This window comes from Numenius arquata, chromosome 2 (genome assembly GCF_964106895.1).
Source record: "Numenius arquata chromosome 2, bNumArq3.hap1.1, whole genome shotgun sequence".
Classification (NCBI taxonomy): Eukaryota; Metazoa; Chordata; class Aves; order Charadriiformes; family Scolopacidae; genus Numenius; species Numenius arquata.
This window is the reverse complement of record NC_133577.1, coordinates 75,024,963-75,167,869: the sequence shown is the minus strand read 5'-3', so window position 1 is coordinate 75,167,869 and position 142,907 is coordinate 75,024,963. Positions and strand designations below refer to the sequence as shown.

Below are 142,907 nucleotides of genomic sequence, written 5' to 3'. Positions count from 1 at the left end.
GATCCGCTGAGACTAATCTAGTAATATTTCTCCCCTGAATCCAGAACTGTCTTGGTTGATCACTTGAAGTGCGAAGAAGTGGTTCCTTGTTTTCTCAACCCCAGACTGCATCCCTACGAAGCTGCAGGGAAGATTCAGGAATTGGAGTTAGAAAAAATTTTGACACATACACCACTAAACACTGAGCCTGTTATAAATCTGCTTTCTGAAATTTCACTCCGAACCAAATTGCTGTGCTTATATTGGCCACGTTCCCCCAAACCTCTCCTTTCCTTTCTGTTTAGCTAATTTCCTACCATCAAAACCCTTAAATAATACAGGAAGCGCAGTCTTGCAGTTGACACAAGTCTTGCAAACAGATCACTCTCACCGTATATTTATTTCCCTTTTCCCTCATGCCTGCTGCCTCTCCAGCCTCTCCAAATACAAGGCAGGGAATCCTTTCCTTACAGAACCTTGAAGACCTCTCATAAACACCTTTGGTGAGCTCCATACCAATGTGTGCTTCGCTGTTTCTCAGTAACAAGAGAGAAAAAATAACCACGTGGAGTAAAGTTGCATGAAGAAGTTGTTAAGGAGTGCATCTAATTCAGGCACGTGGGAAGACTTCCTGACAATAAGCTCCTTCAGTCCTATAAAGAGTTTCTCAAGGGAAGTAACGATTACCTTGCTGATGAATAGTTGGGTCAAAGCTCTGGGGCTGTAAGGCGTTGGCAGGAAATGGGCTGGATGATGTAATACAGATTCCTTTCATGTTTGAGTCCTCTGATTTGAGCAATTTGTCATCTCTGCTTGGGGTTAAAGAGAGGAGATGTGAGTCATCCTTCTTGGGAGACCACTTTTTCTCTTGCGATGTACTTTTTGACCGTTGAAGTGTTACTCGATGTCCGCAAGAGCCTTGGAGACTCCCAAGCCCCTCAGTTATTTTGGCAAGAGGAGACAGCATCTTGTTCAGATTTCCCCTGCTGAAATTGTAGGAGTCCTAGAGAGCGTGGCATGTGTGTTAGAAGCAGGCTGTAAAATGATCGGTTGGAGGACCAAACCCAAACAGTGTAGAGAAAACAGCCTGCTGATGGGTATTCTATCCTACTGAGGACACGAAAGCGACTGTTCTGGGTCAGAGGGGTCTCTGCCTTCCAGTGTTCTGGCTTTGACAGTGTCTAATAGCAAGTACTTAAAGCAGAGGGAGCAGCACCAAGATTTGGTGATACTTCCCTGCCTTTGTACTCTTGAAGCAATTCTGTGGCTTTGGGATTTCCTGGCCATGGATTATTTTTTGATTTTTTTTTTTTTTTTTTTAAAAAAAAGTCACCTGTGATAGATTTTTCTTTATTGAATTTGTCTAAATGGTTTTTGAGCCCATCTAAATCTTTGGCATCCGCAACATCCTGTGGCAATGAGTCTCCCCTGCTTTAGGTATGTTTTATGGGGGGAAAAGTTCTTCTGTGCACAGCTAACTTGAAACCAAAGTGGCTTTTAAAGCTCTCAGGTGAGGGGGGCTTGGGGTCCTCAGCTTGCACATCTGTGCTGTTGTTCCATGGGCGGGCATTTTTATCTCAACTGGGAAAAACCAACAAAACCAAATCAACCAATAATAATAATAATAATAAAACAAACCAAAAACCAGAAGAAATTTAAAATAGTTTGTGTGCGTTTAGTATCTTTTTCTTTTTCTAGAGGATGATAATAACTTTGCAAAAGTTACTTCCAGATACCTGTAAATGTTGCCGACGGACACGCCGGGCTTTTGAAACGCGCTGCTGCAGCGTGGCCGGGAGCTCAGCCCTTCGGGCTCGGCCTCCGTGTCCAGCCCCGGCGCGTAACGGGGAGAGCTCGGGGAGGAGGAGGAAGAGGAGGGTGCCGGGGTGAAGCGTGTCTGCGTGGGGGCAGCGGGTCCGGGTCCGGGCCCGGGCCGGCTCTGGCGGCGGGCTGCCAGGAGAGGGCAGCCGGCGCACGGCCAGCGCTCGCCGCCCCGCCCCGCCGGCTCGGGGGCCCGGCCCGGGGCGCGGTGCGGGGCGGCCGCTTCTCCTCCTTCCCCGCAGGCTGCCTCTGGGGTTGTCCCCTGGCATAAGCCTCTGCCGTGGCCCTAGGGCGGGAAGGGATAAAGACCTTGGGAGAGAGGGAGAAGAGGGTTCGGCTTCTTAACGTCCCACAAGCATTTGGGGGTGACTTTTCTATGGTTGTGGGAGGGCCGTCCTCAACAAGGACAAAAATTCTTGTTTGGAGCGATGGGGAGAAGATGAGTCACTGACTGAACCCAACACGGGGAGCATCCAGGAAGGGCTGAGACAGGCCCTGCCACCCCTCCATAGGTCCAGCTTAAGGATTTGATTCTTCAAAGTGGCACAAAGGAAAAGGTTTTTGTAGTGCAAGTCTACTCTGTTCCAGAATGTCTCGGGGGGGTGTGGGAGGGATGTTTGAGAAGGAGTGCTGGTAATAGAGAGTTGCTTTTAGAGAGGACCCTGAGCTGGGCAATCTCTAGCGCTTCCCCAGCTTGAGCAGGCTCCTGGCCCAAGCTCATTTTAGCAAAAGGCACGTGTGCTGCACAGCACCACTGCTGCGTAGGGGGCAGTGCAAGATGGATGCATGCTTATGGTGAGGGTTCTACGGTGAGGATTCGGGGATGTCCTCCTTCAGGCCCTAGAGGCTGTGCTTGTGTGATCAGTTTTCTTGTGTGTATTCTGCGTGCCATGAAATCTCAAAGCTTTCAAATGAATGAAGGAAGTGTGTGTGTGAGAATAAATATTATTCTTCCATCCTATTTTTTTTTTTTAAAGGAGGCTAGAGATCCCAAGAAATACAGCTGATGAGTGTAGTTACAGAACCTGGAAGGATACTGAAAAAGGTCAGATGCTTACGGTCAAATCCTTCACTGAAGGAAATTAAGGCAACAACAGACATACAATGCTAATTTTTAAGGACCAATCATGTCAGATCAATTTAATTTTCTCCGCTGACACGGCAGCAGGCCTGGCAGATGGAGAAAGCTACTGGCTTTGGACCTAGTCCTGCATGACCTTTACATAAACTAGGCAAATGAAAGGCGAAATTAAGAAGGGGCTGAGCACCTCATTGGAAAACTGTATTTGGAGTAATTATGTCATGCTTTTCTCTGTGTGTGTGATCTGGAGTTTTAACCATGGTCTGTCCTGGCTGCTCTGCCCTTCTGTACTGTTCATCAAACATCAGGGTAATGAAAGAGTGACTGAATATATGTATGTGGAGGGGCTGGCAGCTTTTCGAAGGTGAGATTAGGTGTCAAAAAGATCACAGTAAATTGCAGAAATTGCCTGAAATCCAACAATGTGAAATTAAACAAAACCAAGCTGTATTAAAAAAAGGAACTCTATGTGCAATATACAATGGAGAATAGCTGGCTAAGCAGTAATATCAAAGGAAAGATCTGGGGTAATAGGGGATAACAAACTGAGTATGTGGTGCTATATTTTGTGATGTTGAAAACCTGGAATGTATTTCTAAGAGTGTCAAGTAATGGCAGAAGGTAGTTATTCTTCAGAGCCGAGCACAGTGAATTGGAGCACTGTACCTAGTTTTATGCACTTCAGGAAAACTGTGGACAGAATCTGGAAAAAGACTAGGGAAGAACAAGAAAAGGAGGCTCAGAGAGTGTGGCGTAGGAGAAAAAAATTGACCTTGTTCCTTCCTCAAAAAAATAGAGAAGTATGGAGGATGGGGATTGGTTATTTACTATGTCCATTGAAGGCAGCTTTATTTGCATCAAGGAAGGCTTAAATTAGATATTATGGGGTGAAACAACATTTCTGAATCGATGTAGTGAAGCACTGGAATGGTAGTTTAGGGGACTGGAGTTCCTGTTTCTGGGATTCTGTAATAACAAGTTAGGCAATTCCTGATGGATGTTTGTCTAAACATGCTCTTTGCTGCCTCGGAGCCCGGAGGACCTCTTGTCTCTCCTGCCCTGTACTTGCGTTATTCTGTGACAGTCAAAAACCGGTTGTTACCATCTACATAATTCCACAGCCATGTGACTGCTGTTGTCTTGGGTCTTTCTCTCTTTTTTTTTTTTTTTTTTTTTTGTGTGTGTCTAAATTGTAAGATAGGAGGCTCCTCTGCTCCTGTGTGATCTTTAAAGTGCCAGAGATCCTTTCTTTGTGACAGCTGCCGCATAGCTTTGTTTCTTCCTGAGTTTGCTTCTTACTTAAAGAGTGTGGGGTGTTCAGCATCTCTGACTCAGTCCTTCCCTTTGTCTCACAGCAATGACATGTATCATGTATGAACCTTGGAGTGTTTGATATCTTGATTTCCCTTTAAGCTCTCTTAAAAGAGGAGAGATTTTTTTTTTTTTTTTTTTAAAGTAACATAAACAAACATCTCCTTGCTACCCTACCTGCAACTCCCCTTGCATGAAGAAGGGACTGAGAGAATTCGGCAGGAGCGTTTCCTCAGTCTGAGCGTGCTTCTGCCTGCTTGCTGCTGGGATCTGCTGTGGGAGGGCAGCCTGCGTGCGTGACACTGAGTACTGTAATTGCTTTGCCGCCCCGCTTGTGCCGGCCGCTTCAGCAGGACCCCGAGTAAATGAATGGGATCGCTTTCTGTTCTGCTGACTTCTCCTGCATGGTGAGTGAGCAGCTCTGCGTCGGTTGGGGAAGGATGCCGCGTTGCAAGCAGACTATCTCAGCAAGCTACGCGGGTGCTCCTGAGAATAGCTGGTGGATAGAAGATGGTTTCATTCTTCTCAATATTAAGGGAGAGGTATTTCCAGCAGTAGCATAATGTTGCTCGGAGCAGGCATTTGCCAGATGGTTTCAGCTCCCCCGAGGCTTTGGGATGTGAAAGGGAAAGGGCCAGGAACACACTTTTGATTCATTCCATTAGTAGATTAATCGGCACTGTCCTGGCTTAATAAGTCTCTTAGATTTCCCAGTGGAAATGGCACATGTAATTCTGCCCAGGTCATGCTCTGCACACCTGTGTTGAAGCTTTCACAGTAAGAAGCTATGCTGCTGCAGGCAACATCTGCAAAACAAGACTTGGAGGGGACAGACGGACAGGTTTTTTTGGTGGGGGGAGAGGTGAGAGGAAATCTTTTTAATAAGTACTGTTAAATAACGCGAGTGGGAGTAAGATGGCTTGTGAGAACATGCTTGAATTCTTCTGTCATTTCGGTGGGGGATGTATTTAAAAATCTTGCAGTGGTAATTTGATGTTATGAAGCTTTGTTTTTTTTTCCTCTATTCTGTATTAATTGCCGGCTAGATTGCATTTTCCAGGAAGTCTGTGATTAGAGGACAAGGGTGCTCTTCCTGATAAGGGTCAGAGGCTGCTGTCTCAAGAGGCTGGCGATAAAATGAAGAGAACTGTCTCACCGATTTTTAGCTGAAAACCTGAGCAGATGCTGTGCTGCTGTTTATTTGGGGGGGGGGCGTCCCCTATGACCTGTCTCTTCCTGCCTCTCTTTCAGCTGGGCCAGCCAATTGTTGGGGAGTGGATTTAGTTGCTGCTGCCACCCACACAGGAGAAGGTTTGTAGCTTTTGGCAGTTTTAGCAGGAATCTGCGTTTTTAACTCTTTTGGTGCCTGAGGATTGTAATGAGCTGCGCTCTGATGTTACAGCAGCGCTGAGCTGTGCTTGCTGCTGGGTCTAATAAAGGTATACTCGTAGGATTGTATCTGATGAGATATGCTGCAATTCCTTCACAGTTGGATTTTAATGAGGAGAGATTTCAAGTACTGCCAGCAAATGCATCTTCCTTGCCTTTCCTGATCCATCGTTCCTCTAATACACCGGGAGACTATGGGCTACCCTTTCTTACAGGTCAAGAGGACCGTAGTGGCTAAGGTTGGCAGCAGTTTGATCGTTATCCCTATTTCTGGGACACCTGTCACCCTGGCTCCTTGCCATGGTCTCCCTAAGCTAAAACAGCACTCCTCAATTCCAAGTGCTTGGAGAACAACTTGTTTTCCAACCATTTATGGCAGCCAGCTCCAATCCTTTGCAGGGTCTGCAGAAAGACTGACAGGGGCCAAAGGAGTAAATGTCATGAGACTCTGGACTTTGTGTTGAAAGCTGAGATAGAGATATTTTACATCCCGCAGTATATGTAGCCAGATTTAGGCTCTTTGGTATTTCCAGTAGAATGGTATTTCAGAACTGGGAGCTGAACTCTGACAGCAGCGTTGTCCCCATTTGCTGCCAACTTCACCCCAGACAGAGAACTGCTGTATTTTTTGAGCAGCTGCTGTTGTGGAGCAGAGCATGGGAAGAGTGTTAGCCTCTGAAATAATTTGGAATATACTGGCACAATAGACAGATAGAGACAGCCCTCTGAATTTCACTCAAGAATTAATCTAATCACTGTGTAATATGTTCTTACTGGTCTATCCTACCTAAAGGCCAAACTTAACTACATTAGGCACAATTTGGAGCATTTGATTTCCTTCAGACTTTAGAATTAGGATACAGTTGACTATCCATGTACATATTTCGAGGTTTCTGGGCATCTCTAATCCAGTTTGTAGTGACATTAGCATTAGATAACCATAGCGAGGCCTTTATCTGAAAGGAAACATGCATTCTTCAGGCCACACAAGGATGGAAAAAGATTGTTCTGGTCACTGTTGCTTTCTGGGAATTTAGGAACTGGGAGGAATTTTATATATTGTTGTTGCTGGTTGCTTTGTTATCAAAGTACTGTAGCGGGTACAGTAGTTGTCAGACAGTATGGCTACACTTCCAAGCTTAAATTTGGATGAAGATAAGATGAGAATGTATTGCATAGGACCGAGGTCACAATAACTGCACGTGTTGACTGGCTTTAGTTACTTCGTACCATTCATCTCATCTAAACCGAATGTGAGAGAGCTGCTACTTGCTTTTCTGTCTTAAAAAGGGATTGGAAGAGTAAGGAACTTGCAATCGGTCTCTAATGGAAGAGTTTAATTTTGCCAGGATTTGATCAGAAAAGACGTCAGAATGGAATTTACAGTACTCTAATTTTTTTATGTGGTTTTTTTTTATTTTTTTGGTCATGGCAGGATGTGGGGAAAGAAGGGAAAGTGGAACAGCCTTAATATGAGATCAGCTGAAGGTGCTTGAGGGTCACAGTATGTTTGAACCCCACAGACTGCAATGTTGCTGAATACCAGATCCATAGCTCCTCTGTTCCTATGAGAGCCAACATTCTCCTTATTCAAGTATCTCAGTTGACACAATTGCCAAGAAATACGTCTGAATTTGTTGGAACATCCCATGTTACAAACTCTGGGTGTTTCCAGTACTCGCTGCACGTGAGATCTGCAGAACAGTGAAATGCCCTATTAAAAGATACAGGTAGGTATCTATCTGCATGTCTTCTTGGAAGTCCCATATTAAATACATAAACTAAAAAGACTTTAAAAGAATGGACTAACTTCTGCTTAAAAAGTAGGAAGCAAGTAGTGCAGTTGGTCTTTACATACACACACTTTTCTAAGTTGTTTTATGTTCTATGATTCTATGTTCTAATTCCCTGAGGAACCAGTCGGAGGGAGCTGTTTGCTGCAGCCATGAGAATAATCCACCTAGATGGTGGTGGCACGGATATGGTTAAGGACTGCTTTGCTCAAAATGAGATCAGAAGCAGAATTGCTTTTTTGACAACTGACCTTTGCTGATCATTGTGAATTGAAGTTGGGGATATTGTATTCTATAACTAAATTTTTCCAGTAGCATTTCTGTCCTCTAGAAATCTTCCTCTATATTTTATATCTATTTATGTCTCTTGTCTTATGCTTTATTAATGCCTTTTACATTTGAACAGTCTGCTGTTCCTTTATGTGGTTTGACAACTGCCAATACCCCTGTTGAAATATTTTGCTTTTAGTTCTGTTGATGGCGATTTTTGCCTGGATTTTCTTACTGCCGTTACATAATGGAAGCATCTGCAGTCCCCTGACACGTGTGTTTGGTCTCTTTCCACCCACCCTTACTTATCACAGGTTGATGCTGTGCTCCACCAAAGACTTTTAGCGGTTTAGTTTTGTTGTTTCTTGGGAGATGTCATTCAGTGTTTATCGGTGTTACCTCTTCATTAGCTGGAGTCGTTCCTTTCTTCTTTGCTGATTATATGCTTGCACCATTTCTCTTACTGAAGCCGTATTTCAGGCATTCAGCTAACGAAAACATCGCAGATTTAAGATATTTTGTCTTCATTAGGTACGTAAGGCTTCTAGGTAGTCATGGATTATTTTTCTTCTCAGAGGGTCAAATGAAAGAATGTTATTTGAATATTAAAAGAAAGCAAGCAGCTGTGACAATAAGGATAAAAAAATGTGCACAATATAGTATTTATTAAGCTGATTTCTTCCCTCTTGTAGGTGTATTTGCAGTCTATTTCTGGGGTTTATTAGTTTCTGAATCTGTCTAAGTTGGAGAGAATGCATTTTATACTCTTAAAAAGAGATGTTAAAACCCAGACTTCAAACCAAGTGACACAGGATAGAATTTTATTCCTGTCTCTAGCAACTTTACTATCTCAGGATTTGTAAACTGATTTCTACGCCGTAGTAAATTAGATCCCAGCAGTACAGAGCCTATGTAGATAAATATAGTAGCCATTATACCTTGATATAGTTGTATTGCCTAGGAAATTACTACTGTTCTTGAAAAGGAATTTGCTCGGGGCAAGAGGGTATCTATTACTTCCTGAATAACTCGCTAACATTGTTAACCCTCCTTTACATGAACAAGCCAGGAGGAGTCCCTTTCTGCAGGATGGTGTTGTTCTCTGCCTGTATTCCCCTTTATCAGCAGCAGGCCTACGCCAAAGTTTCAGCATATTAATAAACCCCTACGTGGTCCAGGGAAGAGAACTACGCTCTGTCTTCTCCTTTCCCCACTGTTGCAATACTCTGATCTTCATATCCTTTCTTAATTTGCTGGGTTGTTGCTATGCTGATGAATCGTTGATGCGGTACAGCCACTTGACATGGTAAGCATGGAGACAAAAGATGGTGTAATGACGCTATAGCTCCGTCGATGAGGTATTTGAAGCAGTTTCTCTCTTGCTGTCTGAAGTTTCACACCTTAAATAGAATAACACTTTGCCATCAGTTCATCCTTTGGTATAGCTTCCCTTGCGGACTATGAAGAGTTGGGTTGTTGAGGTAGGAGCCAAGTTCCATTTTTTTTATTTATGGCTTCCTCTTCAAAATCCACAACCAAATAAATATCCTCTTTAGCACTGACTAGTAAGTCTAGGATATAAAGTATCTTTTTGCCCTTTATCCATTCAGCTGGATATTGTACTCCAGATTTGACACTAAAAATAGACTTTTGCAAGAGTTTGATGCTGTGTAATACTTTCTGCTACTTCATGGAAAAATTGAAGGGAGATCAAACTTTGTTCTCTGGACATTATTAATGAAGATACAAGGCAGCTGTTAGTTAACTAAACTTTAAGAAAATAAAGATTTAAGTACCAGTGTTAGAGCTTATTCTTATCCCCTCTTACAAGTATCTAAATGTATTTGCTGTATGCCAATTCAGTGTGGACTTCAGACTAGATCCAGGTGTGATAGAATGGAGAAGATACAGCTTGAAAATCAAGCCTGGAGTGATAACACAGCTGCAGAGATGCTTTTTCTTCTGCAGACCTTAAGCTTGCTAGCTTCGCTTCAGGAGGTGTTGGAGGATTGCAGACTTCACTCCTGTTCTGCCATAGTAAGGCTGGCAGGTGGAATTCATGGAAATTCCTACTTGGCTTCCCAAACTCCTGTTTGCTGTATTCTGGGAGCAGTTGCATCACCATTTCATTTCTTCAGATGATTGCCCAAACCAGTATACCCCAGCTGTAAGAATTCCTTACATCTTAATGTTTGCATGCTCTTGAATGTTTAACTTTGAATTCTCTGGATTCACAATTTAGTTTTGTTGACGTGGGTGTTCTTGGTTTTAATTTAAAATTATATTTTTGTCTGGGAACACATTTTCAGCAACGTACCTTTTCCTGTTACTGAGCTTATTGCGGTTCTCTTGAAGGATTGACAGTGCCTTCCAGAATAGTGCTCTTGAGCATACTTGTGAGGAGAGGAAAATCCCAAACAAAGTCTAAAGAGCTTTTCTTGGTACTAGTTTCCTTTTTCTTTTTTTTTTTTTTCCTCTCTTGTGTACTTGAATGATAAGCCTGTGAACTGAGACCTTCTGAAGTTTATTTAAAGACTTAATTACTATGTGAAGTCAGTAGCAGGACAGTCCCTGAAAATTGTTGGGTTTGTTTGCATGTCAAGGTGTTTTATTGTTTCAGGCTTTCTGCTTTTTGTGGAAGATAAACTAGCCCTTGATAGTTTGCTTTTAAATAAGTAATCTCTTTTCAGAAGCCTCTTGCTGGGTAGCTGAACTATACCTGCAGGAGAGAGAAGAGGGAATCCAGTTTTCCAGTAATGAAACAGGTTGCTCTATAACAAAATAGCTTTTTTTTTTTTTCTTGTAATATGCCAATGTTTGGCTTATTTGGTTGGCAAAACATCTAAAAGGGATTGTGGTATTTTTTCTGGGCGATTTATTGTATGCACTTTGTATTCTTCTCCTTTCACAAACAGGATAATGCAGAAAGAGGCTTCCTGGAGTCATTTTGGATGTTGAGAGGAAATCTATCTTGTGGTTCAGAAATTCTGATAATCAGAGATAATTCCAGGATCCTGAGTGGAGGGAGATCTTCGCAAATGTGCAGTTACTGTGCAGCCAGAGTAGTCTCCAGCAGCACCCAAAGGAGTAAACCAACCTCAAAGAAGATCCTCTTATCTCCATAGGAACTGCATGTGTGCCCAGGGCTGCCTTCTGTGCCTCTCCCCAGATAGCTCCCAGCCCCATCTCTAATCTTCTTTAAAAAAAAACAAAAACAAAAAACAAAAACCAACAACAAACAAAGCAAAAACCAACCAACCAAACCAAACGAAAAACCAAGACATGAGGCATACCCAAACCCCACAACCAGCAGGAGTCTGATTCCCCTGTTCTCTGGCTGGGACGTTCTGCCGGAGTCAGATAAACTGTGGAAAGCAGCCACTGAGTCATAGAAATTTCCCTCTGAGCACCACAGAGCGTGTCTCCCTTCCCATCTCCTGTCAGACCTTTTGTAGGTGGTCCTTGAAGTGCTTATTGTGGTGCGACAATGATCAAGTCTTCATCTTCAGTCAGAATCCAGCTCTTGCGAAAAATGTGGAAGCTCAGTCTGGCTCTTGGCTGAGAGAACAACTGTCTTCCCTTTGGTTTAAAATGAAATTTCCCTCTTCAACCTGCCCCAACCTCAGAGTACCTCCCCTTCCACTTTTCAGCCAAGGAAAACTGCATAGTGAAGAGGAACACATAGATTCCATAGCACTTACTAATTATAAAAGGATTTCATCTTATTTTAGAGTTCAGACTGTTTTTAAAAAAATATTTTATGGTATTGTTTTATAGGAGAGGTTGCCAGAAACCCGTATTAAACATCAGTAGTAGATATTTTTATGATCAGTATTTTTCATTCAGAAGGCTCTCCCAGATGTGTATGGGTACACAATTTAATTTGCGCTCCCCTACCTGAGGCCTTCCACATGCATCTTTGTTCTGCAAACCTCCCATTATCAGACCCCTCTTCACTTTTCGCTTTGATCAGCATTGAGATGTTATTTTAGCTCTCATTAGTGGAACAGTTCCAACCTGGATGCTTCTAGGAAAATTCAGATGATGCAAAAATTGGTATTGGTGGCTTCACCAGCTGCTTTCCTGATGCAGTCTTCTGGTGTTGACAGAGGTATAATTTTTTGGCCAAACTTAGCTAACAGCAGCAAGACTTTAATAATATGGGCTCCAACAAACACCTCCATTTGGGGATATCTTTGCATCACAGTTGTACTTTTGGCCTTACATCAGGTTTAACGTTAGTACTGTAGGTGGGGCTTATTAGAGCTGCAAATGCAGATTGATGCAGACTGCAGGCCTTTCTGATTGACCACACCTGAGTATGTTCACAGCTGTAGTTTGGTTAAAACCCACTTGTTTGTTATCTCGTTACATCCCTTCTGTTTGTAAGCTTGAGCTAGATAAGAGGATGACAGTGCTGTTTGTTGAGTAGCTGTTGGAACATCTTCCTTAGTTACTGCTGGAATGGAAAGCATTTCGTTATCGCAGACTGTAACAGCTGACTTTTCTCCAAATATAGAACAGAAATACGTATTGAATGCTTTGGCTCTTTCTTTGGTCTTGGGGATGTTTCTACCTTTTTCCACATAGTAGCAGGTCAACACAATTGCTGGGGTTTGCTATTCTTAAGAAGCTTTGAAAAACTCATTATTGTCTTCCAGCTCTGGCTGTGTATTTCTCCTCCTGTTCTTAGGAATCCCTTGTAATTTCTCCCCGCCTCCCCTTTCTAATTTCCTTTCTATTTCCTTCTCTCAGCTTTTATTTTTTTTTCACTTGCTAGAATATATACAAGTGTTCAGATGTGGGGATGTTACAGGGAAGCCCACTAAATAATCTGTCTGTCCAGGAAAAATATGCCAATATACCTGTGGTCCCACTCGAGTGTTGAGTATGTACGTAGATGAACTGGTTTGGTCTCTATTTTCTTTCCATATATCCAAATGTGATTGTCACAATCATTTTTACCTAAGCTACTACTAATTTCTGTTTTTACAATTGATTGCTCTTTTCTGTCAAGATGGAATCTAATATGGAATCGCTCGTTTTCAATGTAACACTTCTTGAACTAAGAAATTGTTTTCTGTAATTTAGAAATTTCGAGGGTGTTCTTTGGCATTAGCCCCCTGACGTCTCCTGCAAGTGTTGCTCCGTTTGAAATTCCTGGTGATCAGATGGTTTTTTTCCTCCATTATGAAGAGGTGCTTAGCTAGCTACTCATCCTGTGTGCTATCTAATGTAATTTCAGTAGTGTGTAGCAGACACACCAGCTCGTACCCTGTCTTGAGTTTTATCTGCCAGAATGTTAATCCACGAGCATTTGAAATCATATGCCTCTGAGACACAATCAGCCAGAAACAGATAACGTCAGTTTGAAACTGTGCCATACCTACTCCCCGTTTGCCCACTCAGATCCTTTCCTAAATAGGTTAGAACTTTTTCTAAATTATTTTTTAAGCATTTGGCTTATTTAAAACTTAGATACCAGCAGTATTTTTGGGTTGAATTTATGCACATAACCGAGCAGCCACAATTCTTCTTATATGTAATTAAGGCTTTTGATACTGGTACAGAAGCAGGTAGTTTTTTTTTTTTCCTCTGTTTTACCAGTACCTCTTATTTTGCCACATACCTTGATTAATAAATAAGTGGTTACGTGCTCCCTTTTTTCTCTTTCCTCTTTTGTTACTTGCTAAGGCCTTCCTTACCTCTCTAACAAGCATTAATATCTTTGTAGACTGCTTTCTTCCCCTTTCACTTTGATTTACACAACAGCCTACCATCAGAGAGGAGGCACCAATGTTTCACTAGGCTACAGCTCTCTGAACGTTTTTCTCTTAGCCTGGTATATATTAATTTTAAAATCTTTTCCTTTTCTGCTTTTAATCCTTTTTGAGACAGGAAAGATCCCTAAGAGATCATGTGTATTTCCACACACAGCAGCCTTCCAGGTTCCCTGACACATATCCTGTGAAGCACTGTTGTTAGGATTAAGACAAAGCATTTGCAGGGGATTCTAGCTACCTGTTTCAAAAGCCTGTCTTAGTCATGTCTGCCTTTGTTTTTCTGGAATTAGACTCATTAACATACTGTTTTGCTCTTGCTACTTGCAGAATATTTTGTGTTTTCTTGGGATAAATTTCCCAGAAAAAATAATGTTTTCTGTTAGTATCTTTTACATACCAGCTAATGTAGTTGAAAATCTATCTAATCTGAATAAAAGCTTAAAGAAGGCCTAATAGCTCATCTGGTTCTTTTTCTTACCACATAATTATATCCGCCAAGTAAATATATATTTCTTGCTTGTGATCTGAGGCTAACATGGTTGCCCCACTGCCACCAGTACTGTCTGCAACTGTGGATTGTCTTGGGTGTGCACTTCAGATTCTTGGTGTTGGTTTGAACCTCTGGGCAGCAGCCTCTCTGTTGGACAAGAGCAGCGGTGCCTCTAGAGGTGTCCTGCAGCATCATTTCCTGACCAGTTGGGTGGTCCTCTCACTGCTTGAGTATATTGAACGTTGAGAAACCTGCTCTTGCAGTTCATCAAAAAGTGCTCCAGGACAAGGGTGTTTTGTCACCAGAAGTCGTCTGCTCTCAGTAATCTTCCCATGTACTTTCCTTGGAGAGGTGATGGCTTAGTAGCAACAGTGGCAGATGAATTTTGAGCCAGTATCTGGGCGATTTGAGAAGGGTTCATGGGTCTCTGTTTTGCTTTGGAGGTTGAATTTGACCTGTCCAGCTGTGGAGTTGCTGGGTCCCAGTTGTTAAAATTAAGGAACAGCCGTATTCTGAAAGTTTTTCTTTTCTCTCCCTTGGAAGAGTGGCCTAAAGAATGAGTAAGCCTGAGGAAGAAGGAGGAGAATTTTTTTTCCTTTTTCAAAAATTTATTCGGGATCTTGTTGGTCATTCTTCACCTTAGTTTTAAGCACTCATCTTTTTCAAGTCTTTTATGGAGATACATATGAAATAGGATTTTTTGGGGTTTGCTCACCTGGCCCACGTGTCTTCTCACTTTCTCCTTTGCATGCAAGGAATCTTGGCTTTCATTAAAATGACAGTAAGATCTTTTTTTGGATTGGGATTCTGAATGAAGAAAACCTTGAAAATGCCATCAAGGTGATTTGGTGCAGAAGTGCCTGCCTGAGTCTGCAGGTTGGCTGAACTAATAGCTGCTGCTGGTGTGACCAGCTGCTGAAACGTTAGCTGAAGTGTCTAACCGTGATGCAAATGTCAGCATTGCCACCGTTTCGCTCCTCATGGAGCATTTGAGAACAGGTTTGTGGATCACGTGCTTCGCTCTTTGGAGACTGTGGTGCATAGGCTTTGGTGCAGTAAGTGATTTTTAGGAACATTGCTTTTCACCCTCTCAACCTGACCCGTTGTGCCGAAAGGTGAGAGCAGATGGGAGGCCCGAGAGATGCCGTAGTTGAACAACCCCGTGACATCTGAGTGTCCTGAAACTGGGCTTCTGCTCCTTCCCCTGAGCAGCAGCGCTTGGGTTTTCCTGGCTGGAAAGCTAAGCAGTGTCCCGCCTGTCTCTAATGAGCACATCCCCGTGGCTGCTATGGCCTGCTCATGATGATAAGGCATTTCTCCAGGTTTTTATGTGGGGCTGCAATGACAGTTGTGCATTTCCTTAGAGCCCATCGGCATCCCGTGTGTTTGTGCCTGTACCTGGGAAAAGCCTGGCCCCGGGGTCTGTTTGCACCTTGCTGAGGGTGAGGGGAGCCTGGGGAGCACGAGGCAGGCCTGGGATCTCTGTGCTGGCTGCGACGCGAGGCACATCGGTTGGTTGCCTCACATCAGTTGGTTGCTCCATGTGGATAGGACTTGACTTGTGGGTGGAGCACGGCAGGCTGCATGGCTGCTTGCTTTGCTCCAAGCCCGCTGGATTGCGTTTAAGTAATCTATAAGTAAAGGGAGTAGAGGTGATATGTGAAAGAGCACCATTTCTATATCTTTGACTGAGATAAAAATATTTCTTCAAAACTGATTTCCAAGGAGACCAGTGCCTCAATGAAAACATGATTTTTTTTTAATTTTTTAATTTTTTTTTCCCCTGTTTGAGAAGAGGCCAATTTTAACTTGGCATTTGGAGCCCAGCGAGGGAAGTCGATTCTTCATTTTGAGGTGGGAAGGGGACGAGAAAACCCGTTTTCCTAGTTTGGAAGAGCGGTTTAACTGATTAATGAGATGAGAGGTGACACTTGTCCTGTGGCATCGGGCATGGGGGATGGGACGAGGATTTGCTGGTGCGGGGAAGGGCTTGCTGGAGCTTGTCGAGGTAACTGGGGCGAGAGTGTCTTTGGCTCAGCATGCCTTTGCTGGGGCTGCTGCCCCACCGGCAGAGCTTTGCAAACCTGAAATCGGAGAGCGGGCTGGGAGCTCAAGGCCGCGAGAGGGCCCTTGCCCCAGTCAAACTTGGGGGGAAGCTGCCTCCGGGCAAGTGGGAACCCGATACACTCGGAGGAACTGGAGCCAGCTGCTGCTTTCCCTTTAGCAATATGCAAGTCTGTAAAATACTCACGCAGAGCCACCTGCAAAAGCAGATTAACCCCTTTATCTGTGAGTCGCTTCTTGTCTTCAGCTCACGCCAACAGTGGTTGTTTCTCCTGCAGGAGCTCCAGGGTGGCTGGCACACCACAGGTTTTCTCCTTAGCATCAGGATCCCCATAGTTGTGCTCCTCGGTGCCTGTCAGTGGTTAATGATTAAGTACAACTACTGAATTGTGACTGAATTTTGGGTGTTGACTAATGGGGTAGATGAAGATGTGCAGAAACTGCCTACGGCACCCTGCACGGCTCCTGCATCTGCAGATGATTCTAGGAGAAGCAATTAGCAGGATGGGGGGGAATGGGTCCCTCACCCCTAGTGACCTTGGAGGACAACGCTAACGCTCTGCCTCATTCATGTCTGAAGATCCGTCTTCTAAAGTAAGCATGCTCCGGCTCTGGGAGCCGGGCTGCATTTATTACTAACCCCACCCATCCCTGCCTCTTGCAAGAATCTTGTGAGGCCGAGATTGTGTTTTTAGAAGCAGAATGACAGAGAGAATTCCCTGGAGGCGAATGCAGAGTGTGTGCTGTGCACGCCAGTACAGACACACGGGGCTGGGAACTCCCAGGGAGAGATTAAGTGCGAGAGAAGAGCGCAGAGCAGCCAGAGCTGGAGGAGGGGGGTGGAGGAGGCGAGACGCTTTCTAAGCCTCAAACTGAGCCGTTCGGATTTTTTTTTTTTCCTTTAAAACAAAAACAAAAACAAAAACCAAACCCTCAACCAACCTTGGTCTCGACAATCTTACTGAAGTGCCTCTTGCGTTGCCGGATCATCTCACTGCTGGGTTTGAAGGACCCAGGCTAACATGATGTACCTCTGGGTGAGTAGAGAAGCGTGTGTGAGGGCTTGCACACTTTGCACATATAAGGAGTGGAAAGCTGAAGGACTCTGCACTAACGTGAGCGGCCTTCGCCGTTGGGCTTAGCTCTCTGCAGCCTCTGCACCCGGTGGGCAGTAGTTTTCCCTTGTAAAAAGTAATATCTAGAGTGAGTACTGTTAACTGGGTATCAAGCAGGCTTTTCCTGTGGTTGTTAAGTTTCTTTGGAGAGAACAGTTTTGGGCAGGTGCCTCAGAGACAACATTTTTGGTATAATGCTGCTCACTGTCTGCCATCTGTGAGACCTGTAAATATAATATATATATTTCATGCATAAGACTGTTCCCATGTGCCTCTACTTTATAGGATTTTTGGTGTTACTGAGAGACATCCCAGGTAGTGGAGAAGTGTTGCTGAAAGGGATCTGTAATCACTTGAAGGAGCAGGGAGCAAATGGGTAGTTTTGGAATTTGGGGCTTTGTGGGTAGAGGGAGAAGCTGTTTCGACAGAAGTTGGACGCAAGGTTATTTTTCCAGAAGTGGCACGGTTACTTGAGTTTCTGGTGGAGTATGGAAAATAATGTCAGGAAAAACATGTGTAAAGTGTTACATAGATCCAGCAAGCAAAGTAAAAGCATATATAATATAAAAGCGTATGTATTTTCAGCCTTTGAGCCAAGGACTGGAATTTCCTCTGGAGCAGTCAGCTGTTAGGCTGCTCAGTTAGTCACCTACGTGTAGTTTTGTCTGCTCCCGGGCACCCTTGAGATCAGCAGTTTGCCCTTGGGTTTCTTACCTAGATACACAAGGTGAAAAGTAATCAATTCCTAAGTTTTTGTTTCTTTTGGTTTTATTTATTTATTTTTAAAATCTGTTCATAACTCTGAAGGTGGGGGCTTTCACTGCTGCTGCTTTTAGAGTCCGTCTCCCCATCACTCCCAGGAACAAACACTGGTTTATTTTAGCAACAAAGCGAGCCTTGGAACCCGGGCTGAAGGATTTGACTTCCCTCCTTTGCACATACACATTACTATCTTTGTTGCAGGGTAACTTGATTCTGCGCTGGGGTATGCACACTTGCCTGGTTTTGTCCAGCAGGCCCTGCTGGCAGGCACGTCCACCTTCTCCGCTCTTCCCCCCCCCCCCTCCATCGCAGCCTGGCGTGCAGGACCCCGAATTGGGGGTGCTGGGTTTTAGCGAAGAAAAGCTTGGGAAGGCCCCGTGGCTTAGCTGAGATTTGTGCTTCGTTTGGTGGGTGGGGTGAGAGGAGAAGTAATTCAGCCATGCTGCTGCTGATTTTAGATAAGCAGTAAACAATGGAGATGTTCCTTACCCGGCTGAAACGTGGAGGATGCCGGCGAGTGTGGGAGCCGAGGAGAGTTGCCCAGAGAGTTGCCTGCCTGTCTCCCCTCCTCCGGCTGGCGAGGGGTGTGCGAGCACTGTAGCATAAAGCGGAGGTGTCAGCCTGCTTTTGGGCTTTGTCCCAAAAGGTGAAGTGCAGTCCCAGATTCTTAAGAGAGAGTTGGCTTTTGGGATGTTTTCCAATGAACGAAGACCGCTACCCTTCCGTGGGCTGCTGCTTCCGTGGGCTCCTGCACCCTAAACTTTGGGCATCACTGTTGCTGCGCTTGTGTTGCAGTTAAACTTCAGAGGAGTGGGGAAAATAAGTGTTAAATGCTTGAATAGCTGAAGGGGTTTTAAGGGCACCATCCGGGCATCATGCCATGATAATTAAAAATAAATAGTGAATTTGTGCTATCTGGATATGATCTTTCCCTTCTCAGTACAGGTTACTCTATTACTTTCGGGGAATCTTCCCCTCTTTGGTCTTTTCAGGAACCTTTTCCTCCGTGCCCATTTGTGTTTTTTGCTTTAAGATCTTTATCCGGATGGGGTATGTAACCTTTAGCAGTGAGAGCAAGGAGCCCTGAGTGACAGATCTGCTTCGGTGTGGGGTTTGCAGTGCCTCAGCTGTACCAGTTTCTTGCTTCCTGCTCATAGGTTCCCCCCCGTTCCCTCCTTGTTCCCCATGCTCTGTTTTTTTTTCTGTTCTGTGCATCTTGTCCTTGGAACGTCAGGACTTCAGTAGATGCATGGAGATTTGTACTGAGTCATTCCTTAATTCAATGCATGAAGCTACATTAATGCAATGTTAAATTTGAGGTTTTAAATATGCAAGTCCTGAAATCCAGAATTAAGGTTCCCACAGCAACCATACTGTTTCTCTCCCCCCTCAGGGGTGCACGTTACAGAATTATCTTCCTTGAAGAGATTGTGCAATATTGAATGCTGTCACATTTGACAAATAATAAAATAAAAAGGAGAACACGCCCTCTTCTGCAGCTGTAATATGGTGTGGATACTGAACCCAAAAGTAAAGACTACCTGCAACATCCCAGTCCCTGATTATAATGCTGTCTCTGAAATGAAGTGGTGGTGTAGCTTCGGTTCAGACTGACATTCCTGTTTGCTGAACTGTATTCCCTCGGGTGAAACTTGTTGCAGGATACTCTTAAATGAGGGCCTTGTAGACTGCAGGGGATTGTGGGCTGTGGAGAGCTGGAGAGTGGGAAACTTAAAATATCTGTCGCGGTGACCTAATGCTTGGCATTGTGAGGGAAGTGAAGGCGGCAGACTAGCTGTGCCATTAAATATCAAGAGACACTATTTATCTTAACACTTTTATTGTGTAGGATGCAGTTGTATAAAGTCTTTCTGAGGCAGAGACGGTATGATAGTCTTTCTGATGCTGCAAACCATTCAAGTGCATACATCTGATCGTCAGTGTTGAAACTCAATGTGGGTACTTTGACTTACGTATAGGAGGTGCATATAGGAGTTCTGGTTTTTTGGATGAGTATTTTGTTCATAGGGGAGCATCTAGATCTCTTCTCTTACTCATCCCCATTTGCCTGCAGCTGTCTGGGCTCCTGAATTGCTCAAGAGGACTCCTAGTCATCAGTTCTTTGAATGGGGCATGGGGTAATTTGGGCCACGAAGGTGAGAGGGTCTTTGCTCAGAGGGAGGAAGCTGACAACAGAGGGAGAGGCGTTCTGCTGGTGACAGCCATGAGCAGAGTGGTTTGAGTGTGGGAAAAGTGTTTAACCCCTTTCTGGATAAGAAAGCCCTATTTTTTTTTTTTTTCATTTATGAGCAGATGAATCTGTGTGTACTGTGAGTCATAAGATATAATCTAGAGTCATTTCATTCCAAGTATTTTTCTAAAGAGCATGATGTGTTCTGAGAGTTGCATGTATGAATGTTGCCTTGTTGGAGGTCTGTTGTTACAAGAAAGGTTGAAAGGAAGGGGCAGCAGCCCTAGCAAGCAATTTATCAGCCATCCTTCTCCTGTGCTCAAAGACAGCTGAAACTATCAAAGGCAGGAGGGACCAAGGTAGGGGAGGTCCATGCTGTTGCTAGGCTTCTGGTAGGAAAGCACTGGATTCATCGCTCTGATCTCAGATTATAGTGGGTATAGATAATTTCCTCATTTCTCGCAGCCATGTGCAGAGTACATGCTGAGTGTTTGTGAGAGGCTGGCTGCCTATTGCAACTAGAAATGATTTCTTTTTCTAGAGCCCTGTGAAAGTGAAGATCTTACCTAGACCTACTAATTATCTACCGTACAAGCAAGAATAGTGCTAGTAAGCTTGCCAAGCTCATTTTGAAATATATTTTGTTGGTTTTCTTCCTGACCTGCTTTTTACTTGCCTTTTTTGTCACTTAAAAGCTTCTCTTTACGTTCACTGGAATAATTTTTCCCTCTAGGCTCCAAGCTCATCAGCTTTCCCACCAAGGGATTGGAAACCCAACTCTGCTGCCAAACTTGGGTCTTAGCAACGTGCTCTTCCTCACACCATGTCTTTCTATTATTTGTTTGGTTTTTTTCATGAGAGGTAACTGCTGCCAGTGAAAAATATGGTCGTTACAGCGTGGCTTTCAAAGCAAGAGATTGATAGCAGCAGAGCAAGTGGCTATCCAGGGAAAACGGCCTCCCTGCTCTGTTCTGGTGCCAAGCCTGGGGCAGCTATTGCTGGGGAAGTCTGGCTGTGCCTCTAGGCCTGTGGCTGGAACCTGTTTGGTAGGAATGGCAAATAAACACGTCAGCCATCAGCTGAAGCTCTGATGGGATGGATGGAGAGCCGTGCAGTCGCTGTGTGTGAAAGGTGCACACGTGGTATGGTCAGTGCTAAGAGAGGTTAAGATACGGTGGCCTCTGGGAGGCTGTGGCTGTGAAGGTGCCATAAGGTTTTCCTGAATGTATGTTAGAGGTCAGGTCTGGGTGAATTTCTGTGAATATGGTAAAAGGCACTTCATGTTAATATAAACATCGATTTTGGATTCTTGCTCTGGAGCAGGAAAGCCCTGGAAAAAACATAAAATGGAGCTCATGCAAAGATCCCCGAGCTAGTAGCCTGTAAGCTGATTCCCCATCCTGCAAGTCCCTGCGGTGCCATACTGTGGCATGCATATGTAGCAGCTTGAATCCAGAAGTAATATAGTTATGTTTGTCCGGCACTGCAACTGAGATAATGAGTTCTGCTGCTCGATAAGGTTTATTAGCTTTGGTGTAGCACCTCGTGAACGTGGTGCTACTGTTTTCCACACCCGAGCTGCTCTGTGCACAGCTGGTTTGGGGATGTCTGCGTTGCATTCCCCTGGGGGTTAGTGTGACAAAGCAACTTGCATCTATTTGCATCTAGGGTTTTATACAGTCTTCGGATATTTGGGAAACAGAAAGAATAGTTTATGAAAGAGACTATATGATGTGACCGCCTGTGCTATTAGAGAACAAGAGTTGGTAATCCAGGTGATCTTTTCCAGTTCTGTGTTCCTGCAAGCTGGTCTTCCTGGAAGATGCCACGGTCACTACATTCACTACTTTTATCAGAAAGCCTAGTGCAATTCAAAAAGAGAAGGCATTGCAAATTAAGGTACTGGCTTCAGAGAAGGGAGATTCGGGATCAGGATGATCTATTCAGTATGCTGCATTTGATTAATATGAAAACAGGTAAAATTAGTGCCCGGCACATTGCCATCGCGTTCAGGAATTTCCTTCCCTGATGAGTCTAAACAAAAGAACTAGAGGGATGTAGGCTGGCTGAGTTGGTGTGAATTTCTCCAGCGGCTCTTCTGCCTGTCTGCTCTATTCCCACCTGTCCAAACAGTGATGAGCACAGGGGACTCTGTTTGCTGTAAGCTTGTCCAAGTTTTGGGAGACTGACAGCGACCGGGTCCTGTTTAAGTTAGTTTTTGACCAAACAGCCTGTTTATCTTGGAAGGAAGAGAATAAACCATAAGAGAATAAGAAGAGAATAAACCTCAGCCTTCCTGGTTTCCAGCTGAAAGCTTGAGGAAGAGCACAGATAACAGTGATTTGAGACTGAACATCTGTGTTTCCTGCACTTCCCATGGTGCTTATTTGCAAATCTTAATTCCAGCAGCACCAGAATTTTACCCTTCCTAACCCCAAGGGTACAGCAATGGTATAGGAGAGGTCTTTGAGTGGATCTGAATTTGGATGGCTTTTTTGCCACAGCTCTGAGCAGTCCCTAAGTTATTAGCTGCGTATATGTGCATGCTTAACCAAAAGTATGATTGTGCTATCATCTGTTAAGAGATCCCTTTGTCCTTCAGCGAGGGCTACTGGGTACAGCAGGAGTTTGAATCAGGTTGTGGGGACAGACAAAATGTTTTCTCTAGGGAGTTCACAGAATCATAGAATGGTTAAGAGTTGGAAGGGACCTTAAAGATCGAGTTCCAACCCCCCTGCCATGGGCAGGGACACCTCCCACTAGACCAGGTTGCTTAAAGCCCCATCCAGCCTGGCCTTGAACACTGTCGGGGATGGGATATCCACAGCTTCACTGGTCAGCCTGTTCCAGTGCCTCACCACCCTCACAGTAAAGAATTTCTTCCTAATATCTAATCTAAATCTACCGTCTTTCAGTTTGAAGCCACTACCCCTTGTCCTATCGTTACAGTTATCCTATCACTATCAGTTGTCAGTTTGTAGGAGGATCTGCGATCTTTATCTGCAGTACTGCAGCTCTGGATGCTACTCCATACCAAGGATGGTATGATGAATCCTGCGGCCATGCACTGGAGAGGCAGGCTGTGCTGATGGACCAGTGCAGATAATTCCACTCTGGAAGTGAAAATGGACTGGCAGAAAATTAAGAAATCAGCCGAGGATGTGCTTTGTGCCCTCTGGTGCTAAATTCTTTTTGTTGAAAGTGTTAAAGGTTCCTCAAAGCTGTGAAGAAGCTTAAACAAGTAATTAAGTTTCCCTCGTCTGTCCCTAAAATTTAGGTTTCATTGTTCTCAGAGTCCTACGTCTTATGACTAATATACTGCCTGCACAACGCTCTGGCTGATTTTTTACCAGATGGATCTTGGGTCTGTAGCCGAATCCAGGGCAAAGGCAGATAGTTTTTCTTCTCCCTCAAATGAAACATGCTGTCCCCCACACAATACTCTAATTGAATCTTGGACATTAAGACAACGATGAAGTGAAAATATTTTGACCAGACGACAATTTTTTTTAGATATTCTTAGGGATTATTATTCATCGTGCTTTAAGGAGCTGGCATAGGATGATACTGGAACACTCCTCTGTACTTTTTCTATACTTTATAAATCATCTAATGTTGAAACAGTTTAAATGTGGAAAAGAGCTGAAATTCAATTGTGTCTACGTGGCTAGAAAATAGCAAATGTGCAGTGTGATCTGCCTGTTGCTATTTTTTAACTTTTCATTTCTGTCCTAATGGCCTCCTTTTTCATCCCACTCTCAATCACTACGGTGATGTCTGCTTGCATCCATGGTGTACCTTTTGAATGGAGAGCCCTTCTGGAGTAAAGACAAAGTGTCTCTCAGGAAGGTGGCAAAGCCTATTTGGCTTTGCGTAAGTGGGGTGCGTAGCTCCATCAGGACAGTCTCAGTAACGTTGCAGAGCAGCTTTGCTCTCAGGCCTGTTGGATCCAGCAGTAGTTCCAGCTATTTCCCCTCCACTCCAATTTATTATACTGGGATTTTGGCTGCTGTTTGAGTGAGGAGGAGCAGTGAATGCCGATTACTTTTTTTGGTCCAGCCAGCTGAAAAGGAGAAGCACTTTCAGCAGAAGTGGGGCTACTGATTGTGGCATCTTTCAAGAAAAGGGCGGTACCTGCATCTTAAAATTTTACTGTTGGGGAAATTTTTCTTCTGGAGCAAAAACTTTGCTGGAATGTGTGTAGCTGTTTTTAAGCACCTTTAGGACTCAGAAGTGGTGTGGAAATATGAGATGCTTTAATGCTTTTTCCTTGCGTGGGGAGCGTTGCTCTCCAATGCAGCTGTTTTGCTGTTGCGAACAGGTGTGTAATAAACACCCCTTCCCGCTTCGGCCGAGCAGGGTGGTGATGGATACCCTCTCATTTAAACATGCATTTTTTTTCTCTCCTGCAAGAATAAAAACTTTAAAAATAGTATACATACCTAGAAAGAACCGAGTGCCTTGTCCTGTTTCCCTCTTTCCCTCCCCCCCTGCTACCAACTCAAATTACCGGCAAGCTTTGGAAACTTTGGGGCAGGGGAATCGAGGTGCAGCTGGCCTGCATGTGTTGCACCAGCTGTAATGCAAATGATACATGCTGAAAGAGGCTTTTCTCACTTTTGTAATTCTTGGATATTGTTGTGCAATGGGGACATGCGACAATTTGTCTTAAATGTGTTTGCTGATACGTTCCGCAGAATATACTGCATCCTTTGTTCCTCACCGGCAAGAGACAATATCAAAATCCAATTGCCTGTCAGCAGCATGTCTGAATGCAGCTGGGACTGTCCTCCTGGCTTTCCCATCCATCAGTCCTGTGGTGATCCCATCACACTTGATACCAGTTAATTTAGAGCTGGCTGAAACACGGACTTCAGTAAATCCTCAACTTTCTTGGCTGTTGGGACCATTTTTTATAAACCACATTTTTTTTCCTGTCCCTTTGTTTCTGAAAGCAGCAGTACCTATTGCTCTTCTGCTGTGAGTGGGCTGAAGGGGGAAGTGCCTGGCCGACCTGCACACCGGTTGTCTGTAGGTTGGTAGCAGTCAACTTTTCTGCCACTTTTCTAAAGCGGTAAAAGCACAGGCGCTGGGGGTTCAGTTGTGTAAAAACAAAAGCTGATGTTGATTTAATCCCATTACATTGCGTTGATCTCTCAACCACTGGACTCTTAGTAGGATTCCAGCTTTAATCCTGTAAGGATCAATCTGGCCCATTGCTTTTCTGTCCTGATCCTAAATCCCCCTTTAATCTTGTTAATTATACCAGGCCTTTTTTGGTTTTGTTTTTTTTCCCTGGTGGACCAGCGAAACCGCATTAAATCTTCACGATGCCGCTGTCTCTGACCTGGTGTTTTTACCCTTTGTTCATCGTGTTGAGGAGGAAGGTGCTCCTGAAGGCTGGTTTTACCATTACAGCAGTGCCACATCAGCCTTTGGTGGTCTGGTGTCTGCTGCTTCAGACTCCTGTGGAGTCAACTAGTCATGCTGTTGTGCTGAATCCCTCCGGTTCTCTTCAGGATTTTTTTTTTTTTCATCTGTTGTTTGATATTGTGCTGTCTGAAGGGGGTGGGGAATCATGGAACTTAAGAGCCACTTTAAAATAAGAAAGAAATTTGGAAGAAAAAGGTTTTTTTGGAGCAAAATCCCATTGACTGGCATTGAGGGCTATTGGGGGAAGACAATTTCAGAGAATATGGAGTACTTCTAGGGTGATGAGGCAAAGACTGAAAAGGAGGGGGGTCCCAGGAGAAGGCTTGGATGTCCCCGTGGTCCACAGATATATTCTGAAGGTCACTGAGAAATTCAGCTGCTTAAATCAGCCCTTTTATGTTTACGTGTGTTCGGTGGCTTAAGGAGAGGAATAATGCACATTCAGACTTGAGGCTCTTTATCTTCACATTGCACTGTCTGCAGGCCTCCAAACCCAGCGCTGCCTTTTCTGTGTAATGCACAAGGCCAATTTCTCACTGTGACAATCTGCTCCTGGCACTTGCAATAATAGAAACTAGCTGTGCTTAATGTATTCATCACTGGTATTTCCTATACTGTAAAGAAGAAAACCAACCCAAAATTGCACCTACATTTGCTGTAACTCCATCAAGAGCTGACAGATCATTTCTGGAACATGTCTGTGCTGGGATCCCGACTGCTCTGCCAAATTTTATGCCTTTATCTTGCAGTGCTGCTCCTTCCCTCTTCCTTGTCCATGCTGCTCTGCCTCACCTAGCAGAGGCTTCTGCTTTTCCAGCCTTTTGGCCAGATCCCGACTTCCTACCATCTTGCCAGAGCACTGTGGGTCTGATTTCCTTCCTCGCCAGAATGCAGGCTGTAGGGATGAGTCTGTCACAGAAGTAGCCAAGTTGATTCCCTTTTAAACCAGATAGAGGGGAAACCGGTTTTGGATCACAGAGGATGAACTCTCTTGATGCATTTATTCAAATTAAAGCAGCCCTGGTGCTTAATATTTGGAAAACACTTAGAGCCATGACAAGAGGTGGCAATTGCTTTTAAGCAAACATGGGCATTTTCCCAGCAGTTCTAGGGTTAAGGAAATTGCAGAGGGGTGACATGGTGACTGTGTTCCCTATTTTTGTGTGTTGCCAGTAGCGAGAAGGGGGAAACTTTGATTTCTAATCCGCTTTGGAGGAGGCTCCGTATCAGGGCTGCACAGAAACATCCAGTCAAGCAGCTCCTTTATCATAAAGGGGATTTTAATTAAAACTGTTCTCGCATCATGAGCGGAATGAGCGTCAGTGCCAGCCAGCCCTGTACTGGGCATTTATCTCCTTCAAACCACATTACCAGTAATTGCTGCATTAAATCAAAGTCAAGGGAGATTACAGGTCTGAATTGGGCAGGCGGCCGGTGCCAGCGCGGGGAGCTCCGTGCTGCCGAGCTGCTGATATGGGAACCCCCTCCGCCCCCCAGCCGGGGGTGAAGTGTCGGAGGGCTGCTAGTTCCCAAGAAGCCCTTCTCATTACAGGGCGGGAATTTTTGTCATAACCTAGGAGGCTTTATGTTTGGAGCATTTTAAGCTGCTGGTATTTTTCTGTTAACTTCCTTTTAAAACATACAAACCCAAACCCAAAACAAATCCTGTGGCATTGCTGCTGATGCCACTCCTGGCTCCTGTTTGGATCCACCACAGACATTCACTTTTGTTCATTTTCTACTGCTTATTCCAGACCTGAAACTCCAGAATAAATCACCTCTTCTCTTGATATGTCCCTTTCTCTCTACCTCCCTTGCCACAGCTCAGCTATGGAGCTGCTAACTTGGTCCCTCTCTGCCCTGACATGGGACAGCTTCTCCCCTTCTTCACCTCTCCCCCCACTAAGGAATTGTATCTTCCTTGACCTGTGGCTCCTTTGCCAGCTATGGCTCATTAGTTTGTTTAATTATTTTTCTAGTTTTTTAAGCATTCTGTTGTCTCTAGCTCTAGAGCAGCTGTTTTCCTTCTTCTTGTCCCTATACTTTGACCTTGGTGGCTTCAAAAACCATCTGATCATCCTGGTGTTGCTCGTGCTTCCACTCCCCAGACCTCTGGTGGGGTGAGGCTGAGGAATGGCCGTGCCCACGTGAGGTTTTAGGCATGTGGACTGGCCGAGGTAATTAGATCTCTGTGGGCAATCAGTGAACTATCAAAATGTGACAGCTGGATTTCTAGGGGCTGTTATTAGATCTGTCTCATAATTGTAAAGAAGGTAAGTCAGGAACAGAATGTGCAGAAAGTGCGGGTTTTTTTTTTTTGTGTGGCCGTCATTTTCTTTGTTTTCATCTTGATGGTGGTTATGTATTTTCCTGTTCTACTGCAGACAATCTGGGGCAGTTGGGTGGCAGTCACGGTTTTTCTTCATTTTGCCCAGAAATGCCTTTGGCAATCTGCCATTCTGAAGTTTGCTTCCTGCAGGGTTTGCGCATCTTCCACGTTCCTCTGCTGCAGAAAAGGGTCTCATTCCTAGCGCCTTACTGAGGACCTGGTAACGTATGTGAAAGAGGATGCTGCAGCTCGACCTGCCTGCTCAAGCAGTTCAGTCGCAGACCGTTGAGCTGTATTAGACTTTCAAGATCCACACAAGTTTCTCAGAAGCTATCTAATTCAGAGCAGTCGCGGGAGGTGTGCCTGCTGTGCCCCTTCAGAGCTTGAAGTTGCAGCTTTTGCTTCATTACAGCGTGAGCTTGAGATGCAGCTTAAGTATTGCCCTACTTTAACTCTGGCCTATGCATAAATCTCTAGCCTGAGATAAGTGGTTCTTTTAAATTCATGCTAAGAGACCCGTAAAGCCATAGAAGCTGAAGTTTGAGCGCTCCTGATATCCAAGCCAATAATGCAGAGGAGTTGCAGTCAAGTTTTGCGTTGATAGTCCTGTTACCATGAAGTGAGAGTAGCCTCACTGCAGAGTAACTGGAGAGATGTGCAGAGAACATGAGCCATGTCTTTGGTGGAGGTTACTTGACAGTGACAGAAAACAGAGTTAAGGGTTTTCACGGGAGCCAGGAAACCATCTGTATGGCTTCCTGGTATTGGGACAGAGGATGCAGATAGTGATAAATCGGGGTGAATGAATGTGTGTGAATTTTTTTGTAGGGGTCACAGCTGCTGAAAAGAGCAGGTATGTTGATTGTGCAGATGGTGCAACCAGAGAAAGCCTTGGTTGTTGTTGTCCAGGGATTTCAGCTGTGGTGGCTTGTTTTAGAACTTGCTGGGGGTTGAAGCTAGCCCGCAGGACTGAACTGTGTCAGGCTTTATTCTGTGTTCCTCTTGGCTCTTGGGGAGAAGTGTGGGTAGCAGTTAGCTTACATGCCCATACCTGACCTCTGTGCCCACGTCTTGGGACTCTGTGTGAGAAGAAAAAGATTTCCGGAATTTTGATCACTCCTGCTTTCTCAGAAATAGATAGGTTTCAAAAAAAAAACCAACAATGCCAAACAAACAAAATCTAGGGGTTTGCTGCTTTTTACTATTTTTGTCTTAGTCTGAGGCAGAAAGTGCTGTGAAGACTACTTCTTCCCGAAGAGCTGGCATTGCCTCAACATACCTCTTCTGTGCTGCACCACAGCCTTTTACTTCTCCACTAAAACCACCAGAGGAGGGACACAGCAATAACTAGCACCTCTGCCCCAACACGAGTAGTCCCTGGGGTCACTCCCTGTGTTAAAGCATGACTTGCTGCTGTCACCATTCATTTAGTGTGTCTGACTTTCCTCTTTCAGGGTAAACTGCGTCGTTCTTGCCAAACCTCGGCTTTGCGTGCTATTTCTGGATCCTTTCTGTGCACTCAGCAAATGCACCAAACTCTTAACTGCAGTACTGGTATTTTGCTCTTGAATCTCTTTGGAGCTGCCTGAATTATGGATTAATTTATTTTTTTTTTAAATGGGACTGGGAAAAAAGCGGGATTCATCATCTGAAGCTTAGCAGGCGAGCAAGATTTTTGAACTGAGGCCTACAGAAATTAATGGACAGATGTAATTCTTCCATCATGAAATTGTCTTTGCAGATTTATGCTGAAGGTGTCATGTTCCATATACTGCCACGCTGGAACTGTTTCCAAATGATTTCCTGAGATTTATTTGGTGACCTGCTGTTGCGGCAGCTAAAGGTCCTGCCTGCATGATGTTCTCCAATTCCTCAGTTCCTGCCAGTAACGCGGTCTCAGACCCTGCTACCTCACGTAGACTTGCTGCCTGTTTATTTCTCTTTTATTTCCATTCAATTGAGAGTTTGGCTTAATATTTTTGACGTGTTTTGTCTCTTGCTTGCACAGTTACAGTGTGTGGACAGCTGCTCTGCTATTCTGGTTGAACCAAGTTGGGCAGGGAATGCCTTTGCTCCTGTGTCAAAAGAACAAAATGCTGCCTGAGAAAACCTTTCCCCCAAATTCTGTTTTTGTTTGTGTAGCTGGGAAGCCATACTGTTCTAAGGTAGGGATAAATTTAAGTCGGTACTAGCGTAATTTATTGTGTGGACACTCTTTAACTTGGAACAAGTACCTTTTTCTATTTTAGTTTGTCACGTGGAAGCAATTTGATAAGCCGGGTGGTGAGGTGGGGAGGAAAATCCATACCCAAACCATCTCCGTTAGGGAGCGAGCACTCAGTTAGATGAGTAAGACAGCCACGTACTGCAATGATATGCCATAGTTGATCATGTGCTCCCTTCCCCTCACCCCAGGCAAAGGTGAGGTAAAAACGTGTTAGCTCAAACCCTGGGCAAAAGCGGTTTATCCCGCCAGTGTTTGCAAGGGACCGGGAATGCGTGTGGCGTCACCGATGGCCCCGCGGCTGCCACGTGGTGACTCGCTGCTGGGGCTGAGATAACGGTGTAACTATACTTACACTACGGGGGAAATCGCCGGTGCGGTCCAACCCTAGTTTGTGATTCATTCAATTAAAAATACTTGGTGAGAGTATCTCTCATACTACCATCTGGTGACTTTTAATAATATTTATTCTTAGGAAGATAGTTCTTTGAGGAATTAACCTTAATTTTTGTAGGCTTAGCATAGATCTGGAGAAATTCTCAGGCTTAAGCTGCTGTATTTCTTAGAAGAGTCAAGTCTTTCTCTTTTGCATCTCCCTGTTAACTGTCTAGGTATAAATGTTGTCCCCTTAAGGATCGGCTAATTGAACTACTGCTGCTTGTTAAGCGAAAAAACGAAGTGGGAGTATGAGAGACAAAACGGGCAAAGCTTTTCTCTGAGTTTCTGGAGTGAGGAGACAGATCTAGCAGCCTCCACAATGAAGGAAAACTGCCTCTGCTCTATTCTTTTTGCCTGTGTCCTCTTTCTCCAGTGCCCCCAAAGGGATATAGAAAGGCAGTGTGGCTGTCGTGTAAAGTCTGAACTACCAAGAGAAAACTTCTCTTCTTTGATGTCGAAATTCTGCATCTGGGCACCTTTTTGTTTTTCGTGTAACAGGCAAAAAGCATTTTGATGGACATGTAGCATTATTACCAAGATCAGTGCATATACAAGTGTTCCCAAAAGAAAGCTGTGCTATGATCACCTTCTTTGCCAAATGGCTTAGCCCAAAAGTACACTTATTTTCTTCCCGAAGCAGTGCCAAGTGCTTAGACTTCTCCCTGAAGGAGCCCCAGGTCCAACACATGGCTGTTTTTTTTTCTGGAAAATCCATGTATACTTTCTTTTCCCTCTTTATACTGTAATAACTCTGGTAATAACTAAGACAATGGAGCCTGTCTGGTTTTAGAAGCTCCTTTTGGACTTTTGTTGTGTCATACTCAAGTGTGCTGGAGTTTTCTCAAGAAAGCATAATTAAACCCTGTTTTGTAATGTGTGCAAAGCAATGGGTTGGGGTAGAAATGAAAGTTCAAGTCATGTCTTCTATATGCTGCTGGTATATCCAGACTGCTGCCAGATCTGTTTTGCAACTTAATCACTAATATATTTTTGTGAGCTACTGTTCTATTAAAGCTGCCTTCCTGGGAGGCAGCTCGTTAGCTACCGTCGAGCATGAAACCTCGGTTCTAGGAGCGCAGTCTTTTGACAGAGGATTTCTCGAACTTCAGATGAGTGTTCATTGCTACCTTACATCTTTCCTTTGTAATAATTTCGGAGACAGACTTCGGGCAATCTGAGTTTTGCCTGAATTGACTCCGGGTCCTTGACTGGCAGCTGAAGTTGCGTGGGCAGGATCTCTACTTCCAACTTCAGGAAGACTTCCTACACAGATCTCACTTCAGGATCAAAGGTCTACCCTCCTGCAATTTCACCAAGTGTTTCTCTTGACAGCCACGACTGTGTAGATTGGGTACTGAGAGAGCTTGGTTTCTGGTTGAGGAAGGTCCAGGCTTGTGATTTCACGAGTCCTGTTTGGTCTGTAGGTTTCTGGAGTTTGCTATTCCTACCGTTCTACTGGATGGCTGTAAGAGAGCTCAACAAAACAAAATAAAGCCAGTTGTCCAGCAAACAAAGGTCTTGCAATATGCAGCTTCAGCAGACCGACGTGGTACCCTTGCTCCACCTCCATTTTCCATGTCCTTCCCTAAAGCAGAGTTTGAGGCTTAGAAAATAAGTGGTACTTATGAAATAATTATTTTTAATTCTGACTTATCCTCTTATGCTGTGTGTTTGTAATTGTGTTTTAAAACTGTGCTAGTTTCTCAGTCTAGACAAACCATTAATATTTAATGACAACACGTAGATGATGCTGTGAAGAGCTGAGGGCGGTAACAGGATGCAGGTATCTTGTGTCCATAGTTTAGAGTGTGCACGGTGCCTGGCTATTAAGCTACTTTAGATCAGTTTCAGGACTACAGAACTTGGTTGGGGTAAGTTTAGAGTGGTAGAAGCAGATGCAAACAAACTCTATCACTTGTAAGTAAATTGCCTTGTGAATGGAGAACCTAGAATCACAGAATGGTTTGGGTTGGAAGGGACCTTAAAGATCACCTAGTTCCAACCCCCCTGCCATGGGCAGGGACACCTCCCACTAGCCCAGGTTGTTCAAAGCCCCATCCAGCCTGGCCTTGAACACTTTCAGGGATGGGGCATCCACAGCTTCTCTGGGCGTGTCAAAGAGGAAGATTGGAAAGAGAGATCTCCAGCACTTTGAGGGGAAAGGACATGACCAGGAGCTTCCATTTTATTAAATATTGTCTTTGGTATTTTCTCTCTTAAATTTTCTTGAAATCGTGAATTTTGTCCATAAAAACTGGAATGTGTAATGACTGAAGTTTCATTGTCTGCCTGAGGTATTTCCTTGGCAGAAGCAGTGGGTGTGATAGGGCTACCTTCTCAGATACACGTAGCCTGGTTTTTGCTGTGTTCTCTAGCTTTGGGCTTATTAGGCCTTTTGCCAGAGGGATTTTTAATTTCCTTGGATTCAAAGTGTGTTTTTGGTAATTTCATTTGTGCTAATGTGTTTTAGGAACATTAATCCTAATGAACATGAGGAATCAGTAGCACTAACTAATCAGACTGGATTCAGGCAAGCAGTGGCTCCTACGGCTTTACCAATGCATTCAAATTCTTTCCTGTGATGTCCTTATTACGCTAATCCAACACGCTCTCGTTTGCTTCTGCTGCTACTCCACATCCCCCAGAACTGCTGGTTCGGTTTCTGCTTAATGCATCTCATTCCTGATCTTCGGCATTTGCATGCTTTACATGTTTCGCTTGCAAAAAATGCACTGGCTTGGTGCTGAGTTATTCGCTCTCCTGCATAGCTGATCCACCACCAGATCCACCACCACCATCTTCTCGCTCTTGAGATCAGGACATCGATGTAAAACTGCCAGGTTTCTGAAATGTGAGGAAAAACAATTTATCCAGTCACCTATTTGTCATTATCTTTGCTTCTGCTTGCCATTTTGGAATATTGAGCTTCCCGTGCATGCTCTGCCTACATTTATGTCTTCCCCACTCGAATCTCTAATGATTTCAGGGTCAAAATAACAACTAGACCATAAGTAATTTTTCTAGTCATTGATTATATTAAAACTGGGAAGAAAAAAAATCATGCAGCTTTTGGAAAAACGTTCTACCTATTCAAACCAAACAAGCCCAGAAAATGTAGCCCTATGGAGGAATGATGACTTTCCAGTATAAATTCTCACCTGGAGTGAGCAAAAGCCACCCTCAGTCTTACATGAGACTTGCTTTGGTGCAAAAAGAGGATCTCTTGCAGCCCTAAAGATGTAATCTTGGTACCCTGTGCTGTTTGTCTAACACCGGTACGAGCTGCCTGAGCCGCTTGATCTATTTAGCTGCTATGGAAATCAGTACATACCCAGCCAGAAAATGCATCCTTGCTTGCTGGCATGTTTCCTACATTTACATCAGTCTTTAAAAAGCAGAGACATATTGTAAGCTGCTCATCAGATCCCTGATGACCCAGTTTAGCAGATGTAGTGATTGGCTAATTGTTAAAGATGCCATTTTTGGTGGGTGAGAGGAAGAGCATCAGCCAGGCTTCTAGCGATGAAGAGTTAGAATCAGCGGAGGTAAGAGCTCTTTAGTGGGAGTAACTAGCTAAGGCTTGGATTAATTTGTCTGGAGAACAGAGAATTATACTAAAGATTTTATAAATTCAGTTTATAAAATGAAACTGTTGGTGTAATTTCTTTAGTAAAGATCGATGTGGTGTAATGACTGTGCAGCATGGAAATACCTCAGACTCCATGCTGTATTGCTGTGTCCCCGCAGTACCATGGTTTTTAGCAATTTTTTTAAAAAAAAAGTACATGGAAAATGTCTGGAATTACTATGGCTGCACTTCAAGCATAGGGAGACTATAGCTAACTTATAGTTGTGACTTAGCATGCTTGCTATAAGCAGCCTGAAGAAAGCAGGCAAAGCAAAGCCCAGGGTTGTGGTCTTTCATTTTCCAAAAATGCTCCTCAGTGTGCAGACATCAAAGAGAGCGGTGCATGTGAAGCAAAATCCTGGGTTTTGAGAATGTTGGGAAAAACTTGTGTGATCTCCATGCCTTGCTTAGTACAAAGAAAGAGGAAAATTAGGTAAATGCTGCTGCTGTAGCATGTAAAACAGTATTTCTAGGCAAAGCGACGGGTAGGTAGGAGATGGAAAAGAATAAAATTCAATGTTACGAGAAGAATAATAAAATTCAGCAATACCTAGATGGATGATACTCTTAGTTGAGGAAGCTGGGAGTTGTGTGATCGGTAAATGCACAAACATATCAGGTTTTTTTTTCAGGCTCCCGGCATCAGAAATAACAAGTAGGGGAACCAGAGCTACTGGTGCAGAACATGAAACTGGATATTATAGGGATAATATCAATCTGCAAGAATAGTAATCATGGCTTTAGCATGCATTCAAGATTATGTGTGGTTCAGATAGGGTAGATGTAAAAGGTGATAGGCTGTGTTGTATGCAGTAGACTGTAAAGAAGAAAGAAGAGTAATACTGATAATGCAGGATCTGTTTCTGGTCAAAATTGCTGTGGGGAAGAATGGTAAAAGAGGTCCCAGAGGGAGTACTGTGAGTCTGCTGTAATCCCTCATAGGATTGGATTCGGATACAAACTTGAGGCTCTGAAATGATATTATTCCCAGTACCATTAGAGAGATAAATATTAGTATGAGAAACTTTTATTTCTCAGATATAGCTTGGAGAACAAATAAATGCTGCTTCAAACAATAATAGGGTCAAAAGATTTTGTCACCATAGCATCATCACTTGCTGTTGAGACAGTGAGTGAATTATTGGTGCTATGACTATTACAGGAAAACGAGCTGTTTAGAAGCCCCATGTCCCCACCTTTGGGTGATCATGATACAAGCTTTGATACATGAAGGAAAATATTTAATGAAGGCCGTGAACTGGATTGAAAACTCAGACTTTGACTGTAGAAGTACATGGAATTTTTGAGGGTTTTGGTGTTTGCTTTTTTTTTTTTTGTTAGAAATACTTTGGATATAAATTCTAGATTATATAAGTAAAGGGGAAAAAACTTGTAAGATAAAACTTCATCCAAACTGGGGGCATAATCACCTTATAAAGGCTGTTAGGTGCAAAAAGAGAATTTACAAAAAAAGAATTTATCAGCAGAGGCTGCTGTGCCTTTAAAGTCAGTAGGGATAAAATGAGAACTGCCAAAAATCAGGCTCAGTTAAACCTTGCAAATGTTGCTAAGGAAATGGGTTGACAGTTTCTCAAAATACAGTTACAGAGAAGGGGCCGCTTAGTGCTGGGGATAGGGTACTTACTGAGGATACTCTTGTTGTGATCACAGAATTGAACAAATCTTTTTTGCTGTTGTTGAAGGTAGAGTTGATCGTGGGAGCTAGGGCAGGATGGGTAACAGGCATGAACCTACTGTAGAAGCAACCACATTGGATGCTTCAAAGACCCTAGAGTGTGCAGACTGAGCTGGGGGTCAGGGTTGCCTGGGGAAGGGTGATACCTGTTCCTGAAAGTGAAGGAACCTGTTCATGAAGTTGCAGATCTGATACAAGTTTTAATCTATCAAATCAGGAGTGCTATCATATGTTTGGAGGACAGGAAGCGTAATAGCCCTATTGGTGGTGGGGGATAACCTGAGTAAATACAGACCTGTTGGTCCAACCTTAGCTGTATGCTGAATCAAAAATATTCATTAAAGGCTTGGACACAGATTAAAAATGCAATAAAAGGCAACATCAATCCACCAAAATAGGGTTGTGCCATATCAACCTATCTGTTTTTAAGATAACCAATTTTCTTAACTTGATAACATGCATTTTTCTTAACGGGATGACATGTCTTTCTGTAGACAGGTCCTACAGCATCTGATGTGGTGCTACAGGGGAAAGTAATAATGAGGCTAGAGAAGATGGAGTTTAGTGCTGGAATTGTGAAATGATTAGGAGCTAACAATGTTGTTCCGGGTAATGTCTTAAAAAAAAAAAAAAAAGAAAAAGAAAAAAAAAAAAAAGATGAGCACAGGCTAGATCAGGTGCAAGACAGGGCTTCTAGAGATTGGGGAGTAGTGAGCCTGTCAAGTGACAACAGGCTGGAACAGCTGCTTGTTTAGATGGGTAGAGAGGAGATACAAGGAAGGTTAATTGTAAGGGAAAGAGAAAATATGGTTAAGCCAGAGGATGGTACTGGCACAAGAACAAAGAATAAACAGAAATTGGTCAGGAATAACGTTAAGCTGGAGATGAACACAGATCCCAGCTGCTGGGGAGTGCTGTTCTAGAGCAGCCTTTTGGCCAGGGTAGCGGCTGCAAAACCCAGTTGTAAGATGTAGCATGATAAATTTTATTAAAATATTAGAGTATGTTGTATGATAGCAGTTTATCTGATTCTGTGTATCAGGAGGTCTTCTCCAGTCTTAGTATTTCTGTAATTTTAAAATTATTCAGATGTGTAAACATTTGCAAGAACAAGGCTGTGATTTTATAACAGTTACCTAACTTGTGCTACTGGAAATGCATGTGCATAGCAGGTTATATGGTAATGCAGTCAGGCCTTTATCCCAAAATAAAATTATGGAGTGCAGTACCATCTTATATTTGACTAATATTTGTTGCAGGTCAATGTGCAGTAGTAAACCAGCCATTATGGCCAGCCTTGCAGAAAAATCAGTAGTTTATTACTAGTCAATAAAATCCTGCTGCATCCATCTTGGCATATACAAGTTTAAAACTAGTTTTTGTCATTTAATTTTCTGTGGGACACAGGAGGTACGATGCTTTGTTGCCCGTGTCACCCAGGTATCTTAATGCTGGTTAAGGCATAGTACTTAAAATCTGCATCAAAAGCTTTAAAGCATGGCAGTTCTATCTGGATCTGTAGTTAAAAACAACAGAGGAGATTAGGTGATGCTCCCTGCTCCCCGTCCTTGTTTTGTTTTGCCCACTTGATGGTTATTTATAGATAGTAAGATATCTGCACTAGGATTTGGAAACATTTTATTCCCCTGAGGCCTGGTTGGAAATGACAAGAATTGGATTGTGAAACAAATGTAAGGTTTTTAACTTAGTTAGGGATTTGGTTTTAAAACCTGGGGCAGTAATATGGAGTAGCAAAAACAAGCTGTGGAAAAGACTTCGGGTTTTTATAAATTAATGCCTTTTCATAAAAAGATGTTATTGGAGATACTAAATTGCCTGAGTGCATAGTAACGAGCTGTGCAAAAGAATGAAGGGCAAGCACCTATTGAACATCTAGTTACAGAAGGGAGAAGGGGAAACAAACAAAAAGTATTGGTTGTTTAGAGGAAGTTGGATACTATCTGTGTCCCAAAGTGGGGCTTGCAGGGGGAGCGCTGAGAGGTGACCAAACAGCCCTCTGAAGGTGAGGAGAGGAGGCATAATGTGAGCTCCAGAAAGCTAGTTTGGGTCTGGGGCGAAATAAACTGGCCAAAGGCAGAATGAGATGGAAGTTCATTGTGGGAGCCTCATCCTTTTTTCCCTAGTGAAGAGATCTAAAAGCATAGCTGCTTTCCCATTTATGGGCAATTAATTTCTCTCTGTGTGCAAATCTTCACACAGAAACAATGGCTATAGAAACTTTTTTTTTTTTTTTTTTTTAGATGTAGAAAATGTCATGCTTTATACTCCCCAAATTGGCCATGCTTCTTTTATAAGGAAGAAGCGGCCCCGTGGCCCTAGGAAGGATGATGAGAGTGGGCGGCAGCTGCTGTAACCACTCACCCAGCTCCTGGCTGTCCTTTCCCGAGGCGTCTCGGAAAGAAAGGGCAGTGGGAGCAGAGGACGAGCCAAGAGCTGTCCTGCCAGGCCGGGTGGGTCAGAGGGCTGTGGATTAGCCACCCCTTACCTATATTGCAGAGTGTCGCACATGCAAATTGTGCTAGATAATCATCCATGTATTTAACCTCTTGAAAAGAAAAAAAAAAAAAAATTATCTCAAAGGTTAACTCTTTCTGAGGGGGAGGAAATTATCAGCGATGGAAAGGCAGCTACCCCAGAGCTAGGCTGAGGTAGCCGTTTACTGGTGCACAGCAGCACTACAGAGAAGTTAAAGTTTAGAATTACAAAAAAAACCCCAAACCCTGTTGACTGTACGCAATTAAAATGGGATGGGGGGGAATTTGGGTAGCCCTTCTTGGGTTTGATCTCTGTAACATCCTTATTTTTGAAACCCGGAAGGGAGGGATTTTATCACTGCTGTCCTTTTAGAGGAAGGTGGGAATCTTTTGTGGTTTTGGGCTGTTAACTCTTTGGGAGCCTGGCTTTGGGCCGGAGTCAGCCAGTGCGGTTTGGTGTAGTGATGGGTGAAACCTCATATGATTTGCTATGGGAGGTCGAGCCCCCCCCCCCCCCCCAAGAGCCATGGTGTGTCTTCTAAGAATCAGCAGCCGGCTCTCGGGTGTCCGGTAGCGCGCCCGGCACGCAGGGCTGCAGGGGTGAGCCTGCCGCCCGCCGTCCGGGCAGCTCCCCATCTGTCCCCGTCGGTCAGGGAGCAGATTCCTCCCTGGGAACGGGGAGGACGGGCTTCCTAAAATGGGCACAACAACTGGCCCTGCCCAGCCTTGCCCCCTTCTCCCCACTGCTCTCCATCCCCTGTGGCAGAGTTAATCCCCCACCACCTCTGCCCCCAGTTTGACTGGAACAGCTGAGGGGGGCGACCCACCGGCCCAAAGCTGGGGTGGTGGGGGCCATCCCGGGGCCTGGCTCCCCCCACCAGCCCCGGTTCCGGCAGCTGTCCCTGCCCACCCCAAGTGCAGAGGGAGGGAGAGGCGTTAAGCGATATGGGCACATACTCCCTCGTGAAAGAGATCCCTTCAGCCCGAGGTATCAATGTGGCTTCTCCCCTCTCTGTCCCTCCCTCCCCAACACCAAAGGGTTTTACTATGCTAATCCCAGCACCTGTCCCTGCTGAGGACAGCAAGAAGGGTATGGGGGTGGGGGAGGAACAGTCCCATATGTTTTTCCCTGTCCTGGATTGGGAGTGTTCCCTCTGACGCACCTAGAGCCCAGAACATATGCTCTTTTCAGATCCTAAATGCTGTTTGCTTCCTCCCATCCCCGGTGGTGGTGGCTGCGAAGGTCCTGTGTCCCCCTCTTCCTGGCAGTGGCTCTGTTTGCTGCCCGGGAGTCGCAGGACACTCCGTTGAGGCTTGCAGGGCCATTTTCAGTAGGGGATTTCTAATTTTAGGAGCCTCTGCTGCCTATGGTTGAGCGCTGCCTTGCTGGATCCCAGAAGAGAGGGGCTGAGCTGAGCCGAGCCAGGCAGCTCCTTTTTTATTTTCAGCTGAGCTAGTGTCAACCTGAGTGGCCCCAGAGGCCCGAGCCAAGCACTGCGCAGGGCTGCCAGAGTCCTTCCCACAAGGCTGAAAGACGGAGACTCGGGTTTGAAGCTTCCAGTCCTGTGTCCATTTGGCCTTTAGCTGGAGGATCTTTGGCTATGTATGGTGTGTATTGTATGGATTACCAATACCCAGTCGTCCAGGTAAGCAAAAGGACAGTGGTGACTTCATAGAGTCTTGGTGTTTGTTCTATATGTTTTTTGGGCAAAACTGAAGCTTACGTGCTGGTTTTGTAGAAGGACACTGCTTCCGTGCTGGGCTCCTTGGCTTGGTGTGTCCCAGGCCTTGGCAGCCTGGCGGCTCTGCGGAGGGCTTTGAGGCTCCCGCTCGTAAGTGGTACTGTTTGACACTTCAACTCCAAGGACTGTGTTGTTTAAGACTTGGGTGTTTTAGTTTGCATTTTTGGCTCTTTTCTTAATTTTCTGTTTTGTTTGTAGGGGGGTTAAGTTGACAGCAATATCGTGCTCTGCAACCCAGTGTGGTGTTGTGTGCCTTTCTGCATTGTCCGGGTGCATGACTTGTATGTGTGACTGCAGTCTGTCCCACAGGGATGGCCAGCCACCTAGAGCGGCTCCTCACCTATTTTCCTCCTCCCTCCTCTGAAACCACCCATGAAACCTCCAACAAAGTCTCGTTCATCAGCTTTTCACCTTTGGAGGTCCAAAAGAGAGCAGCGCTCAGGGCAGAGCAAAGCCTGTGTTGCAGCCTCTGCTGGGGGAGGGGGCTATATTTGGAGGACACGTGAGATTTGCTGGCCCGGTGTGTGGAGTCTTGGAGAAGCCAGAGGCCGTGGGTCAGGCTCAAATACTTCTGGAGCCAAGTGAAAGATGATGTTCTCTGCACAGTCCTTGGCTATTCAGTGTCAGCATTCCTTGTCACAGGCACCAGATTTATCCAGAAAATGTGAAACGTAGTCTGGCGGTTGAAGATTATCTACTGTGAGATACTTCAGATAGCCACTAAAGAGTATTTTGTTAGGTTACCTTGTACCGGGGTTTTTATTACGCACATGAATAGAATCCACCAGCAGAAGTGTGTCTTCTGGTTGTTAAGATTTGTTCCTGATAAATTGGTTCTTTGCACTTGAAACTTTTTTTTTCTTCCCTCTGGCCTTGATCCAGCTGGCAGGTTTGCTCCATCTAAACTTGAGCCAGCACAGAAATGCAGGTAATGGGATGTTAAAATCGAAGGCTGTGCTTTCTTTCCACGCTAGTAGCAAAGGGGAATTATAGGCATAGCAAAAGAAAAAGGAAAACAAATCCTGAAACTTGCTGAAAGTGGAGTACTTGTGGCTTTCTCCTCTCTCCATTTCTATGAGTGTTAAACTAACCCAAGCACTTGAAAGTGTAAATGTAGACCACTTACTCAAAACTAGAGGTTAGTTCTTCATCTCCGCCCTCACCAGTGTGATTTTAGTGGCCTTGGCCTGCTGCTTAAACATCCTTCTCCAGTTTGTTTTCCATTAGGATTTGAATGGTAGGAGCTAACGATAAACCATCATGTACATCTGGATGGACACAGAAGAGAATATAAAAGTGGTGCAGGCGTGCTCAGGTGGGAGCAATGAGCTTTGCCTGGTGTGGTAAGGATGGTAATCTGTGCCCTGGCACTGCAGAGGCAGACTAGTTAAATTCGCCCATAGTTATTTCAGAATGCTTCATGGTAATGAAGTTTGAACGCATATATGCCTGTGATGCATGAGAAATCATGAGAACTCGTAAGTATTGGCATCTAGAGCCATTCTGAATATGTTGCTTTTTGAATAAATGCAGTAAGTAGGAAGGGATGATCTCATGGCTCTGAGCTGTATGTTCTTCAGGCTTCCAGCCTTCAGCTCCTCTTCTTCTTCTCTGTGGTTTTTGCAGCATGTTCTGCAGTTTGAGTCTTTGGTTTCCCTCAGTAGAGGGTGCCAAATGGTGATGGTAAATTGGACAGTGGTTCCATGACTTGCACATAGGAGAAGCTAAGTGGAGGTCCACCAAACTTGTTTCACTTGGCCATGAGACAACACCTGAATCTCCAGCCCTCGGTGAGGAAAGGTGAGTTACACAGATTCACCAATTAATTTTATCAGTCTTGTTCATTATCAGGTGTTGCTTTGTGGGCTCCAGTAGAGCCCAAGACGACAAAGACCTCAAATGTTACTAGGTCTAATCACGTTTTCCATGGTATTCTTGAAGCTTTTGAAACTCTGTATGAGATGTTCATTTCAGATGTTTTTACAGCAATCGGAGGTCCTGCAGACCTGCGTTTCTTATTGCCCCAGCAGATCCATTGGAAATTAGGGCTTTTCTTTTACTAAACAGGAGCAAAGGTGGGATATATTCCAAGCACGGGGGAGGAGATGCTTTCTGGCCTACAATGGAGATGAAAGAGGGAGACCAGCAGTAGATTATACTGAAGGGAATTCCCATTCTGCTGGCACACGAGCAAAGCAGTTCTACCAACTGGGTGGTGGGAGGCAGTGCAAGTGAGGGTTCCGTGCATGGTTGGGCACCTCTTTTTCGTTAGAGGATTCTTTTTGATGGCAAATATTTCTAGAGGTTTCTAAGGTGAAGGCCAAAGTGGATTAGAAATGATGCTAATCTCGCTAACAGTGGTGGGATGATGGTAGCGTGTCTGTTTCTCTGTCCTGAAGGTCTGTGCTACAGCCCTAGATCTCGGACAAGAAGTTGCCACCCTGTGGCACAGAGGAGACTGAGTGAACGCAACATTTAATTTAAGTGGAGAGAATAAGGACATTATCCTGAGTGATTTGCAGAGGTCTGGTGAATGAGATGCACATTGCTGAAACCCGGTGCTTTGTCGTGGGAAAGGTGTAAGGAGGCCACTGTGGTTTTTGTTGCTTTGAAATGGAATTTACACTTGACCCAGAATCGTGCTCCAGAATCTCAGGTTTGTAATAGTAGAGGGGGGAAAAGGATTTTCCAATACTTTCCCTGGTTTTGTAATATTGCCTGTAAACCCATAGTATCATAAGATGTGAGTTAGCAGAGAGGATGACATAACTTGGAAAAATGTGGACTCTGACTCAGAGCCCTGTGGGCTCCAGCCGTTGAGGCTGGCTCCTTCCCAGAGGACCCCACACCACGGTTGACTGACTGCTTGTGCGGGGTGGCCGGCTGGTGGCTCTCTGCCTCCCTGCTCTGGTGGGATGTAAGGGCTTGCTGCTGCCTTGGTCTCAGGCTTTCCATGCAGGAGAAGCGAATTGAGCTGGGATGCGCGCTCCTGCTGGCCTTCTACCGAATTAGGAGAGAAAAGGGAAGGGAGGGAGGGAGCCAGAGGTCAGCTTGCAGCGAGTGAAACTGGGAAACTGAAAAGCACCGTGGGTCAGCACGGGCCGCCTGGAGAGCAGCGCGGTAGCAGAAGCCCATGAAACAAACCCACTAAGCTTTTTCTTTTTTTCTTTTTCTTTTTTTATTTTTTTTTGGTGTAAATTATAACTGGGCATATTCATGCAAAGGAGAACACATGGGGATGCAAGGTGTTACTGTAATTTGGCTTTGCTGCTGCTAAAGCCCAGGGAGTCTCTTTGAGTACCAGGTGTCAAGAAGAGATAGATGAGAAGGGCAACTTGCCTGAGCTGGTTTTATCTCCGCATCATGAACGCCAGAGCGTCGGCACAGTCCTCTTGTCTAAGCCAGGGATTGGCAGTTCTGTGCTCAGCCCTGTCCGTGGGTTTCCGTGGGTGCAATGTTGGGAAAAAAGAAAAAAATCAATCGTAGCGTCTCGGATCCTGTCTGCCAAATGGGGTAGCAGTATATCGGTCTATTTTATGAGGTCGCCGGGAGAACAAATGCTGCCAACCGTGGCGTGCTCAGGTGTTAAGGGCCAGATGCTTACTGAAGATAAATGGGAGAGGGGAAAAAAGCAAGCTGGGAAGGAGTCCAGCGCTCTCCAGTTTTTATGATGAAAGAAATGCAGATCCTGGCACGGATACTGCTTCCGGTTCATCCAACGCACCGTGTAACCCACGCGTTCTCCCCTTTGTGGCAGGAGGGGAGGCCTGTGCAAAACGTGACGGCACCCTCGGGCTGGGTGGTGGGAGATGCTCCCCCCTGCCCGGTGAGGTCCAGGCGGGGGAAGCCCGGCTGCCAGACCGGAGCGGCTGGGAACGGTGGGGCGCGGAGGAGCGGGGGCAGGCCGCGGGGTCCTGCCCGGCCCGGACCAGCGACCTTCGCTTTTGTTTCCAGCCCCGCGGTTGGGAAGGGGTGTGTGTGTGTGTCTCCGCCGAGCCCCTCGCTTCCCGGCGGGGGTGTCCCGGCGGACAGGCGAGGGAGAGCCTGGCCGGGTCCGCTGGGGGTGGCTGAGCCGAGCCGGGCGGGGCGAGGCGGGGCGCGGCGGGGGCGGTCCCGGCTCGCATTAATTACCTTCGGCATTCGGGGCGGTGCTTCCCGCAGCCATCTGGCTGAGCCGGGGGGGGCGGCGGGGGGAGCAGCGGCCGGGGAGGGAGGGGGAAGAAAGGGAGGAACACGGGAGAAGAAAGGGAGGAAAAAGGGCTCGGGGGGCACCGCGCCGGCGAGGCAGCGCAGCGCAGGCACTCGCCGCCGCCGCCCGCCTCCACGGGGCTGCTGCTTTTTCTTTTATTTTTTCCTCTTTATTTTTTTTTTTTTTTTTTCCCCTCCCTTCTCCCCCTTCCCCTGCGGCCGGGCTCCCCCATTTTGGTTTATGGAGAAAAAGAAAATGGTAACTCAGGTAAGGCTGGCGGGCGGGCCGGGCTGCCGGTGCCGCGCCGCGGCGGCTGCCCGCCCGGCTTTGTCTGGGCGGGGAGCGGGGGGACCCCGGAGCCCGGCGCGGAGCGGCCGCCGGCAGCGGGGCTGCCCCGTCGCCTCCCCCCGGGGCGACCGCGGCTCCGCGCCGCCCCCGCCCGGCGCTGGGGCGGGAGGGAGCCCCGCCGCGCCGGGGACCCGGGTTTGGGCGCTTTGGGGAAGGGGTTCCTGCAGTCCCCATGCCCGGAGCAGCCTCGCAGTGCCCTCTAGGGAGAAGAGGTGCGTGAGGGGCACGGGTACCCCTGCTCCCGAGTTAGGCTAAACCCGCCTTTGAACGATCGATACCGGCCGAGCACGAAGGTAAACGTCTTCTCAGCCGTTTCTCTATCCGGCTGCCGGTCACCGGGAGGGCTGGGAAGCCCTTGAAGGTAGCGGGAGGCGTGGGGCTGCCCGTGCTTTCCCGAGGGAAAGCGGCTGACGTTTCCTGGGAAGCGCACCCAGCTGCCGGGGCCATCGCATTTCCCCTGCCTCGCAAGGGGATTTTATCGGACAGTGCTTGCCTTTAAAGGCTGTTATAGGTTTTTGGATTTTGAAGTCTTTATTTTTGGTATGGCATCTGCAAGTCGCCACCGAAGGGGGGGGGGGCAAATGGAGGAGGAGGAGGAGAGCAGCATCGGGAGCTGGAATCCTTTGGAGTTAGGTATTATATAATGCCCCCGCAGTGCCTTGCAGAGCTGGAAACCTTTGGGGGATATTCCCAAGGGGGTAGAGGGAAAGACTCTCAGAAGGAACTTTTCTTCAAATCTGGGTTTCACAAGTGCTGTTTTTCTGTGGAGCTTTGCAGGTTTTTAGACTAGATGCATACTGTCTTCTTGGCTTTCCTTAGTCCTGGCTGAATCCCCCTTCGTTAGCTGCTGCCAAGATCCAGCGTGTCCCACTGCAAGTGGCAGCACTTTCGCGGGTGCCTGGCTCAGGATGAATCTGCTGCAAGAAGTGACACCCGCTTTGACCCTTCCCGTGTCTCATCTTGCATTGATTGTCAGTTGAAAAATAGGTCTCTGTCCACTCTTAAGGTATCTTCCTAGGCTCCCAAGCCCCACCTTCTGCTTCTGCTATTTAGTCCCTTCCATTACCGATTCCTTTTTATCTGGACCAAGGCTTTCTGTTTTGAGACGGAAGAGCCCTGCAGAAATCTCCTGAGGCTTTCTGTACCTATATTTAGTTTCGCGAATGATGCTGAAAAGCTGTGTCTCTGCAGTCAGGGTCCATTTGTGTATCGCTGCATGCTCAGAGCGTGCCCGGTTTGATGGAGGTGTATGCCCCGAAGCTGCAGATTGGCGTGTGCACGTTTCAGAGAGTTGTTCTGCCCAGCCTTGTATTGCAATGTGCTCTCAGCCATAACTGTTACGCACATAAACTGTGTCTGTGCGGTGCAGAAAGGTGCCTGGGTCATCAGCACACGAGCGCGTGTAGTTTGTGCCTGCCTAGGACCGAGCACCCTGAAGCATGAGCTGGTCAGCTTGGAGATGTGCGGAACTGGGAAGAATGGGATTCCGCTGGAGCACTGGCTGGAATGGGGGAGGGTATAAACTCGTTGAAAGGTTTGGGTTATCCTAATAGACTTCAGGGAAATCTGTCTTCCACATAAATTGTTAATTTACTGACATGGGAAAGGGGAGGCATCAAAACCATGTATTCTTAGTATCGGTTGACCTTGAATTATGACTGTCTTAGGAGTATGTACTATCTAGGATAGGTTTTCAGGATTTGCGCTGCATATTTACATGCTGATGCTGAAGAAGTTGCATATTAAAATAACCAGTAGGGGAGGAGAGCTTGGACTGTGTCTCAGTTGGGGTCTCCGAATGAATGACGGATAGCCCTTTTATGTAGAGTTGAGGAAGACAGCGAAGGTAAGTTCAGCTGTAGCATAGTTTTCCTTCTTGCAGGGGGAGCATTTGGCTTGCGAGGCTGCTCCTTAGGAGTACTTCACTGCAGGTTTGGCTGAGCATGGGGCTTAAGGAGTGTGGCACATCCAGGACAATATCCCCAGCCACGTTATTCTGCAGTGCTGTTTCAAGCAGTGGAGTGGCCTTACTCACAACCTGTGAATATATTTCTTTGGGGCTCTGTCTTATGTATGAAAAGTAAATGTTGTTGGTATGTTAAGCTGGTAATTGCCACTGAATGAATTCGGCATTGCTACAGTCTCTTGGTCTGTTTTGTTCATTCTTCAGACAGCGTTCACTGCCTGGTCTGTGTTCTGTTATGTTCTAGGGAGCAAGCTCGCTCATCTTCCTTGGAAATCTGGCAGATCAGCTTCTGTATAGGTATGAGGGGCTGGTAAAGCAAAATAAATGGGAGTGTGTGGGGTAGGAAGACTAGAAACAGTGATGGGAAGAAATGGGAGATGCTGGAAGGTAGAAACATGCTTGAAAAAGAGGAAACCAAAATTGCTAATAAGAGCAAGAGCTCAGATTCATTAACAGAAAGTACCCTGGTCTTATCCCCCTTAATCCTAAATCAGTGAAAATGAGTGTTAAACGAGGCCCAGTACATCATGCAGTAATTGCAGATAAAAGAGAGAGTCTTTGGTGGATGAAAATTATATGCTAAAAGGCTTTTTCTCTGTGTGGTGCATGGTGAGGTTGCTGGCTTGCGTGGAGCACAAAGCCCTCCCTTTCTTGGACAGCCCAGTGCCTTGCTGGCGTTTTCCTCCGAATCTGTTTCCCATCAGGGCTGGGAGAGGGGGAAGGTGTCGAGCATCCTGGAGAGTGGGAAGGGAGCTGCTGCCTCCTTAAGGAGTCCCGCCAGCCCATGTGGCAGCCGGCAGTGCCGAGCGAGCATGTGTGTGTGCGTTGTATGTATGTATGTATGCCTTTGTAATGAATCACCCCGCCATTGTCTGCTCCCCTCCCTGCTGCTGGCAATGGAGCCATTCACCTGGGCTGCTGCCTGCCGGCGGGCCTTCTTCCAAGATGGGAAGAGGAGGAGGAGGAAGGGTTGCTCGTGGTAATTAAAGCCAGACTGGGGAGAGCTGCTATTTTCCAACTGTGGCACCCCATTTTCCCCTCTTTCTCTGTCTTGAGTTCCCAGCTTTTGATGTGGGTGTAGGCAGGAACATCTGAAGGTCCCCTTTTGTGCAGCTGTAGGATCACCAGTCTCCATTTTGTGGCACCATTTGAAGCATCTTTGCTGCCCTGCCTGCCAGTGTGCCCCCTCTTGTGCCCCCCCCCAGCACCCCGCGGAGGCTCCAGCCAGCACCGTTTATCTTGGCACGTGTTTGACTTGCTACGCTCTGCCCAGGGCTCAGGGAGGTGATGGCGTTTGTGGCTTTGAGACTAATTTATGTCCTTGTTAAAATGAACCAGCAAGCAGCCTCATTTTTTCCAGAGGTTTTCTTCCCTTTCCCTTCCCCCTTCCATAACCCTTTCCCTCCCAGACCCTGGGTGTAGCTGTGAGACAACCTTGTGCAGCCAAAAGTTCCTCGCTCAGTCAGTGATATTTTTTTTTAATTTAAAAAAAAAAAAAAAACACAAACGCAGAGCTCCTTAAATGGAGATCTTATTTAAATCAGAGCAGCGGCTGACTCATTAAAGGCCTCTCTGTCTCCTTTTCATTCCTCTGCCTCATTCTCTTTCCCTATCTTTTTCTACCTCCCATTACAGTAATGGTGTGATAAAACTGATCTTTGTCTGTGTTCCATGTTGGGATCATGCAGGGGGTGCATATTTGGAGGGGGCGAAAGACAGGAGACGGGGAGCCCTGTCACGACAGCCACCTTGTGCTAGCTAAAAATGTACAATGCATCCCATTATAGGAGACCGTCCTCCTTTGTTTGAACTGTCTGCAAGGGAGACCGGGTCCCAGAACAGCCTCCCCCCTCCTGTCTCCTTCCATCCACTTTAGGATCTGTTTCCCTCCAGGCAAGTAGGATGCTGCAGGATTACCCTGCCCCCTAAAAGAAATAATTTTTTTTTTTTTTTTTAAAGAGCTTTTTCTGTGCATAGTGGGAGGCTCTCTTTTTTTTTCCTGTCTGACTTTTCTCAGGAGCTACTGCTATTCGCCTGTCCCCTTTCCTTGCTTTGAGGTTTGCATCTCCTTTTCCTTTCGGGCCAAGTGTCCTTGCTGCTTGCTCCTCAGTCTGGTGTTACTCTTGCAAACTTGCATGAGCTGTCTGAAGGGAATCACTCTCTTCTCTGTCCACAGCCTTGTGGTCTTCCCCTTTCTTTGCCATTCGAAAAGAGGTGGTTGTTCACGTGATACCTGACTCTGTGCCCATGCCTGTCCCCTAGTTTTTGCTTCCCTTCTACTCTTTGTCATAGGACTTTATTTTAGTGCTGCAGACACCATGTCAGCAGCAAAGGTTTGTGAGAGAGGAATCCTGGCCAGTTGCTTTTCCAGGAGAATCTCCCCTGGGAATTGAAAGATGGATCCGCAACTCACTTTCCCTGATGTAAGGGTATGGTTGCTTCAGGTAGGCCTACGAGTTGTGTCTGTAACTGTTGTGATACTTGGAGATTTAACTGCTGGTTGAGAAGAGCTTATTCTTAAGGGCTTAAAAATCAGTGGGGCCTGTCAGAATCTGGTGAGTGTTTTTTTTTTTTTTTTTTTAAATTCCTTTTCTCTTTACCACCTTTGCTGAGCACTTTCAAATGTGATGGAGTAGAAGCGAACCGCTGTAGGCGCTTGCAGAGCAGCCTTGGGATGGCAGAAGCTGCATTCAGCGTTGCCTAGGCAGGATGGCGATGTAAAAGGGAACTTGATATAGCAGTGCCATTTCCTTAAGTCCCTGTCCTAGAAATAACCTCGCTGCTCCCTAATGTATTTCTCCTGCAGGTGACTAGGTAACTATCCCCGGCTACCTGGGAATTGAGAAATGAGGATGCCTAAGTTTGCCACAGTACATGCTGTGATATTCGGGTGACAAGGCTGTGTAAATTTAACATACTGTTTTATTGTTATTTTAAGAACTATTAATTTGTGAAGTATCTGGATTAGTGAAAAGGTTGTAGTCAGCTACCAAAAAAAATACTAAGAGTTGAAGGTTGAGAAGAAGGGAAGCCCTTAAAACCAGCAACGTCTTTCCCTGCAGGTTATTAATTCATGATGGCTCCATTGCACTTAATTAGTATTGACCAGCCTTCTACTATAAAATTCTAACACCAGTGTGAAAGGGGGCTGCAATGAGGGGGGCTGGTGGTTTTTAGACCTGAATTCTGGTCTTATTAACTGCTTTGGGTAAAACGCTTCATGTGCCTGTTTAAGATACATTTTCAGCAGATGATGTGTGCAGCTGGCTGCCCCTTTGCAATGATTTCCTTAACCTATTTGTCCCCCAGCTGCAAAGTCATAGAATTCTCTAATGGGCATCCCTTAGAGGTCTAAGTACTAGGGAGGGGGTGGTTAATTTGCCTCGATCTGCTCTCAAACATTATTTAAAAGGATGTAGTCAGGTATTCTTCCTATCTGATATGTTCCCTGGAATCAGGGTAGGGAAATGGTAAGTTTGCTACCAAAAGTATTTTGATTTGCTCCTGTAGAGTTATTTATGATCCTGTGCTGTGCAGGACAATTTTTTGCTGGGCTGCTGGAAGTTGTGCTATGACCAGTGAGGGCTGGAGATGTATAGGCTGGTTTTGTAGAGTTTGCAGAAGCTAGAGCAATTAATGCTCAACTGAAAGCTTTTTGAAAAAACAGTGCACTTTGCCTATATAAAAGAAAATAGAACAAACACTGGGCCTGTTCAGCAGTGTGCTTTGTTTAAAATATCTGATTTTTTTTTTTTTTTTTTTTTCTTTGCAAAACTGTCCATTGAGCAATATTATTCACAAACTGAATTGAGAGTTATCAAGGTGGTAATGGGAAGGCACTTCAATTCCGGGGCATTTCCATATTTTAAGTTGGGAAAGAAACCTTTATTTGTTCTCTTTATTTCTGTGTCTATTTATGATACTCTTTAATCACTTGATTGCATGCTATTTTTTTCCACAAGAAAGGAAAGAAAAACCAGACAACCCTCCACCCGTCCCCATCAGCTCCAGTATATGTGGCACCACGATGACCTCTGCAAGTATCAGTAGCAGGGCTGGCCATCCCAGATGCATCCCACAGACCTCTGCCACTTACACTGAATGTGTAATTAGCTGTCATTTTCTTCGCAGGCCAGCTTGATCTGTGTTTGCCAGTTGGTTTTGTATATTTGCTGACAGCAGAGGAATGGTGACTTTTTGCAATATTAGGCTCTGGTTTGCACTTTGGGAATGTACACCAGTAGGCACATTTGCCCCGCTCTTCCTTCCCTGCATGACCTCTCCTGTCTCACCTCTGCCATCCATCATGGGTCGTCTTCTTTTCATTCTTTCCTTGTGATCCCTGGTCAGTAGCTCATCCAGTGCAAGTCCATGTCTGTGTTGTCCCTGTCTTCATTCCTTTCCAGTTACGTGGTATCCTGTTTTGGCACATGACTTTACCTTGATTATTTCAGTTCTTTCTCAGCTGAGTTATAGGCTTGCTTATTCTTTCTCTCCTGCTCCTCCTCCTCCCTGTCCTCGCTACAGTCTCCTTGTCATACGTTTTTTTAACTTCTCCACCCACTCCTTGCATTCCTTGTTTACTTTGCTTTTCTGCTCCTATTGTAGTCAAACTTGTCTGATATATCCCTTTCCCCGCCATCACTGTCTGTCCTGGTGGCGCTCAGGCTTCTTGTCCCAATTTACTTTCCTTCTGCTACATGTCCAGACCTGTTTTTTGTATTTGAGGTGGGTGAGTGCTACTCCATGTTACTTGATCCCTACAAAGGGGATGGTGCAAAGTACAACAGATGGGTCATCTCCCTTCTGTTATTGGTTTCCCGACCTGGATCAGACATGGCAGGTATCTCCTGTGAAGCTGTGGATAAGCCCCAAATGAGAGCATGAAATCACAGAAAACGGGGTGCAAGTGGCACTGCCAGCCACCCTCAAGAGCATGTCTGTTTTCTGTTAGAATAAACTGTCTAAACTGTTCTTGATTGTGAGTAACCTGCCTTAAAAACATTTGCAATGCTGCTGCCAGCCTTGACAAACCCAGTCCTTTCCTTTCCGAGCATTGCGAAGTCTTTCCTAATATTTAACATAAAGCTTGTTGGCACCATTTGTTCTTTCCATGATAAATACGAAGAACAAATTGGTTCTTTCCTTTTTGTCAGGTTTTGCATACTAGATATTTTTTTCTTGTTTTAGGCCTTTTTTGACCATAATATATGGCTTTACTAGCAGATTTAGTTGATAAAATAGAAGACAAACGCTAGTTTTCTATAGTTTTGTTGTAATGTTGGTAAGATTTTGGTGGCTCTTTAGTGTGGTTGCTAAATGTAGATCCCTGAAATGCATTTTTTTTTTTCTGTTAAAATTGAAGTCCTCATAGGCTTTTCAAAGTGGGGGGTGGTGGTGGTTCCCCCCCAGTCATAAGCAAGACAAACTATTCCTGCTACTTCTCACTTGGGTTGATTAATACAGCTGAAGTGACAAAAAAAATTACCAACCCCTGAATCAAATGCAGATAGCTTGAAAAAAATTTAGTTTGAATGGTTTCTCAGAATTATAAACAACTGAAAAAAGGGTCTTTACACTGGGAAGTATTAGCCAGCCTGGCTTTACCAGCCCTGCCTGTAATGGAGACTTTCACCCTGAGTAGTCTCTAAATACCTGACTGGAATTGCACTCCAAGTAGCCTGTAATCTGAGGGTGCATGGAGACACCAAAAATGTCCAAGTAATTGCGAGGGTAATCTTCTAGCCTGCAGTCTTCTGAAGACTGCCCTCGGGCTAGGAGTCCCGAGTATGGTTAAAACCCTCTGAACTGTCCTCCAGGTTATCCTGCTTAAAATCCATAGTCTCTGCAGTTGTGGTCCTGCAGAGTTTAGGATTCCTGTGTGCTTTGTAAGTCCTAGTCTCGCTGAGCTATCTGGCTTGGAGGGCATATTTGACTTTCAGATAATTGCTTGTGATTAACCAAGATTTAGATAATCAGAGTTTGACCTGTGCGGTGCATAGACCATCATTCACCTGTCGGGTCTCACTGAGGCTCCTTATCTGAAGCCTATGCTCTCCCTCCAGTCCTAACAGTGAAAGCTGCTTTAAATTACTTAAAAAGACTGATTTAAAAATGCCTTGGAGAGGAGTTCAGATTTCTTGGACAGTACTAGTCCTCCTTTGTCTCATGTACCCTCCGTGAAGAGTGAAACACCCTTAATTTGATTTGTTGTTCTTTGTAGCTTTTCTTATTTTAGCTCTTGCAGCATATGAAAGGAGGTTATCAAAACCGAACAATTATGCAAAGTACTTAGGAATATTAGGGAGCAGGCGTAAGAAAGGCTTTTGTTTTCCAGCACGTGTCCCTTCCTGCTTTGTAAAATGTGGTTGAGATAAATAGGGCAGCAGGGGAAAGGATTACAGTTTCAACAGACAGAATTTTAGATATATGTTGTCCTACAAAGGATCCTTCCAGCCTGAATCAGGAGGTGGAGGTGAAAGAGCCTGGTAATTTGGTGAAATTAGTGAATTAGTCTATTTGTTGACTGTTGGTTGGACTATAAGGTATTGTGGTATGTAAGCTTTGCTTGGTGTCCAAATATTTAACGCGCATTAGTTTGCTTTAACTCTTCCCCTTGCTTTTCTTTGTGTATGTGATGAAACTGTTAAATGTTGTTACATTTGCTTTGCAAAACCATTCTCTGGTCTGCCTCCACTCTGTTCCAGGACAAAGCTCTCTTCTGTCTCGAAGCAGTGGGAAGGGGAGGAAAAGTACTTCTAAGAGTCCTTCTTACATAAGTTTGGTTTGGTTTGGGGGTTTTCGTGTGATTTTTGATGGGGTTTTTTAGGTCACTTTAGATCACGTGATGGAGCCAGTATGTGGTAAAGAGTGTAGCGTGGTGAGAAACAGGAATGAGGAAGGTGGTGACGGAAGGCTGTGGTGAGAACTTGGGACAGTTCCCTGCTCCAGGTGTCCTTCACAGGGACATGGGTGACAGACCGTGAATGAGTGTAAGCTAAGTGGGACTGATGAAGAGGTGTATAGTCAAGGAGGGACTGACCCTCTTAGTAGCAGAAAGAATTTAGGTCATCCAAAGCCAGTTGCAAACCTTCATCCTAAGAGAAATTTTCCGAGAGACTCAAGATCTTCAAAGCTTCTCTCGGTCAAGATGCTGCAGGGAGCGTGGGAATGAATTTGTTGGGTAACACGGCCTTCAGAAAGGTGGAAAAAATACTGCAGAGATCTTGATGCTCCATCAGAAAGCAAGACTTCCAAATGCCTTGTCTTATTCAGTGAGATGGATCTAAATAAATTAGGTTAAATCAGATTAAAGGTCACTGAGCCACATCTTCCATCAAGTCTGAAACTGTAGCTTTGGGCAGCCTGATGGCAACTTTGTACATAGCCAAAATGAAGGTCCTCCTGAAACAAGCCCCACTGTGAGGGGGTAAGAGTGGCAGTGAAGTTATTGTCCCTTTCAGCTCAAATGTGACTTCTCAGGACTTTATTTTGTAGTTGTTAGGAATACTCTTAATTGGTTTTGACAATGATCTGCAGGAGTTGCTGCAAGTGTGGCACAAATATCAGGAGAAAGCTGCACCAGAGGCCGTAGACTTGAGCGCCTCCGTTCAGACCCAGTCCTGTCCTGCTTCCTGCCTGGCAGCTCCAAGCCTCCCTGCCTGATGGGTGGCCAGGGTCCTGCCTGGCAGCTCAGCCACGTGGCCAAGAATGCATCTCCCAGCCAGACCTCTGCTTAAAGCAGAAGTATCCAGAAAGCCAAAGTGGCTTTTTTTAGTGGGTGGGTAGGAAACTCTGAGCTATGTTATTTGTAACACAGAAAAGAAGAATAGCTAGAGCTGAGTAATAGGAATTTCTTAATGTTTTAGGAGAGCAAAGGAAGACAAATTTCATTCTTCTAGGGGGCTTAGAGAGGGCTGTAGTGGCTTTCAAAAGTGTAGTAGACCTCTAGGTTAGCTGTGAGGCTCTGTGTGTCACCATACAATTATTCAGAGATACTGTCTGGCCTAAATCTAGGAGAAAGGAAGCTGGTGCCAGGAAAGAACCAAGTTCAATTGACACAATTTAAATGCAGAGCTGAGATGAGCCTCCTGGCTACTATTCTGGCAATCCTAGCAGAAGGGTGTTGGTGTGGGGCAAGGCCTCCTGCAGCCAGTCCAGCTGTGAAGTGGTTTGGGAATTGCCCTCAGCCGTGTCTGTCCCAACTTTCTGCCAGGGTTTGCTGTGCCTGTTTGAGCTGCTCCTCTGCACCCGTGTGAGGTCAGGTGCCCTAGTCCTGCTGTTGCTGAAGTGCATGGAGATGAGGCCGTTAATTAGGTGTGATGCTATAGTACCCAGCAGAAGCAGGGCACAAAGCTAGAGGCGATTGCTCAAACCATTCCCTCTGTGATCAACAAAGATCGACCACAGCTATAAAATGCAGGTGGTCCTCATACCCTGTGGTGCCAAATTCTAGGATTCTGGAAAGCCTTTATGTCCTGGACATGCGAGAGGAAGTTATAAGAGCAATTTTCATCTTAAATGATTTAATGAAAGTTTTTTATGTGTCCATCTTCCTGTGAATCTTCTAGTGCTTTTTAAAGGCCTAACAAAGCAAAGGGACTTCAGGTAACAATAAATATGTTGGTTGCTGTGGGCTACTTCTCATGCTGTCATTGGCCACTTTTAAACATTAACTCTTCCTAAAAATTTATTAGGACACAAACAATGCTTCAGTTGTGATAAGCTTTGCTAGCTTGGATGCCTGAAGTTGGAAAGGATCACACAGAACAGAAAAAACGGGTTACAGAGCACTGATTAGTTCTTGCATTTTGTGCCTGGCTAGTCCTGTAAGTTCTGAGTGTTGCCTACCCTTGGCTTCCAGCAGAGCAGGGAAGTTCAGATCCCTTCAAACGAGACGAAGTTAAAACCAAGCGCTGAGGGCTTGTGCTGAAGAACATTTCTCAGGTTTGACAGTGATGAGGTATGTCTGTGGGCTGTGCTGGCCCATCTGGAGGATGATCGTGCGGAGCCCATCCAGCAAGCTGGGTCTCCGGCTTCCCAAGCTGAGAGTGTGTTGGGTTGCAGAGGGACATCTGTTTTGAAGGAGCGTGTTTGTAGGACAGAGCAACTGTCTGTCTGTCTGTTCCATGCAGTAGCCTCAGACTGATGAGAAGCGATTCTGGTTCCTTACGTCCTCATTGCTTCTGATCAAAATTTTTACATCTTCAAAAGAACAATTCACTTCTGCTTTCTTCTTGTTTCAGTTAATTGTGCTCCTTCTGAAGCAGTGAGGATTATCATCTTGGCCGCTTACATACTTGTGCTGCAGGATCTCCTTCCGCCGTGACCTCAGTCACAGTGTTACGGGTTTCACACATCTCGTCTCTTAAAGGAGGCAGTTGCACCTTTGAAAATTTGAAGAACTGACAGAGCCTTCTGAAATCTTGTGGTGTTTTAGGTCAGCTGTCAGTGATAGAAACCTGATCTATGGCAAATCTTTCCCTCCCTCTCCCCAGGGTGCCTGCTCTGCCCTTTGCGTGCCAGTGGAGCTGATATGATCCAAATTAACTTTTTCATCTGTTTGCATTTATTTTCTGAGTCATGAGAGGTCCTCGGGAGCCGCAGGATTAAATGTTGTTTTCCTTCCTAACACTTTTTGTATTGTAGCAAACGTTATCTTTTCATTCTTGCCTGGGATCAGATGCCTTTTTGCTCTGTGTTGGTGCACTGCTGGGTATGTGGCCCATCATGGGAATAACACGGAGCTGCACAGTCAGCAGAGGAGCACTCACCATTTTGCAGCAGACATCAAAATAATGGCTCCTGCTCTAAATTACTTGGTGAGGTAATTGCTCATCTTCCAGGATATTTTGCTTCCTCTGTGTATGAGGTCTTGTTAATAGGATAGGAAAGTACAAGGTGTTTTTTGGGCCAGGCTGGGTCTGACTTCTGACTGGATCCTTTAGTTTTAGTGATGTGCAAAGGACAGTTGGGGTGGTGGTTAGGAGCAGAGATGTAAAATCCCAGGAGTTGCTGCTGGCAAAGCAGCGGGATTGTTGTCAATCTCTGAACTACGTTGCTGTGATTATATTAAAAATACAAAATAGCAAACAGCATCTTTTTGGTGGCGCGGCTGATGGCCAGTCTTGAAGAAGGGATGCTGCTGCCCTTCCAGAAGCCTTTGGTCAGAAGGGACAGTGAGCGGTGGCAGGTGATTGATGCACCTATTCATTAGGCTGTCTGGAGAGAGGTTTTGCTGTTTGACAGTTCAATACTTTGCTTTGGAGCCAATTCATGCCATAGAGCAGCAGGATGAGAAAGAATTTCATTAATAGGAAACTGGCCATCCCAAGCAGGCTATGCAGCACTTGGATGCTCCCTTGGTCTCTTTCCTTGACCGTGAGGACCGTGGATGAAATAGCAGGAGCTCTGGCTGGCAGTAGGAAGCTTGCTCTCAATGTGCTGCTGGACCCTTTCTGCTCGTAGCAAAGACCCTGCTGTTCCCCTTCAAAGGTCTAAAAGCAGCTAAAATGAAACTGCAGGGTAATTTAGCAGTTTAATCCAAGATTATGCATCTGCAGACCTTGCTGAGTTGTCACATGCCCTTGCCCAAGCGTCCTGCCATACCCAAGCTGTGACAGGGCTGAACTGCTTGGTGCCCAGCTTGTACCTTAAGCTGGGCCAGGATCCAGGTGCAAGGAATGTCTTCTCCTTGCACTCTCAAAGGCATCTTTGAGAGCATGTGACACATTGAAGTTTCAGTTTAGTTACCATCATCTTTTAAAGTGAGGGCACCAGGAAAGGCAGAGATGCTTCTCTTTATTTATACAGTATTAATTACACTCTTTTTATATACTTTACCTGGAAAGGAGGTGCCCTGGTGCAGCTCAGTCAGCCACGGCAGGCTAGCTTGTGCCTGTCAGTTAGGATAACCTAATTGTGAGGATGTCTTTTGGCTTCCCTTCACTCAGAGTAGGCTTAACTGTTTTCTGAAGGCTTCTCCATATAGTGTGACCAGCAAATATCTTAATGTCTTTTGAATCTAGGGAGGTATGCACTGGAAGCAGCTATGAACGTCCATTTTTGAGCACGGCCTTGGGTTTTATGGCCCTATAAATTTGATCCTGAACAAGTATCTTATATGTGACTTTGATTTCTTTCAAAATTTACTGCAAAATTTTGGTTATTCCCCGAAATTGTCTTTGTAGGAAAAAAAAAAAAGTTTCTTTATAGGTGAGAGCATAGCTAAGGTCCTAGTTAAAAACCCAAGGTTTCAGCATTATGAAAGTCAAAATAGCCAGTACATCAACGACATGCAAATGACATCTGAGTAAATGAATGCATTTTTTGTTATGTCCTAAACCTGTTTTCTAGCCGATTTTATTCGTGCCAATGCTGGCCAAGTTGTGTACATCTGTTAGCATCCCACAGAGAGCCCAGCAGAGCTGCTAGCAACCAAGAAATGCCAGAGTAAATGCACCGCTGAAACTAAGGGAGGGAGTTGTGGGGGGAAGAGACGGGCTTTCACGCTTTCTCTCAAGCTTTTGGGTTTGGTGGTTTTGGATTTTTGCTCTTCCAAGGTGCAGTATTGAAGATTTAAGACCCTGTGGGGTCTTTAAGCAAATTATTTTCTCCGCGAGTGTGAGCATTATACCCGAAAGCCAGAGGCCCCAGAAGAGGTGAAAGCAAAGCATGCGGCAGCTGTGTTCGGCACCTCTGTGGAAAGCAGAGCACCTTTTTACATTTTCACGGTGTTTTTGCTTGTTTGGAAAGTAACCGGAGCTGTGCTCATGAATATTCGAGGCTCTCGGGTGCCTGTTGAGGGCTGGAGGGAAGGAGGGCCGAGGGAGGGCAGGCGGTGAGGGAGCCAGAGGGGCAGAACAGGGAGCGGCCCCGGCCCTGCGTGGCTGTCTCATCTCTCTCATGCTAGTAGACTTCTCATCGGGATGAATGTGCTCTGAAATATTTATTGCCCTGTTTAAATATTCATCGCTGCAAAGGCAGCGCAGCCTGATGGCAGCAGCAGAGCCTCAAGGGACAGGGGCTGCAGCAGTCCCTGGCATTTCCTTTCGGTACTATGATAAAAATATATTTAAAAAAAAAATAATAATCGGGCATTCCCCCACTGGAAGATTGACAGGAGCAGTCAGGCGTACGTCTCGGTGTTTCCTCTTCATGCCAGAGACTTGTGTTTGCTTTCGGGCTCGTATGCTGGGGTGCTGCTCTTGGTTGCCAGATGCTAATGCTTTTTTTCCAGGCCTGTATCCTGGAGCGAGTGGCTTTGTTTAGCCTGACACTGTGTGCGTGAAAGGGAATGTACAGAAGGGGAGACCGACTGGCTGAAAGGGTTTAAGTTTTGCATAGCCTGTTCTCTTGTCTTTCTGTAGGTGTGAGCAGACAGAGTGAGGAGCGGGGCAGGGGGAAAGGACCTTTAGTGCGCTTGGCTGTGGAAGGTGAAGGTCTGTTGGCAATTATGAAGGAGTAAATTTCATGCAGTAACCTATTAATGGAGCTGCAGATGCTGACAGGCATGCCATCGAAATGAGATGCTCTTACATCAATTTAGTTTTGAAGGTTTATCGATTTAGCTTCAGTAAAATAGAGCAGTTTAAAAGTGGGACTGCCAGTAATATGCAGTAGTTTAATGTGAATATTTGGTATATTGCTGCTGTTAAACCCACATATATGTTTTATGTGACCAAGACGTTGATGTGGTGGTGACAAGAGAGAGCAGCATACTTCCAAAGGTGCTGCTGAGCACAGGGGCTGTGGGAGCTGCATTAAGGACACCCAGCTCAGGAGGAGCTATCTGAAAGGTGGTCAAAGGTGCTGCTGACCTCAGTCTTCACCTTTCAGCTGTGCAGGTGGCCTTTGTAGGGGAGAAGTTCATGCTGGTTCCTGGTTACAGCAGGAATTTGGTAAACATGCTTTAACTGGAAGGCCTGGGGGAAAGAGGCTTTAAAAGGATTTTATAACAAAGGGGAAGTCTTTCCTGAGATACTTGACAAATTTGCTGTGTATAAACCATCTTTATGCTGGCTTACATGGGGACACTCTAAAAGTTAAGCATAAGCGAAGCAGGTAGTGGCAATAACATATGCTAAATGTCCATGTAACCTCTTGTTCTGGGATGAAGTGGCTTTCAGGTGCATTTTCAAGTTGCGCTTAATGTAGCGTAACTATGGGCTGATGTGAGAAGAATAGTCCCTCTCGTCTCTCTGCCCTGGCCATATGTTCAGCCTCCTCACCGCTTTGGGCATCGTGCTTAGGCAGATATAAAGCAAGACAGTTCAGTTTATGACCAAACAGACGACTATTGTTTGGATTAATTTTCTGGCTATGGTCATGGCATGATTAGATCTCACAACAGCCGGGGAGGGAAGCAGAGCTGCTGCTACTGAGGCCAGTTGGTAGTTTATCATATTAGGTGGTACATGAAACTGCATCTATGCTTCTCAATGGCTTGTTCCTCTCCAGAAGGTGAAGTCATTTTACTTATAAATGTGTCTGCTTCTTAGTTTAATCTGCTTTAATTTATGTGCATCGACTTCCAGCAGCTCTTCTTAGCTTTCCGGAATATTGCCCTATAGATCTGGCTTTAGATCGTCTCTTCTGTCTGTATGTGTTGTAGGCCGTTATGTCTCACTCAGCTACCTCTGTTTTGAATGACATAATGTTTTCAGCATGGAGGCATGAAGAGATGGAAAGGACCGAGTCCTTCTCACAAGCTGACTTAATGACTGTCATTAGAAATCAGTAAACAAAATAAAATGGTGTCTTTTACCAGAGCTGAATTTATCAGACTCAGCTTCTGGCTATTGGTTTTCTTGATGCCTTTGTTCATTAGATTAAATATTATTAGTGCCTACTTTTTTTTCTTCCCCTCATCATTAATATACTTTCACAAAATAATGAGTTGCCAGTTAATTTTTTTTTTTTTTTAGATTACAAACAAAATAGATTGGGCTTTTCAAGTTATTCAGTGTACAGCCATGTGGCTTTTTCTAATCTCATGGTCATGTTTTATGGCTCTTTTGTGTTCCCTTTTGAGTTTTTTAATTCCCTTTTTAAAATTCTTACGTGGAAGCACGTATCTTATTTTTTGTCTGGCTGAGGCCACATACCAAGGTAGCAATGCTTCCTGCATCCTACTTGTTGGTAATATATCCGAACAACTGTAGTCACTCTTTGTACCGGGCTGCTGCACTGGTGAGTTGCTTCTCCGTGACCCTCTGCTCCTTTCCAGAACCTCTGCTTTCCAGGACACATAGTGGAGGCTTCCTTGAAAATGGAAAACTCCTCTTGGAACAAATGAGGAGACAGGGGAATGCATTGCTGGAATGGAAAGTAACTGTGGGAAGAAATCTGCGTTTTTAAACCATCAAATTTCTGTTCTCGTGTGTGTGCCAAGTCAGTCACAGATTTCCTCCGCCCCGCACCCTGCGAGCAGCTTGATATAATATTGTTGCTGTGTTACTGAGTCCTGGCACTCGAGTCACAGATGAGTCCCAGTTGCCTTGGCCGGGGCTGTACGCATCTCATCCCCTATCTTCTGTACTGAATTCTGACCGTAGCCACGGTGGGCCAGGGGTAGTGAGAATGTGACAGGGCTGAGATGTTTAGCTGCTTGCATTATAAAGAAGAGCCCCAAGAGGAGCTCTGGTTTTGTATTTAAGTATGCTGCATACGTCTTGTCCCCCACCTTTGCTCTGTAGTCACGTCTGAACGCGTGGCTCCTTGCTATGGTTTCTGCCAGCTCTGCAGTTCTTTCCGAGGCATTCAGCGCTCTCCAATTGATTCCAGATGTGCTCTCCCCTTCCCGGCGCTTTCTCCCTTCCTCCTCCTGCGCTGGCAGTGGAGGCAGGGCTGCTTTTTCCCTGGGAGGTGCTGGAATTAGCACAGGCAGGCGGGAGGACTTTCCTGCTGGATACTGAAATTGGGGGAATTGACTGTAAGTGCTGTATAAGTGAAGCTGCCTGATGGAGCTTTGAGGTTTGTCTGTCCTCCAGGAGCCAAGACAACTTGGAGCAGCACCTCCGCGCAGCTCGGTACCACCTTCAGCTCATTCCCCTCACAGCAGGGGAGAGGGGGACACGGAAGCCTGATGCCAAAAGTGATCTTCAAAATCTTTCCTAGAAGAGTGCTGGCTATATAGAGAGAATCTGGAAGAGTCTATTACAGATAGCTGCGTCACATAGTAAGGGCTTTGAAAAATTCCTGTGACTAAAGTAGATACCAATCTTTCTAAGGGGCTGAATGAGCTTCACGAGGATTTAAACATCCGGGAAAGCAGTTTGAATTCTTGAGATGGCAGGAATATAACTCTCCACACTCACTAAGATTTGATGATGTGCTTGCAGATACAGGGTGATAGTCCACTCGCAGAATAGGGACGTGCGATGAAAAATTGCTTATCAGTCCAGCTCAGGTACCTGATTGGGGTTGGAGAAGCAGAAACTGGTTTTTAGAAATACGATGTCACCTGGAGAGCTACTGTCTTCCTTGAAACAAAGCCGTCTGAAGTGAGCAATCTTACTGCAGAATTAGCTGAGATGACAGTAGCTGTGACTCTACCCTGACAGCCTGGTCAAGAGTTATCATGGCACCAGGTGGGATTTTCTTCCTTGTTAGGTTTCCATGTTCTGCAGCCCTTCTTTTACTGAGCAGCACCAGGAACCACTGGTTAGTTGTTTCTTTTAATGGCCAGCCCAGCCCAAACTGTGACAGGAATAAGGCAAAACAGCAACACAGGCAGGTCTGCTGTGCCATCTTAGAGTCACGTACACGAGTGCCCAGGTGCCCTGATGGAACCATGGACCACTCCTGAAACAGCAGTTACCACACTCCTTCCCCACCACCGGCCTCCGGTTCCTGCTGCCTCCCTGCCTGAGGATCTGCAATCATGCAACCATGAGTGTGATTGGTTTGCTAATCCGCTGAAAAGCTAATCGCGGTTAGCTTGGATTAAACATACGTGACACATCTGCAGCACACTGCTGCTTAGCTGTGATTCATTTGAATTCTGGTCCAAAAGAAGAAACTTAACCCTCTTTGCCCGACAGGAAAGTAATCTCACTTGTGTGGGAGATGCTTCTGCCACTCTGGGTGCCTGCTGGATTAACATATGACTAGATTCGTAATATTTTGAGACTTAATTTTCATATTGATTTGTTGAAAGCTAGTCATCTTATGGAAATCTTTTTTCCCCAAGAATGTTTGACTATGAATGTGAAGTGGAAAATATTCACTTGGAATATTGCAGAGGTGGGAAGAACACAGCCAAGGTAGGTGCTAAAGGACCGATCTGGAACAAAAAATTGAGCCTGAACCTTTCTTACTTGCTGGCTTTGCTGCTGAGGACATATTCATCCTGGTGACTTTTTCCTTTGTTCCAGACCCCCACCCTCTTCTCCCCAATAATTCTCAGAGGTAGTTTCATTCCTAATATGGAATGGAAACAGATGTTGAGATCTCAATGTCATCTCTTGAAGCACAATTCTCTTTCTAATCAACCCCAGAGAGCGTGAATTGATTGAAAGCGTTTGGTGGGACGCTTTTGTGCCAGTGACATTTAACTATTTTTTTTGGATGGGGGAATAATGTAGATTTCAGGAGCAGAAAATAAGTGCTTTTTTAAAAGCTGAAAAAAGTATGTTTCGGGCTGGTAAGTAGATGTGGCTCTGGGCCTTATTAATGTTGTGTAACTCTAAAGCTTTGGCTATATCCAACAGGAAGCCTCTTTGCGGGTTGCCCAGGGGCTTCTTAATTAAGCATGTACACATTCAGCACCGAGAGCCTGTGTTTGTGCATTTGGGATAGAGCAAAAGTCGACCATTACTGGAAATAATGACAGCACGGGGATGAGTGAGTGCTTCCTGTGTATAAGATAAGACTATAATTTTCTTTCATCCTTTCCTCCAAAAGAGGGGCTTGAACTTCTCCATAAAGTTCTTAAATGCATTTTAAAAAAAAAAAAAAAAAGGCCAGCTGTTTTATTTTACAGAACAGTTTTTGGTGGCCTGGAATGATAGAGTGTATAATGGAAGATAACTTGTTCTTCCCTTGCTTTACATGTCTAGGAGAAGGAAGGGGAGATTATCTAATCTAGTGCAAGCTTGCACCAGGAAGTTGAAGAAAACATGCCTTTAAATGGTTAGCTAGGTGCAAGCTGGAGTGCAGGCATCTCTTTTTTTTTTTTCTTTCTTTTTTTTTTTTTTCTTTCCTGGTGGAAGATTGGTTTATTTAGACTTAAGTTAACCCAATGCAAAAAGCATTTCCTAAAATGATTACATCGGATTTAAATTCAAAAGAAGAATGCATACATATAAACTTTCCTCTGTTTTAACAAAACTAGCGTAAAACTCCACCAAACTTTTGCAAAACTACCTATAGGTAGAGCACTTGTTTTGGGAGGATTCATGAGGACTTGCTCTTGTGCTCATGGTAGGAGAGTCCAAATCCAGCATCCTTTTCTGTTACCCCAATATGTCATACACTGAAGGAGGATCAAGCTCCAGATGTGAAGATGAAATACAAACTCTCTTATTACTGTGATCCGCTTCAAGGTGCCTTTATAATCAACCTATATCAAGAAAAAGAGTGCTGATTTTATCGGTCTGGGTCGCCAGACAGACAGACATGCTAGTCTCCCTCTCTGGAGTAACAGAAATGCCTTTGTAGTGCAGGCCTTGGTGTCAGGTTAGGGTCACGCACCCCTCTGAATCCGGGAAAAGGTTTGTACAAAGATGAAGGATATGAGAAGATGGTTATGTCCTTTGTATATCCTTTTCACCTCTAAACTTGCTTTCCATCGGCTTTTTACTCGCTATTCCCATAGGGAAGATAATTAGTAAGGAAGCAGCCATGATGTAGAAAGTGTTATTGCTGCATTTTGGGCTAAAGAGCTGTCACTGTTTTGTCATGACTGGGGAGTTGGAAAGCCATTGCTTTATCTATCACTTTGGCTTGCGTTTGAGTATCTTCATGACTCTAAAGAGCAACAGTACAATTTTGAAAATCAAGACTTAAGCTCTATGTGCCACGAGAGCTACCAGTGTAGGTTGGGATTTCTCTCTGGTGTAATGCCCCAGCCTGTGGTTTTCTGGAAGGGATAATGCTCAAGTTCCTGGTACGTCTTTCAGTGTCCCTCACGCTGCTTTGTAACAATTCCCATTTGCGAAGGAATTGCTTGCTGAGACATTTGTTATCAGTGGGCAAATTGAGGGATTGCCTGGGGAGAGGGTTCATGCGTGGTGGAGACTGCGGCTCCCTGGCAGCCTGAGCTCATCCAAGTGCTGGTGCCCGTGGCCCTTCCCTCTCCATCTTCTCCACCCCCTCTCCTTTCTGGCTCCAGTTCTCCTCCAACTCCCAGCCAAGCTGTTTCAGCACTCTTAACTGGGAACAAAACTAACCTGACAATAAAAAGTGAGTCGTGGTTTTTTTTTTCTTTTTTCCTGGAATATGTGCTGAAATGGCTCAGCGGAGGGCGGATGGAGCACCACGGCTGGCAGGGGAGAAAGGGCAGGAGTGCACAGCTGGGGTTGGGACAGCAGCAGCTGTGCAGGGCCCTTCTGGAGCCACGGCCAAGAGTGAGTCCCACTGGGGCTCCTGCCAGAGGAGTACTGGGAGAGAGGCTGTGTTGGAAGAGGCTGGGAAAGAGACCCTGCTACAGCAACCTTAATCTGTGTTCACCTGTAAGAAGCAGGAGGAACCCAGCCCATGTTCCTTATTATGATTATTCTCTTGCTCCTGGGCAGCAGCATTGTGTGGTAGGCTCTTTCTCTCTTGTCCATGTACAGCCAGGGAGCAGCGTTTGGGTGCTGCTGCCAGAGCCGCATGGCACCTTTGCCTCTCTGACAGGAGGCTGTGACCTGGGTCGGAGCAGGGATGGCAGGGTCCTTGCATCTCCCTCCCTCAGAAGGATCTCTTTCCCGCGGAGAGCTGAGGGTGGGCAGTAGCTCCAGGTTGAACGGTCGTGCCAGGCTCTTCAGACCTGAGTTACAAACATTTTTCTGTTTGCAAAAGGGATTAGGTTAGTGCAGAGAGCAAACAGTCGTAGCCTGGAACACACTGGTCTTCACAAACAGGTTAATTGCCTCCGTTAGCTGCAAGTCAGTTGGCTCAAGGTTTCATGAAATGAGTTCAGTGGAGGCACATCTATTAGAAACCCCATTCCACTAATAGGCATATACTCACATCTATGCCAATAATTTGGGGGTTACCAGAGTTGAAAGGTATATTTAAGAGATTATTTGATGTGTACATGCTGTAGCATTTTTCTGCACCTCTCTCTGATGCTTATGACTCGCAGTAGGGTTATGGACAGCACAGGCTGTTTACCTCGTGGCAGTTTGTGTGGAAATGTCTGTACAGAAATTGTACCAGTTTAGCTTTACCAGGATTATAATTTTTATTTGGTTGGTTTTGCTTTAATATCTATGTATATTATGGTGTACCAGTGCAGAAGGAACCCGGAGGTGCATTGCTATAAGGCTCCTTTCATACCCCTATAATTACACCCATTTCTCTAATGAGCAAAACAAAACCAGCCCTTCACAAAATAGACTGATCTCTGACAGTTTTATGGAAGTAGGAGGCCTTTGTGTGCGTTTCTGGTGCTTGCTGTTGGCGCTCCAGTGCCGTGATCTTGGATCACCACCTGCTGTCTGCTGAAAGAATTCATCCTACTTCGCATTTGCTGAACCATGTTGCTCCTTGTTGAGACGTCCTCCCCAGCTCCCACCCTTCTGTAAGGTACCCCTACGTGCGGTTACTTACCATTCCTCTGCTTAGCTTGGAGCTACAAAGTTTATTAATTAAGTTAAAGCTCTTGGAAATGTGTCCCCATTAGCTAATTTGTTTTTTAAACAGAATGTGGCATGGGTTTGTACTAAGCTGTGTAGGCAAAACCCTGACCTAAGGAAGGAAGTTGACACCTGCCAGGACATGGCTGGACCTTTGTAGGGCTGAGATTAGGGGCCTGAAAGGGGAGCCCAGATGGCTCTCCTGTGCCCTGAGGGCTTGGGTGCTAATGAATCAGATGTCAACATTTTGTGAGAAGCGAGCTGCTTTGAATTCCTATCTGATGTGGATGAACGATTTTGTGGGAGCAGAGCAACAGAATGAAAAGAAAATATAGGAATTACTGGTTTTCTTTGAACTATAGGCTACCATATATTGTACTTAAACACACTCCTTAAAGGAAAAAGCTTTTACACTGAGTTCCAGTTGCACTGAACAGCCTTTCCCAGTTTGATGAGCATGGGATGACAACTAGTGTGGGTCAATGTGTGGCAGCACAAACTCATGGAGGGAAAATCAGTTAACCTGGAACTGCCAAAACTATTCCTGCAGCCAAATGTCCCTCAAGCTCCATTGCTGGAGACTACCAGCCATCCTGCATTGTGGCTGAGAAGTGTCTGTCTGCTCCTGGACAGTTAAGTTTTATTTCATGCCATGATGCAAGTTGAAGATGGCAATAGTTTTTGGGGGAGGCTACAGCCGGGCTTTCTTAGTCCTGTGATGGCATCCTTGTGTGTGTTTGCGGATGGTGACTACTCTTGGACATAGCCATCTCTGTCTGTTGTTGCATTTGAGTCAATGTTTAAGAGAATTTCATGAGCCAAAACAGGCAGGACTGGCAATGCAGTGAGGTATGTTGTCAAGACTGGATAGACAAAATACTTTCAGTTGAGGCTCTCCTATGTATGTACCTTCACCAGGAATTTGGGGTTTTTCCCTTGTTCTTTGTACCACCTGAGAAGTGGGAAAAGCAGCACCTCTGACTGTAGGATTAGAAGTAGGAAAAGGAGTTCAGGTTCTATGTTTGAAGATAAATGGGATTTTTTTTTTTTTCTGTGTTAGTCCTTGAAAATATGAAGTGTTGTGTAAATGTTGAAATTTGGTAGAATAACAGAAGAGGTAGAATCTCCTCTGGGTCTGGAGGATATCAGTATGCCGTGCAACTTGCAGAGATCTCATCGGGAGTCCTTTTCTGTAGACACTAGTAGAAACAGAAGAAAAGTAATTCTAAAGCATCAAAGGAAATTAAAATTACCAAAAAAAATTCAGATGGGAAACGTGTACATAATCATATCAAGAGAAAAATAACTTGAGATACAGATACTCCGTGGGATGATGAAACCTGGACAAGCATAATGGTGATAGATCTACAGATAACCTGAGACATTAATTTAAGGATACATTTGTAATAAAAGATCGTATTTTTGCATGTAAGGAAAGAAAGGGGAAAAAAAAAAAGGGGGGGAGGGAAGTGACAATAGTATTAAAACCATTTCATTCCGCACCAGAAATCCCTTATTTGAAAATCTTAGGAAGGTCAGAGAAAAGTAATAAATAAAGTTACCAGGATATTTTGGTGGTATGATTAAGCTCAAAATAAATATGTATTATCAAAACACCACAAGCAACAGAAGAGAGAGCAAGCATTTTCTGTCCTTCAAACATTTGTAGATAATTGAAGAAGGGAGAGAAAATATTTAAAAAGTTGAAATGTGTTTAAACTGGAAGGAACAGTATTAACTGAGGGGTAATCTTGAAAATAAGATTATATAAGGTTTATGGGCTGGCATTTTAAGTAGTCTAAGAGTGAGATTAAACAAAATGCTGGAGTGTGTCCTTTGGGGAGCAGCCCTGCACTGTTGAGAGGATGGCAGAATAGGTTTTGTTTGTGGCTAATTAGCATTCTCTTCCTCCTATCTGGGGTACTACTGACTTGTAAATCTAGCTTGTTCTAAAAAAATTCGAAATAGTTTCTGCTACTGCATCTTTCGTACCAATTTCTGAAATTGAAAAAAAAAGAAATCAGTTTCATATTTAGCTCCTATTTTAAACACAAGAAAGGGGCAGACAACATGGGCTATATGGAAGCACACAGAGTATTGGATATAATTGAATAAGGAGGCAGTGTGCGGACAGAGTGGAGCTGTCGTGACAGGAGATAAATAGTCTGAGTAGTTGAGCGATGGGGTTGCGGATACCTGGTTTGCAGTGGGATAGCCGTCGCTCAGCCTCTCCTCCCTCCCATTGGTAAAACTCGCCCTGCAGATCTTGATGATGGTTTAGGTTGAGTCAGAACCTCCCTGCTTTGGAGCTGAGAGTGGCAAAGTGTGTGAGCAGAAGTGGAAGGCTGGTGGAGCTGCCTTCCTTTTGCAGGGGGGTGAAAAAAACCCACCCAGTCCTGCTTTCAGAAAATGTGCTCGGTGTGTGAAAAACCTCCGCAGAGCTGCTAACACGCGATGCAGGGCTGCAACGGCTCGGGGGAGTGTGTGCAAAGAACCGAGCACTGGCCATTGCTGGCACGCTTGCCTGATTTTTTTTTTTTTTTTTTTTTTTTTTTCTTCTTTCTCAGATAAGGCTGCAGAGTTTTGTGTTTCTGCAGGCAGCAAGGCTTTGCAGTGGCTGGACTTTAGTTAATGAAACCGTCCGTGGTTCAGCGCGGGCCAAGGCTGCAGCTCGGGCTCTGCTAAGTGGTATTGAATGCCCTTCCCTCTCCTTCTCCCCAGCTGCGGGAGCGCGTGGCCACGTGGCCCCCAGGGGAGGCAGACCAGATAGACTAATGTCAGAGCAAATTTGGGATTCAGCCAGTGTCTGAATGACCCGGTGCTGGCTGGAGGTGCGCTGCATTTATCATTGTTTCCTTCGTCCGGAAGGGAAAGCTGCAGGTAGGCTGATAAAAGGGACTGAAAGGTTTGTCCAGCTTCAGTGGAGGTCCGTCAGCCCCTGCATGCTCTCTGCTGAAAGGCTGCTTGGTAATTCCCGTTCTGCCTTTCCTATCCGCAGGATAAGGTCTGCTTCTCTTTTACTCCATTGATTTAAGCATGCTGGTGTCAGAATAGGCTTGAGCACCTCCGGGCTTTGTGGGGGAGGACCCAGGGCTGGAACAGCAGCCAAAATTTAAAATCAGGATTAGTCTGTTGACACGCACATAAATCAAACAGGCCTCCTATCATAAATCTTTTCCATGGATATTTTTTTTTTTTTTTTTCTGCGGCGGTGGAAGCAATAGGAGCAGTGCAGCAGCCTGGGCTTCCCAGGGTTGGGTTTCAATGTCAAGGCTGTTCTCCTTCGCCCCAGGTGGCTGAATGCAGCTCCCCGCTCCCCCTGCTGTGACATCCCTGCAGGGCTGCATGCTTTCATATTTGTTTCGGGTGGTTTTCGGGCATGGTGGGGTAGGTTTTTTACTGTCTTTTGGGCATATCTTTTGCATGGTCAGCTGTCTGTTTCTGAGTCATCTGGTTGGTGTCAACTACATCTAAGGCAGTGCTAAAAGCTGCTAAAAACTCTGCTGTCCTAGCATAGAGGTCTCTGTGGGATACCCTAAGCTGAGGGAGGAGTGGGTAATTAATGCCTTGTGTGTTGGTAGTGATGCTCAGGACTGGGAAGAGAGTGACTGTGCTTCAGGCTTGTGTTCTCAACTCAGGTCCCGCAGCTCTTCGTTATCTTCTGCACAGTCAGCACAAAGCAAATGGGATATTCCAGTGACTGGTACCTGAGCACTCGTGCTTTGCACTCAGTGCTGCCATAGCAAAGGAAGAGGCTGCTGCACAGATCAGTTTTAAAATGAGTATTTCTTTTTTTCTCACTGTAACGGAACAGAGAAATGTGCTCTGAACCGTGTGATGTGCTTGCTTGTGAGCAGAGCCACGAGGGTCAGGCTGGAGGAGATGGACCCAGATATGGTACTTCTAGACATTTTAAAGAACCCTGTTCTTCTGTGTTTCCTGTTCCATTCCAATGTTTCAGTGCCTCTTCCCCCTTCCGAAATAATGCCTTACGGTGCGTGAAGTCTTGTGTGAGATCACAGGGGTATGCAGTAAGCCCCATGATTTGTTCTCCATGTGCCACCTGGTAGCAAGAAAGTTGCACCAAAAAGATTAAGAAAACAGTGTCATGGCTCAGCAGAGCAAGGCATACTCTTTTTTGATAGAGACTAGAACACTGTGCAATGTTATAGTCGGTGGGATATTCACATGAACACGTGTATATATCACTTCTCAGGGTGATGTTTTGATCCATCTTCTGTAGTATAAAGCTATTTTCTCCTTTTCCCTTTCTTCAGGGTAACCAGGAGCCAGCAGCAACTCCTGATGCAATGGTGCAGCCATTTACCACAATCCCATTTCCACCACCCCCACAGAACGGGATTCCCACAGAGTATGGGGTGCCGCACACTCAGGACTATGCAGGCCAGACCAGCGAGCACAATCTGACGCTCTACGGAAGCACGCAGCCGCATGGAGAGCAGAGCACGAACACGGCCAGCACGCAGAATGGATCTCTTGCAGTAAGTGCAGAAGGGTGCAGAGCCAGGACAGCAGCACAGTGCTTTGGGAAAAAGCAGCTGTTGATTAGATTTAAGTATGCAGCAAATATCGGCAGTAGACCTGAAAAGGAGAGAATTATAAATAAAACAGCTTCTAACCTTCCATTATTGGGTTTCTGCTTCTCCCCTTGTGCATGTTCCCCTCATAAATAGGTGTCTGCAAAGAACAGTAGCACTAGGGATCATGGTGCATTGTCTGAAGTCAGTCCTTTACAAAAGTGTTAATTACCTTGTGTTAATTGGCGAACAGTTCAAATGAATGTGATGGAGGCAAATTCTTCAAGGGTGATGGTACAAAGGATTAGGGTGAGCACATGCATTGTAGGTGTAATCCCAATGTGGTTTTGTTTTCAGGAAGCTAGCAGAATAGAAAAATACTTTTCTTTGACTTTCTGAACATGGCAGGGAGCTTCAGAGGGCAAAGATAGGAGAGGACCTCTCAGCTACTGGGCATCCATTTGCCAAACAGATTTTCACCTTCTTATATTTTTTTTTTTACTTTTTTCTTCCCATGGCCTGGAACTGGCACTGGGCAACATGCTGGCAGATTATCCCGGGAAAAGCTTTATCCACCCCTTAAGCCACTTGTTAAGTCTTAACTTCCTAATAAAGAGCCTTATGGTGAGAGCCTTCGGTGCTCAGGGGCGGATTTAATCTGTTAATGCTTTCAGTTTTACTTGTAGTTGGGTGTTTGGCTCGTAGAGATTATTTTTCCCCCTGCAAGTACTGAGTGAATTCAGTGCCAACGATTGGAAGAACTGATAGTGCCAGCTCGAGTGTGCACGGTTCCTGGTGTGCACCTCTGCTCCTTCTGCACTGGGCAGTGGCTGCACGGTTGACACCGCTGGTTATGATTTTGATAAGGTATCTTTGAGTATCTTGAAGAAGAAAAAGAGTACAAACCCTGTAAAGCATGTTGATAGTGCGGAAGGGGAACTTCAGGTGCCTTTGTCAGCAAACACAAATGTGGATGAGAAGAGATCAGGCTGGGAATAAAACTTAGAGCTGGTGCAGTGTGCAGAAATGCAAGTCATCATTTTAGTACCAGATTGTCCGATGTCCTTCCAACCCATGAGATCTGGGCTGCCCGTCTCCAGCAAACAGCTATCTTGAGCACTGCCAGTTGGATGGGAAAGCTAGAGACGGGGAAATAAAACAGGGCAGTGGCTTTCCCCATGTATTTTTGCTGTTCCCATCCTTGCCCAGACCTCAAGAGCGTTTCTTTTTAATGGAAATGATGTGAGCCTTGACCTTGGATGTAAACTCTTGCCAACCCTCCCGCTTCTCTTCCATATTAGGAGCCATCTCCACTGCGCTGCAGGGCCGAGCTCTGTGTTTCATCAACTAATGCCGGCTCCGGGGAGCCCACAGTGCGCGGGGAGGCTGGCTAGCCTGCAAGGAGGGACTGGGAGCCCATCTGTGCGGGAGGGAGCGTTGCTGGGAGACTGCTGGGAGGCAGCAGTGTTGCCAGGAGGCTGCGGAGGGAGCCTGACTGGCAGGGGTTATCCAAGAAACAGGCTGAATAACACGTAATGCTTGTACTGGCTGTTGGGAACAGGTGGGCGCGTCTGGTCTGACCATTTGACGTGGTTAAAGATGTGTGAGCTGAGTGTGCAGAGCCGGGCTCGCAGGCTGTAGCTTGCCGGGAAAGAGTAAGGGTGCAGATGAGCGCGTTGCTGCCCTGCTATGGCTGGGACTGATCAAACCCAGAGGATCTCAGATGGTGGCACATGAAGAAATCCAGGGGGAGGGGGAAGGCGCCTCAGCCAAGGGCTCTTCACATGCCAGGCTTTCACATGCACGGGGTCCTAGATCTTCTGTGTCCCTTTATCTTTCTGTCTAGGACTCCCTTCTGTATAAAGTTATTTTGATTCTGTGGGGTGCCTTTGGGATGTAATTGCTTGTAACTTTTCTCCTTCTCAGTATGTTGATTAATGATGTAGGAACTAGGGGAAGGAAGAAGGCTCAGCAGTTACTCAAGCTAAAGCATGCTATTAAAATACATCAGAACAGGTTGCTTGTTTCACCTTGAACATCTACAGCTAACATCAAGCATCTTGTCCGTCACATACGCTGCTTATTATTTGTTTGACATACATGTTCAATCCATGTGGACTAGGCTGCTATGCTTTAAGGCGTCTTTTCCTTTCACCATTTTGTTGTCTTGCTCAAACAAAAGTCATCGCGGGTGATATATGATCCTTCCCTCCCATTATTCTGACTGACAAGCGCAGCTGCTGTCGTGTGTGAAGGCGATACCCCAGACCGAACAGCCGGCAGATTTTTTAGCTGCTGACTTGAAGCCTGTGCTCCCATGGGATGATTCAGAAATTCCTTCAGCCAGACAGATAAGGTCTCCCCTTGTTTTTAAGAACAAGGCCTGTGCTTGGTCCAGTTGGCAGGACAGAGCAAGATAGCAAAAGGTGTGCTCAGATGGTGGGGATTTCCTGCTTTTTCAGGCTGGTAGCCTTTAGGACAATTGCAAAAGTAACAGAGAATGTAGGATGACTTAAAGGTCCCTCATGGAAGACAGGGAGTTCCCTTGATTGGTAAGGTGTTATGCAGCAATGAAATGGGGTCTATAACGGGGTCCCTAACACACTGGGTGGGAGCACCTTTTCATAGAAACTTGGCAGATTCTGGTGGGCAAATTGGATTGAATGATTTGAGATTAGCGGGGCTGAGTTAATAGACAGTGATCTGGAAGCATGAGGTCAAACATCAGCAGTGAACTTAAGTAAAACTTTGAGAGTCAAAGTCCATGCCTTCCTACGCAGTCTAAAAGCCCCGCATGAGGCTTGAGTGGTTGGTGTCATCAGCTAAGGATGAGCTTGGTTCTGGAGGTCTGAGTGTGGTGGAAAGCATTCAAAGCTCTCGGAGCAAGGGCATGGAAAAGAAATTGGCACAATAGGTGGTGTAATACAAACAGCTTAATACTTTGGAATCTTTTTTTATTTTAGGATCGAGCCTCATCTGTGGGGCTTTGTTTCTTGCCTGGCATGTGGGTCTCCCGGTCTTCATCTCCAAGCATCTGTCCTTTCTCTTGATACTGTCCCAAAGCACAGCTGAAAGACCTGGATTAAAAATAGACTGAGGTACCAGACCATATTTGGCCTACTCGGTCGGCCTGTTGCAGCCTGTCTCTTAAACCGTTGACACGTTGTGTTTCAGTTCTTATGGTGGTTTCTTTCCCCTTCTCCCTTCTTGGTTTACATTAGTGCGCTTATCCCTAATGGAGGCACCCGGCACAGATAGCTGCAAAGGGAGATGCTAATTAGGCTGCAGTACCTCTGGCAGCTGAGCTGATCTAAAGATTCACTGCTGTCAGAAAGGAGAGATCTGGCTCCAAGCGCAAACTCCCACTCCTATTTACTGGCTCTGGCATTCCTTACGTGAGCCACTTTAATTCACTGACCTGGCAGAAAGCTGTCCAATTCTTTTGCTGGGTTAATGAATTAGAGCAGCTCTTGGAGGGATCCAGCAAATGCTGTTGTTGCAAGGTAAGTGTATGGAGTGCATGGCCAGAAGCCGAGAGCAATTGTCAGCTCGCTGCATCTCCTGGTACTCTACCCGCAGAGGGAAGATTAATCATTCGCTGAACTAAAAAAGCTTGCTTGATAGTAAATGCAATGCACTTAATACTGTGAGCTGATTATTCAACTCATTTCTCTTGTTAATGTCAGAGGGAAGAATTTGTATGTCCGTATAAATTACGAAATGCAGCTGGAGGTACAGAAGTAGAGGAATAAGTTTATGTAAATGACTTTGCATGAAAATGGCAGGTGCTGTTGCCTTGGTGTTACCTTGTCATGAACCAATATAAAGCATTATTTAATTACAGAGCATTGTGTCTCTTGGCTTCTTGATGTGCTGTACTGAAACATATTTAACTCACCTGCTATATTGTAAAGGGATATTGACTTTCTAATTTCTTAAAGGAGACACATCTGTGGTCGGGCTTCCCTATGTATTGTGTTGAGAAGCAAGACAGGGAAGCTGCTTGATCATCTGGCTGTGCCCCAGACATCTAGCAAGGGTTTGGAAAGAAGGGAGCCAACGGCACCAAAGGTTCCTTAACCGACTTTGTAACACATGGATGATGTTATAATGGAGACTTTCCCTTGGGTATTTCTTGCCTAGTCTGAGATTGCAGAATTTTCCTCTGTAATTATTTTTCATCACTTTAGTAATTAAAGCAATTGGTCATGTGAGGTATTTCAGGTGAAGAATATGTTTAATGAATATCCTCACTTATCTCTTGATACTGCTGAGCAGGTAGACACAAGGAAGAACTAGCTTCAAATGAGTAGCTCACTGCTGATTGTTTGGCCACCTCAGCTTGGAAACTGCTGTCTTGAGGTAACAAACTCTGACATTTAACATCAGGAATTTGCTTTGAATACGAGGCAGATTATTTTATTACTTTGAGTATGAAGCAGATTATTGTCAGTACTTGCAGACTTGCATCTAGTGAGGCAGATTTAAAAATTATTTTGAAAGAGAAATAGGAAATAAATCAGCAAATATCATTATGTTAGAGTATACAGCTGCGGTACTTCCGCATTTCTCTCAAAGGTTATAGCATATCTAGAAGTAGTACAGGGAGGGATAATAGTGATGATGGAAGGGATGTACCAGGTTCTTTATGAGAAGAAATGAAATCTTCACTTATGAAAACAGCTGACAGGAATGAAGGCATATGACAAGTACATAGAATTTTGAATGCTATGGGAAATTAAATAGGGAACTTTCCCATTCACTTACTAGGATGCATGCAGGAAATAATCAGGTGGCACATACTGAAAAAAACAGGATTTTGTTTCTTGTTCTTTCCACACAATGAGGAATTTGGCTGTGGAATTCTTGTCCATGGGATTCTTTGGAAGTCGAGAGTATAAACAGGCTCAAAAAACTCATTAAACCATTTCATGGGTGATAGATTCATGGCCAGTGACCGGCTACAAAGATGTGAAGTGGCTCAGTTTGCTGGAAGCTGGGAGACTGCTGGAGAAACATCACCAAACATTTGTTCTATTCTTATGTTCTTCCACAGATGTTGTATTTGGCCGCTGTCAAAAAGAGCATAGTGGCATGGATGGATGTTAGTCTGTCACTGTGTGGCTGCTCTTCTGCCGCTGTCAATGGAGTGGTCTGGGGGTGACCACTAGCTCAGGAAGTCTTGCAACCTCCTTCATCTTGTCAGGGCATCCCTGTTTTGTAAGGAATGGGCTGGAACTGTTCACAAAGAGTTTGGCATTGTGCCCAGCAGAGCAGGCCTTCCAGGGGGCTTCATTTCACTACTTCATTAAAAGAAAAATTTAAAAAAAAAAAAGGAAGAAAAAACCACCAAAGAATCCTAGGAAAAAATACTGCTCAGAGAAACAAAGTAATTTTAAACATCACTGCATGGAAAATGTTGCCTGCCTCATCAGATACGTCTTCATTATGCAGGATAGCTAGCAAAGCTTCCTGTGTGCTTTCCGATGTCAGGTTTGTATTGTGACTTCAGGTGGGGTATATCTTTATTTAATGAGGAAAGTGAACAGAATGACTTAAGCTTAAGTGTTTCTGAAAGCAGGTAAATAACAATCAGAAGAAATACGCCCTGAATTAATGGGGCTATATTGAAAATAATTAAAAGCTTAGCAGAAATTATTTTGTACATCCTGAGTGATTTTTTTTTTTTTTTTTTTTTGGTCCAGTTTTTGGCATACAAAGTTCTTGGGCATGTTGTTAATTATGCCTGTAATGTAGCCCAGTTTTTTTCAGTTTAACACTACTGGTATCTCTGAAAAATCAAGTACATCGATATAATTCTAAAATTGTATTTATTGCTGTTGAAAGGTGATTATTAGACCTGCAGTCTTCTGTCTGCTCAACAAGCGTAGTCTAAGCAGCAGAAATTCCTATGCCCTTTGCTCTTGGATGTGTAGGACCTCAGTCCTGCTCTGGTAGAGTGTGGTGGGGCAGGAGAAGGGGTTTGTGTCTGGTGCCAAATTCTTCACTTGTTTTTCCACCGGACCTGCTCAGTGGATATCTACTTCTTGGTGGGTGACTGGTTGTTTTGATGCGGGTTCTTCATGAGAAGTTGCAGAGGTCTTCCCACATTGTCTGCACTCCTTCACAGTGGGAAGATTGCCTTCTGCCAGTCATAGCTTGCAGTCCTTGCCTCCACACAGTTCCTCAAGCACTTGATCCAAACAAGTGGAGTGAGCACAGTCTGTCTCCCAGATTTTGTAAGCCACCCAAGTCCCCTTTTAAATATAGTTATTAGTTACAGTTTGTATTTTGTAAATATTTTCTTTGCAGTGATTTATGGCTCTTAACCTCCTCATTATGATTCACAACATTTTGGACCGCCTGCTTCCTGAGGGAGAGGACGGGGGGTTGTTTTTTGCTTTTCTATAACTTGGACCTGACGCGGTTCCAGTTCTAGAAGAAAAGTGGGAGATGGAAACAGAATGTGCTGGGTATTAATAGTCCCTGTGCTGGCCTGTCGCATTGGTGTTTGTCTGGCTTGTCAGGGAGGTAGCCCCTCTGTCTGGCCATGCAGATGGAGATCTGCTTGGAGCTCAGGTGGTGCTGGAGCTCCTGCCTCTCTCCTGCCGAGGAGAAATCTTCAGCAATTGCTTGTTCACCAGCTGCTTTAGGACAGAAGAGTCAAGTCAAGATGTGGGAAGACGGTTGTAGAGCTGCCCCCAAACCCTTCAGAACGCCCTGGTGTGGCTAGGTGTCCTCCCCTTTTACTTGCTTACCTGCACGTGTATATGTCCATGCTTCTCTTTGCAGCTGCTGCTTCTTGCTTAGGGTGTCCTTAGTGCTGGTGGGTGTAAGGAAGGAGCTGGCAGGGGGGCACAGGCAGCAAGTAGTTAAAAGTGAAGCACATTTTGCACGTGTCCTGAACTCTGATGCATTTCTCAGTGACCTTGAGCAGAGCTCAAAGCTTGCGTGTGCAGGCGTGAGTGACATTATCACCTCCGTAAGTGTATGTTACCCAGACTATGCTGAGGAGGTAAGGTGGATCCAATACTGTTTTCAGACGCAGGATCTTTGTTGCAGCATGCCTCCGTGTTGCCTGATGACAGGCATTGAGACCTAGGGAACATGTATTAGCTCCTCTCTGAGCTGAATTGCTGTCTGTAGCGAAGGGAGAGGGCTGATTCTTCGCTGTGAAGTGTTGACATGCTGAAATTCGGTTAGGGGAAGGAGTCGGAGTGGGGAGTGGGCACTCAGTGAAACGCGGGCTTTTATCATCTGGCTTGGTCAGGGTAGTGCTTTTGCCAGTCTCCATTATGTGCTGCCTGAGAACAGGCTCCAGGCCCTTCCTTTCATCTCCTTCCTAATGAATTAAGGCAAGGAGTAACTATAAAAGGAAGGAAAAAAAAAAGCAAGATCTGAGGAGACTATTTCTTTCATTTGTGTTGTAGCTGAATGTGTGGCAGTAGACAAATGCATTGAGCTAATGTTATAGTGGCTGAAAGTTCAAATCTTACCTTAGGGCCGTGGATGATAGAAATGAGGGAGCTTACAGCATCCGGAGAGAAAAGGTATTTAAAGTTAAACTACTGCTGAAAAAGCAGGATATGTGAAAGCCTGAAAAGCATTCGGGGACTCTTAGTGTGGTCAAAAAGGTAAGAGTGGACTGAGATCCCCTGTTCCTTCTATTGTTTCTCCTCTTTGAAGCCTTTGTCTTAATGTACACATCACACGTGCTGCAAAATGGCTCCTGTGTGGCGGCAGCTCTCTGCCATATGCAGGAACAGCTGTGAGTGGTTTTGAGCGGGCCACTGTACACGATACATCGCACCCTTGGTAAGAAAGCTCTGCCCTCTGCCTGTCAACAAATGGATGGGAGAGAGGTGTAAACGACCTCCTGGCTTCCTCCTCTGTGGAAACAGTAGATCCAGTCCTGTGCAACCTATATTTGAATTTAAAGACTCACTGTTCAGAACCTGTGCCTTTCCTCATTCACGCTGCAGAAGATGCAGTAGTGTGTGTGTGTGTTTGAAGATGCACCTGTGTGCATGGGTGTTTGCCCAATTGCCAATTCCACGCAAAGCCGTAGAAAACATGGGATTGGGCGAATTGCACTGACAGGGCTCCAGAATGGATTGTAGAGATCCCTTTTAGCAGGAGTGTTGATGATTTTGGGGAGTTATTTTGGAGCACTCACTTGCAGGCATTGTGTGTGGTGGTGATGGATGGGCTACCCCTGTGTTTTATTCTTGGGCAGGTCTGCCCTGAGGAGCAAAGGACTCTGATGGAGTCATACAAATAAAACCACCAAATAGCATAGTGTGATTTAATCATAAGCCAGCTGCATTGATTCTTCCCTTAGGGTGCACTCTCTGTGTATTTGGAGATACATTTTGTCATAGAGGTGAGGGCAGGAGAAGAGGAGGAACTTGAAGAGGGGGAGGCATCTTTTTAGATATGATCAAATGCAAGTTTCAGAGGTTCTTGAAAATTTGATGTTTTGGGGATGGGTGAGCCTTGGCCAAATGAAAATGCTTCACCCTGCTGGGCTTCTCCTTATACTTGCGCTGCTCTGTGGGGTGGGGAGACTTGCAGGGCAGCGTCTCCGTTCTTCCTATCACAGCTTAATTTATATTAACAGATCAACCGTGTTTTGTGCTGCCAGTGCAGCCCTACTAAAAAAAAAAAGGAAACCTGCCACTGCTTTGCTCAGCATGGCAAGACCCCAGTACTTACTGTTTGCTTGCTCGTTAGTGCTTTATAACCAATATACAAGTTCAAGGTCATGTCTGTAAGAGGTGTTTCAGAAGAAGCTCTCTTAATGTCATCAGTTTAGTTAATCTGTGGAGAGATGTTTCTTTCCAAATATTCACGAAGTGTTGTATGTTGAATGATGTGCAGAGCAGTCTAGCAGTGGCTGGGGAGTCAGTGTGGGCAACTCCCCTGAGATTTCTTTCCTCTTTGGTACACAAATTGGGTATCAAAACGGGGTGGGGGGGAAGGCCCAAAACAATAAAAAAACTCCTACCCTTAAATCGTTAGTTTAAGGCCTGTGTGTGTTCTTGAAGGTGCCTAAAAAAGTCTGACTCTAGCAATTACACGGTCCTTGACTTCTTGCAGGACTTCTTTTCACTTGATGGGTTAAGGAAGAAGTCAGGTTGACACGTAAAGAAATGAAATGACACTTAAAAGTGCATCACACAGGTGGTCAAAGCATGACTCCTAGGAGGCTGAGGCAAGCAGCAGGAGAGATGGAGGGAGTGGGTGAGTGCTTTTGAATACCTTGGTCTGTCAATGCTTGCCTTGGAAAGGGACAGAGCAATAAAACCAATCAAATTGTAGTCTGCTTTGTGCTGTAGCTCTGAGTTTTTGAGGTCATTTTTCTGACTAAAGTGGGAAAAATACCATTTTCTCATCAAGCCATAGGTCTCTCCTCTGGCACACTGGTCTCCCTTACTCCCCTGCCTTCTTGCTGTACTTTCTCTGTGCACAAGTACCTCTGCCCACTCCTTGACCTGGCTTCACTGTACCAGTCAGTGCTTGAGTACGCTGGAACAAATTCCCTTGTTTTAGCTGTGGAATTGGTAGCAGAAAGTAGCATTTGGAGTTTTTATAAATCCTGGAGTGGTAATGACTGTTTCCTGTCCCTGGGCTGACTTTTAAATGCATGAGAAAAGTTGATTAAAGACATCCGTAAGCTGTTCATATATGGATTTTACCATTTAATTATAGATCTTCTTTTGGGGTAATGTTTGTCTGAAGGGAGCTCGGCAGAGCAGATGCCATTTTGCCTGGGGATGCATTTCTGGTATTGGCCCGGTGAAGAGCTGCCACTTCAGCTGTGGGATTTTGATGATTGCATGAACATCCTGCCACATGAGATTAGAGTGGCGGTACTACCTCCCAGCTTCAGGATATGAAAGATCCGCCTCTTCATTAGAGCTTTCATATGGTGGCAGCTGAAGTGAGGAAGAACAGGGGAAAAGAGAGAAGCAATTTAAGAAAACCAAAGGCAAATCTACTAAGCTAAAATGTGATCTGAGGGGAGGGAGGCTGAGATATCATTACTGTTTACTCGTGGAAAGGGAGGGGAAGAACAACAGATCAATTGTTAAGCGTTACTGACTTAATCAAAAAATTGTCAAGTGCTCAGATACCGCAATCACAAGTGTAGTACTAATACCTAAAAAGAGACAGATAAAGTACGTGAAAAGAATTTGTGTGGTTTCTATTAACGCACACACTTTTGTCTCTTTGATTTCAGCAGACAGAAGGAGGGGCACAGACAGATGGACAGCAATCACAGACACAGAGCAGTGAGAATACCGAGAGCAAATCCACTCCAAAACGACTTCATGTGTCTAACATTCCCTTCCGCTTTCGAGATCCTGACCTTCGGCAGATGTTTGGGGTAAGTTACCAGCACCTTTTAAGGCATGACAGATTCTCCTTCCCCACAGGTGGGACATGTGCTAGTGTATTCATGTAAAGGAAAGTCCTTTCTCCTCAACTTAGTTCACTGTAAAATATTTGCAGGACTAGGACAGTTGGTAGTGTTTACCTCAGCTGGTAAATACATACGAGAACTATAACTGTGTTGTTCATATCAAGATGTTGACTGTAACCTAACAATTGGTTTGGAAAAAAAACGCAACCCAAAACGTCACCTTCTTTCCCAGTAAAGACTAGGTTGAAACATAGACTTAATATATCCCTTGCAAAGCGCTGTTTTTCAGTTGCTTAGAAACTTGTTGAAATATTTATGTCTTTCCTCATGATCCACTTCTGTGATGAAAAATTGCTGCAAGGAATTGGCCAACTAGCTATTGCATGTGGAAAAGCTAGTGCAAGTCAGATGGTATTTTACATTGTGTACGATATACATTCTGTTTCTTTTGACCAAATAGCTTGTCTTCCTTAATCTTTGTATGCTATTCATCATTCTCAATTTATAAGCTCTTTGAGGAAGAGTTTGTTCACATGAGTGTAGGTGGTGACTCATTCCGTGTGGACACAGAGATAAATGAGTTGGATGCTTCATGACCCAACCTTCAGGTGAAGTTATCTATATATATTGTCATCATCAGGAATCCTTGACTTATTTTTATGATGGTAATATCCTTGGTTGATGTCATGTTTTCAAATCTTCAGAAGTATTCCTCATTATTTATAAAGTTAACAGACTTTAAATGTTGCTGCCTGTTTAAGATGCAGTGCAGAGGTCTCAAGTCAGGAAAGACCAAAGCTAAGGTTCCTCTTACCACCTTAGACTTCAGTGTATACACTGGTCCTAACTGCGTAGCCAGCTGCTCCTCCAAAGTCTTGCAGTGTTCCTGTTTTGGTTGTTGCATCTCTTGGGCCATCTGTGTGGGTGTGTGTGCACACTCACAGATTGAGAGTAGTGTTACAGTATGTAAATGTGTCAAATTAATGGACTTCAAGCTTAGCTATAAATGAGAAAAGAATTGGGCTTAGCTGTTCATAGCTTGGACAGTACAAACTGTGCAGAAATTATGGTCTTCAGCAAGAGTCCCAATTGCTATATATTGTGAGAGATTTCTGCTCTTTGTTCTTGAAGCTTTTTGTGTCCGTAAGAAGCTATTTTATGGATGCAACTGAATGGAGAAGAGTGGTTAAAATGCAGGGGGGCAAGGCTGGAGAAATGGGCTGCCAGGAATCTTAAGATACTCACCAAGAGTGAGTTCAAGGCTTCCATCTGGGAGGGAATAAGCTCTGCAGCAGTATGGGCTGGGAGATGGTTGTCTAGGAAAGTGCTCTGCAGCAAAATCTTTGAGGGTCCTAATGGATAACAAATCGAACTCAAACAGCAGTGTGCCCTTGCGGCAAAGGTGGCCGGCCACATCCTGGGCTGTGTTAGGGAGTGCAGCCAGCAGGCCCAGGGAAATGATGCCCCTCATCTTCAGAAGTTGTTGGACGGCATCTGGAATACTGTGTCCGGTTTGGGCTCTCCAGGGCATCTAAGTGAAACACTGGAGCAAGCCCAGTGGGCATCACTAAGGTGATCAGAGGGCTGGAGAACATGGCATGTGAGCAGACTCTGAGACCTGGGCCTGCTCAGCTTTGAGAAGAGAAGGTAGAGGGGGGGGATATTTTTGTTGTCTGCAACTACCTGATCAGAGGATACCGAAACAATGTAGCCAGATTCGTTTTGGTTGTGGGTAGTGGTGAGATGAGAGACAACAAACCCAAGTTATGACAGGGGAAATTTCAATCAGATAACAGGAAAATACTTTTCTCTTTTTTTCTACTGTGATGGTGGTTAAATAGTGGAACGTGTTGTCCAGAGAGGTTGTGGAACCTCCGTCCTTGAAAGTATTTAACTTGACTGGGCACAGCCTGATGAACCAGATCTCATTAGGCCTGCTTCGAGCAGGGGTTGCACTAAGTGACCTCTGGAGGTAGGTCCCAGCCAAAATTATGATACTGTGATTCTGTTGAAAGAGGCCTGGGTTTGCTTCCGTGTTGTTCATACATTAGATTGTCACATTCTTGACATCTGTGGGAATGTTTTCGGGGTGAAACTCATCTTCTGGCAATCTGTGATTGCTGAATCTTCTCAGCTGCCTGTTTTCTGCTTTTGTGTTTTTTAGCTTGCTTTTTTGCTCTTGCAGGGCTGTGTGGTAGGCAGTTCCGTCCGGTTTGGATAAACCGGTTGCTGAAAACACAGCCAGTTCTTGGACCACCTGCTACAATCTGTATTTAGCACGTCCTGCTCTGTGCTACTGCTGCTCCCCTCCCCTGGGAGCTGCATCGCTTACATAAACTGTTCCTCGTTGCTGCTGCCCCTTCCCTTGAGACCGGCGCTTGGCTTGATGGCGGGCCCCTTTCACGCTCGTTCACCTTGATGCTGTTTCTCCCTGTGCTCCTGGTGTGGGGGATGTGGATGAAATGGAAATGACAAGAACATCCCTGTCTGGTGACTCTTCCCTCTGCTTTGCAGATGAGGGCACCCAGGCAGTGTGAATGAATTGCTGTCCTGAGAAGTGACTTGTAGAAAATGCAGCCTAACTGCTTGCATTAAGGTTTCCAATCATTTTTTGGAACCAAATGGTTGCCCATAGAAGGAGTGGAGAAATACATTATATGAGCTGGTTTATGTTGTTCCTCAAGTTATTTGTTGGTTTATTTTTGTTCTAAACATCATCTCAAGTGATAGGATTTTAACTGGGGTAAGTGGTATATTTCCTATAAAACCGTTTGTTAGTTCTCCTGGCCCTGTGTTTGCTGAGATATATGCCCGCCAGAAGAGCATTTATCTTTTGGGACATAAAATACCGCACATGCCATTTTCCTGTAATAGAGAACTTTGCTGCTTTGCCAAGGAAATAATCAATGGTTCTCACAGGTCTCCCTTTTTCTCTTGGCATGCTCAGAGCCTCAAGCAGGAGAGCGTTTCTCTCTGAATCCTCCTCGTTCCTATTTCTTTTTCAGGATCAGGATGCTTTCCCTTGGGTGACTCACTGAAACCTACCCTTTCTCCTACAGGGGACTTGTGGTTGTCTGAGTCTTCAGCTGTGGCTAGCTTGTAACCCCCATCTTCTCCCTCTCCCTTCTGTGTGTCAGGTCACATCTCCTCAATGTCATATCTGAGAGACTCAAAATCCTTGCCTGGAGTGATTTTCCCAAGCTACTGTACAAAGAGAGGAATTGGGTAGACAGCAAAGCCGTGGAGGAAGAAATGAATGTGATGGTAGGGAGGGAGTAAAGAAGTCCCCTGAGGATGGAACAGCATGCGAGAGGTCAGCCCGGTCCTGGGGCGCAGAACATTAGCTAATGCTTTCGTCCAGACTTGAGTAGAGGTGGACTTCAGACATGTTGTCCCATGTGTGATTAAATGGATATTACATAATGCTTTCTAAACCCTCACGATTTGTAAGAGCTGCAAACATAAGGATTTCCTGACAAATTCAAGTTATTCGGGTTTCCAACCATCTCTCACCTATTACGTGTTTCTAACAGATCTGTGAGATATCCTCAGGAATGGAAGAAACATTTCCTTATGTATATGGTTCTTATAGGGAGGCAAATAAAATAGGCTGCTTAAAACAGGTAATATTTACTTGACATTTCATGATGCCAATAAAAAGACTTCCAGAAAGCTTCTAGAAGGAATAGGTCATTTTTTTAATGCACACAGCTCTGCACCCACCGTGGAATAAATCAATAGTTGACCTTGTTCTAGCAGATAAAGAAGAGTTAATAGCTGACCTGAAATCCCACGGTTGCCTAGGTACCAGTGATTGTTATTTGTCTGTATTTACTTTGTGCAAACAGAATATGGCATCAGGCAGTAATGTAAGGAGCTTTAGAAGAGTCTGTTTCTTCGAGTTTAAACAATTGGCAGGATTACTGCCCGGGAAGGTACCTTTAAAAGGGAAGTGTTAATGGAAGCTATAAAGTATTCAACCAAATCATACTGATGGTCAAAAAGGCATGATTCCACAGTCAGTGGAACTGTGTTAATAAAACACAAAGCATTCTGCACATTAGGCAGGGAGGATGAAGAGGAGGAGGAGGAAGTAAATGGCAGTGAATATAATTGCAAACTTAAACAAAGCAGCACGTGAGAAAGGAAATGTGCTAATTGTGAAGATATCGGTGATGCAGGTTCAGAGAAGGCACCAATCTTTTACATGCAAAGAGAAAAGATCTAGGTGTAGGTCCAGTATAAAATTAGGAAATAGTTGTGTGCTTTGGGAAAAAAAAATAACAAAAAAACCCAACAAAAAAAAAAAACCCAACAAAAAAGCCTGGCTTGCTGTGTTTATGATGTAACAGGAGGTATTTGTATCATATCTGGTTTTGTGTTTAATCTATAACAAAGGAGGATGAGACAGTGCTAGCTAATATTTTAAAAGCAGCTGATCTAGGTAAGGTATATCAAAAGATAATAGCCATATCAAGGAGCTCTTTTATTCATTGATGTTAATTTTTAGCCAGTTCTTGTAAGCTAGGGGAGTTGCAGAAGGCTGGAATGCTGCCCACCAGGATTCACTATTGAAAAAATTGAAAGGGATGACCCAGAGAGCTACAAACTGATTATCCGTATGTTGACCCAAGATAAAATTAATTTTGGAATGTTTTAAAAAAAAATTAGAATCTGAAGAAATGGTTTAATGTCTATTCAGGGTAACTTTGTATAAGGTAATACCCAACTTTTCAGACAAATATTGTCTATTTTGACAAGAGAGTACAAAGCAATACTGATATAGTTGAACATTGCTCAACCAATTGAATCCATCCAAGTGACCAATTTTGATTTTTAAGTAAAAGAATACTTATCTCAAATAAACACAACACACATTAGAGGGATTAAAATCCTCTTTAACAATAGATAGTAATAATAATTAAAAAAAATTAGTTATTAGGGAAACATCAGTGATCAAGACTTCTTGTGTCAGTTTCCCCAGGGGTCTGTGTCAGTCGCAGTCCTGTTCAGTATCTGTATCAACCCATGGAGACAATACTGTTAAAACGTTGCCAGTAAGGTTGGTGATTAAAAAACTATTTGAGGAGGAGAAAAGAGAAAGATAAGGCTACTGTTGGAGAATGACTTGAAGTGCTTGTTAACTGAACAACAAATCCAACAAAAACGTGTTTGATGCAGCTTAGTGCGGAGTACCGAGTATGTGGGAACTGAGTTGTGCTTCTAAGATGGAAAGCTTTCTTTGGAAAAACACTGATTTGGAAAGAGTACCAGTGATCACTAAAGATAGTTGCTTCAACAATGCAAAGGGGGACATCAGGTTGAAGGAGGGATGTGGTCTTGCTCACATTCAAAGTTGAAAAGACTGTGACTGCATGATTTTGTTCAGTTCCAAGATCAGTTTAGGACCCCAAAAAAATCTAGGGCTTGGAAGATGAGTGGCTTTTTAACTGTAAGGTGTTGAGTACATGATTTACTCATCTTATCAGAGAGAGGTTGGGAGATGACAAGTCTGTTCTGTACAGGTGCTTATGCATGGATGATACCTACTAATAGGGGTTTTAGGTCTTGTTTATAGTCATAATAAGATTTTCCAGTTGGAAGCTGAGATTTAACACAATTAACCTTGAAAGAAGATAAAAATTCTTAGTCATTTAGGCTAATTTAAACAATGGAACAACTTACCAGGGAGTAGAAGAGTTGCCATCAGTGTTAAAAACAAGTTAGCAACTCTTCAAAATCTTATTATCCAGTTTCTGAGGGACATTCTTTGGCTAGCGTGTGTAAAGATTCTTGACATAATAGCAGTAGTCTTCTCCTTAACTGCTGCTAGGCTGTCCCCTTCCTTACTGGACTATGTATGCAGAAGAAAAGCTCATGTTTCCAGTCCTTTCAGCTTTGTGGTATGATAGTGTCTGTGCTTGTACCTCATGGCTGATAGCTTCAGTCCTTCCCTCTTAGACTTCAAGAAGCAATTTTCCTTCCAGTATAAAATTGGCTGGGATGCTCTGGTCGGTTCTGGACTTCAGAGTCTCCTGGGGAAGGTGGAGGCTGGGTTGGACTGCTTGCAAAAGGAAAAACCATCTGTTCTCAAGCTGAATCATTAATTGCCTCCACAAAAGCAAGCAAGTGGATCATTTTGGTAGTTCATACAGGTGCCTGTGTTCTAAATCCTTCGTAGTGGTTTTGAGAGCAACAGTATGAGGAGTCAGAATTGACGTCTCAGAATTTACTGTGGTGAAATGCTCTCTGCTCAAGAATCTTCAACTATTTTTAAAATAGGAGATAGCGTAAGGTAAAAATAAGGACTGTGTTGATGACGATTGCAGATGAAGGTGAGGATAGCATAGTACAGGGAGTGAATTCTCTCAGGCTCTGGCTTCAGATGGACACATTGCCTTTTTTACAACATGCTCACTCCATAGCTACTACTTGTAGGCTGTTAACTGCTTCTGATTGGGAACATCACCAGCCCAGGTGATAAAGGATTTTTGTGCATTATCAGCTAGGGCAGCAATAATGCATAGCTGTTTTAGATAAAGGTGACCATTCTGTCACATTTAATAACTTTCAGTTAATGAAGTTATTAATAACTTCATTTATTATAGGTGACAGAATGGTAGCTACTGTCTTTTTTTTTAACACTGGATTTTAAGGCAGGTAATGTTGTTATCCTTTTCCTTCTCCAAGCATAATTCATATCTCTACTGTGAGGTTCTTTATGGTGTATGTTTGTGGCAGACCACTGCTTTGTATGACCCAAGCAACAGAACTCTGGGAACTCAGATATTTTTGGAAGCTCTTGTAGCCTTCAGATCTCGGCCTCTGGGGAGACATTTTGGCACTTTGCACTTCCTAAAATATCTCAGTGGATATAATTTCTCATCTAACTTCATTCCCATGTCAAGAGTGCAGAACACCTCCATGAGCCTATATTTTGAGGCTAAAGCAATAACAAGCTAGACTACAGCTCTTTCTCACCAAGAATTTGGTAGAATTTCAAGTCTGTATTTGCCAATAAATAAATTTAAATATGCAAGTAATGCATGATACAAAAGTATTGGCAATGGCAGAAAATTACTCATTAGGCATTAAGGTAAGTAGATAAATAATACAAAAGACCGAGAAGCTCTGACCTGTGGGTGTTGATGCCGTGAGGCCTGAAGTACGGCAGTAGGAAAGTTGTTGAAAGGGACTCTGCTTTCTGAATGGGTTGGGCATCTGAAGGAGGAAATCCTGTCTTATGGATATCAAGATGTATTTTAGTTCCTTCATGTTCAAATAGTGCAGCCCACTGATCACACATAACAAGTCCTATGTGCCAGTATCGGAGAACAAACATTCTGACACAAGGTGGCCTCTTTGTGACAATTCTTGTTTCCAAGCTCTTCCTGCAGTGAGAGAGAGCTCCAACCCTGTCACAGGGCAGGACTTTGTTCCTGCTGATTTTGGGTAGAGTTTAGAAGAGGCGCTGCTGTTTATCCTGATGTGTTTCACCAGTGTGATTTCTGGAGTCGCCTTTTGCAAGTGACTTGTGCACTCAGTGCTGCTTGAGCATCCTGCTTTGTCTGCACGGCTGTGCTGGGGACCATGGTACTTCTGTGCAGGGGTACTTGTGCTGCTGCAAGTGTCAGCAACTATTGTACTGTCTGTCTTGCTCTGCGAAACTGTGTGCTGATGCCACAGGACATAGAAACTTCTGTAGTGACCTTCTGGTGGAAGGCAGTGATGGCTGGATCACGCTTTTATGTAAGGTTTGTTTTGGTTTTCATATGAGTTACTGGAAGAGTTTGCAGTGAGGGTGGTCTGAGCATCATTTGTGAAACAGTGCTGTAGCTGGATTCACTTGCATAAAAGGCCTGGGTAAAATTAGACGGAGTTATCTTTTATAACCCAGTTTTATATTAATTCAGTCTACACGTGAGTCTCAAATTGAGCTGTGAATGTATGCTGCTTTTGTGAGCATGGGTCCAAGTACCTTTTCCATGGCAGCAGTACCAGGTTACAGTGTAGTCACACCTCTGGGGATGGCACAAGGAGCTGGAAGTGTAGACCTGGAAGCTGGCCTGGTGTTAAGATCTCTGGAACAGTACCCTGTGGTACGTACTGTTCACCCCCATCTCACTGTTTTGTGTGAAAATCTTTTATTTGTGAGTCAGGGGATAACAAATGACTGAGAAACTGTGTTTCTTGTCACTTTGTTTGCTGGGATAGCTGCGATCTATAAATCCTGTTAGAAATCTGTACTCTGTGTGGTTTCCTTTTAAAGTCTGGTTTCTTAGAAAACGTGTTCCTGGGCAACAGGTCAAGCCTAATAAGGGCTTGCTGGTGCTTGTTAACTGTCTGTTCAGTTAGTAAACTATGGTAGTGCTTTGGTTTATAAATCCTGGATGCTTCCATCTTCCTGTAGGCAAAGCATACTGATGTCGCTTGGCTGTAGCAGGGTTGGCTGTAACAGGGTTGGGCCCACTATTTTAAAGAGATGTGACCCAGCTTTAGGTGAGGAAGTTCACGTACTGATAGCAGCATAGCTCTGGCAGACCCCATGCTGAAATAACCAGGCACTGACTAATATACACTACGATGGAGCCAGCTGTTCTCAGCTGAAAGTATATCCCATGGAGCTGGGAGCCTGGGGTAAGGCCTCTCTCTGCAGCGTGGATCCATCCTGCGTATGAAATGCTCTTGTTCATGCACCTCAAGCCTGAGGACCTGAAATGGTTTCCTGCATGTGTCGTGGTTTGGGCCGGGTTGATCAATGACAAAATGACAGATGCTCTCCCCCTCCTCTTGTTCCAAGGAGAGGAAGAAGAGAGAGAAAGAGACTTATGAGTTTAGAGAAAAACTAAACTACTTCAATGAAATATTAATAATAAAATAAAAAGGAAATAATGAAATAGACACAATATATATAAATATATATACAAAAACCATATCAAGCTCCCAGGGAGATGTCACTGGCAGGCACTAGGAAGGTTCCAGACTGGTCTCAGTGACCAGTGGGAATTGGATTCTGGAACGCTCTGCGGGAGATCAAAGGTAGGTCCTCTTCATTGAAGAGGAGCCCACCTGACTCCGTTGATCCTTCAGTGTTTCTACTGAGCACGGCAGATGGGATGGAACACACCCTATTGGTCAGTCTGGGTTACCTGACCTGCCCGTGCCTCTCCACAGGTGCAACCCCTCCATGGGGTAAACAACCAAGTCAGCTGGCCCTCGTTGCCACAGCAACAAGTGCCACAGCCTCTCTTACTGAACAGAAAGTTGGCTCTGCTTCACCCCAAACCAGGTCATCATAGAAGGTTGGTTTCCTGGCTATTTGGACCATCTTTGAGAATGGACTGTTTGGCACCTTCAAGGTTTAGCTAGTTCACTACACTCATCTCTAAATGAATTTTCTAGGAGCTGTGTAAAGCTGCTTGGGCATAGAGTTCCTTTTAGGGATGTGAGGCTGTTTAATGGTGGCTCACCTAGAGAATTCACCTTGTTGTTTGTATCTTTAGGGTTAAGTTATTTGTCTGGTGCTTTTTGGAGCTGGTTTTGAAAGCTCTAGACAGGGAGAGGAGACACAGGGCCAGCTGGAACAGAGCATACAGGAGGCACCCTACCAAACTGTCAGTGCCTTGGAAGGCAAAAGCTCTCTGGTGCCAGATCTCTCAAATTTATTATATATAATATAGTTATGGCCTCTGCTGGAAAAATCTGTTGCCTTCATGTCATCTGGGTGGAAACAAACACACAGCATGCACATACCCTTCCTTGCACAATACCCTTGCATCTATGATAAGGTACATCATGTTCAAGCAAGAAAATTGGGTTCTAGTCGTTGCTGATGTTTGGTAATATCTTTATGCCGCTTAAAACCGTTATTTCCAAGAATCCCTGCTACCATTGTAGAGGGGATGGTTCTCATTTACCTGCTTTACAGAAAAATAACTAAAAGCTGGTACAAGGTCTCACCAGGGGATGGAGAGCTAGGATAGAACAAGGTGCTATAGCTCCTGTGCCACTACATGACTGGAAGTGTGTATGTATATCTATCCATTATACAGCATGTGCGTGAGCAGTTCATGTGGGAGGCTTCTTGCACAACCTGGCATGATGGGGAATGCTGGCTTCTTGGTCACAGAGTAAGATTTTTTAAGTCATGGTGGGGAGCATTTGAGATGTGTAGTCCTGCAATGCCTTCTTCAGAGGCTGTGAACTCTGCTGAGGATTTTTTTTTTTCCACTGCTGCTGTGCAGGCTTGTAAGTAGAAGTTCTTGGTAATCACTGAGTGAACGAATCAGGTCTGTGAAAACAGTGATTCGTGTCTTCAAGGTTAGAGTTTAGAGGGTTAGTCTTCATGGATGACCTAAGCATGGATCTTGTTTTATTTGGCCAGACCCTCTGTCTGCTGAAAAATACAAACATGCCTGTATACATGATTTTAAAAAATTACTATAGGGGCGTTTGGTGTTGACCCTTGTATTTAGATGGCCTAGCATTTTCCATACAAAAATTGTGACCTTTTGCTAAGGAGCTCTTAAAACTTCCATTATTTGCAGGAGGCTGTTGACATTTGGTAGGGGAAGCACCATCAGAGAACAAAGTGCCTTTTTGTGTTTCACTAAATTAGATTCAGCTTTGAAGGAGTTATAAACTGTTAAAGTGAACTAGTTCTTTTTTTTCTGCTTTCATTCTTCAGGAAAATTCTGGCGCGGTACCAAAAAAAAGTGCCTCCAGTCCTGGACCTGCTGTAACTGTTGCAGCAGTGAGGACAAGAGCCGTGGTGTTAGGAGGTGTCAGAGCAGCTGTGGCAACGGCCGTAGCAGAGTCTTGGAAGAGCCCAGCACACATCTTCCTACCTCCCGGCCATGCTGCTTTCTTCTAGGGAATTTCACGGAGCAGGAAACTCCTCCCCAGCAGGGACCTGAAAGTCGGTTCAGCCGTTAGCCCCTGTTGTCTCTGTTCCTTCTCACCCAAGCAGGTCCTTTCCTCCTGCCTCTTCAAACATCCACAACTCCTAGGCAGAAGAGAGGTCGGGCAGTTTGCATGGGTGGATGTAGCCCATTGCAGTAAATGTCAAGCATGTGCTTGCTGCAGCCGTAGGATTTGGTGACCTTCATTCTGTCATCTAGGAAATGACATACCTCCATCATCGCCAAGGCAGGGAGGCAGCCCTGCTGCCTCTCATGGAGCTAGGTCAGTCTATTTGCATTTGGCATTAACTGCCATCGTTTTGTCAGCCACAAGAAATTAAACACACAAGACAGGATTTCCTGTTGGTGTGGAAACCCTGCGCGGTGAGCTCAGCTGAACAGGGATGGCAGTAATACCCAAGGATACAGGCCCAGGGTGTGGAGAAAGGGAAAGGTGGCACGGCATAATTGTGCACTAGAAGCTACACAGTGTGTTTGCTTTCAGTGAGACCCTACCTGGAGTACAGCTTTGGAGTCCTCAGCACAAGAAGGATGTGGACCTGTTAGAGCGGGTCCAGAGGAGGGCAACAAAGATGATCAGAGGGATGAGCAGAGAACGACCCCAGGCTGAGAGACTTGGGGTCATTCAGCTGGGAGAAGAGAAGGCTCTGGAGAGAATTTATAGTGGCATTCCAGTGTCTGAAGTGGACCTACAAGAAAGCTGGAGAGGGACTTTTTGCAAGGGCATGCAGTGATAGGACAAGGGATAATGGCTTCAAACTGGAAGAGCGTAGGCTTAGATTAGATATCAGGAAGGAGTTTTTCACTGTGAGGGTGGTGAGACACTGGAACATGTTCCCCAGAGAAGTTGTGGATCTTCCATCCCTGGAAATGTTCAAGGCCAGGCTGGATGGGGCTTTGAGCAACCTGGGCTAGCGGGAGGTGTCCCTGCCCGTGGCAGGGGGCTTGGAACTAGATGATCTTTAAGGGTCCTCCCAAACCATTCTGTGATTCTAATGAGGTAGAAAATGATGATTTTTTGATTTATTTGAAGATTGTGAAAATAATTTTGGCATTTGCATTTATTGAGAGCCTGGCTGTTTGACCGTGTGTGGCAAGGCTAGGCAGCTGGCAGGGACGGATCCTGCTCTGGGGCAGGATGTGCTGCTTTCCATTCCCTTTTGCTTCTCAGAGCTCACCAGAGCCTTTGAGCCCACTTCAGATCAGTAAATTGTCAAAACCTTTGTATTTATTCCTTTTGTTGGGCTAGTTTTTCGTGGGATTGGTGAGCTGTATCAGTTTATCTACAGGTGAGAATGAAAACTGGGGCCAGCTTTAGGAAGCTCGTGAGACCGGACAAGGAGTGACAATGGAGCAGGGACAGCCCTTCAGCAGCCAAGAGCTGTTAAATTGGTTCAGCCCCTGTCGTGTAACAACGCTGAAATAGTCTACCAGGAAAGCAATCATGACTGATTTCTTTCATGGCAATGCCCAAGCCATATGCAACAAAGACAACAAAAAGCAATCAACAGCTAATCTGCTTTATAGACAAGCCCACACCAAGCATGGGATAGAAATAGAAAATATATTTTAGCTGTGATTGGCACAGCAGTGGTCAAAAGAGGATCCAGCGTGGATCAAGCCTAAGCTGTTGAGATGTTGAGGTTTCAAGGAAGCTGCATGTTTACAGTAGCATTATTCAAACTTCGTGTAACGTGGAATATTGTGAATTCAATTGTTCCTGGGATGAATAGAAGATCAAGTATTGTCCTTAAACAATAGAACAGTAAAAACAACATCTGTGAACCAACATTTGTAAAAGAATACGACTATCTCCTTTTTAAGAATGGAGAATGGAAGCAGACAGAATCCATAGCTAAATTGTTGGAAGTGTTTTGTTTGCTTAAAGGCAGTTGTGGAGTACTTGTTCAAGGGACTTCATAACTTTTTATTGCTTTACATATTCAGAGCTTCTCCTCCAGTCATCATGGCTCACTGCTGTAAATGTTCCCTGTTTGCAAATCTGGCCCCAAGCCTTTCAAGCAGGGCACCCACAAATTGCGCATTATACCCATTTGACTCTGAATAGAAATGTTAATTTAAAAAAATGGCAAATACTATATTAAGAGCACCATAGCAAAGTGGAGAGTGCCCCAGTGCCCAGAAGCTGTTTTGCCATCTTTCCTAACTGTGATTCTTTTCCTGTTGACCCTTCCTTCATTTGCTACCACCTTTAAATCTTCCGCAAGCAGTGAGATCAAAACCATGTTGATGGAAGCTTTCATAAATTATGGGGTAGGAAAAACGCTCGGATACAGCATTTGTTTGAGCACAATGTGCATCTCTAGAATGAAGGTTGCTCCGTATACATACTTCTGAAAATGAGATCTTAGACCTGTCTTTCTGGAGAGCAGACCTCCAGTTTGAAATACAACTGCAATCTTCTAGAGGACAGAGCATTGCAGGGCTCTGTTGAAGTGATGCTTTTACATCTAGGTTACTGGTTTTGATCTGGCCAGTTCAATAAAAATATTTCATTATGTTCCAAGGTGAAGGATGTGATTCATATATGGTTTCACAGAGTGTGGCAAATCTCCTTTCTAGCTTTTAGCTCTCATTTCCCATTTTTGCTCTGTACTAAGTAGGGAGCTCTTTGGAACCAGTTGTTGAAACAGTGCAGAGTAGTGGGACCCTGCTCGCCTTGGGTTCTCCAGGCTGAGGCGGAGGTCAGAATTCTGTCATAGGTGATAAACTTGCACGGGTTATCGAGAGCCTGCTGTATGTCAAAGGTTGAAGTTGAATGATCATTTTCTGATAAAAATCCTGTTGGGAATTAGCTGTTTTCATAGATTCTAAATCTGCCATCAATTCTTTTGAAGGCTTGGAGTTTTGGGAAGGAAAGACGATTTACAATTTGGAATCCCTGAGGTTGGGAGTCTTATGTGACTATTCCCTCCAGAGAAACAACATTACTGTTAAGTTTTTCTTTGTGATAGCCACTTCAGGAGGAAGATGAAATGCTGAATTACATTTGAGAAATGTTGTTAGCTGTCTGAGATGAAATCATATAACTATGTCTTAGATGAAATAGTAGAATGAGGGAAGAAAGAATCGTTTAGATTAAAAGGGGAGAAAGAAAAGCTGCTTCAAATCCTTAAAACTCTTCTGGAGATTGTTTTTCTTTCTTTAGACTTCTGTGAGAAAACCTGGGGTCTGTGACCAAAAGGATCTGTGTGTCTTAACCTGAGAGAACTGGGTCACGTCACTGGGATTTTATGCCTTTGCCTGTATGCTAGAAATGAAAATATTCCCAGCTTCCTTCTTGCAGGCCCAAAAGGTAGGAAAAACGGATTGCCAAAAATAATTTTTTTTTTTTTTTCCCTCTTGTCTCTCTGCAGCAATTCGGCAAAATCCTTGATGTAGAGATAATCTTTAATGAGCGTGGCTCGAAGGTAAGTCCTGTTTCTGTACCCGCTTCTCTTGTTTTGATTGCAGAGTAAAAGGCAGTTCATTGCCTAGAGAATATACTCTGTAGAGATCAGCAGGAATTAGTGTGATGGGGGAAGGGAAAAGCTATTTTGGGGACTGTCTCCTGTTCCCTCTGACTCCAGATTCTGAGCGTGGTCATTTCTGGGCAGCATGTACAAATGCTCCTAGACGCTTCTGTCTATAATGTGGGATCAGGTACCCCAGCTTTTTGAACAAACAGGGAGTCAGTCACTTGAGCCTTCATACCAACCTGTTCCCATTGCTCTAGCAATGGGTGTCCCGTGGAGAAGGCAGAATAAGGTAAAACAGCTTTGCATGATGGGAGACTAAGAGCAAAGCCTAACTCCCTCCACACACACACACACCCCCCCAAACACATTTCTGTTGCATTAAAGTACTTTTATAGAAAAACTGTCATATCTCATATGTGAAAGGATTTTATTTACTCTGTTTTGCTGACTTGGCATTTCTGAGATACTGACCTTTCATGTTTGAGATATTTGATGCTTAATATAAGCATCCTCGTTCCACTTGCCCTGCCCCATGTGGACCTCTCCCCACTGAATTTGCATTCACACACCTATTTTCCTCTTACAGATATATTAAGAGACAAGTTTTATTGAGGGTTAATGGTAATTTATTTCTCTGGAGATGAGATTTCAAATTTTGCTCGGGTCAGCTGCAGAGAGATTCAGTAATCTTTGTCCTAATTGGCAATTGGTTCTCATCACATAACCAGTATCACCACAATGACAAATTGATGTGATTCTCTCTCTGCCCAGGAGGTTCAGCACTGGAATAGCAGGGAATTTTGCAGGTCAGGAGCGAGGTGCATTGCCAAAGCTCTATGGGGGAAGCTTGCACAGTGCATGTCTATACTCTGCTTGACTTAATCAATGCTAAGATTCCCATTTTCAATTAAAACAAAATTTCCCTCCTCCCCCCACACACGTGTGTGCACATGTGTGCATGCACACAAGAGATTTTGAAGTTGCAATTCAGCTAAGCAGTTTTGGTTTAGAGTCTATGCCTTTCACTTGGATTTGAGGTTCACAGTCGTAAGGTGGCCTCTTTGCTTCAATATATATTCTGGGATATGTTCATGTTCAGAGCCCCCTGCAGATTTCTGCCCATGTTGCCCAAGATGCATTCTGAAATTCTTCAGTGTCTGTATTAGCTGGAAACCAGAAAGCGGTTGATCTGTATACAAAAGAAATGAGTTAGCCCTTTCTCCATCCTTTTTTTGTGCTTAATGCCATGTTTTTGTTTTGTTTTAATGAGACAGTCTGAACAAGTAAATGTCTATATGGCTTAGAGAGTTTTACTTCCCTGCGTGGATAAAAATCTATATGCTTTACCAAAACAACCAGCAATGCTGCATTTGTAAATATTTATTCTGCTCTCTGCTGTTCTTCTGATATTTATAGGCCAGAGCTATCTGTGAATTAGTCTTGATTTTAGTAATTTCTGTTTGGCTTTGGGAATAGCCTCTGGCCTCTATCAAATCCCTACTTGTTTGGATGTAATTGCAAAAGAAAGAAGAAAAATAACTGGCCTGGCAAAGTGGTGAGCACTATCCTTCATCCCCCACTGCCTGTGCTTTCCATAACAGTGAGTGTTTTCCTCTCCACACATGAACTTCACCCGCTCTCTGCCATCCATACAGCCCTGTATTAAATGCCCACAGCTGCCCTTTCCCTACTAGGCAACACTCAAGTTGGAGGCTTTCTGTGAAGATTTGATTTGTGACTATGAGAAGTATCTTCTTGTGCAGTTGTTAAAGCCCAAGGCTTCTGGTTTTCAGTTAAAACAAAAATTATTGCTGAAGAGTTCCTTGATTAATTTTATCCTGAACCCTTAATAAATATATGTAAAAAGAAAGTGACCCAAAGAGGTGTTCTTCCAGACCTTGACCATGCAGTTTTCTACTGCTTTTTTTGTCATCTTACAGCAAAAAGCAGTTGCAAAACTGATAGCCTGTATGAGGGATGGGGCAGAATCTGAACAGAAAGAAAAGAGAAAACACCCAAAGAGTAATTTTGTGGTATCTTTGCATCCTTCTGTAGCCAAAATAATTCCTGTTTTAAAAAGAATGCAAGATTATTCCTGCTTAGCATGAAAATGGGAGGCCCCAGTGTTTGAGTGGGGTGTAGCTGCACGAAGCACCTGGTATTCACATAATAATGGAAAAACAACAGTTTGGTGATCTGATGGTGAAGCAAAGGAAATGGATCTTTCTGGAGGCCACTCACTCACTTTTGGGTTCTTCCTCCACCTTAGGAAAAAAAAATCTGAATGCATTTTCCTGCCCTGTGGTTTCCATTCTAATCTAATGATATGAAACCTCTCTCTCTTCTTCTCCTCCTCCTCTCTCTTGGGAATCCGAAAGCAGATGCTCCTGCTGCCTGCCTTGTGCTGTGTTCTCAATGCTCCCTTCCCTTCCCCGGGTTCCTAAGGGTTGTAGAGTTTTGTGTATATGTTTTGTAAATTTTTAAAAGGTACGGTGGTGAATCCCAAACTGCCCTGGGTTCACCCCCACCCAGTGTATGATGGGGTTGAGCAGCGCTTTGTCCCTGCCGAGCTGTGGCAGGAGATCTCTGCTGGGATCGCTCCAGTGCTGGTGGTAGGAGGGACTGGAGGAAGCGTGCAGGTTGCATTCTTCCTTTTGAATCCACCTGAGATGACCAGGCAGTTTTCTTTGACAGCTTGGGGGAACTATATCAAACTGGCTGCATCTTCAGGATCTCTGTGTATTCAGGAAGTTTGGGGACAAAAGAGAGAGCAGCGTGTGTCTGTCACAGGCACCTCACACCTCAGGTTCTTGCACGTGGCTTAGGAAACGTTATTTGCTGACTTTCTGTATCACAGCAGAGTAGGAGGCAGTTAATAATTAGTTTTGCTGATTGTCCTCTCAAAGCAATGTGAATTCTTGTTTCCTAACTCAATTTCTGCCCAGATTCAATCTGTTTAGTAGGATTATATGGGCCCTGGTAGACTTCACACTGATACTGCTTTCCTTCGTATGAGAAACAAGATAAAAACTTTAAATATCTCTTGAATTTCATTTTGTTTTATTCTTGCTTAATAGAATGACATCAGTCTTCCCTTGATGTGTTTGGTTTTTTTGCTTGCTTCCAGGAAACTAGCTGTTTGTTTCATTTATCCTGTTTACCATTACATTTCTAGTTCTGACCTGTATAAGTGCCTTTAAATAGCATTCTGCTCATGGTTGCAGTTTACCATGCACTTCAATGAACCGTGAATAAAACACCTCCAGAGGAAGTTGAGAGAGAGGATTCCTGCTCCTTTTGTTAGTGGAGATGCATCCTCTAGATGCATATTTTGGCACTGCTGAGCTGAACTGAACAAGTGGACATATTTGCAGAATTAATGCCGTCTGCCTGCGTAACGAGTACCCTGTGGCATTTGTAAAGCTGCAGGGAAAGGGAATCCAAGCTCTTTGCTCATCAGCTGTGTACTGTGTGGCATTCCAAGATGTGCCCTCAATGACATTCAGAGACCAAAAGTGCGTAAGCACACAGCAAAATCTTGGCTGAAGAGGGAGCTTTTTTTTTTTTTAGGTTTTTAAATGGTAAGAGTTCATATTAGTGCAGACTGCAAGCTTGTGGTTTCACAATAGTATAAGTTTATGTCTCTCGCTGCTTTCTGCTTGGGACACCCAGATCTCCCAAGTTTATGTATAGGACTGAAGTGTCTAGAAGCACTTCATATTTAATTCAAAAATTGGCTGTATAGTAGCTTATGTCTTGTCTTCACAAAGAAATTGTATCTGTTGGTGAGTGGAGTTCTGTAGGTAAACCTGTGCTAACTAAAAAGTTGTGCGGAAAGCTGTGTGGTAACACTTTGGGGGTTTTTATGTTTGCAGTTAACTATAGGTTAAGATAAGAATATTAAATTTAGGTTTTGATAACTGTGCCTAAAAGGCTGTATGTTTGCATGTGCATTTTTTCTTTGAATGGATTAGGTGCTTTGAGTTGAGCCACTCTTGTTTCCAAGACTTAGTTTCACTTAGTTTCCACTCAGTGAAATAGATGAAACCCCTTTTTACATAAAATAAATTAGAGGCCTTGTTTTCATCTTAATTCTATTTTTATAATTTTTGTTCAAATGTCATCAGTTGAGCCAGAAATCCAAATAGCGTTATTAACACAAAGAGGCTTAATAACAAATTAAGTACCAGCGACTAGCGTCGCTTTCTCAGGTCACCAAATCCCTTTGTAATGCCAGTGGCATGAAGGAGACATGACCTGTGTCCCTTTATCCTAGTTCAGTTTTATGCCTTCAACTCTGCAATAGTAAACTAATGACTTAAATTAATCCATACACTGAACTGGTTTATTTAAACTTGTATAATTAAGGCTGAAGTTGATGGCTTGATAGTATAAGCTGATGTACTGCTCCTGTGGGAGCACTTTCCCAGTAGTGCTCCTTTCACTGTGTAGGGAGTTGAGTCCAGGGTGCTAAATTAGCAAAATACCGATGGAGCAGGGGGAGAGAGAGAGAAATAAGCTTGTCTTCTGCCAGTTCAGCTAGTTGAACTCACAGACCACACACAATAAGATCCACGATCGATCAAGGGGAGGAGGAGCACACAACTGGGGACAGTGCTGGGGCCTTGAAGTCCCTGACCTCAGTTGCCTGGAGGAAGCCCCAAGCTCTGGCTCAACGGCAGTGCTGGCCACGCTCCCCCCATTCACCCCCAGTTTTGCAGGAGGGGTTGGGAGTAGAGCAACACAATGACTGGGGAAATGATACAGCTTAAAAATAGCCCTGCAGGCTTGTGGTGTTTTGGTTTTTTGGGGTTTTTTTTTTTGGTGTTTGTTTTTGTTTGTTTGTTTTTTGTTTTTTTTTTAAGATACATTTATGGGGTTTTAGCCAGATTGATTCCTGCATCTAGTTCACCAGATTGCACAGGTATAGACAGGTACTTCATGTGTATGTGCCTTAATGCATGCACGAGTGCAGCACGGGCACAGGGAGGAGCTGGAAGAGTGTACATTTGTGTGTGTAAATTCAATAATGTGTTTCTGAATTTTGTGCTGTGTTTCTGTCAGTGCATTCAGTCCTGCTCGTCTCAGGTGGATTATAGCTGAATCCCTCCTACTCTTTCCAAATGCCTTGGAAACAGGTAGCCTAAACTGCTGTCTCCTTGGCCATTTTTTAAGGCTCCTAAAAGTTTGTTTATTGTGGAAATATGAAGGAGAAAAAAAAAAGGGAAAAAACCCCAAACAAACTTGGTTAAAAACAAGCATGCTCCAGTGGTACAAGGCAAAGATGCTGCTGCTGAGGTGACTGGTCTAAACTCTGTGACAAACAAAGGGTTAACAATGCATGGATTTCGAGGGGCTCTGTTTAGTTTCCTTTGGTTTTATTTTCTTTTTTTATTTTACTTTATTTTTTTGTTGTTTTTTGTTTAATTTCTGTGTTCTGGCCACACCCAGGAGAACCGTCTGCTTTTGATTTCTCCCTTTACGGTTACATGGTAAATTTTCTTTCTCATTCTTCAGAGATGGAAACGTTCAATTATATATACATTTATAATTTATTTTTCACTGCTCATCATGTTGCTTGTTATTTATTGCAGAGTCTGAGGCCAGACTAAAAGGGTGGCAGTTACTCGGTCTCTTCAGGCCCTTTGAATAAACCTTTGGGTAAAAAGGGGTTAGTCTGGCACTACAAATTACTCACCAGTCCCAAAAATGTTTGCTGGGGTTATTTAGTGTTCGCTGGGTACACTGAGGCTTAAACTTACCTTCTGCTTGGGAGAAGTTCCTGGCAGTTGCTGGTGGAGAGGAGTTGTTGAAAATTTCAGCCTTGTTATCATAACAGCCTTATTAAACCCAAACTGTGTAATCTAAATTTTAGAAAACTTAAGTCTTTTTTTACCCAGGATTGCATCTTCCCTTCCTCTGGCTCCATACCTACTACTATGGAGCAAACCGGTACCTGCTATAAAGATAAGCTAGTAAATATTGGACATCTGCTGCCTCTTTTATTTTCTTTTTTTTTTCTTTTTTTTTTTTTTTTTTTCCCAAGGGCAAGACAACCTTGGGAAGGAAAACTGAGAATTGTTTGTTGTATATGTATTTAGGTACAAATTAATCCCTATTCTTTACAGGTCATCTGTGAAAAGGAATTAAAGTTATATGTATGTGCTTTTTTTTCCTCTCCCGAATCAAAAATACGTATGCGTAATTGCTAGTTTTTAAACTTAGAAGTAACAAAAATGTTAAGTGTGGCTTACCTATTTTCCTGATGAAAATTTGAATGTCTAAGAGATGTATGAAGAAGACAAACCAAGGGGGCACAAATACTGACTCTGCCATAGTCAACTATGTAAAGTGTTAATTCAGCATTGATGTTAAATGGTTCTCAACAAAGAGAGTTGCACAAGCTAAGGACTGATCTGTCAATGAAACAAAAATTGTGGTTAATTAGTTATGTTGTTCAGAATCAGATTAATTCTGGTTTTATTCACATTGTTATTAATTTTCATATAGTCTGCATGCGGATTGTACTTTACCTTGAGTTAACATTAAAAATAGTGATAATTCCTAATCAGTTTAAAGGTATTTAATGATAATGGGGTTTTTAAAATCCCATATAGACTTCATTAATTGCAAACAAATGTGAATTAAAATAGCCTTAGTTTAATTCTAGCCTGCACAGATTAATGCCTAAAAAATTACCTTCCGTCTGCTCTCCAGCTTTCAGTTCACATCATCAGCGAAGACATAAATTTCATTCGGTCTCCACAGGCTTGTCTAGAACAAACAGAAATTTTAATGTAAAAAGAGAAGAGGGAAACAGAGATTCGTGTTGCAGTCTTTACCTCCCCTCCTCCTCCAGCCTTTTAAAGATGCTTTTTCCCCATTATATAGAACCAGAGGGAAAGGTGTTGCTCTATTTCTCAGCCTTGCCCTTCTCTGTAGGGGTCCTTTGAAGCGGACACCATACCCTCTCCCTTCATAATCAGCTTTGCTGTTGAACCCTCCTGCACCCTCCTGGTTCCCTGCACCACATTTGAGTTACACGCGACTGGGCTGTTTTATTAGCCCCGATCTCTTGTAGCTCCAATTTTAATTCATTGAAACAGAAGACTTTTATGCTGTTCTGAAAAAGGCATCAGTTTGTTATTTATATAGCTTTTTATTTATAGCTGAAGAAATGAAATTATCTGAAGCTTTAGATTATTGGGTTGGAGCCCAAAGGAGCACTGTCTTTGATCTCAGCATTGCAGTACTTGGCTAAGTTCTTTTATTATTACTGCTAAGGGGAAAAAAAAAAAAAAAGGAAATAAAAAAGCTGCATTTTACAAATGTGTAACAGTTTTGTGCTGGAAACCTAGCTGTGGATGACAAAGGCCAGCATGTGCAAATAGCTTGGGCTTTTTAAGGTTAGTATTGTAAAGACCTTTAAAAAGCACTTGAAGAATGATGGCTTGCTTGTGTCTTGTTGTTAACACTGCTTAGAAATTGTGATGCTTTCTTTTGCGGGGGGAGGAGGGGAGAGGGTCCAGTCCATACATATGGACCCTGAGCTGCACAGAGGGAACCATGAGGCTGGCAAGCATGCTGTTTCCCTACATAGCTTGGGAATAGCTGTGGATCACTCACATCACCTCGCTCTCTGGTTAATACCAGGAGTTTCCATTGCATCAAATGCAAGTTTTGTTCCTCCTGCTGCTGAGGGTATCGGAGCCAGCAGAGATTACTCTATCTCTGTACATTAAACCAATACTTGCTTTATACCAGGTCATGGGAGCCAGCTACCCATCTCCTGTTATTACGATACCCTAAAAGCAGAATGCAACAAAGCTTTATTTGGCCCTGCTCTCTGCAATGGCATGGAGAATATCTCATTACAGTTATCTGTAGAAAGATACCATTTGTTACTAGATAAAATCCTAATTGGCTTAGTCACGTTGGCTTTGTTTTAATGTCAGTGCACTCATCTCCATGGAGGGAAGCATGATCTCTTACCCTGCCCTGTTATGCGACTGCATGAGTTGGCAGCAGCATGAGCATGTAGGACAGGCGTGTTGCATGCGCCTTCATGGATGCGGTAAACCTCAATTCTTCTAACCAAAGGGACATTTTAGTAGTCCTCACACCTTTGTGGTTGCTCCAAGCAGGGCATGTTAATTTTTCCTCAAACTTCGTGGTCTGACTACGCAGAGCTTTGTTACAATCCACTGTGCAGAGGTCGCCATCTCAGAACAGAGCCAAGTAAGAGGGGTAGCAGGGCGGGAGGGAGGTATCTGTAGGTCAGCAGTGTCAGACAAAACCCACCTTTACCGGTGAATCGGCATTTAGGAGTTTAGATTTACACTCGAGTCCAACACAGTACTTAGAAATAGGAAAATTTTGCAAGTAGAATATGTGATACTCTACATCTTCATGTTAAGTAATGTTTATTTGATGGTGCCACCTAGAAGCCCTGCTTACTTTCAGGGCCTCATGCGTTATTAGGGAAGTTACAGGCATAGGAGTAGACATGAGCTGTTCCCCGAAGAGCTTACAAGGGATGATTTTCAAACAGCCCTTCCTCTCAACAGTTTTCTAAGGTAGGTAATTATTATTGTCTCATTTTACAGGTGGGAAAAGCAAGGTTCAGTGTTTGATTTGCCCAAAGCTTCTCATAATTCCTGGTGCCAGGCGTGAACTCAGATCGCTGCTCGCTCTCGCAGCAGTTTCTCAAGAGAACGAAGTGCTGCTCAGTGTCGATGTCCTGTACTGTGTCTGGGGGAGGCGGGGGGTCATGCAAAGCATGTGTGTTAATTAGCAGAGGGGAGAGAAGCCCCGTTTGGGCTTGACCAGCTTGCCTATGTCGGAGCAGACTTTAGTGTTTTTAAACAAAGAAACAAAATGAACAAACAAAAAATTGTCTCGAGTAACTTTGTACTTCTTTTTTGGTCTGGCCTCAATTGCTTTTATGTTTTCTTTTTTTTTTAATTACTCTTATTATTCTTATTATGATTACAGTTCCTTTATTGAATTTAATTTCTTTCATTTATGAAACATGCATGAACCAACAATGTGACTCTAGGAGGTTATTGCTGAGTTGTGCTGATGTCGATTTCATACTGTGATATTTTTTCTCTATTTACCTAGAGATCAGTATTTCAATATATAACGATGTGCATGTTTTCCCCCCTTCTCCCGCTGCATGCAGGGATTCGGGTTCGTAACTTTCGAGAATAGTGCTGATGCAGACAGGGCCAGGGAGAAATTACACGGCACCGTGGTAGAGGGCCGTAAAATCGAGGTGCATGTCTTCAGTAATTCAATTTCTTCTTTATATTTATTCTTTTGATTTCTTTTTGTGTCTTGCTTCACTTATTTCACATTTGGATCCCAGTCTCGTGTGTGCGTGTGTGTTTGTGTCTGTGTCCTTCACCTCCCTGCACTGAAATGTATAAAAGTTTACACCCCTTACGGAATATTTTATTGTTGTTTTGGGTATTTTTTTCTTTTCTTTCTTCTTTTATTAAGTTTTTTTCCCACCCACTCCAAATTTTTGCCCTTCTGCTGTCTTGATTTTTCCTTTGCTTCAGTTTGCGAGGCTCCGATTTCCTGTTACCAGGCCTGAACAAAACTAACTGAAAGAGTACTGTCCGACTTCTAACTCTGTGTCCAAAAAATAAAGCAGGGGGCCAGCCAGTATCCTCTCTTTCCTCCGAGGCCAGTTCTCCTCCACTCAGGTGTGAGATGATGCCCGTGGTGGGAGGGGAGGGGAGGGAAGGGGAGACACAGGGCAGAAGCCCTGAGTGGGTTGTGCTGTACACACCACTGGTTTCTTGACCTGCCACTGGTCAAGAATTGTCTCGGTGAAAGCCAATCCTTAAAGTTTCTAGCTCTCACCGCAGGGGAGTGAAAGGTTAATGTTGGATGGCCAACATGGGCCATCATATTGGGCATGCCTGGTGTTGACCAGTTTGGTGTTCCACTGTGTTGAAGGCTAACTGGCGTCTTCCCCTCTCTCCCTCTTTCCTTTAAAAAAAAAAAAAAAAAGTACAAATATTAAAACAAAAAAGCCGCCGTTTTTGAGTAAGATGTCTGCATATTTTGCTTTTTTTTGTTTTGTTTTTTTTATTTCCCTTTTCGATGGTTTAGCGTTTAGGGCCCTTCACTTGACTCACTCTTTCCATGGTAACTATACACAATGCTGGCGATGGTACGAGTTGGCGGTAAGTGAAACAAAAGCGCTAGAGAAGAAGCTTTTTTTTTTTTTTTTTTTAATTTTTCTTAAAATTACAAAAAACCAAAATTAAATAAGAAAGAAAAAATCCATCTGCCATCTCACATTAACACTACGAAATGTGATTTGACTTGTTGTCCCCACCCACCTCCTTCCCTTTCTCCCCCTTTTATTTTCAATGCTGTTGAGTAATGCCGCCTGGACTTTGGATGTACATATCGTTTTGTAGCAGTCTGAGCTGTTTGATTACTGACTTCATGGTGATTTCCCCTTGCACATCTTACTCAGAGTTACTGAACTCCAGTTTGGCTGGTTTTTATTAATGCACCCATTTCCTCTTCTCTCTCTCCCGCCCCTTCTTTCTGCTGCTCTCTCTTTCTGAGACCTGTTTGTAGCTGTTACTGTTTGTTTTCTCTCTTTTTCTTTCTCTCCCTCCCTCCCTCCCCAGTTTCTTTCTTTACTTGGTTAAATGCAGCTGTTGGTCTCTTTGCTGACTGGTGATTTCTGATCGGTTCTGGCAATTTTTCCTTTAAGTGCTTGTGTTGCACTTTGCTGTAGCAGCTGATTTCAGGCACTCGCTCCATCTTAATGATTGTCTGTGAGACCCTATCTCCTCCCTCCTCCCCTCCCCACCCTCTGAATCAATTGTGGTGTTTTGTTTTGTTTTTTTTTCTTTCTTTTATCTGTGTGTGTTTTAACTGCATGCTCTCAGTCTCATCATTGTTGTTTCCCATTCTTTCTTTTTAAATGTGTAATGTTTCTATTGTTTTGGGGCTGAAACGAGAGTAAATGTAGCTCCAGACTCCCCACGCCATGTACGCTCACCATCCATAAGTCTCAAGGGCCTGAGGCAGCTTTTATTTTTATATCCTTTTTTTTTTTTTCTCTTCTTCACCCTGGCCTCAATTCCCATGCCAAATGGCTTTTGATAAATTATTGATGTTGTATAAAGACTTCACCCTCCTTGCAAGAACTTTGAGGCTGTCTGACACGGGGCTGCAGTAACTTGGCTTCCAAACTGGTCCATCTTTTCTTTATCAGCACCATCTCTGTGGTAACACCCCACTTGCTTGAGCAATCAAACCGCTTGGAACTATGCAGAGCTCTGTAAAGAGGGTGGAGGGCACAGTGTAACCAAAATATGACCCAGGTCTACAACTATGTGTTTCTTCTTTTTGTTCCATGAGATTTGTGAGAAGGAAAAAATAATTTGGAAAAAGATTTGAAAACGCTGGGGAGGAAATTGGTGAATGTAGACTGTCCAAATGCTTGGTGGAGTTCCAGAAATTTCCACAAGCCTTGGGAGTCCAAATCTAAAGCTGATGGACTCCAGGCTACCTTTTTTCTATCTAAAATGTATGGCTGCCAGCAACCTACTGGGCCCCAATCCCAACAGTGACCTTGAGAAACAAGTCAGTTTTTGCATCACCTGGTTCAGTTCCCCTGCCCTGGCTGCGGAAATTATCGCTGCCTCGAACAGAACCTGGACAAAACCTCCTAAGTTTTGCCCTTCTGATCAATAAGCTGAAAATAAGCACACACCAATGGGTGACAGGGCGGTGGAGAATCTATACTTTACTCTCGTTGGCCTTTTGTTTAATGCATAATTTTAAAGTGCCACGTTTAGCTGTAACTTTTATAATTAAATGGTAACTTTTAAAAGTAATTTAAAGATTGCATTCTTGTAAAATTAGTTGTTTAATTTTTTTTTTTGCTCAGAGAAGTATAGTGTGTGTGTGTGGTATCTGAGAGTTTTCCACTGTTTTCCCTAACATCCTTTGCTTCCTTCCCTCTCCTCCCCCTCCCCTTTCTTACTTTTAGGTTAACAACGCCACTGCACGAGTGATGACCAATAAGAAGATGGTCACGCCATACGCAAATGGTAAGAGAGACTGTTTGTACTAATGATGAGCTGAAAGGTTTGAAGAAAGATAAAAGGGAAAAGTCATGACCTCCTCAGGACCAAAAAAAAACCTCCAAAAGAAACCAACAAAACCCCACAAACTATAATTTATAGCATTATTCTTCAGTGTAACCCGTAAGCATTTATGGAGAAATACTATTTTACAGATGAAGAAGTGGGGACAGAGAGGAGCAGTGACATGCCCAATGTGGCCAAGCTGGTAAAGAAACCAAGGACCAGTAGGTTGCCGGCCACTACTGCAAGCTGATGCTGTACAGTGGGATATGCCATACTCCTGAGCCTTATTGCCATCGCGTAGATACCTAAATATGAATGCAGAAGCATAACTTAGGATACATAATTGGATATATCTCAGTTTAGGTTCTAACTGTAAAAGTACAGCTGTCCCCAAGCAGCCAGGGAAGCAGAGGCATTGCACTGCTTGTTTGCTCACTTTTTGTTACAGACTGTGCCTGTGTTCAGTCATTTTCCAGTGAACCTGAATAGAGAAAGACCAAGTTGTTTGGGTAATGAAGAATCCCGTTTCATCAGGATATCTTGGTTCTTCAGTCTGTGCAGTAATTTTATTGCATAGGCATATATAGCATAAAACGTCGTTCTTCTCCTGACAGAACTGAATGCTGCTTTGATACAGATTTTGAATCTGAGTCTTTGTCCTGAAACAGGCAGAAAAATTCTTTTTGGTCTGAAAATGTTCCCAAACTGCTTCAACAAGGCAGGAAGCTGCATATAGGTAGCTGCTACTGTGAGAATCCGCTTTGATTACAACCTAAGACTCAGAAGTCAGAAGATAGGGATTTTATTTGTGACTCTGCTACTGACTTGTTGCATGGCTCTTGGCAAATCAATCTACGGAACTGGGAAAACAGGGGCAGGCAGAAAGGCTGGGATTCTGAGTCTCAGTGTCTGAAAGGATCCAGGAGATTTTGTAGTAAAAGGCACCGCAGCCATGTTATGTTGTCCTGAAAACAAGGGCAGAAAATGCATATGACTAGTTGGTAATAAAACTTGGCTTACATAGCAATGACTTGTGAAACCCTGATAATGGGCAAGAGTATTTTGTTTTCGCAGCCAGCAATTTAAAGCCAGCTTTAAAGCTATGCAAAGGTATTCAGTATTAGGCCAGGCTTAAGGCATACTGATGAGTGGTGGTACAACCGTTTTCACATTTGAGGGTTGATGCCAGTCTCTTGAGTTGAGAGTTGCCACCACTCACTTGAGTATTTTGCTGTCAAGGTGGTCAGCACAGCCACAGTTTTGTGGAAGGAGCACGCATTGCATCTCTTGTTGATACCCTGACAACAGATGAAGGGATGGTGTTGATGGGCTGGAGTTCACAAAGTTGTTCACAGTTTCTAGGCCCGTTAGAGGTGTAAAAGTGAAGTAATCGCATCAGAACTCCAAGACAGAGGAAGAATATAGATTTATTTAAATATGCCTGTGTGGTTGCTAGCTGAATAGCCGAGACCTTTCCTGGAAGGGAATGCTTTGTGGAAGCCAGCCCAGATCATGTTAGCTTTACACCCCTTGCTTCTCTTACCACATAGAAAGGCGGGGGCGAAGACAGATAGGTTTCTAGATCTGACTGGGAAATGTCCTCCTTGTACCCCAGTGATGACTTCTTTAAGCACTACTCTCTTGTAGGTGTTATGTTGATGATTTGCAGTTCTTGCCAGTTATCCAGATGATACTAAAATCAATTCTCTGGGAGGGCTTTCACCTGAAAAGCAGCATAAAGAAGACAGGAAATACTAAAATAACACAGAGAGAAGATGATGTGAGATGAATAGACTGAATTGCTTTTCTGCGCTGTAGTTGTGCGATTCGGTTAGTGAGGAAATTCAGACACTGTTGCTTTTTAGCAGATCTCTAGCAAATAAGACAGAAGGGTGTTTTGAGAATTTAAGGCTATAAATTGATTTGCCTGGGATGACAGTCCGGGCCAGTGACGTTAGAGAGCTTTTGGATCTGCAGCATTCCCGGTGAAAGCAGGGAGGAGCTGGCAGCAAGGTTCATGCAGGGAACACAGGGTCGCACGATGTTGGTGGTGAATATGCATATGAGGTAGTTGGCACTCCCTCAGTGGATCAGCTGATGTTTCGCTGTTCCCTCCGATACAGCGACCTGTACCTAGAACTTGACATTAGAAAAAGGCAGTTGGCCTCCATCTACACCAAGGGGGATTGAGGCAAAGCAGAAATTGGAAAGAGCTGTGCATGTGAAGCTGGGGCGCACGCAAAGAGATCGTTCCCCCTACCCACACTGCCCACTCCTTCTCTTGGTGTAGATTTTGGCATTCACTGCAGTCTTTGTTGTTTCAGGTTGGAAGTTGAGTCCTGTGGTTGGAGCGGTGTACGGCCCTGAGTTATATGCAGGTAGAGCTTAAGTAGACACTTCCACTTCTGCCATTTAACTGCAGTGGTGTTTGTTTATGTTCTCAATCTGCTGTTTCTTTATAACCTTTTTACGTTTGTGTTTTTTTTTTTTTTTTTTTATTCTTTTTAAAATTAAATTAGCGTCCAGCTTTCAAGCAGATGTCTCGCTGGGCAATGACGCCGCAGTGCCCCTGTCAGGAAGGGGGGGTATTAACACTTACATTCCTTTAATCAGTAAGTAGCCCCCGTTGGCCCCTGTATTGTTACTGTGCTTGAGTTAACGATGACCTGTTACCCTTCTTCTCTCCAGTCTGTATAATATATACTTGAAAGGATGGGTCTCGCTGGGAAAGAGTTTACCTCGAGCCAAAGTACACTGGTGCAGTGGCTGTAACTTGTTCATCTGCAGTGTGTTTCTGTACTGGTGAATGGGTCTTTCTGAGCGATGAGGAGGCTACAGAACAAGGGGAGGTTGTGTGTGAGGAATAGGCCATTCCCTTCCCCCCCCTCCCCCTTTTGAAATCAAAGAAACCAAACAGACAAATCCCTAAAGTACATATTATACAAGCTGCTAAACCACGAGTCTGCAGGGCCCCTAGCAGCATGCACCTGGACGCACATTGGGTTGGGTTTGCGCCCTGGGACTCCTTCCCTCTTGGTATCTGTTTATTACGTGTTTGCAGATGCCTCTGAGGTTTTACGTCATTTCATCATGGGTCAGTTTACTCCAGTGTAAAGCGTAATAAAGCAGGCCCCACTATACATGGAGCCAGTTACTGGTCACGCTTGTTAAAAGAAGGTGGGCTCTCAGTAAACTGGCACTTCATGGCAAATTTCTATTGCTGTTATATGGGCTATCTTGTCTTTCAGGCTTTAAAATGAACATACAGAGGATTGGGTGGCAAAGAGTGGGAGGGGAAAGGAGGGAAGAGACTGATGTAAGTTGGTTGACTTTAAGGGCCTCTTGACAAATTATATTAAAGAGCCTCTGCAGTTTTGGAAGAGCCGCCTGCTGTATCGACAGTAACTCTCTGCGCTTCTCGGACTCTAACCAGAGTGCATGGCGGTGTAAAAAGGCGGGGGGATTTGTACCCTGTTTGTGGTGGGTGAGGCATGCCAAAGCATTAACCTCTTGCATGCCAAACCTCTCTGCAACCCCTCTTCCCCCCAAAGGCCATGGTATAGCAGGAAGTACGTATCGGGTGCTTGCTGGGTTATAAGCATGCCCCTCTGCAGGACTGATGCAAAATGTCCCACCGCTGTGGAGCTATTGTGTCACTTTGTTTGGAGCAGACGGTTGTTCTCTGTGCAGGAATTTGGATCCTTTTCACCCTCCACCTTGTCTGTCTTTCCAGTTCCAGGCTTCCCCTATCCAACTGCAGCCACCACAGCAGCCGCGTTTCGGGGAGCCCATCTGAGGGGCCGAGGAAGGACAGTGTATGGGGCAGTCCGGGCCGTACCTCCCACAGCCATCCCTGCCTACCCAGGGTAAGCACTGGTCACAAGAGCAGAGTGCTCTGCACAGACATGTCAAATAGTTGATTGGTTAACCAAAAAATAACTAAAATTGTCTGGATGGTGAGAGTCAGGACATCGCTAGTGCCAGAGCATTCTGCACACGGTGGCATCTAGTGGGGGCAAATCTAAATTTTAAGTTCTTCACTGAAACAATTCTCAGTACTTGCAGCAGCATAAAGCACTGATGGATTCCTTCTCATAATTCCTCAATTTGTCTACGTGGTATTTGTCATCCATTCACCCAACACATTATAGCGCTGCTGAGAAGGACGCAAAGAGAGGAGGTTTAAAATTTCCAAAAAGGTTCTGCTCTTTGCACTCCATTTGTGTTTTCATATTCAGGAATGAGGAGTATTATCCATTACCTTCATGCCTCACCATCTGGCATTAGGACACAGAAGAGCCAGTTACCCACAATGGATTTGCTTTCTTTGTTGGAGACGGTTTAAAAAGGTTTAAAACAAAGATTAATCAAGTCCATTAATTTAAAACTGGGAGTGTTTGGGATATAGGGAGAATGAAAGTGCAGTGTTCTTCTGTTATATGAAGCAATGGTGAATGCGTGGCCTTAGCATTCCTTGCCCTCTGACTTTTCACTAGTAATGCAGTGGAATAGATGCTGTTGCAAAAGCGTATTGTGCTGTTTAAAAGTACAGGGAACTAGGTTTGTATGTGAGTTTTGCTTTGAGTTTTTGTTCGTTTGTTTAAGTGTGATGGAACGACAGAAATCAACAAATCCCTTCCAAACTGTCTTTTTTTGTTTCTGGTTTTGAAGATGCTTTATTCATATTGCCTGTCTTTGGAACTGTACTTGCCATGTTTTCCAGGCAACGTTCTCAGAAAGGAGTAGGAATGAATCCTCCAACATGGAGAAGTGGACTGACCTTTTTTTCCTTTAGTCTAGCCCCAAAAGGGAAGAAAATAAATTATAAATCTTTTATTAAAAATGGAGGTGGAAGCCACACACATCAGTGCAAGGAGCTGGCCTGATATATGCTGGGCAAACTTTGCAAATACCTTCTGTAACAGATTAAGTGGTGAGAGCTACTGTGGCCCTTTCTTTTTAGAGTCCAGTTTGGTATTTAAAGTAGAGCTCAAGGAAGCAAGCTGCAATGGTCATGTGTCTATCTAGCTTTGCTCTCCATCAAATCTGGCAGTGTTTGTATTTAATTCACCGGAAGACTTTAAATGAAACCTCTTGTCTGAACATGTTGGCCTGCCAAACAGAGTGTTTATTCTGGATTTTCAGATCCACCCCTTTTTGCCACCACTCCTAGTTCATTTTCTATATCCTGTAACCATAGCCTCTGACCTGCAACTTGTCTGTCTGTTGCTCTAAAAGTGACCCAGTCTGGTTTTATTGGGAAGTGCTCCACAGTGGAACAGAGAAGCCAAGCTGAGCTAAGTGCTGCCGTCTAGCAGAATATGAAATGCTTGCACCAGGGAGGGGACGTGCTCTTCATCCCTGGGAGTTAATGGCTGGAGCATTCCTAGTAAGAGGCTGTCATGAGTGGTGGACTGGGAGGGACTCTAAGCTTGTCTTAGAGCCGAGTCCTGTATGAAAGGTTTATTTCCATTTAGAATATGGGCCAGGCTCCAATGATTATTCCTTCCAAATACTGTCTCATGACTGTGTTTACTTACATTACATTGAGTTTGTCTGACCCTGCTGACTGATTGCACGTCTTCATGGGCAGCACACTATCCAGTAAATGTTTTCAGGGCAGCAGTAAGCAAGGCAAGCTCACAAATGGCCCAGAACTGTCCCTAGTCCTGTGCCCTGGGATGTAATTAACTCATTCTGGTCTTTATTGTCATCATGGTTTGAATGTCTATAAGATATGTTGTAGAGGGAATTTAATTCTTCACGGAATAATATACAACGTGCTACTCAGTTCCATGTCGCAGTAACCTGTAGGACAACCACCACTCCACGTGGGCAGTGTTGACCTCCACGGAGCCAGACACCTTACCCTGCATCAGTTGCTTTCTTCCTGGCCGGCAGCAAGATGACACCATAAGATCAGTCAGCAACATGAGTGATCAAGACATTGAGTGATGTGGAAGAAGACAGTACAGTAAGCTGCAGGTTAACTCAAACCTAGTAGAAGAAATTGGTTTTCACAAACCTCAGTGGTGTTTAAGTTACACAACTTAGTGGCATTACTGTATTTGAGAGTTTAGCAGAATTTAAAAAATGCAGAATGTAGATTCATAAAAGCTCATGGGAATTGCCATACTGGATTAGACCCGAGGGCCATTCAGGTTAGAGTAAGTTTTCACAGTGTCTAGTGCTAGATACTCCAGAGGAAGGTGCAAGAAATCATATTGTTATTTAGTTTATTTATTTAATAGTTTTAACATTTATTTCAAGAACTCAAACTAAGATTTACTAATGCATATGTGGACTGTACATACCTATGTGTGGATATGGACGTTTATCCAGGGAAGTCTGTTCATACCTTAGAAAGCAATTGCTCAGACCATTCGAGAGGATGTTAGACAGTCACCTGAGCTTGACCTCAGAATACAAATACAACCTTCAATTTATAACCAAGACGGCATTCAGTAGAAGTAAGGAGACATATTATAACCTCTGATACATTGCATGAGTAAAACCTGCACTGGAATATTGCCCTGATTTTTAGTGGCCATGCTTTCTAAACAAGAATGCTGACAAATTACATTTTGGAGTAAAAGCTGTAAGAAGTCAGTCTGAAAAAAGCCTTGCCTACTATAAAACTTTCAAAACTAATAAGCTTGATCAATTTTAGTTTTCAAACTATAGGTTAGGTATTGACTTGTTTATGGTCTTCAAGCACCTAAATGAAGAGTAGGCTTGCCATAGTAAAGAATAGTTTAGTCTAGGAGTGTAAATATATAGAGGATTCACTGACTCAAAGCCAGAAGAAGATAAAAGTCAGGCTAGGTATAAGGCAGTAGAGAGCTTTGGGGGTTTGCAGTGGTTTTTTGGTTCCTTTTACAACAAAGTCAACTGTTGGTACACCTAAATGATATGATGACTGCTTTGCAAAACAAGCTTCTTTTTTTTTTTTTTTCTCATGGATGTGTTTTAGCTTGGCTAGGGGACTTTTTGCAGATGCCACAGAGTTGCTAGGCTGCTGGGTTGCTTTTTACTTCTGGTCAGTCTACATAACCAGAATGGTCTCTGTGGTTCTCGGATGAATTCTCTCCATTTTTGCTAGCATTAAGAATCACAGATATAGAAATTCTAGCATATAAATAAACCTTGCTAAATTTCAGCCCTAGCAGTCGATGTCAGTCAAGTCCTAAGTGAAGGAGAGATGGAGGATGCACGTGTACTTCGTTGTTTGGACTCAGGAATTCTTGCTCTTTCCTGTTATTAGTGTTCCTTGCAGTTTATTATGGAGAGCTGACGCTAGTATCTCTTGCTGACAGGATTCTAAGTTTCAGGAATAGTGGCCTGATCCAATGTGGTAATGCTTATGTTCATCCAGCTGATTGTGTTAGGAATAACTGTTAAAACTGCTAACCTGTTCATAAACCAACAGTCACTTCCTCTGTCATGCATTTGCCTTTCCTGCAGGAGCAGGTGGAGTATCACTGCTAAAACACTCCTGGTCCTAGATAGAGAACCCAGCAATGTAAGTCACTGCCCCAGGAGCCAAATTCTTTGTTATGTGGTTGTAAAAATTTAGCTTCAACAAACATGATCTTATGGCCTGCTTCTCCCTGCTGAAGTGGCTCCCCTCTTCCTCTAACAAGGGTCTCTATCTTCATATCTGCTCCCAGCGCTCTTGGAGACCGTAGTAACTTTATCCATTGGGAATGGAGTGTACTTTTCCTGGGGAAGACAACAAGACTAAATTATTCAAGCAGTAGCTAACACTGCAACAGATTTTTTTAAATTTTATTTTATTTCATTAGTAATAGCATGCAGAATTTTGGCAAGATCTGCTGGGCTTTTTTGTGTGTGCGTGCCTTACAATAGGTGGGTGTCTGAGGGTAGCAGGCTCTTGGCAGCATTTCACATTCTGTCTGATGAGTAAAAAATGATAATCAAAAGAAAAGCTAGTGTTCCATACCTTCTTTTTCCTTAATGCTACTGGTAAGTCATGCACATCAAATCCATGAACATCACAGATGGTGGGGCTAATGCTTTTTAAAGCCTTGAGCAAGTTTATGTGGAGCTATTCAGAGAACAAAACAGGAGGAAATTCCTCGGTATGAAGCACACGCTGAACTCAAATGGGTGGGGGGCATCCCCTCTCTTCCTTCCTCATCCTTCCCCAACCCCTGTCCCCAAAGCAAGCTGCATAGTCTTACGCTAGCAAATGCTCTGGTAAGAGTGGCTCTTTGGGAACCCCAGGCTCTGGTTTAGCAGTTTTCCTGCTTGAAGTTCTGAGAGAAAGAAAACTATGGCTTAAAGCAGAGAAAGCACCATCCCATGGAAACCCTTCCAGTTGCTCCTCTCTGCTACGCAATAGGTCATTACTACCAGGGACTCCCACTGCACCTTTCAATTCTTGGACCTTGGACCAGTCACCTAACCTTTTTAGCTCATTATCTCTGCTTGTGAAAGCAATGCATTGTGGGTATTTTTGGTTTTTTCTTTTTAATTACATTTCTCTGTGTTTACTTTGATCAGAATTGATTGACTTGTTTTCCTGAGGTGTTGCATCGGTTCTTTAAGATGCTGAATAATAATACTTTGCATGCTTGTGTGATCAGCCAAATCTTATCGCATGTCTAATGTGCAGGGTAAAAGCAGGTGATGTATGGATGTCAGAAACAAAGTCATGCAGCCCTGTGAAGCTCAAAATATGTAATCATACACAACTCTGAAACGTGCTTCTGACATAGGTGACTCCAGCCCCTGTGGGATGCCTTCTGAGGGGCTCCTCGATTTCACAAGCCCGCTTCATGAAGCCAATGTTTCCACGTGTTTAGGGGGTAAATAAAATAATTACAGGAGAATAACCAGAGTGGAGGTTTCTAAACCCTTGTTTCTCTTCTTCAGGACATCCGATCTTTTTGAGTCTATTTTTATTGTACAAGATGGTGGTTCCCCTCCCTCTCTCCTTTGCATACTGTCTCCCCCTCTGCCCGCCCCTTCCCCCTTTGCATGCCATGGAAGATGACTTGGAGCCGTCTAGCGTGCGTGCGCACACACATTCTCTCGCTGATTTGCTCCTGCCAAAAGCCCAGGTTGTGGATTCATACATCACCTGCCTGTGTAAAACGCATGTGCATGCTGCCGTCCTCAATAACCGGAATGTGTTTTCTGTTCTTTTGTTTTTTGTTTTTTTGTTTTGTTTTTTGTTTTGTTTTGTTTTGTTTTTTTGTTTTGTTTTTGTGTGGATTTTCTGCAGTGTGGTTTACCAGGACGGATTTTACGGTGCTGACCTCTATGTAAGTACACACACCGGAGCCTTCTCGTCCCCAACCCCTGACAAGCCAGCCTTTTTTTTTTTTTTTTTCTTTTGGTTTGTTTGTTTGGTTTGGTTTGTTTTTTTTGAATATCATTTACTTTAATTTTCTTCTTCCTTGTGGATATATATATTTATATATTTAGGAATGCAAGCATGCTTCTCTGTCACTGCGCTTGCCCCTGGGTGCAAGACCTAAGCCTTTGGGTTTCCTGATCATTGCCAGGGTCAGTTTACTGGGTGTCCTGTCCCCCACATGCACACTGCTACTAATCAACCTGAGAGATGATTAGCGAATTAAAATTTCTCTCAACACTTCTCTCGTTTACATAATTTGGATATAAAAATAACAGGACTGGTTTAGCCTCAGATCTTCCCTTTCCTTCTCCCCCTCTGCCCTCCCCTTTCTCTCCCCTCTTGGGGCCCTTTCAGGTTTGATTTGTGCAGCCCACACTAAACTGAGCGAGCTGTATGTTTAAAAATGTTCATGTGCCACTGGGATGTGGAGATAATCCCTTTGGGGAAGACACTGGGACTGATTAAAAATGGAGACTGAGATGCTAGAGTGAAAACTGACATCTCATTTTGCTGGTGGAAATGGTACCTAAATAGGCTAGATTCTCTCGCCCCTTTGGGGAATTGTAAGTACAAATATGTGGAGATGTTCGGTTAGAAGAGTCGGCAGCCTCCTCCTGTCTGGGAATTAGCTCTGATACCACGGGAGACTTTGTCCTGTCATTGTCTTTGTCCTACCTAGCCAGTCGGTATTGCAAATCTTCAGGGCACCTGTGTTTACGTAGGTGGGTCGTGGATGGAGAGGTTCTGACTGGCCAGCGAGAAAAGCGGTTTCCTCTGATGGAGAGCTGTTGCAGAGCAGCTGTGGTAGGAATACGCCCTTCAAAGCCAAAATGTTCAGGTCCACTACTGCCATCGCAACTTGTGGCCTGCCTAGCTCTAGCAGAGCTCCCTTTCGTGGTATTGTAGGTAATAGCTCTTTGGAGCTGGGGAAGTTTTGTACTGGGTAGTGGCACAGTTGTCAGCGTGGAATTCACATCCCCACTCCTTTGAAGTTGCTACTCCTGATGTTTTTAAAGAGGACCCTAGGGTTAGACTCAAGATAATGGGTGGAATTAGCTTTTGGATTTTGTTGGCTTACATGGAGGGTCACGCCTGTAAAGGTGCTTTTCTCAACACACAGCAGTTGAAAGACGTGCTCTCTGAGCACAGAGGTATTGGGTGCATTTCTTCATTCTTATGTATACTATCGTGTGCGAAGTCCTGCCTAGTCAAGTTGTTCCTTTTAAAACTGTGTCAAGGACTACAGAGGGTTCTGGGTTTTCCTGCCTCACTCCTAGAACACCAGCTTTGCCGACCACTGACTTTGCTACAGCAAATAAACAAGCAAACAAGCAATGCTTAATTCCTCTTCCCTCGAGAGTATGGCATCTAAGAGGCTGGCATGCTGAAAGGGAAGGCTGGCCAGGATTACTCCCTATTTCTTTTGAGAAAGCTCCCTCAGAGCTTCCATTGCAGGGGGATGAGAGGCTTATTTAACATGTTTTAAGGAGAGAGACTTCACTAATGAAGAATCCCCTAACCATGTGGTGCTGCAATGTGGTAGCAACATGTAACACAAAACCAAGCCCCACCTCAGGTTAGAGGCGTTAGGTGGACTTCTGACGACTTTGCTGTTGGTGGCTCTGATCTCACTATCAGAAACTAAGATGATACAAGAGGGGACTCATCAAGGTAAATGGTGGTGCTTTTTGCTATGTTAATTGCTGCCCAGAGCCCTCCAGTAGAGCTCGGGAAAAAGTAATCGTAATCCAAAAATGAAGTTACACTTCCAAACAATTTGCTTGGCACAGGTGGAACGGTAACAGTGTCCCTGTGCCCCACTGATTTGTCATGCTTTTCACTGCAGTGCTTACGTCCCTCTGGTTGCTGTGAAAGGCTTGTCCAAATTGTGGAAAGGGTGGCAGAGGGTACTTCAGTTAGGACTGGGAGGAAAGTTGAACTTAGGTTCCTTTAGATCTTCTGAGTGTAGGGTTGTGTCAAGGAAAGGGTGGAAAGGAGCTGAGCTGGCAGGGAGTGGTTAGTGGTAGGTAAGATGCAGGGGAACTGTCCCAAGTTTGGGCTGCTTTTTCTGCATACATGTTATGCACCGATTTCTCATTTTCCTCCTCCTCCTCTTCCTCACTCCTTTTTTCTCTCCTGGGGCAACCATCCTGCTAGCCATTTCTTCTGTGAAGAAGGCATTCCATCTCTTGTTGGATGCATCCCACTCTGGCAAGACACCTGAATTCATAAAACAACCTGCCCCCAGGATGCAGAGGGCTTCATTTTGGATCATAAGAAAGGTTATCTTTCTTCTACAATGGGGTCAATCTGGGTGGTGGGGGGGGAACCCAAACAAACCCACCTGTGCGAAGACCGCTGCTGCCTGTGAAAAGCGTGCTTGCATCCACTGGAAAGAAAAGGCTGGTGAGCCCTGCCGCGGGCTGTTTGTATGATTGTTTCTTTCCACAGCTGTGTTTTTTTGAACTGCTCTTCCTGTGTTCTGTTATAGAATAGTCTTACAGGAACCAATCATTAGCGCTAAAATACCTCAGGTAGGAGTGCCAGTGTGACCTGCCAACCGATCAGATTGTGGATTGCAGTGGAAAAAACTGAATTATACTAACCATTCCAGCACCACATTAGAGATGGGAACAGAGGCTTTTTTAGGGCAGCGCAGACTCATGTGTGATCCGAGCCCCTGCTGTAGCAGGGCGGCGTGTGTCCAGATTTCACACCGAGTGGCATTTCATTCAAACAAAAAAATAATATAAATTTAATGGAAGGGTTAACAAGGTCATGCTTGTCCCATTACCATGTAGAAGCACCTGCTGCAATGGACGCTGTTGTCCTGTCACTTCTTTTAATTCATTCATGCTCATTCCTGGTGCACGTATGCCACCCTTCTAATACAGAAATACTGGAAATGGTTCTTGCCCTTTCTGCTTCTTAACTTCTGGTTTAGGGCAGTTTTGGGGGTGGAGAAGACACATTTGAAATACAACAAATAAAAGATCCTAAAATCGGGTTCGCTGCCTAAACCTGGCAGGTGGTCAAACATATCTAACTGGTACCATGAGTTACACATTTCTCCAGGGGTATGGGAGAGCTTGTGTCTTAGTGGCATAAGGGCTCTTTGGAGCAAAGAGGGCCAGCAACACACTTTGTACGCCTGTCTAAGGCAACAAGGGAAAGAGAAAAGGGAGGCTTATACCATAGGATACACTGACATAGTAAGTTGTAGTTCCTCAAGTTCTCATTGGATTGATCACCTAATATGGATGTGAAGAGTGGAAGAGAAGATGGACTTATTTTGAGCTGAACTGTATAAAGTGCTCATTTATCTACATTAACATGCTCAGTAATTGGAATGCTGCTTTATTTAGGATTGCAGCTTCCTGTATATGTTGTTTTGTCATGTTTGTGTTATTTCTGGGAATATGTGACAATATTGAAAAAGCTATCATCTAATTTTAAAGCAGGAATTAAAAAATACATATTTTCGTGCTTCATTGATGAGCCAAGGATGATAACATCACAGAAGAGTCATTTTAAATTTGGACTTTCGTGAATACCTGAGCAAATACAGTCATTTGACGATTGAGCTCTATAGGCTCAAGTGCTACACACTCACATGGAGAAAGGGGTTTAGCCCCAGCAACACTGACAGGATATCCAGAGAAAGAGAACTTGAATTAAGATAAGCAACATTTAGGATTGTGTTAATCTCTCTCACATGTTCCCCAGACAGTCCAAAAGACTGTACTGGACAAGACCAGTCTTGATTTAGACAATCCTTTTGGTTGTTACTGCCCAGTAAAAATGCATAAGCCTTTTCCTCAGTTCTCCTGTTTCTTTGTCGAGGTGGTGTTTAAACTGTCCCTCTGATAAAAATGTCTCTAACTTAACATCTTCACAAAGAAGCTCAGCCACACTCATTTCTTCTGAGACAAGGCTAAAGATTTTAAAAACCGAACCTAGATGGAACCTGTCCCTTTGAAATTACTTCACTTTAATAGATGGAGTGGGAGTTTGCATGGCTGTCCTGGGTTTCAGGTACTATGCCACTCGATGCTGTCTTCTGTTGCAGTTTGGCTGGGGCACTGGAGGAATGTGGTGCAGCTAGCAAGGGCCTTTTTTTTTTTTTTTTTTTAATTATTACTATTATTTTTCTTTTATTGGGAAACACAATTGTTCATGTTTGTTGAAGATGCTCTACTCTGTTATAGTTTATATTTACTATAGTACCCAAAGTGAGGGGCATCAGAAATCACTAGGGGTGGTAGGACCGTGTAGCTAAGGGTATGGATGAGCTCTGCATACCAGTTAAAAGTTGTGTGTGAACAGGAATAGCAGGAGAAAATAACTGGTGCATTGGACAAGCTGAGCAGGGCTTTAGATGCACTGATGGAATTATAGGTGGGTCCTGAGTTATTGAGAACAGGAGCATCAGCTGGGTAAGACAACCTGCACAGTGTCTCCTTTGCTCTGTACTGGTCCCAGAGCTTGGTGAAAGCAACTGCGAAATAACAAGTAATAGCCACAAGTTTCCTTCTCCTTCCTTCACGCTGTTTTGGTGTATTTGGACCTGCTGGTCATGCTAAGTACATCCCCGTGTCAGAAATTCCCCAGCTGTCCACACTCATTGCTCCTATGACAGGAACGTACCATGGCCATTATAATCCCCATTTTTGGTTTTATTTGAAGTACACACAAGTAGAATTTGCCAGACCGCTTTGAACTGAGCAGGTCTGCCCATGCGTGTGTACCTTTATCCTGTGACTTTTTTTTTTTTAAATTAACAGTAGCTTCAATTTTGCATCAGTGCATGGTTAAAAAGCAATACACATGTCAGCTATTTCTTAACTTCATTTCTCCAATGAATTATTTCTCCTGTTTTTTTTGTTTGTTGTGCAGTTGACTGAAGAAATGTTAACATCCCGCTCTAAATCTCTCAGTGGAGTCTCTGTTCCCTTCTCTGATATAACAGATGGGTTATTGCTTGTTATAATTATTAACATTGTGGTGTGGGACAGGGCTAGGGTGGGAGCCATTCCGGGGGGCGAGGGCGGGAGGCTGCGGGAGTCCGTTAAGGTTGGAATGTTAACTCCAGTGGTGACTGACTGTTTCCGTAATAGCAGGTTGTTGTGGCTGCACGCTCTAGTACTTGAGGCTGTGTACTTCACTGAGCTTGTGGTAGAGCCTAGGGCGAACTGCTGTCCCAAGAGAATGCTGGGATGGATAGAACTAGCCAATATGAGTCTGAACGTGGTGACTTTGCTGGTTGTTCTAGCTCCAGATGTCAGCATGCTTAGTTTTTAATTTTGATTAATAAATGTTACGCCATTCCCCCTCCCACACCTGATTCCAACCCTTCTTTTCTTTTCTTCTTCTTTTTATTTTGTTTTGGTTTGGTTTGGTTTTGTTTTCCTTTATGAGAGACATGAATTAAGAGAATTACATGATAACCCTTTTTGGTTTCAAACTGCATCTCACTGTCATGTTCAGAGTACATGCCAGGCACATTTGAAATGGCTTCTGATCTGAAATGTGGCTGGCAAGCGTGGGGCAGAGTGGGGAGAAATCTGGGTGAATGCTGAAGCTGGCTGCCCTGAGGAGGGTTCTGCCAGGCAAAAATGTCCCATACGCCATGCCCAAGTGACAGACCCCATCAAGAGTTCAGGAAGTTTGTAAACTTAAGGGAATACCACAATGACATTGGTATGAAGTTTTGTCTTAATTTAGTGAGGTTGATGAAGGTTTGATTTGGATTAAGGCTGTACCTCGTTCCTGTCTTCTCTGTCGTGTTCTGGAGGTGGGAGTAATGGTGGTGCGATGATAGCATGCTAAAACCAAGCTACACCTCCCCAAATGGTAAATCCAAAACGCAGGGACTGAAAGTCTAGATGTGATTAAAAGGGCAAAATTGTAACATGACATCTCTTTCAGGCAATGTGGTGACATTTCAGAAGTGTAGTTTTGTCTTGTTCTTTCTTCTGTTAACCAGAAGATCGAAGAGGCTCCCCAGGTGTGTTTTGGATAGCACATTAGCCTTCGTGGGGCTAACACAGGCCCCACAAAAGCAACCAAAATTAATTTAAAATCATTCCTTCTAATTTAAAAGCTATCTAGTCCCAAACTGAGCACAATTGAGCAAACACACAGTCCGGTAGTAGAGCTGATCTTGTACTCTTAGTTAGATATAAGCAAAAGATCTATAGGGAAGAAGTGGTAGAGGCATGTTGAGCTGATTCTGGAGGTGAAGAGCGTAAGTCTGCCTTGTGGTCATTCAAACTCTGAAATGTCAATTGGAGGGAAAAAAAAAAAGCCAGAAGCAATCTGGAATTTTCTGATGTTATTTATGGCTCATTGTGTTTCTAGCAAAGCCACGGTTCATTTACCATTGCCGTCCCTAAGTTAACAAAAATGCGTTCAGAAGTGTACAATAAAGAAAGATCTAACCTGGGCTTCAGAGCCCTCTTTGCTGTCTGCCCATGTAACCTTTACCCCTGGTCCGAAAGGTGGCCTCTGTCCTTCATTACTGCAGGGTGTCCAGGGCTGCCTGTCTGAGCCAGTTCTCCCTCTACTCCAGGAGCTCCTTGTGGGAGTTCCAGGAGGAGACCCATGGGTCTTCCATTGGGTCAGGATTCACATTTTGCCCATCCAGCTCTAACTATGTTTTTAGTAACTACCTCTTATCAGTGTAAGCATCTGAAAGACCTTTACTACAGGTGTGTGGCATGGGCAGAAACGCAGCAGCAATACAGACTGTTCTGGCACAAGTTTCGCTGACCTGTTTCCTTCTTACACAGAGGGATGGAAGAATGGTCTGGTTTGTACCTCTGTCAATTTGACTGTTGCCAGCCCTGAGACTAACAGAGGTTGTCTTCTCTGGTTGTCTTTTCCTGATTGCTTTTTGGCTTTTCTGGCTATTGGTACTTTTATGCACGTGGACCAAGTTAAATTCTAGCCTTTTGGGTTTCCCAGGCTTAAAGAGATAGAGGGGGAAAAAAGCAGGAATTTCTCGGAATGGTCCCCTTTCTAAAATACACACTTCACAGAAAGTGCCTGCCTTGGATTTCCCCAGCACAAGAGGAAGGGGACATAAAAATTACATTTTATGCAAGGTTTCAGCTCTCCTCTGGTTTTCAGTATTTCCGTGCCAAATTTAATTTCCTGCAGGGATATAACCATGCTCAGGGTTGCCTTAGTTTATTCCTTCTGCTAAACAGTGGGGTAATGGAAGAGTCTCCCTGGTCCTTCTGAGGAAGGGAATACACGAGTTACTGGGCGATGCTTGCGATAAACATGACATGGGAGCTGATGCAGTTTGAAACACTTCCTCTCCTTGTGATGTGTGTGACTTTTTTTTTAATTTTTATTTTTTTTTTATGCTTTGCGTGGGTGGACAGGTATCTGTAAAGTCAGTTCTCTTCTCTCCTGCAGGGTGGATACGCAGCCTACAGATATGCACAGCCTGCTACTGCAACAGCAGCCACGGCCGCTGCAGCCGCTGCAGCAGCTTACAGCGATGGGTATGTAAGGGGGAGGCGTCCACGGGGGCTAGCTTGCTGTGCTCAGGGATTCCAGGAGCCATTGATCCATTACAGTATTTCAGCTTCTCTCCCTGTTTCTTTGTCTCACTTGCACTGGCACGCGCACACGTGCATGCACAGCCCAACATGAAAGACTTGAATGCACGGTTTGTCTCTCTGCTCCCGGGCAGCGTTGCCCTCCGGTGTTTGTGAGCTGGCACGAATCCTGGCCTTTTCCCTGTCCTTGTGATTCTCTGTACAAAGGAGGCAGTGTGGTTACTGCCTCGGAGTCAAAAGACCTGGCTTGCCTCACCAGCTCCTTGCTTGTGTGGCTCTGGGCAGGTTGTTTAATCACTGGGTGCCTTTCTCTCCCCATCCGTACAGTAAAAATTACTCAGCTCAAACAGTACTCTAGGATGCTTTAACATACAACTCTATATAGATATAAAGGATTATTGTCATTGGAGTGCTTGCCTTAAGATTTTTCATTTCCTGTGCAGTGAGGCCGTGTTTTAATCCTAGCGCATGCAAGACCATTAAAGTTTATACTCCCTTTTCATTCTGGAGAACCCCTCACTGCTTTCCATTTAGCAGCTGTTACCGTGCCAGTAGCATTAGTGCCAGCAGTCATTCTCTTCCCAAATTGCATCACGTGAGGTAAGGGATGCATTAGGTGTCATGTCAAAGGCGCTGACCTCTTTCCTACAGGTCAAGCTCATGGCTTCTGCCACATTCCTCCTTGCAGGCTGTTCTCTTGCCCATCTCATACGATGCATGGCAGCATGCCCGTAGGATCTCTCTGAAGAGAGGCTGCCTGCGTGCATGTGTGTGCATGTATGCATACATATGTATAGAAGGGCATGCTGCTTCTTCCATTGCCTGTGGTCAGACAGCTGTTTCTCTGCCCCTCCAAAGTGACCTTTTTTCTTTTTTTTTTTTTTTTTTTTGTATCTTTTCTTCCGCTCTTCAGTTATGGCAGGGTGTACACAGCAGATCCTTACCATGCCCTTGCCCCTGCCGCTAGCTACGGAGTTGGCGCTGTGGTAAGTGGGATTTTCTTTCTTGTGCTGTTTCTCATTTTGCAGCTTGGGGAACAGCTGTTCACTGGGTATCGGGTAATAGAACTTCACCCAGAAAAACTTTTTTGCTGAGGGAGGAGGCCCTTAGCTGCCATGTCTGGTTCCCAGTTCCGCATTCATATGTTTGTGTGTGTGCAGTAGGAGAGGAGCCAGGTTGTAGGAGACCAGTTATTACTTGGTCTTGCATAGTACCTAGTACAAACGAGATGGTAGATAAATGACCTGAAATGCCAGGGGACAGAACATTGTTGGTGAATCAGAAGAACAGTATCAAGGTGATATATAGAGCAAAAATCAGCAACAGTTAGAGATGCAAGGCACCCTTTCTTGCCATATTGCATGTTGAGAAATCAGTTCTAGGAAGCAAAAGAATAAGTTGTTCTCGTGACATCTTGCAGCAAAGCTGCTCCACTTGGTTTGTTCTTCCACTCGTGGAAGGATGCGGTTTCCTGCCTGCCAGCAATAGTTACGCAAGCACAGGAATGAGGTATGCTGGCATCGGAGGGGAGTGGAGCAGCTTGCTGAAAACACATTTGCCCATCTGCTTCTAGCCAGCGCAGTATCTGTGTTGTTGCAAAGGCTGGACTACAAGTGTATTCAGAGAAAAACACACCTAAATATAGATATCTGCAGTGTAGCACCTCTGAGCCTCAGCTCATCATGTGGATTCTCTTTAGGGTCAATGAAGGAAAAGCAGGTACTTCTAGGATGCCAGGTCATGGTGTCTGTTTTAGACCTTTACCTTAAGGTTGAGGTGAAGAGCATCCTAGAAGTCCTTGTTTCTGCTATCCATAAAGACAGCCTAGACACTGGGTCAGAGACTAGGGCTCATGAGTCCCATCTCTGGTAATGAACTCCCTTTGGCTGAGACTTGCCAAACTTCACCTGCAGCTGGCTGTCCGTGAGCATGTTCTCCTGAGACATGTCTTTGGTTTTGCAGGCAAGATTCTCCTCTCTTGCTTCTTAGAGGTGCTGATGGTGGTGGGTCAGTGCCAGGACATATCCATCAGTTCTTCTGAGAGGATTCGGGTGCTGTCCCAAGTGTTTCTTCACAGTTGATCTCCTAACAACCTCTTCTTCTCTTATTTAATTTCTACAGGCGAGTTTATACCGAGGTGGCTACAGCCGATTTGCCCCCTACTGAAGTGACGTGAGCCCCCTGCAAGTGGGACAGCCCCCCCAGTTCATGAGGCCTGGCTATTGCAATATTTACTAGTAGAGGAACTCTATAGCAAGACGAGGAGGAAAAACAAAAAACAAAAGAGAAAATACTTTTTTATACCTCACTATGTTCTTTGAATATGTATTTTTTTTCCTTTAAATTTCTGCCTTTAATTCTTTTGTTCCAAAGATTGTGCATTTTTTTGTTTTTTGTTTTCGTTTTTGGGGTTTTTTTAACTGTGGTAAAAATAATGCATTTCCGTGTCTGTATGTTGGTGCATAGCTTATCCTACCAATCACGGAAAAGGCGATTAGCGATAAGGAAAGCTGTTAGAAACCGATACCATGTGATTAATCAGGAACACGCAGACAGTTACTTCCCTGGGTCTGGTGCTTGGTGTCTGTGAGACAGGAGGATGCGAGGGAGAAGTCTCCACCTGCCGTGTTTCTGGTCTACAGAAGGAAGCACTCTTTGGCTGTGGCTGGGACCTTAATGCTGGTGGGAAATAGTCATTTACATTTGAAATTGGGGCAAATGCAGAGACTTTTCTCATTTTTATCACCATCTGACATGCACAGATTTGGGACAGTTTCAGCAGTGTCAGGATTTTAGACTTGGCAAGAGAAGATTTCCTCAACCTGCCCAAAGACTTTGGCTGTTACATGCTGTACAGGGGATAAGACTTTGAAAGGAGTTTTTTTGATGAGGACGATCTTTCCCCACCCCACAGAACTTATTCTAGCTGGCTGTTGTCCATTGCTGATGGCTGTAATTATCTTAGTTTTCCTTCTTCCTTTTCAAGATCTTTCTCCCTTGCTGTCCCTTTCCTCCTCTTTCTTTCTTTGAGGAGTGGCAGATGCAGTGCAGCATCACACAGAGTACCTCTGTTGTGGACAGCAAGTGGTTAAACTTGCAGAGAAAGAAAGCTAGCCGAAAAGTTGTGTGGTGCTTGGGCGCTCAGAGATCCAGCGTGCAAGGTCTCTCCTCCTGTTCATCCTGAGCTGCTTAGGCACTTCTGCAAGTAATCTCTTTCAAATAACATGAGTGAGGAAAAACAAGTCATGTATAAGCTGCTGAGGCAAGGGGCAAGCGTGTGGGTTTGTGTAGGGGAAGAGGGTCTTTTATATCTAAACATGATCCTGAAGTAGTTTTATTTCAGTCGGGAGTTTAAGGGAAGGCAGAAGGAGTTTGTGCGAGCTCTGAGTTCATAGGAACTTCCCACCAAAAGCTATTTCAGGCCCTTACATAGTTGCGTTGGAGCCCCTGGGTCTGTTTTGCCCAGCCTCTCATAGAAAGTTGTGCACCTGGTCTGCTGAGTCCATATAGACACTACATATTAAAGGATTTCAAAGCAGAGAGACGATTTAGGGGAGGGAGGGCTCCACAACTCCCAAGACCACCTCCCTTATGCTGTCACATACAGTGATTTTGCTGTGTTTCAAAGTCAGCGTTTTTAGATGACCACGTGAGCTGTGCCGTGATGGGGAGTTGCTGCTCTCCAGACCTCCTCGCTCAGCTGCTGGCTCCTCGAGTGCTCCCAGTAACCCCAGTGCTCAGAGGCAAGGTCTCTTACTACGTGTGAGAGAAATGCAGAAGCATGGTTTTATTAGGCTGCCTCGACTCCCTCAGTTGGTACTGGGGTGAGCTCACCACCCCCAGAAGGGCTGCTGGGAGCCTGGGTTTGTTGGTGGAGCCTGGGTTTGTTGGTGGAGCCTGGGTTTGTTGGTGGAGCCTGTCCAACTCCTGTCGTACACCTGCTTCTCCATCCACTGCTGACAGCAGAACCTCTTACGTTTAACACTAAGCGATGTCAACCAGCAGAGCTCCCAGGGAGGTGGTGTGGCCCAGCCACACGTAACCACGTATTTTTTTTTGCTCTTCCCCAGCGATATTTGTAGCCTCTCTGTGTGCAGCAGAGAGGTGGCACCTCAAATGGGAGGAATGGGGAAGCCATTAGTTAAGCTAGAGACCCTGAAGCTATTGATTCTCTGGAGGAATAGCTAGATAAAGGGGACACCAAACTGCCAGCCTGTTGGCCACCTTTTATTATTATTTTTTTCTGGTTTTATTGTTGGTTTTTAACTTTTTTTTTTTTCAAGCCAAAGTTTGGTTTGTTGCTGTTATGACAATTTTTTTGTTGTTTGTATATAAATATTTTAATTAGCTTGAAAATGGGGAGGGGGGAACAGGGTGTCAGGGCTTTCACAAAATCTAGGAAATGAGGGGGACTTGGGGTGCTTGGGGGCTTTTACTGAGTTGGGATAGGGGAGGGAGGACTTGTGGTAGAAATAGTCATAATTCAAGGGGAGACATTTCCACCACAGGGCAGCCAGGGGACTTGTGGAGCTGAGATGCAGCAAAAGCCTCTACTGGACTTGTTCTACCCACCTGTGGGGTGGAGGGGCTGAGTGAGGCCATCCCTTCCCTTGCCCGCAGGTGGTTCCTCATGGAGCAGGTCTTGCAGGCTGCAAGTAAGAGGAGCGCAGCTCGCGGAGCCCGGTGGGGGCAGCTGCTCGCCCCTCTGCCCTTTCCCTACGTTTCAGTTCAGCTGGTTCTGACTGCAGCTCCCAAAAAGCTGGGCTCTCCCTCCCCAAGTGCCCTCCCCTGCCCTGGCAATATCGCCTGCAATCCCCACCCCCCTTTCCCCCCGGCCACTTGGCCTCTCTGGGAGTAGGGAGGCCAGCCCCATTTCTGCCTCCGAGCAGAGTCTATGCATGGCAGCTTCAGCCCGCCCGAGTGTATTAGGAGTTGAGGGGTTTAGTGCAGAAGCGCCCAACCTTTGCGGGGCTGTGGTCCCCTGCAGTATGATCTCCGAGTAATACCTGCTCTAGACCATCCAGCCTGATTCCTCTTGTATCCGAGCCTGGCCTGCTCCAGTCATTCCCTGCCAGGCTCCTCCAGTGCGTTAACCAGCCGGTGTCTCCTCGGCTCCGTAGTTAATGCTGCAAGATCCCTGCTGAGGCAGCTTGCTGGTAGCCCAGCTCCCTGCTCTCAGCCGTGGGCTGCAGAGGGGATGCCGGGACGCTTGCACGGCTGGGGGCCGGAGGTAGCTCGCTGGTTCCAGGTCTCCGGAGCACCAGACCTCCCAAAAACTTGCACACCAGCTGGAATTTTGCAGCGAGGTTTCTCAAGTGAGTGTTGTGCCATGGCGGGGAGAGCTCTTCAGCCTTTCCTTGCCTCTTGGCAAACAACAGCTCTGGTTTCACTCAGATATGTTATGAACTGGCTTGAGATGTGTTCAGAGTAGCCAACCTGTGGCTATATCCATCTTCTGAAGAAGTGAGGACAAAGCCTATATCTCTCCCTATGCAAAATGAATTACACTTAATGAATTAAACTGGGCCCTGGCTTATTTGACTGACGGCAGCTAGTGCTTGTCCCCGAGATGGGTCTGCAGTCACAGGTCCCTCGCAAAGCGGGGTTTGGCTTTCCAAGGGAAACCGCACAGGCAGCCTGGCAAATAGCTTGCTGTTTGTCACCACCTCGTCTGGTGGCATCTGGGATTCCTCTTGATGTAGAGGAAAAGATGTTTCTTTAAGTGTTGCTGTTTGTACTGTCTTGCAATAGGTCTGGCCAGCACATGATATTATACTGGTAAAATTTTGGATCGAAGAGTTGATTTATTTAATGTGCTGATGTATCCTTCCTTGTGGGTACCGTCGTGCTGGTACAAAGATGACTTCTACTGGTATAACTTATTCCCAGTAGAGAATATGCTATATTGGTGCCCAGCACGTTAACAAACGGTTGTCGCTGCCCCGGCGCCAGGGAGGCTGCACTGTTGCAGGTGGGTTGGCTTTTCTGAGAAAAGCCATGACGGGACCTGGAGACAACGGGGAGGTCAGCACAAGGCTGCGATAGCCAGCTATTCCCAGGTTAAGCGGTCACGTGGATCCTGTGTCATGAGTTCAGATAGACAAAGCCATGTTTTAAATTAGCTGTGGCTTGGCTGTTTCGGTGCCCGAGAGAGAGTGCTAGCTCAGGAGTCGGGAGACCTGTGTTTTGGTCAGGGCTCTGTCAGTGATCCTCAAAGGGTCATCATGGAGCAGTCGTGTCGCTGCTCTAGAACTCGCTTCCCCGTTCCTAAAGTGAAGTGGAAGTTTATCCCCTGTTCTCACTCGTCTTGAGATCTGTGGACGTGAAGTGCACAGCGAGAGCTGAGGAGGGTTATCTGAACAGCTGGCTCCAGCGCTAGTTGTGAAAACGGTTAATTGAAACCATTTCCTTGCCTGAAGAGAGACTCTGGCTGCTGGGGTTTCCGTTCCAGCACCCGGAGCTTCGGCAGCGAGGAATACAAAGCAGAGCCTCCCGGTTCCTACCCGTGTTTTTCCCCAACACGTCCCTGTCTGTAGCTTCCCATCCCAGCCCCAAAGAAGGAGGCAAGTGGAGAACAGGTTTAGGGGAGCGCTTAGGAATTTAATAAAGGGAAAACCAAACAACAGCTCTGGGGAGCGCTTTTGCTGAGTCTAGCTCCAAAGGGAACGCGTGCGGGCAGCGTGGCAGGCAGCCTGTCACCCTCCAGCCTGGCAGGGTCGGGGGGATGCTGTCCCTGGTGCAGAGGGGTGATTTTTAAAGTATGTTACCTGTTTGCACTGTTTTAAAATAGGAGGGGGGGGAAAAAAAAAAAAAAAAAAAAACAAAAAACAACAAACAACCTAGTGAACAAGATGAGCATCCAATGTAATCTTCTTTGTGTTTTTATTTTGTCATGCTCTTGGAAAATGTCAAACATTTTGTAGTATACACCAGTGAGACTTGATTCTTTGTTGCATAAAACACTATTTTTGGTGATGTTAATGTCTGAAAAGCCCCTTCCCTCCACCCCCACCTTACTGATTGCCCTCTCCACCCTCCAACCCCAGTAAACTTCTCTTCTACAGTGAAAACTCCAGTCAACAAGGCCAGCAGGAGTCTGATAGCCAGAGTGTGAAATGGGGCTCTTTTCAAGTAGGCTCTGGGGTTTCTCCCTGGTACGCTTTGCTCTAGCCAGGAGTTGGCAGGATAGACCCCATCCCCCTGCAGCGCGGGCATCGATGGCAGCCTCAGCGGGACTTGGGGTGTCCAAGACCCGTCTCCACTGCCACTGCTAGCCCTGGAAGGCAACTTCTTGCCAGTGATTGAAAGCGCTGCCAGTGGTTGTCCTCTCTGGGTGGCAGTTTTCAGCCGGCCCAGGCTTATGCAGGAGACAAGCTGCCCGCGCTGCCTCTCCACTCGTGGTAGAGCAAAAAACGCATCAGCCAAAAACCTTGCCTGATTTCGCCAGGAGATTGCTGGTGTCTAAAGCCGTCCACCCGAATATTCGTTTAGCTGGCAGTCAGCAAAATGTCAGTTAATCTTAGGAATGGTTTTTCTTTTTTTATATATTTTTTTGTTGTTGTTGTTGTTGTTCCGAAGTGGGTCAATAAATCTCTTGCCAGATTCCCAGTTCTCTGCTGGTGGAGGGGCTTGTTGCTTCCCCGAGGAGTGAATTCATTACAGAAATCAGGCCTCCCACATAAGTAGTCTCAGTTTTGGTCATGTTTTTCTAATTTTTTTCTGTTCACAGTATTTTGTGTGTGCGCGCGTGTTGTAGTTTTGGCAGCTTGATTTGGCTGCATTATCAAGTGACGAAATAATCCTCTTTTACCCCAGGGGATATGATTTGGTTTTGGGTTTTTTTCCTTTTTTTTTTTTTTTTTTATATGATAAATCCTGCTTGTAAATAGCTGGAGCTAAAACCTGGGGCTGATAGCGAATGAGAACCAGGGCTGTAGAGCGATAATGGAGCTGGTGGAGTATTTTACTGACCTCACAGGCTGATCTACTTGAGACTTGGAGCTTTTCAGTGCGAGGCTGAGATGCCGCAGCACCTCCAATGGCAGCAACGGACTCGCCCCTTCACGCGGTCTCCCCAGCACCTCCCATTGCCAGGTACCGCTGGGGAACGGGACGTGTTCCGAGTGGGGCGCGTTCCCTTCCCTTGGCTCATTTCCTAGGACGCCCGAGCCGCTTGCCCAGGGTCCCATTTCCCTGCTGACTCTGGAGAAGCAGTATCTGCATCCCAGGGCTTTGTGACAGCCTCTAACTTCCCGCCCTCCCTCGTTAAGTATCATATTGTATAGTAGCTTTCAGACCATACAGTATTCATTGGGTTATTCCTATTATTATCAAGTAGCTGGAATTGTGAAGGTCGGAGTAGTTAGATCTTTAGCTTTTATTCCTTTTTTTTGTATTACTATCCATGTGTATAAATTATTGATCATGTTGCTGGCTTTTATAAACTCTAAGCAAGGGGGGAAACCCTTCCTAACCCTTTGCAAATGGTAATGAAGCACTGTTTTTAAATAAAAAGAGAGAAACACCAGTCTGCTGGCTCCTGTGTGGTCTGTTTTTCAGTGCATCTGGATGAGTTTCGCTGGTAGGTAAAACACAAGGGGAAGCTGGTTTGAAGGATGAGGCGGGAGATAGGATCTTCTTAGCAGCAATAAAGGGCGAAGCCTTGGCAAGTCACGCTGGCAAAATCCCAGCGCGATCCCAGTTCATACATCAAGCTCTCCTTAACCCCCCGCCTTTCCCTGCCATCATTTCCCATTGCTGCTTATTTAGCAGAGAAGGGCCACTTGTTATATATTTGATAGGGAGCCTTTCCTTTTTTTTTTTAATTTTTATTTAATTTTTTTCAGTTTCCAAGCCTAATCTGTGTTTGAACCTGTTAGTGTGGAAGGAGAGACAGCCATTTCAAATTACGGTATCAACATTTTCTTTAACGCCTGTGTAGCCAACCTCCTGCTGTCTGTGTTAGCACAGGTTTAATAGTTAACGCACACAACTGGAAGCCGCTGTTCCTGTGCTCGGCATAAATTTCCTCTGGGAGTTTGGACATGTCTTTTAATCACTGCTCCTGTTGTCCTGCCTGTAAAAGGAGTATCGCTGCAGACAAGCAGAAATTCATTCATATTCTACAAAGTGCTTAGAGGTCCTCGAGTGAAAGTTGTCATGCAAATATATATCCATATAATCAGATGCCTTTTCCGCTGAAATGATCCTAAAAATAACAAATAATAAAATCCCAGTGGCAAATTTGCAAGTAATTATGGAAACTGATAGCTGAGCGAAACGATACAGCGAAATATGCCAAGTACAGTTGAGGCCAGCGCAGGATTTCCATATTGCTTTTGGAAATGCAAGGTACAAGGAACAAAAAGGAGTGGGATAAGGTGTGTCCCCGGGTGGTGGGATTGTCGATAATGATGCCGGAAGGGGTGCGAGCTCCTTCAGCATTCCTTCCCGGTATTTACCGAGGAGCTGCAGTGTGTTCCTGTCAGATGATCCTCATTTTGTTCTAACAATAACTCAAAAGAGGATGTTCGACAGTAACTGCTAAAATTAGATGCCTGGAAATCAGGGCTGAATAATTGTTGTGGAAGAGCTGGTTCCAAGGGATTCTGCATCAGTGAGACCGGGAGAGCTCTTGAAACAAAGCTCCGGGGTGCTGGGAGGAAGGTGGTGCAGAGGCATGCTTCAAAAGTGCAGCAAAGGTGCTCTAGGTCTTCCAGCCTACCTTCATTTCAAGGCAAAGCCATAAAATGGCTGATCCTGGAATTCCCTAATAAGTCATTAAAAGTGTTGTGATATTATTGCGTTACTCAACCCGGGGTTATCAGAAGTAGAGCTTGTCCAAGGAAGCCAATATGGGTTCTTTGACTGCAAGTTGGCCAAGGAAACGAATGCTCCTGATTTAATACATTCTCCTTCTATAAGCTGTAAATAATTATAATAAATAATAGACCAATCATATTAGTTGGTCGTAGCTGATTGCAAGCCACTGCACATCGCAGTGTGTGCAGGCAGCATCCACTGAGGGCAAAGGGTGCCACTGTCACGTCTGGAAGTAGCTCAGAAGAGGGTTTGGTAACACCCTGGACGTAGGCTCTGGGCCACGGGGCTTGCTGGCAGCCTGAGGTCCACCAACGTGGTCGCTGAGCACGAGTCCCTGTGCCACACGGCTGCGCTTGGCAGCTGTGCGGTGGGGATGTGGTCAGTAAATTGCAACATTTGCTGGAAAGTGTTGTTTGGATCACGTTGAAATAATTCCTGAATTCTAATTGAATTTTCAGAAGAAGTCGGGGTGAGGCTAATGTGACTGCGAAGGCTATGTCTGTGCCTGGCACTGACGAGCTACATCAAGAATTTGAGCCCAAAAGCCCAGGAAGAAGCTCTGATCCCTCTGCCAGTGGCAGGGCTGACCTGTACTGACTCTACTGGTTTAGGGATGGTCATTGAGCATCCCTCTGATAGGAGAGCTTAGCAGCTGGTGTGAGAGGAAGGCTTATTTTTGTGCTTCCTTTCTGTCTTTGTACAAAAATCACAAAGTCCTAGAATAATTTGTGTTGGAAGAGACATGTGGAGGTCGCCTAGTCCCATAACTTGCTCAGAGGTCAGTCAAATTCATCCAAATGCAGCATCTTCAGCATGATCTTGGAGGTGAAACGTTTTCTGGAGTGCCAACAACTTCACCAGGTCGTGAGAGGTGATCCATGGCCTCCTGTGCCTGCAGCCTGGTCTCCTTCTCTGCGTGGGCTGGGGTTGGTCATCGCTTTTGGCTGTTTCACTGGGGTGTGGAGAAGAAGAAATGCAACTTGCACTTAACTTTGATTCGGACAAGATGTGTTTTTTGTGGTTGCTCTCGGTTTGCCTGAAGCGTGATCATTTCTGGCAAAGCTTGTCCTGCACTGGCTCCTGTGGCTCCAGATGAGCTGGGAGTGGTTCAGGGGAGAGATTCCAGCGTGGTTTGAGAGCGGGAGCTGGGAGAGAGGGGAAACGGGGAAACGACTGCAAGAGCTTACCTGTTTATTTGTCAAGAAGGACAATTAATTGCTTTCTAGAAGCACCTTACAAGGAATAAAGATCTGACTTTTCCAGTGACTTGTGCTGGCCAACCCCATTGCTAAGCTCATTGGGGGTTAACCATCTACTGTCCTGGGCGCTCTCTGTTTGTCCTGGGCTCACACTGACCCTTCAGCAGCAGCCCAAACCTCTAAGCCTTGGGTGCTGTTCCCCTTCCCTCTGCTGGGTGATGGAGACGCCCCATAAACCAAGTCTTTATCCATGGGGCCAGCCCGAGGGTGATGCGACCAGTGTGTCCTCATCTCTTCTCCTGCAGCAGAGGTGAAGGCTCCTGGTGGGAGCCCTATGACCAGGGAAGCAAAGAGTGTACCGGAATTAAAACTGGAGTATTTTTTTTTTCTGGGAAGAGGCAGTTGTCTTCTGCAGATCTCCAAAGGTGGAGCAGGGAACGTTTGGCTCCTGAGGTGCTGTGGCCACCAGCCCGTGACCAGACTCTAGGAGCCAGCCTTCTCGCTGGAGAAGCCTCGCCGCGTTTGGCTCCTGTCCCGCTGCAGTGTGCCGATGCCGGGAGCTCCTGCCCGTGCCAGGGATGAGCAGAGCCGGCCCCGGGAACAGCTGTCCCAGTTTGCGGAAACTTTCTTGCCTTTTTAAGGACATGCTGAGTGCTGTGCTCTAACTTTAGCACAAAGGTATGGTTGACTTGGCTTCTTTTATTAATGGATGGGTATAAATATATCTGCGCTCGGTGCCTGTCTTGTTCTTCCATGTGTAAACACTGAGCTCTGTCCCAGCTCCTTTTGATGATAAATTCCTCATCTTTTGAATCACAAATCACCTTTTTGTGTGTCAGGAGGAAGCGTCAAAGCCTAAAGTCACTTTGCTTTTTATAGCACCAGCGCTCTCCAGCTGAACTCTGCTCAGAAATCACCGATTTCACGGAGCTCTGCAACAACAGCAGATCTGGCGTGTTTACAGTTTTATTGAAATAGCCTTTTGCGCTCATCCGGGGGCCTCACGTCGCAGGGCGCTGCAGTCTTCTCTTATTTTTGCAAGGATGTCACCCGTCCTCCCCGGCTGGGGAGGCCGGGAAACCTCCCTTTGCGTTCGAAACACCAGGGCTTTGAGCTTTTTTTATTTTTTTTGCGGTCAGTGCACCCCGGTTCTGCCGCCGCTGCTGCTCCAGGAGAAGCTGCTCTCCAGAAATAGCTCCTGCTTTTGGCCAAGCGCAGCCCGCGTGGGCGAGACGCCGCCGGCTGTCCCTGCGCTCTCGCTGAGCACGGAGGCAGGTCTCCCCCCAGCGAAGGGTGGCCGCAGAGACCGGGTGCCCCGAGCGCAGGAGAGGAGGCTGGGGAGGGCTTTCTGCTCACCCCGGCATGAACGTGGGCAGGCGCTGGGGTGAGCTGCCCGCTCCCCGGTCCCACTCAGCTGGAGGGTGGCCTGGGGGGCGAGAAAGGGAAAGGGAAAACCGGCACCATCCCATGCAAAGCTTTGTGCAGGTGGTAGGAAGCCCCACACCTGTGTCGTGAGGGGGGGGAGCTGAACAAAAAATCAGGGGGAAAATTAAAAATTCAGTGTTGGGGAAAAGCTGGTGGCCACTGAACTTGCACGCTTGGCTTGTAGGGTGAGGGCTGAGCTGGCTGCAGGGCCGTGACCCTGGGATAACACTCTTATTTCTCCTCTGTGGACCAGGGGTGGGGTGGGGTTCATGGTGTGGGAGCAGATCTGACTCATCCTCACTTGCCATTAATGCTACAGCAGGCCTGGCAGTGAGCCGAGAGCCGGTGCAGCCAGAGGTCTGGAGAGATGAACCTAACACACTTCTCGGGGTCAAACTGGGTGAGACTCAGCCCTGAAGCAACGGAGATGACAGCTAGTGGTGAAGCCAACTCATCCCTGGTTAAGCTCCACGTCCTGCTGTGGTTGAGAGAGATGTTAGCTCTGTGGGGAAGGCTAGCCAGAGCCCTGCTTGGCAATTCGGGTCACGGGTGGCTCTGCAAAATACCTCTTCACCCCTGGGCTCTCAAATAGCTTTGACTTGAAAGGAGTAAATACCTGGAGTAACCACAGGGCTGAGTGAAACGTGCCATTCCCACAGGCTTGTGAGCGGCATTAAATACATCTTGCAGTACAGAGTCAGGACCTATCAACACCAGCATGAGTAAGTATTGTGGTCTTTCTGCTGAGCAGCATGAATGCCGGTGAGTCGCCGGTCCCTGCTGTTATCGGTGAGCTGTGTGGCACAGTGAAACCTTTCCTCACCATCGGCCACTGTTCTCACACCAAAACTGGGCAACCCCCCTGCAGGTAGAGCTAAGAGTGGTTGCTCCAGTCATCCCCCCTGGGAGCAACGTACAGGAGGGGGCTGTAAGGCAGCCCTAGCACCGAGGGTGATCATAAATAAACTTGGGGATGGAGTGCCAGACCTTCTAGTTTTGCTCCAGCCAAGCCTGGAGCCTTCAAGCTCTCAAGCACGTTGCGTTTCCCTGAGGAATGGTGTCCTCAAAACAGAAAACAAGAGGAGGCCGAGGCCAAATTTCACTCCAGGGGATGTATGAGTTTGTGCCAAGCCAGATCTGCTCAGGTCATGGGAGCAGTGACCATCCGATGGTTCCCAGCAATGGCCCAGGGTGCTCAGGGCCACACCAGCCTCCACAGGAGGTGCCTCAGGTGGGACATCCCGGCACCTGCAGAAAACCTGCTGTGACTTGCAGGCCAGGTATGACCCGGTGCTGTGGCAGGGAACTGGGGAGGTTTTCTCTCAATGGGGCTGAATGGCCACTCGGCAAGCGGAGAGCTTTGTTCACCATTTTTCATTCTTTGCCCAGGTGTTTAAATGCGTCTCATTTTGGGGGGAGAAAAAGCATTTGGAGCATTTGAGTTGTGGCTGGGGGTGAGCAGCAACCCGTCCTCTGTTTCTTCTACTGGAAAAAGGTAACCAATCCCCTTCCCCACCAACCGGGTGATAAACCCACTTGTAGAAAAATAAATGATTGCTCTGGAGCCTTGCCCATCTTTGGTGTGCTCTCATCCTGCTTGCCAAGTCCCTGGCTGCTGTTTTGCAGCCAGTCTCTTCACTCGAAATGAAACACCTTGACAAAAATGATGGGGTCCTGTGAGAAACACCTTGGCTGAGCATCCCTCTCCCCACCGGCAGCTGATGGCACCGAGGGCAAGTCCTCTGCAGCCGCGATGCAGAGCCAAGAGCCAGGTTGTCCCTGTAAGCAGCACCTGGCCCTACTTGGAGCTGGGCAGATGCATGGTGGGTTTATACTCGGATCTCCTTGGGAAGATGTGAGATACTTGATTGTCCGGTGCCCTTGTGTGGCTTCGTGTCCCCTTACTGGGGACCCTCACAGCTGAGAGACACCCAAAGGCACAGAGGAGCATCCTTACGGGCACTGCCAAGGCCGAGATCCTGACAAGCCTCGGTGTGTAGAAAGCACGTCTTGAAAAACAGACGGGTTCTGGTACAGCACCTTCCCGAAGAGAACCCTGGAGATTTTGCTCTCCATGTACAGCCCACCCCATTCCCTCCCCACAACGGCAGCCACGTAGATCTCCTGGGGCCACATGTTTCTAGATCAGTTACCAGCACTGAGTATCTGTGCCCAAAATATGACAGAAGAGGCAATAGGTGAATCTCCTCTCTTCTGCTTTGCAAATGATCAGGTCCCCAGCTTTGAGCTCTGCCACGCTGCCCCAGCTCCTTGGCTCCTTGATAGGTGGCTGCTAGGGGAGTGCTGCAGAGCAGGAGTTATCCTTTCCAAACCCTTTTCTTCTGCCCTCTGGCAGCAGGCAGTCCCCGTGGGACAAAGTCCTAACGTGCCCAGAGCCAAGTTTCATGCCCAGAAATGTTTCTGGCTTCAATTTCACTCCAGGCTTTGGGGAAAATAGAAGAGTGCTTTTAAAAACTGCCGTTTCATCGTCTAAGTCAGAGAAACCGCCTGCCTTGAATGTGCCCAAAGGAATGACCCACAGGAACAACAGGGCTTGGGCAGACAGGATGATCCAAGGCAGCAAAAGCAGAAGGGCAGGTTTCTGAGTGGTATTTTAATAGTTTGCTCATGTGGATAAAATTAAAAGGAGAACCCAAGACCAATAAAGCCGGGTCTAGCCTACCTCCCAGGACACAGACCACCTCCTCTCAACTTGCTCTCCATGTGGCTTGCCTGGATGTGGCTGCAGGACTCAGCAGCGCCCTGAGCACCTGGAGCTGTGTCTTACCCACAAGGACAGTCAGGGCCTTGATGTTTCTGGGATTCTCTACCCAGAATAGTTATTAGTGTCCTTCATTTTACTTTTTCTTTTTTTTTTTAACACCTCTTTTCTTTCACTAGCATTTCTGCAAACAGTCTGCAGAGTCCCCAGAGCTTGGAGTTATCAGCCCTCATCTCCAAAAACTGTGGTAAGACACCTGGTTCTGTGTTCTGTGATATCCTGGGGATCTCCTGGTTCTCCACGTGCAGGAAGGCCATTTCCAGAGCAAGAGCTGTGCTGCATCGCTGAGGGTCTGCGGTCACACCAGGAACAGGACTGGCTTCTCCTTTTCTCTGGCCTTGCAAGGGTCACCGACCAGTGAAGAGCAGAAAACCCAGGACCAAGTCTCAGACCTGGCCCACTGGTGGTCTGATTACAGCTGCTTCATGCAAACAGAACAAGCCCCAGGGTGGGAAATCTGGAGGACTGAAGGACTGCCAGCATGGTCCTAATGCTAAAATCAGGTCCAAGAGGTGATCTGCACAGGGACCATGTAGCCTGGTGAGCATGGCAGGGTAGTCCTGGGGAGACAACCTGGCACTGGAGCCTCCAGGAAGGATCAGGAGGAAGGTGCTCTGTGAAGTTTCATCCCAAATCTGAGGCAGTGGAGAACAGAGATGGCCCCGTTTGCATCGATGACAGCTGACCGGAGGAAGCTGGAGGCAGGGGTGGAAGGACTCATGGGGCACAGGCTGTGTCCCCTGGGTGGGGATTGCCTTCTCCTGCCCACATGCCCACTTGGTGCCTCCTGCTCATCACTTCCAGCTGAAAAACAGGGCTAGTAGCTCGTGCTTGAAGTTGGCTTCATTAATATTTCTGCTCTAGAGAACATTTCTGTAAGGAGCCATTGATGTTCATGCTTTCATTCCCATCGCTGAGATTTTACGTATTTGTGATATCTCGTTAGACATCAGGATGACCTCGTGGAGATGCTGCGATGCTCAGTTAATGTCTTTCCCCAGATGCGGGCACAGCAACTTATCACCACTCTGTGATTTGCTCATTCATGTGTTCCTGTCCCAGAGGGACTTTGGTATCTAACCCCATAAATGCCCTTGCTGGTCTGCCACGTGTGGAGTGTGAGTAGTGAGGTGGGTCTGCAGAGGTCTCTTGTATCTCTCTCATCTCTAGACTGCATCAGGTCATGTCTGTAACTGTGTTTCCCATGTGGAGCCACGCACACGTCTGGTCATACCCCTTCACTCCCATAGGGACCCAGCACAGACTCTGGGCACCCAGAGGCCTTTTTCTCCTGCGTGGGTGGTGTGTGGCCCTTGAGCTCTTGTTTCCCAACCCCTCTCACCAGTGTTGGGGTCGTGCCCCCATCCTCTTCTGCTGCAGGCTCAGGGCTGCTTCAGGAGCACCAGGGTTTGAGCCAAAGCTTTTGGTCGGTGTGTCGGTCTCCAGACATGCTGTGTGGGCTTGGAGCTGGAGGTGCTAAGAGGGTGCTGCTGCTCTTGCATCTCCCTGCTCCTGGGGTGTGAAAGCTCTGGGACATGAGCTCTGCCGCGTTTAAGGGTGAAAAGGTTATTTTTCTCATACTACCTGGCTCTCACCTGCCGTTTGGATGTCACAATAATTTAGATGTGGTAAAGGTAAGAAGAGTCATTTTGGGTGTCCCCCAGCATGCCAAGAGTTGGAGGTCAGGTCATATGCATGAGGGGACAGGAATTTTCCCTTAGGTTTTCAGAAAAGGCTGGGACTCATTTTGGAGTCCCCAAACTGGAGCAGCTGGGCGAGCCCCGCCACGGGAACATGCGTGTATGGCCGCAGTGGTGTTCGCATGGGTTTATCATGGCGGCACCCATGGAGGTGGGTGATGCTATTCCAACTGCCGCCGGGTTTGCCTGCCATGCAAATCACCCATGGCATTTTACAGGAGACATTTGTCTGCGTGGCGGTGTTTGTGCTTAGGGTCATGTCTATTTTTGCTGCTACGCCATGTATTTTTAAATTGGGTTTGAACGGCATACAGTGCCCGCAGTGCAGCTCCTTTCAGATCATCTGTCATGTCAGAAAATGGTTTTGAATGTCTGTCTGCTCATTTCAAGCTAAATATTTATTCTGTAATTAGATTGTTTTGTTTCAAATCCTTTTTTTTTAAAAAAAAAAAAAAAAAAAAGTATGAACAAGAAGCCAGTATTAGGCTGCCTAAGTGTGATGGGAATGCGGCTAGGGAACAAAATGCTTCTGCAAAGCTGGTGTGGCTGTTTCGCCTTCACCAAGGGTCCTTCCGTTTCTTTTTTCCCCTGGGTTCATCACTGAAAATCTGCTCTATCAGTTTCTAAGCCGGGACATGCTGGGGATATTGCAGCTGCATGTATGGAGGTGAGGGAAAGGTCTTCAGCCCAACCTCTCCCCACCTGGCCGGGCTCCTCAGTGCTGTCTCCCTAGCTGGGCTCTCGTCCCTGTGGAGCCACTGATGTCCTGTTCCAAAGATGCCGTCTGGGTCCCCCCCGATGTGGGTGCGATGGGGCCCCGTGTGCTGTGGCACTGCTGGAGGCATCTCTGCGGCACAGGTATGAAAAATGACAGAGGTCTGGGGCAAATATGGTTTAATGTTTTCCTGCTGCAAGAGTACTAAAAAGTCATGCTCTTGCAGAGGTGAAGGGAGGCTGATCTTGCATGCACGCGTGGGCAAAGGCAGAAAGGAAGGAGCGAGTTTCATACTTCACTGAGGCACTTGAAAAGCGCTTGCTGCTGTTGTAATTTCACTCCTGAGATGGACAAAACTGCAGCTTCTGGTTCACCTGTGAGTACATAGGGAGGGCAAAAAAAAAAGAAAGAAAATGTTGATGTCAATCTCACTCAGGCTGAAAATAGGTCTTTTATGTTCCTGGCAAGCCAAAAGCCTCTTGAGATCCGGG

At 45.0% G+C, this 142,907-nt stretch overlaps 1 protein-coding gene across 1 annotated transcript; it reads left to right on the top strand.

Moving 5' to 3' along the window:
* Window positions 1-39,368: 39,368 nt before the first annotated feature.
* RBFOX2 (RNA binding fox-1 homolog 2) lies at window positions 39,369-127,142 on the top strand. Its single transcript, XM_074168078.1, has 13 exons — window positions 39,369-39,938; window positions 70,599-70,823; window positions 81,103-81,249; window positions 95,585-95,638; window positions 104,871-104,963; window positions 107,718-107,778; window positions 110,142-110,195; window positions 110,337-110,429; window positions 111,551-111,683; window positions 119,694-119,736; window positions 124,628-124,716; window positions 125,687-125,759; window positions 126,895-127,142. Exons 1-13 carry the CDS (start codon window positions 39,894-39,896, stop codon window positions 126,937-126,939), a joined length of 1,155 nt encoding a protein of 384 aa, XP_074024179.1. The 5' UTR covers window positions 39,369-39,893; the 3' UTR covers window positions 126,940-127,142.
* The last annotated feature ends 15,765 nt before the right edge of the window (window positions 127,143-142,907 follow it).

Coding starts and splice junctions, on each gene's coding strand:
- RBFOX2 (XM_074168078.1), top strand. CDS start 39,894: ATGTATGGTGTGTATTGTATGGATTACCAATACCCAGTCGTCCAG. Junction 39,939..70,598: donor ACCAATACCCAGTCGTCCAG/GTAAGCAAAAGG, acceptor CCCTTTCTTCAG/GGTAACCAGGAGCCAGCAGC. Junction 119,737..124,627: donor TTAGCGCTAAAATACCTCAG/GTAGGAGTGCCA, acceptor TCTCTCCTGCAG/GGTGGATACGCAGCCTACAG.